The sequence below is a fragment of the Coregonus clupeaformis genome, chromosome 13, assembly GCF_020615455.1.
Source record: "Coregonus clupeaformis isolate EN_2021a chromosome 13, ASM2061545v1, whole genome shotgun sequence".
NCBI classification, from domain to species: Eukaryota; Metazoa; Chordata; class Actinopteri; order Salmoniformes; family Salmonidae; genus Coregonus; species Coregonus clupeaformis.
The window spans coordinates 3096847-3226823 of NC_059204.1; the positions used below are offsets into that span (position 1 = coordinate 3096847).

At 44.0% G+C, this 129977-nt stretch overlaps 6 protein-coding genes and 1 non-coding gene across 11 annotated transcripts in view; 3 read left to right on the forward strand and 4 right to left on the reverse strand.

Moving 5' to 3' along the window:
• The window catches only part of rcc1l (RCC1 like), a 13473-nt gene extending 4871 nt beyond the window's left edge, over positions 1-8602 (reverse strand). The window contains exons 1-6 of one of the 4 annotated variants that reach the window (XM_041893736.2): positions 8424-8602; positions 7999-8145; positions 4769-5058; positions 3705-3834; positions 2913-3041; positions 1748-1814 (exon numbers count right to left, since the gene is read on the reverse strand). In XM_041893736.2, the coding sequence (XP_041749670.1) occupies positions 1748-1814; positions 2913-3041; positions 3705-3834; positions 4769-5050 (608 nt within the window). In that variant the 5' untranslated portion in view covers positions 5051-5058; positions 7999-8145; positions 8424-8602. Of the gene's footprint in view, positions 1-1747; positions 1815-2912; positions 3042-3704; positions 3835-4768; positions 5059-5339; positions 5467-7998 lie in introns of those variants that run through there. The other 3 variants (XM_041893738.2, XM_041893737.2, XM_045224126.1) reach the window with 3 other exon arrangements.
• Positions 8603-9822: 1220 nt separating this feature from the next.
• On the reverse strand, positions 9823-29033 carry ncf1 (neutrophil cytosolic factor 1). Its single transcript, XM_041893739.2, has 11 exons — positions 28910-29033; positions 28505-28585; positions 28208-28283; positions 25546-25711; positions 24685-24743; positions 24404-24526; positions 22016-22123; positions 21278-21395; positions 20977-21090; positions 20630-20805; positions 9823-10272 (listed from the first exon to the last, which is right to left on the reverse strand). The coding sequence occupies exons 1-11, from the start codon at positions 28979-28981 to the stop codon at positions 10127-10129; spliced, it is 1239 nt and encodes a 412-aa protein (XP_041749673.1). The 5' UTR covers positions 28982-29033; the 3' UTR covers positions 9823-10126.
• Positions 29034-32591: 3558 nt separating this feature from the next.
• On the reverse strand, positions 32592-35308 carry LOC121579277 (zinc finger protein 32). Its single transcript, XM_041893740.2, has 4 exons — positions 35148-35308; positions 34545-34769; positions 34375-34437; positions 32592-34119 (listed from the first exon to the last, which is right to left on the reverse strand). The coding sequence occupies exons 1-4, from the start codon at positions 35200-35202 to the stop codon at positions 33305-33307; spliced, it is 1158 nt and encodes a 385-aa protein (XP_041749674.1). The 5' UTR covers positions 35203-35308; the 3' UTR covers positions 32592-33304.
• Positions 35309-37822: 2514 nt separating this feature from the next.
• Positions 37823-39625, forward strand: LOC121580188 (uroplakin-2-like). The gene is made up of 5 exons (XM_041895248.2): positions 37823-38019; positions 38293-38436; positions 38650-38791; positions 38889-38947; positions 39102-39625. The coding sequence occupies exons 1-5, from the start codon at positions 37968-37970 to the stop codon at positions 39242-39244; spliced, it is 540 nt and encodes a 179-aa protein (XP_041751182.1). The 5' UTR covers positions 37823-37967; the 3' UTR covers positions 39245-39625.
• A 17204-nt stretch (positions 39626-56829) lies between these two features.
• On the forward strand, positions 56830-64444 carry cenatac (centrosomal AT-AC splicing factor). 2 transcript variants are annotated; one of them, XM_041893742.2, is made up of 11 exons: positions 56830-57286; positions 57440-57606; positions 57814-57912; positions 58012-58078; positions 58449-58511; positions 59690-59754; positions 60580-60694; positions 60809-60839; positions 60952-61050; positions 63776-63908; positions 64079-64444. In XM_041893742.2, exons 1-11 carry the CDS (start codon positions 57170-57172, stop codon positions 64179-64181), a joined length of 1059 nt encoding a protein of 352 aa, XP_041749676.1. In that variant the 5' UTR covers positions 56830-57169; the 3' UTR covers positions 64182-64444. The 2 variants fall into 2 exon arrangements, with proteins under 2 accessions (XP_041749676.1, XP_041749675.1); XM_041893741.2 differs by having other exon boundaries at positions 56831-57286; positions 60577-60694.
• A 98-nt stretch (positions 64445-64542) lies between these two features.
• On the reverse strand, positions 64543-121023 carry LOC121579280 (glutamate receptor ionotropic, kainate 4-like). Its single transcript, XM_041893743.2, has 19 exons — positions 120964-121023; positions 119181-119345; positions 114313-114410; positions 103427-103592; positions 101942-102120; positions 98441-98494; positions 97799-97963; positions 96147-96299; positions 94020-94124; positions 83797-83904; positions 80947-81150; positions 74443-74556; positions 72699-72808; positions 70319-70492; positions 69869-70034; positions 69386-69611; positions 66992-67120; positions 66400-66518; positions 64543-65850 (listed from the first exon to the last, which is right to left on the reverse strand). Exons 1-19 carry the CDS (start codon positions 121007-121009, stop codon positions 65485-65487), a joined length of 2847 nt encoding a protein of 948 aa, XP_041749677.2. The 5' UTR covers positions 121010-121023; the 3' UTR covers positions 64543-65484.
• Positions 93289-93341, forward strand: LOC121580376. Its single transcript, XR_006003036.1, has one exon. It is a non-coding gene; the product is annotated as a U7 small nuclear RNA (small nuclear RNA).
• Positions 121024-129977: the final 8954 nt, after the last annotated feature.

Here is a 129977-nt window from a genome sequence, read left to right on the forward strand (position 1 = left end):
ATCTACATAACCTACTCCACATTTTCAAAGTGAAAGAAAGTTATAGAACATTTTCCAAATTAAGAAGAAAAACAAAACACTGAAATATCATAATTGGATAAGTCTCTACCCCCGATTTAATACTTGGTGGAAGCACCTTTGGCAGCCATTACAGATTTAAAAAAAACAGGTAAAAATACACCTTATGGTACAACGGGGACTGTGAAGAGACACACACAAGGGTATAGACACATGCATACGCACACATTGTGATATTGTTGTTTGGTGGTATTAAACATTTTGTATTGTAGATAGGTAGTGGTGTAATAATGTCATATGATGTACTGTTTTATATTTTGTTTTATATGTAATGTAAGTGCTTTCATATGTTTGGACCCCAGGAAGAGTAGCTGCTGCATTGGCAGCAGCTAATGGAGATCCCTAATAAATACAAATACAGCTGTGAATCATTTTCATTAAGATTTTCTACCAACTTTGCACAACTCTCAGGGCAACATATATCCATCGTTTTTGTCTAAATTGCTCAGGGTCAGTAAATTTGGTTGGGGATCATTAATGGAGAGCAATATTTAAACCTTGTCTCTGATTTTCTAAGCAGATTTAAGCCAGGACTGAGACTAGACCACGCAACACCTCTTGGAAAGCCATTCTGATGGGTTTTTTGCATAAAAAACTGCCACGCAGAAAAATAAGGGTTAGGTTTTCAGAAGACTGAGCTGGGTTTACCTCTAACTTTTTACCTGGGCTTTGTTCCTTTCATATTTACTTTCAGCCTAACAAACTCCCCAGTCCCTGCCGGTGAGAAGCATACCCATAACATGATGCTGCCACCACAATACTTGAAAATACAAAGGGATCAACATTGCATTCACTCCATATTACTGGCCTGTATGACAAAGTGAAAAGAAAGAAGCCTGTGTTAAAAAAATACACTCCAAATCATCCTTTCTGTTTGTAAGAAAGCTGTTAAGTAATACTGCAAGACTTACTTTTAGGCCTAAATTTAAAACTACAGGGTTGGGTGAATTCCAATACAACACAGAGTGAAACCCTCTCTATTTTCAAGTATTTTGGAGGCAGCATCATGTTATGGGTATGCTTGTCATCAGCAGGGACTGGGGGGGGGGAGCCATCAATCAATTACTCAAGGAGCCCTGTCTGTCCAGAAAAGGTCACCTCTGCCCCCTCCCTGTCGGCCATTTTGCATAAAGACCCCAGTCCCCTTGCCTACTGTCCACCAATGTCCCATACAAACAGCCCAAGTACCTAATAATCGGGAAAGGCAATCACTCTAAGTAGGCCTCTAAAGACCTAGGGCCGTATGTATCAAGAGTAGGAGTGCTGATCTAGGATCAGCTCCCCCCAGTCCATATAATCGTATTCATTGTGATCAAAAAGGCTAAACTGATCCTAAATCAGCACTCCTACACCGATACATACGACCCCTGAAAAACATTTCTAATAGGATTGTTGTTCAACTTAGGCAGTCATTGGGCAGAAAAGCACAGTCTGAAATTCCTGGAGAGTGAATATATTTCCAGCCTGCATTGATTTGACACTATGAGTCATCATTAGTATGACTCAACATACACCCGGTCGTGTTGCATGACAACGGCAGAGGCAGACTTTCCTTAGCATTTTGAGCATTGTTTCAGCCTGATCAACTGCGTCTGTAATATGGTAATATGGTGTGTAAACAATTCATAGCGGTGTGTGTGTGTGTGTGTGTGTGTGTGTGGTGTCATACCTGTAGATTTCATCTTCAACCATCTTCCTCCCACACTGGCCATAGGCATTGTTCCCCAGACTGAACACTTTGATGTGGGAGAGAGAGAATGAGGGAAAGGGGAGAGAGAGACACACACACACAAAACATGTGGGAGGATGATCCAGGGGTATGGTTAGATTAACAACAGTGTGGAAATGGAGCTGTGTCTGTAAAACAAACAGTAGGACCTTATTTTAAAGTACAAAAATGACCAGGTATTTTCTTAGAAAATACATAGTAAAAATTCAAATAAAATGTACACAGTATTAAACTATAAATTACATGTTTGTTTCTTTGGAATAACTGGGCACCAGGTAGTTACAAATTGTTATATTCTTTTAGGTAAGTACCTCAAAGTACTGATTGTTACCACATAATTTCCAAGTAAATTCCAGGGAAATACCAGTGGAAAGAGTACTGTATAAAAAAGTGCCACCAAATGAACAATCGTTACGCAACTATAAAGCCCTCTTCGCCGATCATCAGCTCAAATGTATTTCTGCAAAGTGCATAAGCGAAGGTCAGGATTCAAATTACACATCTACTAAAAATAGTAGGAAGGATTAACATCAATATTTTCAACACATAAGGGACCACATGTTGATATCTTAACCCTACGGGGTTGACCTGCTCAGTTATGGGAGTGCCCTAGCTTGCATCCATGTGTAGTAATTTGAACTAATTAGGTTATGGGCTTACTCATGGGCCCAACGGTAGGGGAATGTCTTTAGGATGTGAACCCAGCAGCCCTCCAATTCCCCCCCCCATTTTCCCTAGTTTCTGTGTGACATTTTCCTCAAAAAAGCACACACAGCGAGCAAAATAACCCTAAACAAACAGGATGGCATAATATCCAAGGTATAAATTATAATCTCAGAACCTATATCTTGAGCTAGCTATTTTACTTGATTTCCATTACATTTCCTTACATGTATGTGAATGTCTGTCACGAGAGCTTATCCAAGACAGGTTTCACGCTTTCATGCTCTTTACTTAGACTCCTGTTAAATAAAAGCCACCTTCTCAAGGATATCATAAAAGGAAGGTGTAACACAAATCGCATTGCTCACAGTACTGGAAGTTATATGGGAATTTTCGTTTTATGTGAGGAGAACAAAACGTCACCCTCTGTGTCGTCTCTTACCTCCCTCTGAGTCGGTGAGCACCAGGGAGTGGGCACGGCCACATGCCACCTGCACTACCCTGGTCTGCTGGGGTCTGGCCAGGGGGAGAGGCAAAGGGGAGGGCTCCAGCACATAGTCATAGCTCTTATCTAGAGAGGGAACACAAGGTGATTATAAACATCACTGGGATGGTCTGACACTAGTCTGGTCGCAGATCTGTTTGTGCTCTTGCAAACTCCATTGCTGTTTTTGTCAAGCCTTGGCAAGAGAGCAGAAACAGACTGGCACCCAGACTAGTCTGACACACGCTCGTTCACAGGCATCAGCTCAGGGCAGGCGCTGCACAAATTCATCTGAATATTGGACGGCTAAATCAGCTGATGGGACTATACAATCCATATCATATAGACTAAAGATTGGTGAAAGTGTGCAGCAGTTGTTGAAAACATACACCCACCATCGAGCAAATTATGCACATCCTGCAATCTTTCTCGGTTGACAAGCTGGTGCACTTCTATGGCTGAATAGGTTAAAGCTGCAATCCTTCATGCGAAAAACAACAAACTGCAGCCCCTGCCACTTGGTTTGTTATAAAGCTGAGGGATGGCCATTGTTAACAAGCAATTTAGTTAAACCTTTTTGGGAAAGGTAGTTGTCCTAAACTCATTAGGCATCTATAAGTTATATTCTTCATCAATCAATTGGTCATTAATTGAAAGAGCAAGATCCCAGATTGTGCGTTTAAAAACAAAAGGAGGAGAGAGTGCTCATCATGGAGGATGGGGGAGCGAGAGAGTGAATGAGTGTCTTACGGCGGTCTTGCTGGGTGCGTTGGAAGCCCAGCTGTGAGTCTCTGTTGAGGCCCATGCCCCACACCTTGGTGAGGTCCTTGGTGGAAGAGGAGAGGAGGGTAAAGCCATACCCACAGGCTGCAGAGGAGATCTGAGGGGAGGGACCAGCTCGGGAGTCAGTCACTCACTGTCAGTCAGCGTCATCTATTCAAGTACAGCACTTGTGTTTTCAACAGTTCGCATATCATGTTAGAAACGGCATGCATGGCAAGTATGTGTACCTGCCGTGGGTACAGATGCATTTCACAGTGAGTGAGGACATGAGGACAAAATTCAGTGCTGTCAAGTAGTAGTGGTTAGGCAGTGGTCAGGTCACCAAGCCTGGTCCTGGCTTTTGCTCCAGCACAGTACTTACACACCTAATTTAGCTAATCAACTGCTCATCAAATCAAATCAAATTGTATTTGTCACATGCGCCGAAAAAAAACAGGTATAGAGACCTTACCGTGAAATGCTTACTTACAAGCCCTTAACCAACAATGCAGTTCAAGAAATAGAGTTAAGAAAATATTTACTAAATAAACTAAAGTAAAAAATAAAATAAAAAGTAACACAATAAAATAACAATAACGAGGCTATATACAGGGGGTACCGGTACCGAGTCAATGTGCGGGGGTACAGTTAGTCGAGGTCATTTGTACATGTAGGTAGGGGTAAAGTGACTATGCATAGATAATAAACTAAACTAATAAAAGATCAATGCAAATCGTCTGGGTGGCCATTTGATTAAATTGTTCAGCAGTCAAAAATACCTCGATTAGCAGAATCAGCCTTGTTTTCAGTAGACACGAAACAAGAGAAAAACGCTATGAAACAGAAGTAGCCTACTACCTTGTCTGAACTTGTCCAATAAGAAGAACCCATATTTTCGTTTTCAGTTGCAAAACATCATGCCCCAGCCCTAACAAACAAACACAGCCTGGCTGTGTAGACCAACTGGCCTGGAACAAATGCAGTTGTCATACATTGTATAGAAACATGTCTATTATGTCAGTTAAGTGTTTCTGTGGTTAAACAGACATTACCTGCTGCTCTGTCTCCAGACGGTAAGGAGTGAGCTGGTATTTCCTAGGCTTTTTCCTGCCACTGTCTGGAACCACAAAGCTGGGGATGCCCAGAGCTCCAGTGTAGCTAAACCCCCATACGAACACCTTGTGGTTGGGCTTTCGCTGCTTCCCTACATACTGAAACACTGGACCCTCATCCTTTAGCTCCCGAGACCTGGGGGCACTGGTGTGGGTCGCATATCCCTGAGCTCCAGGTGCTAACCTGTGTCGGGCACACAGTCGAAGGTACGCCAATGACATCTCCCCCCCTGAGAAATCATGAAACAGATAACATAATGAGCTAGATATTGGGTTGTCATTGGCAGTTTGACAGAGAGGACAAAGAGTTGTGTAATGTGCAAAGAATATATCATTTAAAAGAGTTCATGCAGCCATTTTCTAACTAGCTCGCTAGATAACCAAGGTAAACATATTCTAGAAGCAGAGCCAGTAAGCTAACGTAACCATTTCAGTAACAGTGCAGTGATGAATTGCAGTTTTGCAAGCAGCATCGAGATCGTTGTAAACAACAAAAAAACACATCATACACCTTTAGCTAGCTATAATAGTCCCGCATCATCACATAAAAAGTGTAACGTTAGCTAGTTCTATGTAGGGTTTTCAGCAGTGTTGCCAATTATTTTTCAAGGAAAGTACAGTAGCTGGTTGCTCCATTTGTCGCTAGAAGTCTCTAGACGACTTCATGACGTTAATTTGTGCATGCGCATGAAGAAATAATATTATTTTTGTTTTTGCTTATGCCACAGATAGAACAATGAGACAGATAATTCACTGGACATATACATGTGACTTAAACACGGGTGCCTAACAACACCCGTGCCAATATATCCCCGTGCCAATATATCCCCGTGCCTAACAACACCCGTGCCAATATATCCCCGTGCCTAACAACACCCGTGCCAATATATCCCCGTGCCTAACAACACCCGTGCCAATATATCCCCGTGCCAATATATCCCCGTGCCAATATATCCCCGTGCCAATATATCCTCCAAACACCGGCTTCTCGGCATTGTCACTTAATTACAAATATTTGCTTATGCTCTCCCTCAGTCTCTCATGCAATGAGACATTCTCCAAAGCAAAACTGAAAAGAATGTTTAAAGGAGAACAAAAAGGAACAGATTAAATAATTAAACAGCACAGAAAAAACTAAGGTAGAGCACTTTTTTAGAAAATTGATTGTTAATGCCTAGGAGAGCTGTGGTGTCATAACAACAAGTAACCGGTTTAATACATTCACTTCAAGCGCTGCAGCAGCAGGGAGAGGATCAAGAGGTTAGAGAGGAGAGAGGCGGGGGAGGGAGCGGAGAGGCGGGGGGAGGGAGAGGAGAGAGGCGGGGAGGGAGAGGAGAGAGGCGGGGGAGGAGAGAGAGAGGCGGGGGGAGGGAGCGGAGAGAGGCGGGGGAGGGAGAGGAGAGAGGCGGGGGAGGGAGCGGAGAGGCGGGGGAGGGAGAGGAGAGAGGCGGGGGAGGGAGCGGAGAGAGGCGGGGGGAGGGAGAGGAGAGAGGCGGGGGAGGGAGCGAGAGGCGGGGGAGGGAGAGGAGAGAGGCGGGGGAGGGAGAGGAGAGAGGCGGAGGGAGGGAGAGGAGAGAGGCGGGGGGAGGGAGAGAGGAGGCGGGAGAGAGCGGAGAGAGGGGGGAGGGAGCGGAGAGGCGGGGAGGGAGAGGAGAGAGGCGGGGGAGGGAGGAGAGAGGCGGGGAGGGAGAGGAGAGAGGCGGGGGAGGGAGAGGAGAGAGGCGGGGAGGGAGAGGAGAGAGGCGGGGGGGAGGGAGGGAGGAGAGGCGGGGAGGGAGAGGAGAGAGGCGGGGGAGGGAGAGGAGAGAGGCGGGGAGGGAGAGGAGAGAGGCGGGGGAGGGAGAGGAGAGAGGCGGGGAGGGAGAGGAGAGAGGCGGGGGAGGGAGAGGAGAGAGGCGGGGGAGGGAGCGGAGAGGCGGGGAGGGAGCGGAGAGAGGCGGGGGAGGGAGAGGAGAGAGGCGGGGGAGGGAGAGGAGAGAGGCGGGGAGGGAGAGGGGGGGAGAGAGGCGGGGGAGGGAGAGGAGAGAGGCGGGGGAGGGAGCGGAGAGAGGCGGGGGAGGGAGAGAGAGAGGCGGGGGGAGGAGAGGAGAGAGGCGGGGAGGGAGCGGAGAGAGGCGGGGAGGGAGCGGAGAGGCGGGAGGGAGAGGAGAGAGGCGGGGGAGGGAGAGAGAGAGGCGGGGAGGAGAGGAGAGAGGCGGGGAGGGAGAGGAGAGAGGCGGGGAGGGAGCGGAGAGAGGCGGGGGAGGGAGAGGAGAGAGGCGGGGGAGGGAGAGGAGAGGCGGGGGAGGGAGCGGAGAGAGGCGGGGGAGGGAGAGGAGAGAGGCGGGGGAGGGAGAGGAGAGAGGCGGGGGAGGGAGCGGAGAGAGGCGGGGGAGGGAGAGGAGAGAGGCGGGGGAGGGAGAGGAGAGAGGCGGGAGGGAGAGGAGAGAGGCGGGGAGGGAGAGGAGAGAGGCGGGGGAGGGAGCGGAGAGAGGCGGGGAGGGAGAGGAGAGAGGCGGGAGGGAGCGGAGAGAGGCGGGGGAGGGAGAGGAGAGAGGCGGGGGAGGGAGCGGAGAGAGGCGGGGGAGGGAGCGGAGAGAGGCGGGGGAGGGAGAGGAGAGAGGCGGGGGAGGGAGAGGAGAGAGGCGGGGGGAGAGGAGAGAGGCGGGGAGGGAGAGGAGAGAGGCGGGGGAGGGAGAGGAGAGAGGCGGGGGAGGGAGAGGAGAGAGGCGGGGGAGGGAGAGGAGAGAGGCGGGGGAGGGAGAGGAGAGAGGCGGGGGAGGGAGCGGAGAGAGGCGGGGGAGGGAGCGGAAAGGGCGCAAGTGATGGGTGCACCTACACGCAGCAGCCTGCCGGCGGAGGCGGAGCAGACTGCAGAGCAGAACAGCTGTGCTCAGCCATACAAAACAGGGAAGTCTCTAAATCAACCAAAAGTCGCTGTGTCAGCCTTAAAAAGTAACTAAATGTGTCACTATACTCTTACCAATAAAAGTCACTGGAGGGGTCTGAAAACTCTAGACAAATTCGTTAAATTGGCAACACTTGTTTTCAGTGGTTACATTCGCCCACATCTGGCTCCATGTGAACTACAATTCCAATGCTGTGTTTTGACTTTTAGAAAAGTCAATCGCTTTCAAACCGGTTTTCTAAACAGCAAGAAATAATCTTTCAAATTAAAAAGATACACTTACTGTAGCAGTTTTGCACAGATCCACCAGCAGTGTGCCTCCAGTTGATGAACTAGCTACACTTCTTCACCAGGTATGCTTAACGTTACACACAGGTGTTCGAGCACGCTAGATAGCTAATTAGCAAAGGTGGTCGCCTATGTCTGGCTTCTGTAAACAAGCATAACATGGAGATATGGCTGTGGGAATACTAACCCTATAAAAGGTGTGTAGCAATTTAACATTTGGTTTTTAGAAAATTATGAAAGATGATATGAAAGATGCGTTCCTTATGTTTCCAAAAACGTCCCGCAAGCGATGCGTGTTAATGTTTAGAGCAAGCGTCGTGGCTCTTAACAAAACACCCCCTGTCAGAAGATACTATCGTCAATAGGCGCTAAAGCAGTTAGTCTATGAATGGGGGTAGCTAGCTATGTGAATGGTCTTACCTGTTATGGTTATTTTGAGTCTTCACGACAAGAGCTTCAATGTGACACCTACATACTGATTTAATCTTCGTAATATTCATAGCTACATTATTTTGGATGACATAGGTTGTGGTTTTATTCAATGCAATTTATTTTACAGGCGTGTTACCGCCGAGGAGGCAGCCATGAGTCACCCCTAACTGCACTTTTAACTTTGACCCGGTTCAAAAAGGAAGCGGCTGGGCCAAATCCCTAACAACGCAAGTGACAGTCCGCCACCTGCAGGGCTGGAGTGTATATTCTGAATCCCAGTTTAATATCTGAGTAACTGTAAATGTTATGAGTCATCAATTCTGTCTCACGCCCATTCGCAATATATTAACACGTGTTTTGGGGGATCCCTCCATTTCGTATGATTGAATTTATCTGGTAGTTGCGAAATGCTATGGTTGTGCTTACTGTAGCTAAAGTTGCTAATTAGCTAAGATTCTAAAGTTGTCCCCAACTTGATTCGAACATGCAACCTTTAGGTTGCTAGACGTTTGCATCATAGGTTAGGGTTAGCGTAAGGGTTCAACATGTTAAGTATGCAACAATTTCAACGATTTTACTGAGTTACAATTAATATAAGGAAATCAGTCAATTGAAATAAATAAATTAGGCCCTAATCTATGGATTTCACATGACTGAGCAGGGGCGCAGCCATGTGTGGGCCAGGGAGGGCATACGCCCACCCACTTGGGAGCCAGGCCCAGCTAATCAGAAGGAGTTTTTCCCCACAAAAGGGCTATATTACAGATAGAAATACCCTTCAGTTTCATCAACTGTCCGGGTGGCTAGTCTCAGACGAACCCGCAGGTGAAGAAGCCGGAAGTGGAGGTCCAGGGCTGGCGTGGTTACACGTGGTCTGCGGTTGTGAGGCCGGTTGGTCGTACTGACAAATTCTCTAAAATGACATCTTAAATAACATTATGTCTTAATAATAATAATAATAATTGGTCATTTAGCAGACGCTCTTATCCAGAGCGACTTACAGGAGCAATTAGGGTTAAGTGCCTTGCTCAAGGGCACATCGACAGATTTTTCACCTAGTCGGCTCGGGGATTAGAACCAGCGACCTTTCGGTTACTGGCACAACGCTCTTAACCACTAAGCTACCTGCCGCCGTCTTAAGTAACCAGACCATTTGTAACATCATAGGAATTTGAGGTACCCAACAAAATGTGTACTATGCTACGTCTAGTCGGAGCGACCAGGCTGAAATCATACATACATTAGGACAAGGAGAATGAGCAGAGAAGATAAAAATGCAGAGACTGCAGAACATTGTCTGAATTATTATTTATTTTGTAGGTTACAAATAGCTAAATTCAACAAATAAATAACTCATCTTATGTTCCAAAAACTGCATACTGCGTCAAACACGTTTAATAACCACACACTTTATTAAAAAACATTCAACATTAAAACATTGCATATGTAAAAGTAACAATAAGAAAACCGACCCTAGAAAAACACAAATACTCCTTTGCTTTTGTATTTACATTCACTATTGTTTTACTTTCTCCATAAGCAGTTAGCTAGTGCTAACATTAAGAACTAAATGCCCTCTATGGCACACATGGTTGGCTTTATCGGCTGTTTAGCTTGTAATGTGCACATTAACCCATCTCTGATTGCATTGCTGACACAAGTCCAGATCCACACAGTTTAAAGCTTAAAGCTCAGTTCGATTTGCGGACACTGACTTTCTTGCGTGTGTTCTCTGTGCAGCGCTCCATGATGAGTTCAGGACTGGGCCGAGGGGGGATGAGGGGAGCCCCTTTCAGCTCACACCCCGGACTAGAGCCCGCTGTCTTTGGGATGTTGTCTGAAAAACAACACAATAAACCAGGCCTAAAGTCAATCTGTAGAGATTAGAGAACTATGAAGGACTTTTTATTAGCAACAATTGTCTAAATTAAAGGTTAAAAATACAATTCTGATCAATCTAACAGTTGGACATTGGATGAAGATAAAGAGACTCCAAACTTTTAGAATTGTTCCAATCCATCAGATTATATAGCACATAAGTACATAAGACATTGTACTGGGAGAGACAAATAATTAATGAAGTTCAGGCATTGGTGGGAATTCAGGTATTCAATTAATTGTAACATTTCACTTTTTCTTATAATGCACTCATATATACATTTACGTTCCTCTGTCTAGGCTACCTTTAATTATAAACTGCGCTCACCTGCACTGTCTAGACCAGGGTGTACTCAACTAGTCTGCACTGTCTGCACAGCGCGTTATCGACCCAGAACATATCGGTTTTTCTGCCGGAATCACTGAATCACTGGACCTTTAACACCGGATTCATCGCTACCAGCTAGCTGCAACAAAATTGCCGTTGTGGTTTGGCTAATCAGCCTGAGCTAGCTTTGAGCCAGGCCCATGAGGTGAGCCAGGCCCATCTCCCGGCTATCTACCGCTCTGTCAACCGGACGGGACCACCTAGTGTTGACACGGAGCCCCGCCGATCCAACACGACTGGTCTGCCGACGAAATCGTCTGATGTGGTTACAACAGGCTTCCCGTTACGACGTCGACCACGAAGATTCCATCTGCTAGCCCCGGCCCGCTAGCACACACTAGCCGTGGCCTCTTGCTCGCTAGTGCTTTAGCAGCCCCCGAACTACCTCCGAACTATCCTATTGCTGTTCACCGGACCTTCTGATAACTCAGCTATACAGCTGATGCCTGCTGGACTGTTCCTTTTTACGGTACCGCATCCTGTTTATGTTTAGCCTCAGCCCAAACTGTGTCGCCATTACCAGCTGTTGTCTTAGCTCTCTCAAATTACACCTGTGATTCCTTTATGCCTCTCTCCCATGTCAATATGGTTTGCTTATTGCTGTTTCGGTTATTTCTTATTGTACTATTTCACTGTAGATCCCCCAGCCCAGCTAAACCTGCCTTAGATAGCTCCTTTGTCCCACCTCCCATACACGCAGAGACCGACTCAATCGGTGCCTCCAGTGATGCTATCTCTTTCATTGTTACCCAACGCTTAGGTTTACCTCCACTGTACTCTTATCCTTCCATATCCTTGTCTGTACATAATGCCCTGAATCTTTTCTACAACGCCCGGAAATCTGCCCCCTTTATTCTCTGTACCCAACGCACTAGAAGACCAGTTCTTAAAGCCTTTAGCCGTATCCTTATTCTAGTCCTCCTCTGTTTCTCTGGTGATGTAGAGGCTAACCCAGGCCCTGCAGCCCCCAGTATCACTCCTACTCCCCAGGCGCTATCATTTGTTGACTTCTGTAACCGTAAAAACCTTGGTTTCTTGCATGTTAATATCAGAAGTCTCCTTCCTAAGTTTGAGTTATTCACTGCGTTAGCACACTCCGCCAACCCTGATGTTCTAGCAGTGTCTGAATCCTGGCTTAGGAAGGCCACCAAAAATGCTGAAATTTCCATCCCCAACTATAACATTTTCCGTCTAGATAGAACTGCCAAAGGGGGTGGAGTTGCAATCTACTGTAGAGATAGCCTGCAGAGCTCTATCATACTATCCAGGTCTGTGCCCAAACAGTTTGAGCTTCTACTTCTAAACATCCATCTTTCCAGAAATAAGTCTCTCACTGTTACCGCTTGCTACAGACCCCCCTCAGCCCCCAGCTGTGCCCTGGACACCATATGTGAATTGATTGCCCCCCATTTATCTTCAGAGTTCGTACTGTTTGGTGACCTAAATTGGGATATGCTTAACACCCCGGCCATCCTACAATCCAAACTAGATGCCCTCAATCTCACACAAATTATCAACGAACCTACCAGGTACAACCCTAAATCCGTAAACATGGGTACCCTCATAGATATCATCCTGACTAACTTACCCTCTAAATACACCTCCGCTGTCTTCAACCAGGATCTCAGCGATCACTGCCTTATTGCCTGCGTCCGTAACGGGTCCACGGTCAAACGACCACCCCTCATCACTGTCAAACGCTCCCTAAAACACTTTAGCGAGCAGGCCTTCCTAATTGACCTGGCCCAGGTGTCCTGGATGGATATAGATCTCATTCCGTCAGTAGAAGATGCCTGGTTGTTCTATAAAAGTAATTTCCTCTCAATCTTAAATAAACATGCCCCATTCAAAAAATACAGAACTAAGTACAGATATAGCCCCTGGTTCTCCTCAGACTTGACTGCCCTTGACCAGCACAAAAACATCCTGTGGCGTACTGCATTAGCATCAAATAGCCCCCGCGATATGCAACTTTTCAGGGAAGTTAGGAACCAATATACACAAGCAGTTAGGAAAGCAAAGGCTAACTTTTTCAAACAGAAATTTGCATCCTGTAGCACTGACTCCAAAAAGTTTTGGGACACTGTAAAGTCCATGGAGAATAAGAGCACTTCCTCCCAGCTGCCCACTGCACTGAGGCTAGGAAACACTATCACCACCGATAAATCTACAATAATCGAGAATTTCAACAAGCATTTTGCTACGGCTGGCCATGCGTTCCACCTGGCTACCACTACCCCGGCCACCAGCTCTGCAACTTGCCCATGTCCCCCCCGCTTCTCCTTCACACAAATTCAGACAGCTGATGTTCTGAAAGAGCTGCACAATCTGGACCCCTACAAATCAGCTGGGCTAGACAATCTGGACCCTTCCTTTCTAAAACTAGCCGCCGAAATTGTCGCAACCCCTATTACTAGCCTGTTCAACCTCTCTTTCGTAACGTCTGAGATCCCCAGAGATTGGAAAGCTGCCGCGGTCATCCCCCTCTTCAAAGGGGGTGACACTCTAGATCCAAACTGTTACAGACCTATATCCATCCTGCCCTGCCTTTCGAAAGTTTTTGAAAGCCAAGTTAACAAACAGCTCACCGACCATTTCGAATCCCACCGTACCTTCTCCGCTATGCAATCCGGTTTCCGAGCTGGTCATGGGTGCACTTCAGCCACACTCAAGGTCCTAAACGATATTATAACCGCGATCGATAATAGACAGTACTGTGCAGCCGTCTTCATCGACCTGGCCAAGGCTTTCGACCCTGTCAACCACCGCATTCTTATTGGCAGACTAAATAGCCTTGGTTTCTCAAATGACTGCCTTGCCTGGTTCACCAACTACTTCTCAGATAGAGTTCAATGTGTCAAATCGGAGGGCCTGTTGTCTGGACCTATGGCAGTCTCTATGGGGGTGCCACAGGGTTCAATTCTTGGGCCGACTCTTTTCTCTGTGTATATCAATGATGTCGCTCTTGCTGCTGGTGACTCTCAGATCCACCTCTACGCAGACGACACCATATTGTACAGTGGGGGAAAAAAGTATTTAGTCAGCCACCAATTGTGCAAGTTCTCCCACTTAAAAAGATGAGAGGCCTGTAATTTTCATCATAGGTACACGTCAACTATGAGAGACAAAATGAGATTATTTTTTCCAGAAAATCACATTGTAGGATTTTTAATGAATTTATTTGCAAATTATGGTGAAAAATAAGTATTTGGTCAATAACAAAAGTTTCTCAATACTTTGTTATATACCCTTTGTTGGCAATGACACAGGTCAAACGTTTTCTGTAAGTCTTCACAAGGTTTTCACACACTGTTGCTGGTATTTTGGCCCATTCCTCCATGCAGATCTCCTCTAGAGCAGTGATGTTTTGGGGCTGTCGCTGGGCAACACGGACTTTCAACTCCTCCAAAGATTTTCTATGGGGTTGAGATCTGGAGACTGGCTAGGCCACTCCAGGACCTTGAAATGCTTCTTACGAAGCCACTCCTTCGTTGCCCGGGCGGTGTGTTTGGGATCATTGTCATGCTGAAAGACCCAGCCATGTTTCATCTTCAATGCCCTTGCTGATGGAAGGAGGTTTTCACTCAAAATCTCACGATACATGGCCCCATTCATTCTTTCCTTTACACGGATCAGTCGTCCTGGTCCCTTTGCAGAAAAACTGCCCCAAAGCATGATGTTTCCACCCCATGCTTCACAGTAGGTATGGTGTTCTTTGGATGCAACTCAGCATTCTTTGTCCTCCAAACACGACGAGTTGAGTTTTTACCAAAAAGTTCTATTTTGGTTTCATCTGACCATATGACATTCTCCCAATCCTCTTCTGGATCATCCAAATGCACTCTATCAAACTTCAGACGGGCCTGGACATGTACTGGCTTAAGCAGGGGGACACATTTGGCACTGCAGGATTTGAGTCCCTGGCGGCGTAGTGTGTTACTGATGGTAGGCTTTGTTACTTTGGTCCCAGCTCTCTGCAGGTCATTCACTAGGTCCCCCGTGTGGTTCTGGGATTTTGCTCACCGTTCTTGTGATCATTTTGACCCCACAGGGTGAGATCTTGCGTGGAGCCCCAGATCGAGGGAGATTATCAGTGGTCTTGTATGTCTTCCATTTCCTAATAATTGCTCCCACAGTTGATTTCTTCAAACCAAGCTGCTTACCTATTGCAGATTCAGTCTTCCCAGCCTGGTGCAGGTCTACAATTTTGTTTCTGGTGTCCTTTGACAGCTCTTTGGTCTTGGCCATAGTGGAGTTTGGAGTGTGACTGTTTGAGGTTGTGGACAGGTGTCTTTTATACTGATAACAAGTTCAAACAGGTGCCATTAATACAGGTAACGAGTGGAGGACAGAGGAGCCTCTTAAAGAAGAAGTTACAGGTCTGTGAGAGCCAGAAATCTTGCTTGTTTGTAGGTGACCAAATACTTATTTTCCACCATAATTTGCAAATAAATTCATTAAAAATCCTACAATGTGATTTTCTGGAAAAAATAATCTCATTTTGTCTGTCATAGTTGACGTGTACCTATGATGAAAATTACAGGCCTCTCTCATCTTTTTAAGTGGGAGAACTTGCACAATTGGTGGCTGACTAAATACTTTTTTCCCCCACTGTACAATATGGTGTCGTCTGCGTAGAGGTGGATCTGAGAGTCACCAGCAGCAAGAGCGACATCATTGATATACACAGAGAAAAGAGTCGGCCCAAGAATTGAACCCTGTGGCACCCCCATAGAGACTGCCATAGGTCCAGACAACAGGCCCTCCGATTTGACACATTGAACTCTATCTGAGAAGTAGTTGGTGAACCAGGCGAGGCAGTCATTTGAGAAACCAAGGCTATTTAGTCTGCCAATAAGAATGCGGTGGTTGACAGGGTCGAAAGCCTTGGCCAGGTCGATGAAGACGGCTGCACAGTACTGTCTATTATCGATCGCGGTTATAATATCGTTTAGGACCTTGAGTGTGGCTGAAGTGCACCCATGACCAGCTCGGAAACCGGATTGCATAGCGGAGAAGGTACGGTGGGATTCGGAAATGGTCGGGTGAGCTGTTTGTTAACTTGGCTTTCAAAACTTTCGAAAGGCAGGGCAGGATGGATATAGGTCTGTAACAGTTTGGATCTAGAGTGTCACCCCCTTTGAAGAGGGGGATGACCGCGGCAGCTTTCCAATCTCTGGGGATCTCAGACGTTACGAAAGAGAGGTTGAACAGGCTAGTAATAGGGGTTGCGACAATTTCGGCGGCTAGTTTTAGAAAGAAAGGGTCCAGATTGTCTAGCCTAGCTTTTCTGGAATTTTTTTCCTCATTTTGTCTGTCATAGTTGACGTGTACCTATGATGAAAATTACAGGCCTCTCTCATCTTTTTAAGTGGGAGAACTTGCACAATTGGTGGCTGACTAAATACTTTTTTTCCCTACTGTATACATCTGGCCCTTCATTGGACACTGTGTTAACAAACCTCCAAACGAGCTTCAATGCCATACAACACTCCTTCAGTAGCCTCCAACTGCTCTTAAACACTAGTAAAACTAAATGCATGCTCTTCAATCGAACGCTGCTGGCACCCTCCCACCCGACTAGAATCACTACTCTCGACGGGTCTGACCTAGAGTATGTGGACAACTACAAATACCTAGGTGTCTGGTTAGACTGTAAACTCTCCTTCCAGACTCACATTAAGCATCTCCAATCCAAAGTTAAATCTAGAATCGGCTTCCTATTTCGCAACAAAGCCTCCTTCACTCATGCTGCCAAACATGCCCTCGTAAAACTAACTATCCTACCGATCCTTGACTTTGGCGATGTCATTTACAAAATAGTCTCCAACACTCTACTCAGCAAATTGGATGTAGTCTATCACAGTGCCATCCGTTTTGTCACCAAAGCCCCATATACTACCCACCACTGTGACCTGTACGCTCGTGTTGGCTGGTCCTCATTACATGTTCGTTGTCAAACCCACTGGCTCCAGGCCATCTATAAATCACTGCTAGGCAAATCCCTGCCTTATCTTAGCTCATTGGTCACCATAGCAACACCCACCCGTAGTATGCGCTCCAGCAGGTATATCTCAAAGGTCATCCCCAAAGCCAACACCTCCTTTGGCCGCCATTCCTTCCAGTTCTCTGCTGCCAATGACTGGAACGAATTGCAAAAATCTCTGAAGCTGGAGACTCTTATCTCCCTCACTAACTTTAAGCATCAGTTGTCAGAGCACCTTACCGATCACTGCACCTGTACACAGCCCATCTGAAATTAGCCCACCCAACTACCTCATCCCTATATTGTTATTTATTTTGCTCATTTGCACCACAGTATCTCTATTTGCACATCATCTCTTGCACATCTATCATTCCAGTGTTAATACTAATTGTAATTATTTTGCACTATGGCCTATTTATTGCCTTACCTCCATAACTTGCTACATTTGCACACACTGTATATATATTTTCTGTTGTTTTGTTTTACCCCATATGTAACTCTGTGTTGTTGTTTTTATCGCACTGCTTTGCTTTATCTTGGCCAGGTCGCAGTTGTAAATGAGAACTTGTTCTCAACTGGCTTACCTGGTTAAATAAAGGTGAAATAAAAAATTAAAAAACTACTATTTGAGAAGGTCCCATCACACAAATGTCCTAGGTGGCAAAGATCCGAATGGATATTGTAATTTATCGGCGTAGTAGTAATAAACTCCCACCTCGCAACCCATGGAACCCCAAACTGTTCAATCTGTTCACATTTTGCAATGTGTGTTTATAAGATACCGGAGTGACTCAACAAAATCAAATGGGGGTCCCCTGGGGGTTGAGGCCCCTGCGCACGTAATCTGGCCAAGATAAAAACAAGATTTAAATATCTGGTTAGCCTAATTTACCTATCTAGTTTACATTGGCTAGTAGTTGATCAACTGGACATTTCTGACAGGTAATAAATAGCTCTACATCTGTCAGCGAATGACATACCAAGAGGAAAACTGCCCATGTACTACCAAATTTCGAAATTGCACCTTGTGCATTCTACTATTACAACTCTCAACAGCAGTAAGTTGAAAGCCCGACTGAGTTCCCAAAACCAAAAGAAAAACGTTTTATTGTATTTATTATTTATTCGGGACCCGCGGTCCGTATTGACCGCTTAATGGGTCCGGATGCGGACCGTGGTCTACCTGTTGAATATGGCTAGTCTAGACTGCCTCATTAATTATTAATTACTGTTGTTGTCACGTTCGCTTGCATAATTCAACAAGTGTTTCAAGAGAAGGATACACACCCAATTTAAAACCAACATGCCTTGCTCTAGGTTATACTGTACCTATCTATGCATCCTTTACAGAGTTTGAGGCCAGACATAATATCACTATAATCCGAGTGTTCACTTTTACGGAAGTTGCTTTCATTTCAGCACATCTCATTTGTTAACATTTCAACTGTATTAAAGTATAACTTTTTTCAACTACACAAAAAAATTAACACTCACCAAAATAAAGTTATCTTTCGTCTATTTTTTGTAATGTAAGTATCGAGACGGTGCGTTAAGTCCCCGACTAAGAGTTGGAGTTCTTATAGGGATACACAGCAAGAAGTTTCGGAGCAGTCACGCGGGGTCTACTGGGGTACGGATGTAAATATCTGCCGTTGGCGGGCATTCAAATTAGCCCAAATTTTCTTTGCTCAATCTCGTTAATTCTCTTAAACTAAATACCATGACTGTTTTCTCATTAGCTGGGAATGTTGTTTGAAATGTCCGATACAACATTATTTGGCTGATATCGTTAACCTACTGCATACCCCTTAGAAATATTATTTTTGTGTGCAGGGTATGCTGTTAGCATGCTAACACTCATTAAGACAGACTGGTAGCATAGCTAACGATGGCTAGCATTCACTGGTTGATGTTTAAGTAACTTTTGAGTGTAATGGAGTTGACTGGTTACTACGACATTAATATATATATATATTCATCATGACATTTGGATGGGAGCTATAATCCGGTTATAACACCCCCCCCCCCCAACAAAAAAAATATATCAACTGTGTCGTTTTAGCTTGAATTCAGGCAAAGTTAAACTGTTTTCAATGAGGATAGAAAACCCTGGATGAGTAGTGTCCCCTTATAGATGCATTTCAGTCATTACCAGAGTGTGTGACAGGTCATTAAACGTTTCTGCATTCATAATGTTAATGGTAAAAAAAACGTTATCACCTAATTTGCATAATCTCTGTAGGAGAGAGGAATAACGTTGTGGGAGAGACAAAAAGTGAGTAAAAAACACACTACATTTACATCCTGCCCTGAATGTAAGCATGGGAGGGATCAGCCAGCGCCGGCTTCCCACATGCCCGATTCATTTGCAGTCTGGATGTGAAGGGGTGAACATCTCCTGCTCTGACTGCAGCTGGGAGGGACTGCTGCACGAGGACTGGGCCGCTTGTGAGTGCTTTGGCACGGGGGTGGGGCCCACGGGGGCACCCACTGCTCGTTTAGAAGAGTAAGAACGATACGTGCTTTCACGTCAGTCTCCAAAAGTCTCCAATAACACCAGAAAAAGTCGCTAGATTTGTCGCTAGTTGCTTTTTTGAAAATGTGTGGATAGAGGGGTCTGAAAACTCGCTAAATATAGCGACAGTTGCTAAGTAGGCAACACTGGGCATACGCATTGCTACTTTTATGGAGATGGCAATACACACAGAGTATACAAAACATTAAGAACACTTGCTCTTTCCATGACATAGACTGACCAGGTAATTTCAGGTGAAAGCTATGATCCCTTATTGATGTCACTTGTTAAGTCCGCTTCAATCAGTGTAGATGAAGGGGAGGAGACAGGTTAAAGGAGGATTTGTAAGCCTTGAGACAATTGAGACATGGATTGTGTATGTGTGCCATTCAGAGGGTGAATGGGCAAGACAAAATATTTAAGTGCCTTTGAACGGGGTATGGTAGTAGGTGCCAGATGCACCGGTTTGTGTCAAGAACTGCAACGCTGCTGGGTTTTTCACGTTCAACAGTTTCCTGTGTGTATCAAGAATGGTCCACCACCCAAAGGACATCCAGCCAACTTGACACAACTGTGTTCCTAATGTTTGGTATACTCAGTGTACATCTGTGCTCTCTGATTGAAGGCCTTTACTGTGGGAGCAAGCCATAGCCGATACTACCCCACCGGAGACCCAGTTTCAAATAGTATCTATCTTTCAAACACTTGGGAGTATATGATTGAGCTCAAGTTGTCACAAAGTTCCTTACAGCTGAGCTGTAAAGGAGTGCCTAGAGCTGAGCTTGCCTGTATATATTGACAACAAATATACTGAACAAAAATAAACGCAACAAAACTGTACATTTTAGAGTGGCCTTTTATTGTCCCCAGCACAAGGTGCACCGGTGTAATGATCATGCTCTTTAATCTGCTACTTGATATGCCACACCTGTCAAGTGGATGGATTATCTTGGCAAAGGAGATATGCTCACTAACAGGGATGTAAACACATTTGTGCACACAATTTGAGAGGAATAAGCTTTTTGTGCATATGCAACATTTCTGGGATGTTTTATTTTAGCTCATGAAAAATGGGACCAACACTTTACATGTTGCGTTTATATTTTTGTTTAGTGTAAATGAAAATGTAAAGGATATTTCATGCTGAAACCCTCATATTAAACACCAGTGATATTCACTAAGTTTATGGTTTTTATTTAGGATAATGTTTTACAACTTTGTCATTCTATTTTTTAATCTTTACATGCGATAAAGCCACACAGAGGGCCAGAGATTATTAGACACCTGTGATAATCTGAAGTACCCAAAAGGGCCACTAGATGTCTTGTGATAGATTACATAAAAACTGATAACAAAATTCTGGTAGTTTACTGGTAAACTTTGAACGTTTTCAGTAATATACCCTCCCTTTGCACCTCTAGGTGTACCTCTGTTATTCCTCTCCTGCAGCGGGGACTGTGTGGAGGCCTTGGACGTCTTCCTGGGCTGATTGGGCCGGCCACCCTTCTGCTGCAGGAAGCGGCGACTGTTCCTGCGGTACGTGTCCTGGCTGATGCGCTGCCGTCCTTTGCTGTGAATACTTTGTGCATTGCGGATTGTAGAACTGAAAGCCAAGAGGAAATGTGGAAAGAAGAAATGAGAAGTTAAAACCAACCGTTAAAAAGAGAAGTATCAATTGACGAAAGACCAGGTAGACGTCTTTGTCAGAGTTTCTATTCTTTCATAACTTTCTTTATCCGTAGAGGAACTCATTTCCTGAAGTTTGTAGGCCTACCGTCTGGGTGGAGGTGTCTGTCTTCTAATCACATGCTCTTCCGACTCCATCTCCTTCTTTTCTCCAGTTCTGTAGAGAAACATCGAGGGGAAGTGTCCTGTCTCCTCTCCTTTCCTATCCAAGACAATATGCACCCAACAAGCACTTAGAAACACAGTGTGTGTGTGTGGCTACATGATACAACAGTAGCAAATATAGAAGCTACTACTGATCCAAACAGCTGCCTGACTGTGGACCGACGTTCATAGAGAGACACATAGAGAGAGGGAAGAGTAGAAGAGTACAGAATCAGCCTACATACCTGACCACCCACCATCCATCCAGGAGCTTGTGAATGACCTCAATAGTTTCCCCCGTCTCAAGAGTCAGCTCATCATCTTGTGCTGCCTTGTAGGCTTTGGTGGTGATGTAGAGTTCTCCTGTGGGGACCAACACACAATGTAATTATGAGCTCTAAGTCAACGCTTGTGTACCACCTAGAGGAATGGCTTCCCTAACTTCTTAAAGTTTGTTTCAGATTAGGTTGATATTATACTATGTATACTGCCAACACAAAACGTAACAAATCTCCTGAGACCTCACTGAAAACAGTGTCACGTATCAATAGATATTAGATAAAAATGTAAATGACTAATGTAGATAGTAGGGCTGGGAATTGCCAGGGACCTCACGATAAGATATTACCACGAAACTTAGGTGCAGATATAATTTGTATTGTGATTCGATACTGTGATTTTATTGCGATTCGATGTTCCAAACATATTGTCACCATATGTCTGCTGCAGAGGGACAAGAGAGAGCCATGAGAAAATACATTTTGATTAGTTATGGAAATAAAAGTGCTGAAAACAAAATTTGCCCCCTATTTAAAAAAGAAGATGGAGAACAAGCTTTGAAATAAGTTTTGGTGCAGGTACAGCCAACTAGCGCAAAAATAATATTGCGATATTGTCAAAAATATAATCACTAGTAGATAGTGACACCACTAGCCTCCCTGGCTCTTATTTTAGATGGAGCCCTGGCAAGTGGTGAGACTTGCCTGCGTAGTTGGGATCGGCTTCTTCAGACTCCTCTGGTCCATCCAGGGCTTCCAGGTAAGAGGCGGGCACCCAGCCTCGCTTGGCCTCACACTGGCAGAACCACCAACCTGCCATGGTAGAGGGGTCAAAGGTCAAGTGAGCGCTAAGGTCATGTTCAGTAGGGCATGCAATGGTAAACGTTTTAAAATTTTTCAAAATGAAAATGTGCGTTTCTTATTGGGTAGGTCCAGGTACTCTCTCCCTGTTTCAGTCTGTTGTCTTCTGTTTTGTGCCTACTGAACACCACCCAGGAGCAGCAGTTGGTTAATCAGGGACACCTTAGGGATCACCATGTACAGTTGAAGTCGGAAGTTTACATACACTTAGGTTGGAGTCATTGAAACTAGCTTTTTAACCACTCCACAAATATCTTGTTAACAAACTATAGTTTTGGCAAGTCGGTTAGGACATCTACTTTGTGCATGACACAAGTAATTTTTCCAACAATTGTTTACAGACAGATTATTTCACTGTATCACAATTCCAGTAGGTCAGAAGTTTACATACACTAAGTTGACTGCGCCTTTAAACAGCTTGGAAAATTCCAGAAAATGATGTCATGGCTTTAGAAGCTTCTGATAGGCTAATTGACATAATTTGAGTCAATTGGAGGTGTACCTGTGGATGTATTTCAAGGCCTACCTTCAAACTCAGTGCCTCTTTGCTTGACATCATGGGAAAATCAAAAGAAAATCAGCCAAGACCTCAGATTTTTTTTTTGTAGACCTCCACAAGTCTGGTTCATCCTTGGGAGCAATTTCCAAACGCCTTAATGTACCACTTTCATCTGTACAAACAATAGTACCCAAGTATAAACACCATGGGACCACGCAGCCGTCATACCGCTCAGGAAGGAGACGCGTTCTGTCTCCCTAGAGATGAACGTACTTTGGTGCGAAAAGTGCAAATCAATCTCAGAACAACAGCAAAGGACCTTGTGAAGATGCTGGAGGAAACAGGAACAAAAGTATATATATCCACAGTAAAACGAGTCCTATATCAGCATAACCTGAAAGGCCGCTCAGCAAGGAAGAAGCCACTGCTCCAAAACCGCCATAAAAAAAGCCAGACTACGGTTTGCAACTGCACATGGGGACAAAGATCGTACTTTTTGGAGAAATGTCCTCTGGTCTGATGAAAGGAAAATAGAACTGTTTGGCCATAATGACCATCGTTATGTTTGGAGGAAAAAGGGGAAGGCTTGCAAGCCGAAGAACACCATCCCAACCGTGAAGCACGGGGGTGGCAGCATCATGCTGTGGGGGTGCTTTGCTGCGTGAGGGACTGGTGCACTTCACAAAATAGATGGCATAATGAGGAAGGAAAATTATGTGGATGTATTGAAGCAACATCTCAAGACATCAGTCAGGAAGTTAAAGCTTGGTCGCAAATGGGTCTTCCAAATGGACAATGACCTCAATTATACTTCCAAAGTTGTGGCAAAATGGCTTAAGGACAACAAAGGCAAGGTATTGGAGTGGCCATCACAAAGCCCTGACCTCAATCCTATAGAAAATGTATGGGCAGAACTGAAAAAGCGTGTGCGAGCAAGGAGGCCTACAAACCTGACTCAGTTACACCAGCTCTGTCAGGAGGAACGGGCCAAAAGTCACCCAACTTATTGTGGGAAGCTTGTGGAAGGCTACCCGAAACGTTTGACCCAAGTTAAACAATTTAAAGGCAATACTAATTGAGTGTATGTAAACTTCTGACCCACTGGGAATGTGATGAAATAAATAAAAGCTGAAGTAAATCATTCACTCTACTAATATTCTGACATTTCACATTCTTAAAATAAAGTGATCCTAACTGACATTTTACATTTACATTTTAGTCATTTAGCAGACGCTCTTATCCAGAGCGACTTACAGTTAGTGAATACATATATTTTTTTTAAATACTGGCCCCCCGTGGGAAACAAACCCACAACCCTGGCGTTGCAAACGCCATGCTCTATCAACTGAGCTACATCCCTGCCGGCCATTCCCTCCCCTACCCTGGACGACGCTGGGCCAATTGTGCGCCGCCCATGAGTCTCCTGACCTAAGACAGGGAATTATTACTAGGATTAAATGTCAGGAATTGCGAAAAACTGAGTTTAAATGTATTTGGCTAAGGTGTATGTAAACTTCCGACTTCAACTGTATGTTGCATTCAGTGCACATTGTCACATGCACACTTTTGTGCCTATCATTTCATGCAAAATGTTCATGGTTCATGCTTGGTGCTGTAATCTAGTGTACACTGAATACAACACCCCGATTTACAGCAACTCCATTTTCAGATGGCTTCTGCTCTGACTGGGACCATTCATTGGGTCAGTGATGTTATCTCTTATCGTCACTCACCGTTTGGGCTTTTCTCCACAATCTCCACCAAGTCTCCAGTATGCAGGGTGATCTCATACTTGGAGGTGTGGCTGTAGTCAGCAATCACCCGGTAGCTTTCCAATATGATGGGGCCAGAGATCTCTGAACAGACCACAAAAATGACACTCTTAAATCTCTATGGTAGATCTCTTTATAACAGGACTATAGTACACTAGAGCCCATATTCCCTCACATTTGGCAAGAAAAGTGTATCTATTAGTGGGTTAATAAAAGGGTAAAGACTAGAGACAAGGTCTTACCAGAAGTGTTGTCTCTTGGCTTGTCATTGGACACCACAAAGGTCTCATTTCTTTTTAATCTACAGGGGAAACATGGAGAATAATAATAATAAATAATAATATGCCATTTAGCAGACGCTTTTATCCAAAGCGACTTACAGTCATGCGTGCATACATTTTTGTGTATGGGTGGTCCCGGGGATCGAACCCACTACCTTGGCGTTACAAGCGCCGTGCTCTACCAGCTGAGCTACAGAGAACTCACTCATCAATCCAGAAGCAAAGGTAATACAGGCTGAGTTTCATTCCAGGAAGCCGTCCACTTCCCTAGTTCATTTCCATTAATGGATCTGATACAACTGGGTAGGAGTAAGCAATAACTTCACCTAGTTTTCGCCATATTGCTTTTCACCCATCCAGTCCTATCAGATCTGGGAAGGGGGTGAACAAGAGAAGAGGGAAGGGAACATCTTCCTGGAATGGAGTCAAACACATTGTTTCCATGTGTTTGATCCTATTCCATTGACTCCATTCCAGCTATTACAATTAGCCCATCCTCCTATAGCTCCTCACACCAGCCTCCTCTGGTTCACTCCCCCTCATGCATTTAAAAGCAATGGATTGGTGCGTACATGGCTGGAGGTAGTTTCCACCATATTCCTCAGTTGGTAGAGCATTGCTGCAAGCGCCAGGGTTTTGGGTTCGATTCCCACGGGGGACCAGTACGAAAAAAGTATTAAAATGTATGCACTCACTACTGTAAGTCGCTTTGAATAAGAGCGTCTGCAAAATGACTAAAATGTAAGGACAAGGGTAGAGAATCAGAATGTAGCCACAGTGTTTACAGATCAGTAGTGAGACAGTGCTTGTAGTTGTACTGACGGGTGTTGAGCGGGTGGGTTCTCGTCCTCCGGTCGGACCTTGAAGAGGTTGCGTACCAGCTGGCTACGGGAGATCTTGGGGGGCAGGTTGATGAGAGAACCGCAGTATTCAGCCAGAGTGCTCTGCCTGGTCTCTGTGCTCTTTTGGTTGTCCAACCACTTTGGCGCTGACGATAGGAAGGAAAGGGAGAATATGAGCAGGGCAATTGAAAACAGAGAACCCCCATTCCTTAACATGGAATATTCTAAATGGTATACTACAGTGGTACAGTGGGGAGAACAAGTATTTGATACACTGCCGATTTTGCAGGTTTTCCTACTTACAAAGCATGTAGAGGTCTGTAATTTTGATCATAGGTACACTTCAACTGTGAGAGGTGGAATCTAAAACAATAATCCAGAAAATCACACTATGATCTTTAAGTAATGAATTTGCATAAAATGCAAATTCATTACTTAAAAATCATAGTGTGATTTTCTGGATTATTGTTTTAGATTCCACCTCTCACAGTTGAAGTGTACTAGATGTTATGTGTTTATCTGTGAAAAACATTATTCAGCACGAATACAAAACTAACACAAGGACTTTCCCTCAATAAGGCTCAAGTTTAAGGTTGTGTTGATGCAACATGGGGAAGCAGAAGTTGCAGACAAATCTCATGCGGTTTGTCTACAATTTATGAGGTTTGTCTGGAACTTCTGCTTTCCCATGTTGCATCAACAGAACCTTAATAACCACTTGAGCCCTGTTGAGGGAAAGTCCTTGTGTTAGTTAGTTTTGTTTTTGTGCTAAATAATATGGTTTGGATCACAAGTGGTCACAACCTTTGGATTAAAAACATGCTGCCTTTAGGGAGAAAGTGCAAACTGTTTGACAAAAATTCAAATGTGTAAAATACGTAATATGCCTGTCTTAAACATACAGAATCCCTACCCATCAGTTTAACTGTAAAGTAGAGGTCTTCACGGGTCCAAAAAGTTGGACCTGTTCCAAAATGGACCTGGGGCTTTCCCACCCAGACCCTATATGCATAAATAACATTTTTAAATAGAGACCCGTTCCAAACGGACCCAAGGACAACTAGACCCGTTCCGTATAGACCTGGTCGTATCCAGACCCAGTCTGATCCGAATGAGGGAAGCAGCAGAAAATTCATTTTTTAAGCTCTTTTATTAACCAGAGCTGATAAAGCGTGAGAGGATGGAGAGGTGCCGCTCTAGCAGGCGGGGGGGCGTACTGTGAGCGAGTGACATTGAGAGCAGGGAGAGACAGAAACCAAGCCGACTCGCGCTATCAGATCCGACCCAGAACCATGATTTAATTTAAAATTAGTTATGGTTTACTGATTAGCATTGTATTAAAAAAGAGAAGTACATTTGTCACATCTGGATTGCAGCAGCAGGTGTTTCCTTATACAAAGCATTGACTATTTTTTGTCTGTTCACCCAAGCGCATTCAACACCTACCTGTATACTTTTTTATGTTTTCAAATCAAGCAAAAAGGCAAAGGAGTTTCCTCACGAAACCCAGACAAAAAAGGACCATAATTTTGGGGATCTTCACGAAATGTAACCCATAGAATAGTCCTTTTGGAGGAAGGATTGTTGACATATATTTTACATTTGATTCTAAAAGCATAACTGAGAAATAATTAATCAACTTTAATCAAAGTTGCCATATTTATGACATTTTGGCCTTACCCAGGCCTCCTTTAAGACTCCATAATGCTACAAAACAAAAATGGGTGTCATATGAAGCTTTAGTCCCCTGTAGCTCAGTTGGTAGAGCATGGCGCTTGCAACGCCAGGGTTATGGGGGGCCAGTATGAAAATGTATGCATTCACTAACTGTAAGTCGCTCTGGATAAGAGCGTCTGCTAAATTACTAAAATGTAAATGTTACCACACTTGCTCTGTAATATGAGTAGAATAAGTTTGTATTTTTAAATAAATGTATGAATATTGAAAATATACCATTTTTGATTTGGCTAATTTGTCAATATATTGTTGAACATAATATGCTCAACGGGCATATCAAAGTTCCAGAGTGGGATCACCGCTAGTTTTAAAGTTAAGGCCCATTTATTTCCAGAGAAATTGGCATCGTAGAATTTTCAACAATATATTGAAAAATTAGCCCCCCTCCAAAATTAACCATGTTCATATTTATATATATTTTATTTTATTTTATTGAAATACTACTTATATTACAGAGCAAGCGGTAAAACTTCATATGACACCAATGTTTGCATTATAGCACCTACCTATGAAACACTAGGGAATCTTAAAAGAAGGCCTGGGTAAGGCCAAAATGTCATACATATGCCAACTTTGATCCATTATTTCTCAATTATGCTTTTAGATACAAATGTCAACAATCCTTTCTCCAAAGGACTAAATCATGATTTATTTTGTCTGGGTTTCGTGAGGAATCACTCAAAGGACACTAGAATTACAACATCACTTCTATAGTAAATTGTCGAGTGATCAATACTTTCTTTATCCATGATTTTCCACCTAGGTGCTCAAAGCGCTTGACATGGTAAGGTGGAAACTCACCTCATCCACCACCAATGTGTTGCAGGCAACCAGTGCAAGAACGCTAACCACACATCGGCTATCATGGTGGAGAGGTAAGCCTTGGAGCAGATACATGTCCTCACCTGGTAGTGCAGGGATGATCCTGTCTTTCTTATCAATGTCACCCGCCTCAATGGGGAACATCTCCTTCAGGGATTTCTATAACCCAGACACATTATCAACTGACTGCAGATCAGTGGGGGTAGTAGGAAGGCAGGCATTCAACAGCATTTATCCATATTACAAGCTTCATTTACAGAGGTAGCAATGAAATCCCTTCGACTGCTATTTGCATACAGACAAACACTACACGTACACAGCTGTCCATCTTTCCTACTTTTTGCATTCAGGTTATTAAGTTGTGTGAGGCAGCTACTCACGTGAAAGGTGTAGATCTCCGGATACCCTCTATAGATCAACTTCTCAGACAGGTCGTTCCATTTTACCATCAGCATGTAGACCTTCAGAGAAAGTAGTCAAAAAGATAAGTGAAGAACTCCAATCAAATGCTCAACAGAAATGGCTCTTGCTGAATGAAAATGTTATCAAAGCAATTTAATGTTAACTAATATACCTGGACATTAAAGATTTTTAAGCATTTCTCTTCACTATTAACAAGAAGTGAATCGGACTAAGAAGTACTTTTAATAGAGAATCTCCATTGAGCATGCTTTTTTAGTCTATGACTAGGCTTAATCTGTGTCTGGGAAACAAACCACAAGTACTGCATTAACCTCCACTGAACCATTGTGTATTTTGGTCAACAATGGCAGTCTCAAACTCACATAGTGCTGGCTGGGGAAGAAACGTTTCTCAAAGCCCAGCAACTCCACATGCCTGACATAGGTTTCCTCCATTGTGAGATGCAGAAGAGTGATGATCAAGTCCACAAGTGTGCTGGGTGAAATGGGAAGATGGCTTTTTATAGCAACAGTGTGAGCTCAGAAAGCAGCCAGCCCCTGTAGGAGGAGGTCCCTCAACAGATACCTTGGGATCCTCACATAGCTTTCACTCTGGTCATTTACTGAGAAACGGTAATAACTTTGATTGCATTGATCCTTTCAACTGCCATCATCCATGAGTTCATTGGGTCAATAATTTCAGTCATTTTTTTTATGCATCATCCGTGAGTTTAGAGTTCATTCAAAGGCGATCATCTCAAACATATTTTCTTTAAGTTATAAAGCTGTTATAGTCAAGAATACAGTGCATTTAACAACAGCTTTTTATTGATTTATCTCACATAGATAACAAATGTGGATTCAAAGAAATAAACAGATGAGATCCCTGAAGATCTTGTTGTTGTTATAGATCTACTCAGTAGAAATTAAGTTACATGCCTCACTTATTGGGGTAATGTACATACATTTAACACTAACAAGGATTTTCATGATATAGATACATGGCAAATGAATATAAAGCGGTGACTGACTCTTGGCGCTAAACAAATATATGTGCTTCAGATCAATGTTAAAATGACATTCAATCTAAAAAGAACAGTTAATACATCATAGCTGACTATGCCATGGGAGAGGCTGGGGGGAGAGTCCAATTCAGATCATTGAACCAAATGCAGAGGAAGATATAACAATGATGAATTAATCAGAGGGTCAGAGTAACACAGACATTACTTTTATTTTCCTTAGTGTTGTTCACAGCAACCTTCCTGCCACACAAATGTTGGGTTTCACTGGGACTTTTGCAACACAGAATGTCAGCAAGGCTTATGATTTCAAAAAGTTTCATAATTTGGGAAAAAGGAACAAAAAACAGTTTGAAAACCCAAGCGAACTCATATTGGCTGTGTGCTTCCTCTTTCCAGTAATAGTTTTGTAGTTCAGTTAATGATAGCCTAGGCTGGATTTCTGTAGAGATGAACTGTAAACAAAAACGGTTTACACAGGATGCAGCAGAATGTTTGGGGAGGTAACTTCAAAACAAAGACACAAACACAGCATGTTTTACTATCCTTGTGGGGACCTAAAATTGATTTCCATTCAAAATCCTATTTTCCCTAACCCCATAATCCTAAACCCTAAGTTTAAAATAGCCTTTGTCCTCATGGGGATGTGGGAAATGTCCCCACGAGGGAGAATTTCCCTTGTTTTACTATCCTTGTGGGGACTTTGGGGGATTTACAGTACCCACAAGGACAGTAACACACACACAACAAAATAACAATGAGGAGTACTAGCTGGTGAACCACGTTTTTTATTTATTTAACTAGGCAAGTCAGTTAAGAACACATTTTTATTTACAATGATGGCCTACACCGGCCAAACCCGGACGACGCTGGGACTCCCAATCACGGCCGGTTGTGATACAGCCTGGAATCGAACCAGGGGGTCTGCAGTGACGCCTCAAGCACTGAGATGCAGTGCCTTAGACCACTGGATGAAGAAAAAACTAAAACGCTCAATGCAACCTCATTCCTGTGATGACCACGTTGTGAAATCAATTGCCAAGCCATCACTCTCTCCCACCCCTAAGACCCATGGGCTACCTGTGACACATAACTATTATGAATTAGTCACCAGCGGTCCACAACGCACAAAAGACAAACCAAACAGCTTTGTTTGGTGTGAAGTATGACATGATTGCACATTAAAAACAATACACTTTCAATGAATAAAGCAAAATCAAGATCTAAAGCGGCTTAACCAGATTAAGAAAAGTGGAGAAAGGAAAATTATTGTGAGCTCCTATTAACTTGGAATAAACAAAGCATCTTAAACATTGCAAAAAGCAAAGCATATCAAAACCGAAATAACGACAAATTGCAACAAAATGTAAGCATGATTCTGACACCAGTTGTACTAGGCCAGGAATGGGCAACTGGTGGCCCGCGTGTAGGCATTCGGATCAATTCACACCCCCCAAAAAAACATTTTCCTGTTTTTTAGGAACTCAGTCGGGGTCTCAACTTACTGTTGCGAGTTAGAATAGTAGAATGAAAACATACACATGGTGCAATAGACCCGCGAGCCACTGGCCCCTTATAATGAGTTCCGATTTTTTGTGACTCCCACCCCCATCAAAGTTGCCCATCCCTGTACTTGGCTGATAACAAGGCATTTATAAGTCATAAAATCGGTTGCTCCTGCCTTGTACTGAGGTAATACTCACCTAACAAAACCAGCAGACACTAGGCCTCAGGAAGAGAACTGCTCTACAAGAATCAACAGGTATACTCTGTAGATCAGGGCTGCCCAACCCTCTTCCTGGAGATCTACCATCCTGTGGGTTTTCAGTCCAACCCTAATTTAACACACCTGATTCTACATATTAGCTGCTCAACAAGACCTTAACTAGCTGAATCAGATATGCTAAATTAGGGTTGGACTGAAAACCTACAGGACAGTAGCTCTCCAGGAAGAGGATTGGGAAGCCCTGCTGTAGATCATTGGATATATTGTCTAATCCAGGGATGGTCAATTCCAGTCCTTGAGGGCCGTAATAGTGACACACTTTTTCCAAATCCCTAGCAAACACAGCTGATAAAACTAATTGCATTCTTAAATAAAGATCATGATTAGTTGATTATTGGAGTCAGGTGTGTTAGCTGGGGCAAAAGTGTGACACCAATCAGGACCCAAAGGACTGGAGTTGCCCATCCCTGGTCTAATCCAGGGTTTCCCAATCTCTCCCCCCCCCCGTCTGGTCTAATCTACACTAAGTGTACAAAACATTAAAAACACCTGCTCTTTCCTTTACAAGGGGTGTCAAACGCATTCCATGGAGGGCCTAGTGTCTGTGGTTTTCGGTTTTTCCTTTGACTTAAGCCCTAGACAACCAGGTGAGGGGAGTTCCTTACTAATCAGTGACCTTCATTTATCAATCAAGTAAAAGGGTGGAGCAAAAACCGCAGACACTTGGCCCTCCATGGAACGAGTTTGACACAGGTGAATGGTATAATCCTTTATTTATTGATGTCACCTGTTAAATCAGTGTAGATGAAGGGGATGAGACAGGTTAAATAATGATTTTTAAGCCTTGAGACATGGTTTGTGTGCCATTCAGAAGGTGAATGGGCAAGACAAAAGATGTAAGTGCCTTTGAACGGGGTATGGTAGTAGGTGCCAGGGGCACCGGTTTGAGTGTGTCAAGAACTGTAACGCTGCTGGGTTTTTCATGCTAAACCGTTTCCTGTGTGTATCAAGAATGATCCACCACCCAAAGGACATCCAGCCAACTTGACAACTGTGGGAAGCATTGGAGTCAACATGGGTCAGCAACCATGTGGAACTCTTTCGACACCTTGTAGTCCATGCCCCGACAAATTGAGGCTGTTCTGAGGGCAAAAGGGGGTGCAACTCAATATAAGGAAGGTGTTCCTCTGTTTTGTATACTGTGTATAGTCTATAGCAAGGGTATTCAACTCTTACCCTACAAGGTCCGGAGCCTGCTGGTTCTGTTCTACCTGATACTTAACTACACACATCTGGTGTCCCAGGTCTAAATCAGTCCCTGATTAGAGGGGAATAATGGGAGAAAGAAAACACTGGCTTTGAGGTCCAGAGTTGAGTTTGAGGGGTCTATAGATTGAGGCATTGAAGTGTAGAAAATTAATTTGAACACAGGGTCCCATTGTCTTCCGTCAGATGGTGTTATTCTAATGCAACAAGTGTCTCCAGGAGCCGTATCTGCCTTAAGACAATGCACAGTGTCCCGGTCACTGCTCTGGGGCCTTGGGATTCCCTTTGACCAGAGTGACAAGAGCCCCCTGGTGGCCATTCAACATCACTCCAACAACATCACAGTGAGCTCCACTACTTCTAAAATAAACTGCAAACCTTTTTCTTAATGTATTTTCTAATCTTTCCCATAACAGACTATGCCGTGTTCTGGTTCTCCCAAGATCTGTCCAATCTTGCCTCCAATAAATATTAAAATTCTGGTATTTGAAGTGGAACTGATTTAAAAATGAATTTGTATTACATTCAGAGAATGCAGTGATTTGCTGATGCAAGATTACTTAATTAGTTGTGACTTTTGCAATCCAAAATGATCCACAAATAAATGCTGACACGACGCACAAGTATTTAAAGGGATATAACACCCCTTATTTTTGTATTGACATGATTTAGGCGTCCTAATTCAGACCTCTGTCCACACAAACTTTTAAGTATTTGTCCAGTATTTTCTACTGGTGTATTTTCAGGATTTCTACTCCTCTGTTTTCAGTCAGACTGAGCCAAAGTCTCCCCCTTTCTTTCATGTCTTTCTATGTGAGCTTTCAAGTTTCCTAATTGAGTAAAACATTTACAACAGAAACCGCACTGAAAAGGTTTGTCACCAGTGTGTACTCTCTGGTGCACCTTCAGACTCCCTGCAGTAGAGAAAACCTTCCCACAGTCAGAGCACGGGTAAGGTACTCCGCCAATATGTTTTGCCTTATGAGCTAGCAAGTTTGCTAACTGAGAGAAACTCGCGCCACATTGATTGCACTGGAAAGGTTTCTCTCCGGTGTGCCGCCTTTGGTGAACTTGCAAGGATGCCAATTGAGCAAACCTTTTCCCACACGCGGAGCAATTGTAAGGCTTCTCACCGGTATGGATTCTCTGGTGTACTTTTAGGTGAGCTATCTGAGTGAAACGCTTCCCACACTCAGAGCAGTCATAAGGCCTCTCCCCAGTGTGTGTTCTCTCGTGGGCCCTCAAGTGTGCCAACTGAGCGAAAGTCATTGGACAGTTCATGCACGGATGAGGGCCGGGAGGCCCATTTGGACGACCTCTTCCTCGTCCAGTGCCAGGAGGCCCATTTGGACAACCTCTCCCTCTCCCACAATTTCCCTGTGCCTCAGACTGAGAAGAAATCTTTCCATCTGAGTAAGGACCCTCTCCAGTCTGTTCTTCCTGTTGTGGTTCCATGTAATTTGACTGAACAGAATCCTTTCCACACTCGGATATTAACTTTGTTGCTTCAGAAACCTCTTGTATGAAGTCAATTGACGCTGAGGCATAATCCCCCATGTAAATATTGGATAGGTGTTCTCCTGTGTAAGAAGTACAAGGTTGTGTTCAAATAAACCGGACGCAGTGTAACCAACATCATGCAAAATGGCGCCTGGCATCCACTGATCATTTGCGCTACTGTTTAGATACAAAACCAATATGCTCTGACTGACACTAGAGAAAACATGTAGGCTACAGCTATACACAAAGTTGTCCAACTATTTGTTTCTGGAATAAACACAGCCTTGATGTGGCACAACAATAGATGACGAAACACTCTCTGAGAAGTTACTTACCAAGAGTGGACGTGTCTCCAACCTCCACCTTCCTCGCCACATCAACAGCTACAGTAGTAACAGCTAGTAGAAATGGAACAACACATCAACTGACTGGACAATGTAACTAAGAGTTGAAAAATGTACAGCAAAGTGTTTTTGCAAGTGTCTTTCTCAAAACTGGCACTTACGTGGTAATATGACGATAAACTCATCATGCACTGGTTCAACAGTCTCCACTTGTTTGACAGTCATGCTTGTCGATTCTGTTTGGTGGCAATCTTCCGGCCTCACAGTCCCCATGTTAAGGGCATGCAGAGCCTCAATGCACCCCCCTTGGGTTTTGCAACAGTCCAATAGTGTCAAAGATTCTTTCGTCAGTGTGCCCTGGGCTGCACCACAGCAGTTGACCTGGTCTGAAAATCAAACAAGGCATGTCTTACTCTGTGTGCAATTTATGCTAGCCTGATAATTAGCTTCGATAATGATTTCTGAGCTAGCTACCTAGTTAGCTAATCCCAAAGCATCCCCTACAGTTACGCCTAGCATTGTTTCTGTGTGGATTTGAGACGATTGGATCGATGTAATGTGGGAGCTAGCTAACTAGTTTCATCTTGCTCTAATAGGCCAGGTGGAATTGTTGCCATATCTATACAAACTCAGACCTCCATAAGTACCTAAAGGGCAAGGGATTGATTTGGGATTCTTTGAAATCCACTGTCTGTTTCAGTAGGTTAACGTTAGCTCAGCTGTCCTTTTGTTGTTTAATTTAGATAGCTTGCCTAGTTACTCACCGAATCCATTGTCAGGGTATTGCATACTAGCTAGGTGTACGTGTTTCATTAACATTAAATTAAAATGAGGTAAACATATGAGTTATCAATCGCTCGTCTAAATAGACCCTAAACATCAACCAACACGCGCCATAAACCTGCACACTCTGCTTCCGTATCCCTGTTGGTTGGAGGACTTCCGGTCCGAAATGTTCTTCTGAACGTCAAAAGTCCTGATAATATTATTGAAACTAAAATAAATCATTACTGGCAAACGGTAGTCAAATGAACTTTTAAGAGCATAAAAATGTGTTGTATAATTACTCACTCTGTGATATTTACAGCCGTTTTTTAAAATCATTTTAAAATAATATATGCCTACCCATTGATTGAATATAAAACCATGACTGCAGTGCTTAGTTCAACTAACCTAACCCCATCATAACCCAATATGAAAGGATATTTTACTACATTATTTGTGAACAATGTCTTTAGAAACAAACAATGTATAGTTTCAAAACATTGTAGCAAAGTCAGGGGCCGACCGAGCCCCCTTGTGACTGTCTCAACAGTAGGTGTTTTGCCAAGATAGCCAAACCACTTTACAAGGTTACTAGTAGTTGGTTTAAGGTCACTATAGGGTGAATTCGGCAAGAGTGGGACATCATATAAACTGGGACAGCTTAATCCTGATGCATAGCCACGGGAAGATGTTTGGGGGTGTTTTTGGGGGTTTATTTTTTTGCCTTGCTACAGACAGCTATATCGGTCCACTAATACAGGACTAGTAAAGGCCCAGTGCACTACTTTTGTGAATAATTATTTTACCCCTACATCCCGCGGCTATGTCCTGACACTTTTATTTCTTGGTCTGACAAGAGAAAATTCAAACTATTGTTACTAATGGTGCTTTCAAGACAACTAGGAACAAAACAAAAAACAAGGTCAAATCATGATGTCAGTGATCTTCAGGTCGGAAAGTCGGAGCTCTAGAAAGATGCCGCATTTACGACTTGGAATTCTAAGTTGGGTGACAAAATAAATATTTTTCCCAGTCTGAGCTAGTTTTTTTCTGAGTTTCCAGTTGTTTTGAACGCACTGAAGTCTGTTTTCCAAGTTCCTAGTTGTTTTGAACGCAGTATAAGCCCCTGCAGAGAAACCACATGATCAAAATTACATCTCTTCATTGGTGTGACATCATAGGGCAGAGCAAGCTTCAAACAGGAAGCTCACCCCACGAAGCACACAGTATGATCAGTGACATAGCTTTTTTCTGTTTTGATGTTAAGGTTATAAAACTGTCATAAATAATGCACTGTGCCAAATTGTGATGTAAATGTGCGTACTATGTACTGGTGCATCACAATACATAAAAAAGGTGCGAATATTATATTTCAATTTTGTCATTGTTGTCATTTTTTGTTGTTGTCCCGCTTTACCAACCATAGCTAGCTAAAGAAGGACAGCATGGAGTAGCTAAAGTGGGACAGTCTTTTCCAATGGAGGAAAGAGATCCAGTTTACATTAGGGAAACCCCCGGAACATAGGTTAGGCAGGGCTCTGGTTCTTGTAGTACTATATCCTGTTAATTTTTTCTTGTAGTACTGTCAGTGCTTGACTTGGACAGGAACTCACCGTCGCTGAGTACCGGCACCTCAAATGTTCTACTGCTTGAGCTCCTGTTCCTCTTATTAGGTCAAAAGTATTGTGGAGCTCCTGCACTTAAATATAAACAGTACCCATACCCAAAATGAGTACCGGAACCTATTTCAGCCCAAGTCAAGCACTGACTACTGTTGTTAGTACTGTTATTAAAGTGAATTCAGAAAAAGTGGTACATTTTAGCATTTCCGTCTTCTGTAACCTCTTCAGACATCTATCCAACATATTAGCCCAACACATGATACATTTCAGAAATCCTCAGATGTTTCCTAATCACACAAAATGTAATTCAATTGTCATTGGGGTACAATTAGGACTATAATAATGGTGTCCCAGTTTATCTAAACTGCTGTACCAGTTTACCAAAATGCAAACTGAAAATATGGTCTTGACTCAGTGTACACAAATGGGTGTGTCATGCATCCTTTGAATATTTTATCAACATTAGTTTTTTGTTTGATTAGGAAACATCTTGAGGATTTCAGAAATGTACAGTCTCATGTGTTGGGCTAACACGTTGGATAAAGCACGTCCGCACGCTTCACTCCTGAAAGTTGCTCATGCCTGCAACCTTCGGACACGTCGATGGCAATAAGCGGGGGCCATCCCAACTCTCTCATCAATGTAGTGAAGTTAGGAGGACTTTTAATTGTATCATCTCACAAAATGACTAGTCCTCCAATTAATATGAATAAGGCAGGAGCCATTGGCCCTTCATCAGTACCTGACTATAACAGTGGAGGCTGCTGAGGGGAGGACGGCTCATAATAATGGCTGAAATGGAGTCAATGGAATGGCATCAAAAAACCATGTGTTTGATGTTTTCAATACCATTCCACTAATTCCACTCCAGCCATTACCATGAGCTCGTCCTCCCCAATTAAGGTGCCACCAAACTCCTGTGGACTATACTATATATAAGACTGGGACATTTGACACTATGTGGACCATTAGGCTGAAGAAAACACGATAGGATAAACAAAAGTTCTGACCGTACACAGATAAACCTGGTCAAACCGGTTTCCCTCTATTGTTCCCAGGCAGCACCTTGTCCCTGATTCGCTGATGTCCAGGTCAATTCTAGTTATTCCAGCTTTCTCTGCGCTCCCATTCCATATAATGTTGTTGTGTTCACACGAGTCTCACCTACTCAGCACGGCTTGATATCTATCAACAACAATGAGGACAATGTTAATCTTCTTTGGAATGCTTTTCACCCTTTCAAATGCAGGTATGTTATGATATTGATCTAAGAAAAACATTTACATTTCTGTAAGATTGAATATTCAGTTTGTCAATACCTTTCTGACTTAGAAATTGTAACACACAAAGAAACAATTGTGTCAGAATTTGATCGAACATATCCTCATAAGCCTATCTTAAACATTTGAAAAACACAATGCAGTAGTGTATCTTTTGAGATACGTTTTTTTTAAAGCTATGCTGATGATTCATTATTCATAACATGTGGTTATTCCTTCTCCAAATTGTTGCTTTACTCTAGAACTCCAAGTGAGCCTTCTGAAAGAGTCAGATGGACTTGTAACAGGCAGGTTTGCTGACTCTTTACTTTTGAGTCTGCCTCCATGTTATTTGGCAACAAAGAGTGTGACTTTGGAGTACAACAACACTGACACCAACGAGAGCAGTGAGTGTTCGATTTGGCCTTTTGTCTTCTAATATCAATATGATTATGGGAGGAATCTTGCATAACTTTCCATTCAATTGCTAAAACCAATAATTTTATTCTGACAAGACAATGGTAACCATGGTCAATTCGAAATGCTAAACCAGTGATGTTTTTTTATTGTGGTCATTTGTAATATTTATGGTACTGGGGTATGAATGTCTCATTCCACAGAAACTTTGGTCAATATATTCAAAGTGCTCCCCTGTCAGCTCAGAAGGGACATCCTCTCAACCATTGAGAATAATGGCCAGTTCACTACCAGCAGAAACCTGGGTTATCAAGTGACAAATCTCACCACTGGCTCAACATACAGGTAGATAGAGCTATTTTTTAATTGTCCTGTATTTATCTTCTTTTTTTTCTTCAAGATGTTTCGACCACAGTTAAATAGCCGTTCTATTTATTTCCAGGCTTCAGTATGTGGTAGGGGCAGAGAAGAGCAACATTCTGGAGGGCTCTACAAGACAAGGTATTTGAAGACAGTCGTACCCATTGTCTTTCTATGTCATTCTATTAACCTTTATATCTGGAGTCTATATTCACCACCATCACATACAGGTTTCTGACTCCAGTTGTAAGTAAACAAAACCTGATACATATTTTTTGTATGCTCTTTATTTCAGTCAAAGACCACAACCAAATAGACTCTGGCCTGCCAGCACGCAGTGGAGCCATGGTGGTCATCACCGTCATACTGTCTGTGTCCATGTTCATTTTGCTGGTAGCCCTCATTGTCACTGTTGCCTATTCCCTTGGTGGGGATTAAAACACATTTCTAAAGTCTGAATTTCACATTTAATATAGATTTTATCTGGATACATTTATACAATTATACTTCATATGCAAACACGCATCAGTACTGCACATTGCTGAAGTACTTCTTTAATGATAGCTTTGAACAATATTCTATGAGGTATCTGTTTCCAGAACTTTCTAGTACATTTAAAACCTTGAATTATAGTGTTTTATGCAGTTTCAACTGCTGTCTATCGTTCGCTTATTTGGAGTATGACTGAATTAAAATGATTCAGATTTAACAACATTCCAACGTTACATTATTTTTAATAGTAACAAACATCATTAGTCAGCCTACATCAACTTCATAGCATTGTAAAACGTTTTATAAAAATAAACAAACTTTCATAAATTCTTATGATTTGTCATATCCGAGCCCTTGTTCTACTCTACCACCTTGCGAAGTTGTTAGATTAATTTGTATTTTAAGAATAATGACTAAAGCATTTCACCCCAAATACAGTATAAATGTGTAAACTGTGTTAGAATTATAATGTAGTGTCAACCCACTAACAGAGGGGGGCGGGACTAAACATTCCAGGGTGAAGGAGAAAGGTGGAAACTGTTTAAGAAAGCCTCCTAAAGGTGGGCGGAGCAAAGTGCCTTTGTGTGTCAAGGGGTATAAAACAGGAGTGTATGGGTTTTGGCGCCAGAGCTCTCCATGAATAAAAATACAGATCATTCTTGCTGGTTGTGGACCTTGAATCATTTATGATTAAAACCAGAGCCTTACAACCTCTGGTAATGATTCAAGCTTAGGTTGAATTAGAGATAGAAATTCTCGTAACAGAAGTGCACTGAGCAGGCGTCCCCTCACAGTCAAAGGGGTCAGAGTATAGAGCCAGCCCAGGTGGAGACTACAGAATATAGCAGGACTTGCTAACTAGTCCTTTCTCCACACGGTCAGGGTCAGCAGACCACAATGATCAGCCCTTTCAAGCACATCTTGGAGCTCAAACAAATCATAATATCCCACTGGCACGTTGTTCACAGTCACCACCTCATCTCCTTCTTGCAAACACCCGTGGGCTGGTGAGTTGTTTAGTATAGTTGATATTACCATAGGTTCTAATTGGTTAGTTCGCCTTAAGAGTCTAAATCCAAAGCCGCCAGCGACATGTGATGCTGCAATAGTGGGATGCACCTCAATACACCATTGCACAGGTCATTCTATACAGTCATTGGCAAGCAGGGTTGCCAAGTCAAGCTCAATTTCTTGCCCAATGACCACTCAAAACCCACCCAAAATGCCTGAAACTAGGCAAAAGAAAATGTGCACAGAAAGAGGGGAGTTGCCATATCTATACAATAAACCCTTTTTCCATTAAGTTATCGAGCCAATTAAGAAGGAATATCATAGTAACTTGTAACGACGTTAGAAGCAAAATGTGGGTTTCCTTAATAATAGCAGTTAAATGAGTTAAATCGACATCCATTGATGGAAAATGATCTGGCGAGTTTAATAAGGGCTAATGATCTTTTCTCTTGCCACATATTCAAATTCCTTTATTACGTCATAAGGCACAAGGGGTATGGTATATGGCCAATATACTACGGCTAAGGGCTGTTATTAAGCACGATGCAACGCAGAATGCCTGGATACAGCCGTTAGCCATGGTATATTGGCCATATACAGCATACCCTCGGGGTACCTTACTGCTATTATAAACTGGTTAACACTGTAATTAGAACAGTAAAAAGTATACCATGGCTTTCAGCCAATCAGCATTCAGGGCTCGAACCACGTTTATAAATGTAAATAAATCCCCTTTGCGAATGTGCATAACTATAGAGAAATCCGACAGGAGAGTTTGAGTGATGAAAGTTGAACTGAGGATCTCGAAATCTCTGAGCAAGAAACATTTGGCTGAACATAAAAAAACGAATGTTAGTCTATTTTCTGGCTATTGTGCTGTTATTATGTGGCAGATGTTAAGACTACAAACCGTTATAAATGGCCCATTTGCGACATTGACTTGTCATGTCAATAGACATAGGCTACAGACTAAGATCTGGGTTTATGATTGAAATTACATTTTGCCATAGTTTGCTTAACTAAAGGCAGGTAGCCGATAGCCCCTGATAGGCCTACATCTAATTTCAGATAGTGTACAGTAGCCTAGACAAGATGTAGGCAAGATGTAAACTGAACTATTTAGCAGCTTGCTTAGTTCAAATTAACAGACTAATTTATTAATAGGTAGCGAGGCGATTTCGCAATAAGAAGTGCTTGTGTTGGCTACTGAGGATGGGGTCATAATTTAAATCACTGAATGAAATCTTAATAATATGTATATGAACTGAATATGCTTGTCAACAACAGTCAGTGTTTATTTTTGTAGAATTTGTTTTACCTGTAGCCTAATCTGACTACTGTTACCGCCAATCTAATGCGTTCATAATAACACAAGGCTACAACAACAAAATGAAGTCATAGGCTATTTATTACATTGGTTTGCCAGCTCCAGGTAGGCTACACAAGTGGCACCATTTGATTTGCAGTTTAAACCACCTCCGAGCGATTCCAGTGCTTTGTCTCCATTATTTATTGATGTGCATCAGTTCTAGCGTATTATTATGTTTTATGGAAATAGGTGTCTCCATAATGACAATCTAAATAGCCTACCTACAACTGGTAAAAAGTTGACACAACGTGCACGCGTGCTGCTCTCTCGCCTCTCGCTCACGTGACTCAGCCAATAACTGTAGTGCTCTCTCAACACACACACACACACACACACACACACACACACACACACACACACACACACACACACACATCCTGCACCCCCCACCACTCACTCACTCACTCAGCAACAGCCTCTCACTGCCTGAAAGTCAGCAGAAGGTAACAGTGACATATTTACAGTTGAAATCGGAAGTTTACATACACTTAGGTTGGAGTCATTAAAACTCGTTTTTCAACCACTCCACAAATTTCTTGGTAACAAACTATCGTTTTGGCAAGTCGGTTAGGACATCTACTTTGTGCATGACACAAGTTATTTTTCCAACAATTGTTTACAGACAGATTATTTCACTTATAATTCACTGTATCACAATTCCAGTAGGTCAGAAAAAAGACCTCAAAATATTGTAGACCTCCACAAGTCTGGTTCATCCTTGGGAGCAATTTCCAAATGCCTAAAGGTACCACGTTCATCTGTACAAACAATAGTACGCAAGTATAAACACCATGGGACCACGCAGCCGTCATACCGCTCAGGAAGGAGACGCGTTCTGTCTCCCTAGAGATGAACGTACTTTGGTGCGAAAAGTGCAAATCAATCCCAGAACAACAGCAAAGGACCTTGTGAAGATGCTGGAGGAAACAGGTACAAATGAATCTATATCCAAAGTAAAACGAGTCCTATATCGGCATAACCTGAAAGGCCGCTCAGCAAGGAAGAAGCCACTGCTCCAAAACCGCCATAAAAAGCCAGACTACGGTTTGCAACTGCACATGGGGACAAAGATCGTAGTTTTTGGAGAAATGTCCTCTGGTCTGATGAAACAAAAATAGAACTGTTTGGCCATAATGACCATCGTTATGTTTGGAGGAAAAAGGGGAAGGCTTGCAAGCCGAAGAGCACCATCCCAACCGTGAAGCACGGGGGTGGCAGCATCATGCTGTGGGGGTGCTTTGCTGCAGGAGGGACTGGTGCACTAAACAAAATAGATGGCATCATGAGGAAGGAAAATTATGTGGATATATTGAAGCAACATCTCAAGACATCAGTCAGGAAGTTAAAGGTTGGTCACAAATGGTTCTTCCAAATGGACAATGACCACAAGCATACTTCCAAAGTTGTGGCAAAATGGCTTAAGGACAACAAAGGCAAGGTATTGGAGTGGCCATCACAAAGCCCTGACCTCAACCCTATATAAAAATATGTGGGCAGAACTGAAAAAGCGTTTGCGAGCATGGAGGCCTACTAACCTGACTCCGTTACACCAGCTCTGTCAGGAGGAATGGGCCAAAATTCACCCAACTTATTGTTGTGGGAAGCTTGTGGAAGGCTACCCGAAACGTTTGACCCAAGTTAAACAATTTAAAGGCAATGCTACCAAATACTAATTGAGTGTATGTAAACTTCTGACCCACTGGGAATGTGATGAAATAAATAAAACCTGAAATAAATCATTTTCTCAACTATTATTCTGACATTTCACATTCTTAAAATAAAGTGGTGATCCTAACTGACCTAAAACAGGGAATTTTTACTAGGATTAAATGTCAGGAATTGTGAAAAACTGAGTTTAAATGTATTTGGCTAAGGTGTATGTAAACCTCCGACTTCAACTGTAAGTGTGGGAGACTAATATCTCCAAGTCCTGGTTTCTCCAGCTTTTGCTTGTCCTTGTAGTCATGACAAGCCCAACCTCCTCTTGCCACTACCCTATACAGACATTCTGGGTTTCCATAAGGGCAGTCAAGTGGTCCTCCTTTGATGTTACAGGGCTTCCCAGTAGCATTCATGTAGTGTCCTGGTTGTCCTTGAACTGGGATCACCTCTGTCAAATCCATGTCCCATTCGGTTTTGGTCCTTATGGTCGTTTTCCTCATAGTCTTTTGTTTCACCGTGGTTTTGATCAAAAGAGATTTCAGCAATGGCAATACACAGCAAAAGACTATACCCATTACTACCAGTGCTGTGCCTATCATTATTGCCATCTTTGTGAACATTGCTCCCCATTTTCCAAATGTTAAGTCCAACCAGCCCCAAGCCTGAGCATCCTGTCCAGCATTGTTCTTGACTTCTTGTCTCAGTACTTTAAGCTTGGTCATTGCTATAGTGAATGTTCCTCCTGGGGCAGTGTTATTTGGAATAAAAGTGCAACACTCGCTTCCAAACATAACACATACTCCACCTTTCTCTGCTAGGAGCCAATCTATAGCCTGTCTATTCTGCCAGGTCATCCTACTTGTTGCCTGTACTTGTTCTCCCAGAGCTGACAATGCTGAGTCAGTATAATTTATGAACCTCTGCTGATTGTAATATATGTAATTGATCCATTCTAAGTTCTTGTTGGGAGTTATCCATACAAGTATTGATTCAAATCCTGATTTAATCTCACTTCTCGCTTTAAATTCATTAGGAATTCCCCTAGGTTGGCCTATAGCATCTATTTGTATGTTTGGATCGGCTTCATATGCCCTTTTTGATATTTTTAACTGAGTATCTTGCATATCAACCTTTAAGGCCTTCCATTCAACTATTACAACTTTTTGTATTAGCTGTACTCTGGCACAGATCCCTTTCCATCCTTTTGGCAATAATGTCCTTAGTTGCCCCTGACAGACCCAGAAGAAATCTGCAATTGCCACTGACTGATCCTCATAAGGAGTTATCAGCGGTAATGCCAGTGTCTGATTTTCGCATGCTTCCGGGGTAACGATTATCCCAGTACTTGACCCTGCTGCCTGATAAATTTTTCTTTGAGGGGTGTCTGCATTCCAAAAGCTATCTGTATCTAGATGCCATGTAGTTCCACATTCTCCCTTGAATTCTCCCAAATTATATACCCGATTGTTTTGTTGTAACACTCATATTTCTGCTCATAGTCTATTTGATATTTCTCTGGTGCTTCCCTTTTCCTGGGTTCTATTCTAACATCTAATTGCTTACACTTCTCTCCCCATCCTGGTTGATTATAAAATTGTTTATATTTAGGATTTCGTAAATATACGGGCAATACGGTCTTTACCTTTTATTTAGATGACAGAAGTCATGGTTAAATTTAGCACAGTCCTTGTAGCTATGGGGATTTGGTACTACCATCAATTATCTTAAAGGAGAGGAAGTGCATACTAAACAATTTTCTTTCTTCAGCTTTAATGTAGTATATTGTGCCCATTTATACCAGTCATTGCTTAGCGCCTCCTCCCATTCCTTTCTTTCTGCTTCTGTTTGGGCTTTAATTGGTGAGGGGTCTGGTGCACGTACCCAAGGAATGATTACTTCCCCAACACTGCCCCCTGGAAATGTAGTACTTGTAAACACTACATCATACTGTTTATCTAGGTCTTTGGCTGTTACTCTTATGTCTATGATCCACCTGTCTTCTTCTTTTATTATCTTGAGATCACATGAGATTCCCCCATAATCCCTGTGCTGGTTCCACCCCAATAATAATCTGATCTGTGTTCCTTAACAGCAATCCCCTTGTGTACTTCTGTCTTGGTTCTTACTTGTGCAGGAATATACATTCTAATCCTGTCTGTTCCTCTTTGTCTTGTTCTTGTGCTTTTTACTATTGTCAGTGTGCCATTTTCCTTATTCAACTGTTCTGGTTTCCCACTTATGTTAGGGGAACCCATCAAAGACAGAGAAATCAATGGTGGGGAAATTAGGTGAGTCTTGGAGGTCTGGAAGGTCTTGGAGGTCTTTGAGGTCTTGGAGGTCTCGGAGATCTGGGATGTCTTGGAGATCTGTAGCTCATCAGTAGCATTCCTAGCGCCATCCTCCCCCATCTCCTGACTTTGGTCAGCTCTAGCAGAGAGTGGTGATTCTGCTTGAGCTTCCATCCCTTCTCATTCTTCTTCTGTTTCTGTTTCATTTTCGTCCCTACTGGGTATTTCGGCATGCTCAGCTTCCTCATCTCTCGGTCGTCGGTTTCCATGCGGTACTCGGGTGCAGTGGTTTAGATGTTACTCCTGCATTCTTCATTATTTCTCTCAAAGGGGCTGTTTTTACTGCATACTCCTCTACCCAATCTGAACTCAATCCTGTCATTCCTAAAAATGTTAGCATCTGTCCCACTGTTTGTGGCATTGGAGCCTTACTCAACCCTTCCAACTGTGAGGGTGCAATTGCTTTAGTCTGCTGAGCTATAGTCCTTCCTAGGTACTCAACCTGTTCCTGGCAATATTGAAGCTTTTTCTTTGACACTTTATGTCGTCCTTCTGCAAGCCTTTCCAATATTTTTACAGTATCCTGATGGCATTGTTCTATCGTGGTTGCACAAACCAGTAAGTCATCTACATACTGTATTAGTGTCCCTTCCAATGTTAGGTCTTCTAAGTCAGCTCTTAACACTTGATTAAACAAATGAGGAGAATACTTAAATCCCTGAGGCATCCTCGTGTACGTAAATTGCTGACCTTTGTAAGTTAATGCGAACAAGTGCCTACTTTCTTCCGCTAAAGGTACACTGAAAAACGCACCACATAAGTCTGTCACTGACAACCATTTTGCATCTGGTGGAATGTTTGTTAGCAGTGTGTGTAGATTGCGCACCTCTGCTTGGTAGTCTTGAGTTACTTCATTCACTGCTCTCAGGTCATGGACCAGTCTCCACTTCTGTTTGTCTGCTTTTAGTACTGGTAGAAGTGACATGTTACAGTCACTCTGGGTTTTAATCAGTACTCCTGCTTCTAACAACCAGCATACCTACAGTGGGGAGAACAAGTATTTGATACACTGCCGATTTTGCAGGTTTTCCTACTTACAAAGCATGTAGAGGGCTGTAATTTTTATCATAGGTACACTTCAACTGTGAGAGACGGAATCTAAAACAAAAATCCAGAAAATCACATTGTATGATTTTTAAGTAATTAATTTGCATTTTATTGCATGACATAAGTATTTGATCACCTACCAACCAGTAAGAATTCCGGCTCTCACAGACCTGTTCGTTTTTCTTTAAGAAGCCCTCCTGTTCTCCACTCATTACCTGTATTAACTGCACCTGTTTGAACTCTTTACCTGTATAAAAGACACCTATCCACACACTCAATCAAACAGACTCCAACCTCTCCACAATGGCCAATACCAGAGAGCTGTGTAAGGACATCAGGGATAAAATTGTAGACCTGCACAAGGCTGGGATGGGTTACAGGACAATAGGCAAGCAGCTTGGTGAGAAGGCAACAACTGTTGGCGCAATTATTAGAAAATGGAAGATGTTCAAGATGACGGTCAATCACCCTCGGTCTGGGGCTCCATGCAAGATCTCACCTCGTGGGGCATCAATGATCATGAGGAAGGTGAGGGATCAGCCCAGAACTACACGGCAGGACCTGGTCAATGACCTGTAGAGAGCTGGGACCACAGTCTCAAAGAAAACCATTAGTAACACACTACGCCGTCATGGATTAAAATCCTGCAGCGCACGCAAGGTCCCCCTGCTCAAGCCAGCGCATGTCCAGGCCCATCTGAAGTTTGCCAATGACCATCTGGATGATCCAGAGGAGGAATGGGAGAAGGTCATGTGGTCTGATGAGACAAAAATATAGCTTTTTGGTCTAAACTCCACTCGCCGTGTTTGGAGGAAGAAGAAGGATGAGTACAACCCCAAGAACACCATCCCAACCGTGAAGCATGGAGGTGGAAACATCATTCTTTGGGGATACTTTTCTGCAAAGGGGACAGGACAACTGCACCGTATTGAGGTGAGGATGGATGGGGCCATGTATTGCGAGATCTTGGCCAACAACCTCCTTCCCTCAGTAAGAGCATTGAAGATGGGTCGTGGCTGGGTCTTCCAGCTTGACAACGACCCGAAACACACAGCCAGGGCAACTAAGGAGTGGCTCCGTAAGAAGCATCTCAAGGTCCTGGAGTGGCCTAGCCAGTCTCCAGACCTGAACCCAATAGAAAATCTTTGGAGGGAGCTGAAAGTTCGTATTGCCCAGCGACAGCCCCAAAACCTGAAGGATCTGGAGAAGGTCTGTATGGAGGAGTGGGCCAAAATCCCTGCTGCAGTGTGTGCAAACCTGGTCAAGACCTACAGGAAACGTATGATCTCTGTAATTGCAAACAAAGGTTTCTGTACCAAATATTAAGTTCTGCTTTTCTGATGTATCAAATACTTACAGTGGGGAAAAAAGTATTTAGTCAGCCACCAATTGTGCAAGTTCTCCCACTTAAAAAGATGAGAGAGGCCTGTAATTTTCATCATAGGTACACGTCAACTATGACAGACAAATTGAGGAAAAAAATCCAGAAAATCACATTGTAGGATTTTTATGAATTTATTTGCAAATTATGGTGGAAAAAAAGTATTTGGTCACCTACAAACAAGCAAGATTTCTGGCTCTCACAGACCTGTAACTTCTTCTTTAAGAGGCTCCTCTGTCCTCCACTCGTTACCTGTATTAATGGCACCTGTTTGAACTTGTTATCAGTATAAAAGACACCTGTCCACAACCTCAAACAGTCACACTCCAAACTCCACTATGGCCAAGACCAAAGAGCTGTCAAAGGACACCAGAAACAAAATTGTAGACCTGCACCAGGCTGGGAAGACTGAATCTGCAATAGGTAAGCAGCTTGGTTTGAAGATATCATCTGTGGGAGCAATTATTAGGAAATGGAAGACATACAAGACCACTGATCATCTCCCTCGATCTGGGGCTCCACGCAAGATCTCACCCCGTGGGGTCAAAATGATCACAAGAACGGTGAGCAAAAATCCCAGAACCACACGGGGGGACCTAGTGAATGACCTGCAGAGAGCTGGGACCAAAGTAACAAAGCCTACCATCAGTAACACACTACGCCGCCAGGGACTCAAATCCTGCAGTGCAAGACGTGTCCCCCTGCTTAAGCCAGTACATGTCCAGGCCCATCTGAAGTTTGCTAGAGTGCATTTGGATGATCCAGAAGAGGATTGGGAGAATGTCATATGGTCAGATGAAACCAAAATAGAACTTTTTGGTAAAAACTCAACTCGTCGTGTTTGGAGGACAAAGAAAGCTGAGTTGCATCCAAAGAACACCATACCTACTGTGAAGCATGGGGGTGGAAACATCATGCTTTGGGGCTGTTTTTCTGCAAAGGGACCAGGACGACTGATCCGTGTAAAGGAAAGAATGAATGGGGCCATGTATCATGAGATTTTGAGTGAAAACCTCCTTCCATCAGCAAGGGCATTGAAGATGAAACGTGGCTGGGTCTTTCAGCATGACAATGATCCCAAACACACCGCCCGGGCAACAAAGGAGTGGCTTCGTAAGAAGCATTTCAAGGTCCTGGAGTGGCCTAGCCAGTCTCCAGATCTCAACCCCATAGAAAATCTTTGGAGGGAGTTGAAAGTCTGTGTTGCCCAGCGACAGCCCCAAAACATCACTGCTCTAGAGGAGATCTGCATGGAGGAATGGGCCAAAATACCAGCAACAGTGTGTGAAAACCTTGTGAAGACTTACAGAAAATGTTTGACCTGTGTCATTGTAAGGCAGGGTCGTACTCTCCGAATGTTGTAGAGCATGAACCTACAGGATCGGGTCACCGCCTTGATGTTAGCGGAGAACGACAGGGTGTTGTCCAGGGTCACGCCAAGGCTCTTCGCACTCTGGGAGGAGGACACAACGGAGTTGTCAACCGTGATGGCGAGATCATGGAACAGGCAGTCCTTCCCCGGGAGGAAGAGCAGCTCCGTCTTGCCAAGGTTCAGCTTGAGGTGGTGATCCGTCATCCATACTGATATGTCTGCCAGACATGCAGAGATGCGATTCGCCACCTGGTTATCAGAAGGGGGAAAGGAGAAGATTAGTTGTGTGTCGTCTGCGTAGCAATGATAGGAGAGGCCATGTGAGGATATGACAGAGCCAAGTGACTTGGTGTATAGCGAGAATAGGAGAGGGCCTAGAACTGAGCCCTGGGGGACACCAGTGGTGAGAGCACGTGGTGCGGAGACAGCTTCTCGCCACGCCACTTGGTAGGAGCGACCGGTCAGGTAGGACGCAATCCAAGAGTGAGCCGCGCCGAGATGCCCAGCTCGGAGAGGGTGGAGAGGAGGATCTGATGGTTCACAGTATCAAAGGCAGCAGACAGGTCTAGAAGGACAAGAGCAGAGGAGAGAGAGTTAGCTTTAGCAGTGTGGAGAGCCTCCGTGACACAGAGAAGAGCAGTCTCAGTTGAATGACCAGTCTTGAAACCTGACTGGTTTGGATCAAGAAGGTCATTCTGAGAGAGATAGCAAGAGAGTTGGCTAAAGACGACACGCTCAATAGTTTTGGAGAGAAAAGAAAGAAGGGATACTGGTCTGTAGTTGTTGACATCAGAGGGATCGAGTGTTGGTTTTTTGAGAAGGGGTGCAACTCTCGCTCTCTTGAAGACGGAAGGGACATAGCCAGCGGTCAAGGATGAGTTGATCAGCGAGGTGAGGTAAGGGAGAAGGTTACCGGAGATGGTCTGGAGAAGAGAGGAGGGGATAGGGTCAAGCGGGCAGGTTGTTGGGTGGCCGGCCGTCACAAGTCGCAAGATTTTATCTGGAGAGAGAGGGGAGAAAGAAGTCAAAGCATAGGGTAGGGCAGTGTGAGCAAGACCAGCAGTGTCATTTGACTTAACAAACGAGGATCGGATGTCGTCAACCTTCTTTTCAAAATGGTTGACGAAGCCATCCACAGAGAGGGAGGGAGGGGGAGGGGGGGGGGATTCAGCAGGGAGGAGAATGTGGCAAAGAGCTTCCTAGGGTTAGAGGCAGATGCTTGGAATTTGGAGTGGTAGAAAGTGGCCTTAGCAGCAGAAACAGATGAAGAAAATGTAGAGAGGAGGGAGTGAAAAGATGCCAGGTCCGCAGGGAGTCTAGATTTCTTCCATTTCCGCTCAGCTGCCCGGAGCTCTGTTCTGTGAGCTCTCAATGAGTCATCAAGCCATGGAGCTGGAGGGGAGGACCGAGCCGGCCGGGAGGATAGGGGACATAGAGAGTCAAAGGATGCAGAAAGGGAGGAGAGGAGGGTTGAGGAGTCAGAATCAGGAGATTGGAGGGAGAAGGATTGAGCAGAGGGAAGAGATGATAGGATGGAAGAGGAGAGAGTAGCGGGAGAGAGAGAGCGAAGGTTGCGACGGCGCATTACCATCTGTGTAGGGGCAGAGTGAGTAGTGTTGGAGGAGAGCGAGAGAGAAAAGGATACAAAGTAGTGGTCGGAGACATGGAGGGAGTTGCAGTGAGATTAGTAGAACAACAGCATCTAGTAAAGATGAGGTCAAGCGTATTGCCTGCCTTGTGAGTAGGGGGGACGGTGAGAGGGTGAGGTCAAAAGAGGAGAGGAGTGGAAAGAAGGAGGCAGAGAGAAATGAGTCAAATGTAGACGTAGGGAGGTTGAAATCCCCCAGAACTGTGAGGGGTGAGCCATCCTCAGGAAAGGAACTTATCAAGGCGTCAAGCTCATTGATGAACTCTCCAAGGGAACCTGGAGGGCGATAGATGACAAGGATATTAAGCTTAAATGGGCTAGTGACTGTGACAGCATGGAATTCAAATGAGGAGATAGACAGATGGGTCAGGGGAAAAATGTAGAATGTCCACTTGGGAGAGATGAGGATTCCTGTGCCACCACCCCGCTGACCAGATGCTCTCGGGGTATGCGAGAACACATGGTCAGACGAGGAGAGAGCAGAAGGGGTGGTAATCCATGTTTCCGTCAGCGCCAAGAAGTCGAGGGACTGGAGGGTAGCATAGGCTGAGATTAACTCTGCCTTGTTGGCAGCAGAACGGCAGTTCCAGAGGCTGCCTGAGACCTGGAACTCCACGTGGGTGGTGCGTGCAGGGACCACCAGGTTAGAGAGGCAGCAGCCACGCGGTGTGAGGCGTTTGTATAGCCTGTGCGGAGAGGAGAGAACAGGGATAGGCAGAGGCATAGTTGACAGGCTGCAGCAAATGGCTACAATAATGCAGAGGAGATCGGAATGAAATGAACTAAACATCTGGGAAAGGAGAGAGCGGGGCCTCCCTCACCACAACTCCCAAATATAACTCTCCCAACTTCCACCTCAGAAACTATAATTGTTGTAAACTACAGCGGTTCAATGTTTTCTAGGAATAGACTAACTTAGTTTATTCAGCTAACTAACTAGGTACAGTATTATTCCGTGAAAATCGTCCGGGCACCTAGTCATAAGACGCCACAGCCAGCTAGCATGCCGGACTCCAACAACACGGTTTAGCGCCAATACTCGGCCACAACAAACCACCAGTGTGTCAACACGCAAGCAGATCGTTCGTGTCCGTGTCTAACGTTGTGGGTTAGTCCCGACAGCTTGAGCGAGTCCGTCGTCAACTTATTCAGCCAGTTAGTTAGCTAGAATAGTTAGCAAACTAGCTAGCCATTGCTTTCAGACAAAGAAGAAACCCCTCCTTTCACGGCACGAACACACAGAGAGAGCCAAACTAACGTTAACTAGTCACCCATGTCCCGAATTCCTTGAACGACTCGGGCTACCAATATGTAAAAAACAAAACACAAATGTAGGTTATGACTTACCCCTAGCAGCTACTGTTAGCTAGCCAAGTGCAAAGCTAGCCACTGAATTGACTCAGCCAGTTCGCGTCTGTTCGCTAGGTCGTTCCAGCTATTGTTTACTAGTAGCTATCCAGGTAGCAACAAGCTAGCTAAATTTCAAGCACAGTAGCCACTTGCTACCTAACGTTAACGGTTCAGACAATGAGGTTAGAAAACAGCTGAATGGTAGGCAATTATTGTATGTAATTATTGTAGGCAGCCAGCTGGCGTAATTACAGGCACTCTCGGGCGTGAAACAACTATACCGTTGCTAATAGCTACTCGCCAGCTAGTCCAGGTGGTGGGTTAGCTAGCTAGCTTCGTGCTACACCGGGCACAGCCAAATACAATACTAACCTAGAATAATTACATACAACAACCCACGATAACTACCTACAATACCTAACTACAATCTAAATACATAGTTTAAGCCTTACTCAACAAAGCCCAAGCTATGTATAAAGCCAAGCTTACCCGACGCCAAGCTTACCCGACGACCTCCTCCTCCTCAACAACTAGTTATGATGTCGAAAATTATCTCTATACTTATTAAAACAAACAAAGTACTTTCAGAGTTTTTGTAGAATTAATATAGACTTTATTACATAACCACTAGAGCCGAGGTGGTCTGCAGAGCAACTCACTTTCCAACACTCTGCTCTCAGTTTATATACAGTTCCATACTTGCTAATTTTTCATAATTTTTAGCTGAATCCCTCCCTGTTTAGTTCCTCCACCATTGTTTCCAAGTTTTCACCTTTTGACCGCTCAGCCCACTTCCTTATTTTATAATAGTGGAGAAATCTGACTTCTCTTCCTTCTATGTATTCAGTTTCTGGAAACAATAGTGGCGGGACCAAGCTCTGTCATGTAAAAATAACAGAGCCATTTCCTGGCTCTGTTCTGTTGATTCTTAAACATATCAATCAATACTTAAACATGGTTTTAACATGGCAGGTCCATTTTCTGAGCCATAAACAATTCTCAACCATATACAGTTCCCATGCATAGCAGTACAATTCCCACACATAGCAGGCCCATTCCCAGGTCCATTTCCTGGCACCTCTTCCTTCTGTACCACTTAGTCTTAACGCTTGTCATGTTGTGATTAACTATGTTTAACTTATAGTCTAAAAATATTTAACTATGTTTAACTTATAGTTTAACTTAGTCTACTGAAAAATCCCCAATATTCTCAGTTTATATACAGTTTCATTCTTGCTCATAGTACACACCTTTTTAGCTTAATCCCTCCCTATTTAGTTCCTCCACCATTGTTTCCAATCTTAACATATTGACCGCCCCGCCAATCATGTTTATTCTTGAATACTGGCGCAATCTGGCTTCTCCTCCTTCTATTCATTCAGTTTTTGGAAACAATTGTGGCGCAACCAAACCTTATTATGTAAAAAATAAGGCTTCTTCCTGATAATCATTTCCTGTCTTTGTTGGAGGCCTCTTCCTTTGCACCATACTTAGCTTGTCATTCCTTCTATACTTGTATGAGATAGAGTGGTTAACTCTGATTAACTATGTTTAACTGAAAAATCTCCAATAAAAACCACGAACATGGCAACACTGTTGGCAAGGACAGACTGGGCCAAGAATTCGACCCTGGTATTCTATCCACAACAGCTCACATCACTCGCAATGGCCGGTGCACATTTAGCGCAACGCTGCTCCATATCTCATTTTTTACATTTTAGTCATTTAGCAGACGCTCTTATAGTTAGTGAGTGCATACATAATTTTTTTATTTTTCATACTGGCCCCCCGTGGGAATCGAACCCACAACCTCTACATTTTTACATTTTAGTCATTTTAGCAGACGCTCTTATCCAGAGCGACTTACAGTTAGTGAGTCCATACATTCTTTATTTTTTATTTTTTATGCTGTCCCCCCGTGGGAATCAAACCCACAACCCTGGCGTTGCAAACACCATGCTCTACCAACTGAGCTACATCCCTGCCGGCCATTCCCTACCCTACCCTGGACGAATTGTGCGCCACCCCATGGGTCTCCCGGTCACGGCTGGCTACGACAGAGCCTGGATTCGAACCAGGACCTCTAGTGGCACAGCTAGCACTGTGATGCAGTGCCTTAGACCACTGCGCCACTCAAAGCCATATCAAATATATTGGTTGTAAAATAGTTGCTATAATAAATAAATAAAATGTAACCTTTATTTTGACAGGGAAGACACATAGACACCTAGGTCACTTTTCCAAATGCGCCCTGTATAATACAATATAATATACACATTAAACACAATATATACTGAACAAAAATATAAACACAACATGCAACAATTTCCAAGATTTTACTGAGTTACAGTTCATATAAGGAAATCAGCCAATTGAAATAATTGGCTGGTTTCAGATGATCCCGCTGGTGAAGAAGCCGGATGTGGAGGTCCTGGTCTAGCGTGGTTACACGTGGTCTGCGGTTGTGAGGCTGGTTGGACGTACTGCCAAATTCTCTAAAACGATGTTGAAGTCGGCTTATGGTAGAGACTAACATTAAATTATCTGGCAACAGCTCTAGTGGCATTCCTGCAGTCAGCATGCCAATTGCACCCGCCCTCAAAACTTGAGACATCTGTGGCATTGTGTTGTGTGACAAAACTGCACATTTTTAGAGTGGCCTTTTATTGTCCCCAGCACAAGGTGCACCTGCGTAATGATCATGCTGTTTAATCAGCTTCTTGATATGCCACACCTGTCAGGTGGATGGGTTATTTTGGCAAAGGAGAAATGCTCACTAACATGGATGTAAACAAATTTGTGCACATAATTTGAGAGAAATAAGCTTTTTGTGTGTATGGAAAATGTCTGGGATCTTTTATTTCAGCTCATGAAACAAGGGACCAACACTTTACATGTTGCCTTTATATGTTTGTTTTGAAAATACAAACGCAATCAAATAATAATTTTGCCATTAGACATAAGTTGCCCCTCCATATCCAATATCTTCTCAGTTGGCCGATATAGATATTATCAATACATATGAAAATACTTTTGCATATAATGATGAAGAAATGTGTTTTGATGATTTTCTATTATAGCATGGGGACCTTTTATTTTTAAGTTCTATGGGCCTGAGTGGTGAAACAAGAGTCATTGTCTGTTCTTTTGAGTTTTGATGTTGAGTCTTTGCCCAAGAAAGTGATGTTAGGGTATATAAGTTTTCCTGTACGAGCTTTTGTGCCGAATACATTACGTTGTTACAGGTGTCAAGTTTATGGACATGTTGTGATTAACTATGCATTGTCAGCTTGTCATGTTGAGATTAACTATGCATTGTTAGCTTGTCATGATGTGATTATCTATGTTTTACTATGTTAAACTGAACAATCTCCAATAATAGCAATGGTTATCAACTGTACTTATTGGAGATTTTTCAGTTGAACATAGTTAAGCATAGTTAATCACAACATGACAAGCTAACAATGCATTGTTGATCACATCATGACAAGCTAAGTATGGTGCAAAAGGAAGAGGCCTGAAACAGAGCCAGGAAATGGCACAGGGAATGGACCTACAATTTTTGAGGATTAATTGAGGCTCAGAAAAATTGACCTGCTATGTTTAAGAATCAATTAAAGGGTCAGAACAGAGCCAGGAAATGGCTCTGTTATTTTTTACATGACAGGGCTTGGTCCCGCCACCATTGTTTCAAAAAACAGACTGAATAGAAGGAAAATAAGTCAGATTGCGCCAGTATTATAAAATAAGGAAGTAGGCGGGCGGTCAAGATGTGAAAACTGGAAACAATGGTGGAGGAACTAAACAGGGAGGGATTAAGCTAAAAAGGTGAGTAATATGAGGAAGGATGAAAATGTATATAAACTGAGAGCTGAGAGTTGGAAAGGGAGTTGCTCTGCAGACCATCTCGACTCTTTTGCTTGTGTAATAAAGTATATCTTAATTCTACAAAAACTCTGCAAGTACTTTGTGTTTTACTGAGGATAAGGACATTTTTCTACAACATACTACAAGGATGGAACAAAGTCACAGAAAATTGAGGTTGTGGTGGCAGCTGCAGAGAGGTATTTGGGTGTACGAGACTTGACATCAGAAGAGTTATAGGGTGTATTGAGTGGTGGTGTCCCGTCCTTTCAGGCTATTGGCCTGAGGTTAGACTAGATATATTTAAATAGTGGAGTAGGGTGCTGGGTTTTTAGTGAGTGTAGGGTTAGATGGTAGGGTGTTTGTTGAATTATTATTACTTTTTTTACCAAAGTATAAGGGAGGTATACTCCAGTCTAGTAGGTGGCGGTAATTTAACATTTAATGGATGCCAACCGCCGTTAAACCTCATCGAATAAGAAAATTGACAGTTCAATGACAACCTGACCCGGAGGTGATACACAACGGTCTAAACGAGGTCAATATGAGCATTTTGTGTACACACTAGTTATTACTAAAGCTGTTGTAACTATATATTTTAGTGAGAGCAGGATGTGCAATTGCACCTTACCGATCAATGTATGATAAATAGACGCAACATCTTCCACGAGACAGTGCAGGAAGAGCTCGGTTAGCAAGTAAGCTACGGTAACGTAAGCTAGCTAGCCAGCCAGATAAACAAGCCTGCATGATCAGATCAATGCATCTTTTGGGGATGGAGTTGGTCTAACGTCTAGAAAACAAAGGGACGTGCGGAAAATGGGTGAATTTTACTGTGCGATATGTAGGCAAACATCTTTCTCCGGAAAAGCACACATCTTCGGGAAAAGTCACCAGAGCAAACTCAAAGTGGTCCTTGTTAAATTCCTTGAGAAGGTAAAATAAGCAACTGCCTGCCTTATCAATACCGACATAGCCAGCTAGCGAATGTTAGCTAGGCCTAGCTACTACAGAAGCAACGTTTGTATCCCGCTCAATGAGATGCCAATCATATTAACTATTCCTGAAAGACATGCCTGTGTTTTACAGGTGAAAGAGGCGCGTCGAACGATAAAAAATCCCCAGGTGGAGAAGTTTGATTGCACTCAGCACAAGCGCAAATGTTGGTGTTACTGCTGCGGCCTCGAAGTGGAGAGAGACGTCACTGATGGCGATATCACGGTGTTGTTCGGGGGCTTGTTGGAACACATGGCCAGGTAAGATACAGTACTAACTAATGTAATTCATTTTCATGTTAATATATAGCAGGGACGCTTTCACCCAGTGTTTTTGCTTTTCTGTATTAATGGCATAACACAGACTTTTCTGATGGCTGGCACTATTATTGACCAATGTGCTTGTAAAGATGTGGTTCGGCACTGTGTGTATATTTCTCATGGATCAACATCACCTTGTCATTTCAGGCCTGAACACAGGAAGGGCACCCACACATTCTGGTGGGAGAACAAAGCTGACCCCAAACTGAGGGACAAGGTTATAGTCACAGAAAAGGAAATGGAGAGGTAAGAGCTCCTCTACCGTTTGCTAAAAAGTTGTATTAGCCTACAAGTGTGCTTTGAAAAATGTGTAATATGCCTCTAAACCTTTTGTTTTAATTTTAGATTTAAAACAGAGGTGGCAAAAGCTTTGGACTCATTTGAGGAGAAGGAGGATGAGTTTATCAAGGAGGTAGGACATGAAATAACTCAGAGTTATTTCTAAAGAATATAACATAATTGCATTGTATGTCTTTCTAGAGGAAAAAGTCAGGGCCATATTCACAAAGCATCTCGAAGTAGGTGTGCTCACCTAGGATCAGGTCTCGCCTCTTATTCATTCTGATTTAAAAGTAAAAACGGACCCCGGAAAGGCACTCCGACTGAGACGCTTTGTGAATACGGGCCCTGACGTTTTCCTCTAGAAGACATGCAATGCAATCACGTAATACTCTTTTTTAGTGACTCTGAGATGCATTTATTAATACCGGTCCAGACTGTGAATGTGAGAACTTGGTTCTAGCCATGGTGATGTCTGACTGTGAGTGTTGTCTATCCCCTAGCAAGCCACTCATATCCGAGCTCAGGAACAAAATCGCCAGGAGGTCCTTCAGTCTCTCATAGAGGTTTGTTTACCCAGGATGCAACAACAGTATCCATATCACTGTGACCTTCCCAGTTTGATCATGTGTGATATTTGTAGTGAGATGGTATCAAAATTGCACTGTATTCCCTATATGGTGCACTACTTTTGACTAGGGCTCATAGGGCTCTGGTCAAAAGTAGAGCACTATGTATAGGGTGCCATTTGGGACATAGACAAAATGTAATCTACTTTTTATATTCATTCATGTTTTGTACATACACTGAACAAAAATATAAACTCAACATGTAAAGTGTTGGTCCCATGTTTCATGAGCTGAAATAAAAGATCCCAGAAATGTTCCATACGCACAAAAAGCTTATTCCTCTCAAAAGTTATGCACAAATTTGTTTACATCCCTGTTAGTGAGCATTTCTCCTTTGCTAAAATAATCCATCCACCTGACGGGTGTGGCATATCAAGAAGCTAATTAAACAGCATGATCATTACACAGGTGCACCTTGTGCTGGGGACAGTAAAAGGCCAATTGTGTTGTGTGACAACTGCACAATGCCACAGATGTCTCAAGTTTTGAGGGAGCGTGCAATTGGCATGCTGACTGCAGGAATGTCCACCAGAGCTGTTGCCAGATAATTTAATGTTACTGTCTCTACCATAAGCCGCCTCCAACATCGTATTTGAGAATTTGGCAGTACGTCCAACCGGCCTCACAACCGCAGACCACGTGTATGGCGTTGTGTGGGCGAGCGGTTTGCTGATGTCAACGTTGTGAACAGAGTGCCCTATGGTGGCGGTGGGGTTATGGTATGGGCAGGCATAAGCTACGGACAACGAACACAATTGCATTTTACTGATGGCATGAATACACAGATACTGTGACGAGATCCTGAGGCCCATTTTTAAGGTATCTGTGACCAGCAGATGCATATCTGTATTCCCAGTCATGTGAAATCCATAGATTAGGGCCTTATGAATTTATTTAAATTGACTGATTTCCTTATATGAACTGTAACTCAGTAAAATTGTTGCGTTTATATTTTTGTTCAGTATAGATGCTCTGATGTAAGTTCACATTTTGTCACATTATTGAAAGCTATGAGGAAAAAAGTCACTTCATGTTGTGGGAGTCATGGCCCCATAGTGTGATGATGAAACAACTGGTGTATGAACCACTGTTGGCTTTTCCTGAATCAACCTCAGCCTAAGGCAGAGCTGGAGCTATCGAACGCACAGGGCCCTTGCAACTCAGTGGAGGAGGCTTCCAGGTAAGAAGTTGTTGTGTTCTCCTATAAGAGGGTGTTAATGTTATTGGACGGTAGGCCTAATGATATACTGGGGGTTGTTCAGTAGGGCACCGCACACCGTAGCAGAATGTTTTGAAGCGGTGAACAATTTTTTTTTTCTTATTGAACAAGTCCAGGTAGTCCCTATCTGTTTGTCGATTACCCAATCCCAAATCGACCCCTAAACCCCACCCTATGCACTTGTGGAGATCTAACAGGATTTGATAAGTATAAGCAATATGGTTAAACTTCCATCTAGCCTATCAGTGAGCAAGTGGAGCTATTTCCATATTGCTTACACCTGTCAAATCCTCTGATCTCCAAAAGTGAAAAGGGTGTAGTGGTCGATTTGCGATTTGGCCCGTGTTCTTCCGTTTAGTCCCTAATAAACACGACCCAGATGTATTCCCAAATTGAACCTATGACCTGTAAATCCCACTACTCAATGGTCTTTCCAAATGGCTGAAATACACCCCTGTATGTTTTGCAGAATACAACATATGAATGTCTAACTTAGCTTACTGGCTTAGTAAACTCATTTAACATTATTTGCATGGATATTGTTACATAATGTAAAATGTAAATTAAGTGAATCAGGAAGAAGCTGCTGTTGGTACACATTGGACCAGGGCAGATATATTATAGACATCAGGGTCTCCTTGCATTTGTAAAGCTTACAGAATGCACCTGTAAATGGGCTGTATGTAATGTTATTCAAGTAATCTCTGTGTCTTTGTGTGAGTTCTGTATCACCTGTGGTGTGTGTATACATTGGTGTGACGCTGTTAATTTGAATTTTGGCAGTAGCTCTCACTTCAGGGCCCCTGGATCTGATGAGCAGGCCAGGTCTGGCCGGGTAGACCGAATGGTGGCCAGGCAGTGGGTGGGCCCTGGACAGGGCCTGACCTTCATTGGCTACCAGGTACGCCGACACGTTGCGCGTCAATCATGACAACTATATTTTCTCTTAATGAGTAAGTGACCTGTCAATAAATAATAAAATACTTTACTAATATTTTTTCCTTTTGGACGGCAGGATTCTTCCAACAGTGGAAACGTTCACACAGGTAATTGAAAATGATACCGATACTTCAATGTCCATTAGTCACTATATTGTTGTTGTCTATATGTGTAAGTAGATAACTAGGTGAATAGGTTGTGATGATGACTGTGTTGTAGGAGCCATCCCTCCATGGTTACAGGAGGACCCCCAGGAGGGCAGATCTGGGACAATAGAGCAGGAGATCGGCCCATCACTCCAGGACTTCCTCAAACAGAGTAGGTCTTTTAGGGTTCAGACACTGAGACACATGAACACGGATGAAATAGTGTATGACGTACATCATTGTCAACTCTTTTTCGGACGAGTTGCATACGTGAAAAGACAGACTGTTTTTGCCTTTTTGTGTCGTTCAGTCATTTCCGTTGTCATTCATCCAGCAACGGATGACTCCCATTGAAAAAGCATTGGCTCCATCCGAAATACTCTTGACACAAAATCCCAATGTGGCCACGGCCTTAATCAAACTACCTTGTAACCATTTTCCAAATCCACACACAGTAATTACTCAAATTAACTGTCCACTGGAGGAGTTCTGGGACCACCTGGTGAAAAGAGCTCTATAAATTCAGTTCATACTAGGTTTGGTTTTGACCACAGCCCATTTAGTTATTTGTAGATCAGGGTCGTGTTCAATCAGTAGACATCAAATCAAATCAAATTTTATTGGTCACATGCGCCGAATACAACAGGTGCAGACATTACAGTGAAATGCTTACTTACAGCCCTTAACCAACAGTGCATTTATTTTTTACAAAAAAAGTAAAAATAAAAACGACAACAAAAAAAGTGTTGAGAGAAAAAAGAGCAGAAGTAAAATAAAGTGACAGTAGGGAGGCTATATATACAGGGGGGGTACCGTTGCAGAGTCAATGTGCGGGGGCACCGGCTAGTTGAGGTAATATGTACATGTGGGTAGAGTTAAAGTGACTATGCATAAATAATTAACAGAGTAGCAGCAGCGTAAAAAGGATGGGGTGGGGGGGGCAGTGCAAATAGTCCGTGATTAGCTGTTCAGGAGTCTTATGGCTTGGGGGTAGAAGCTGTTGAGAAGTCTTTTGGACCTAGACTTGGCACTCCGGTACCGCTTGCCGTGCGGTAGCAGAGAGAACAGTCTATGACTAGGGTGGCTGGAGTCTTTGACAATTTTGAGGGCCTTCCTCTGACACCGCCTGGTATAGAGGTCCTGGATGGCAGGAAGCTTGGCCCCAGTGATGTACTGGGCCGTACGCACTACCCTCTGTAGTGCCTTGCGGTCGGAGGCCAAGCAGTTGCCATACCAGGCGGTGATGCAACCAGTCAGGATGCTCTCGATGGTGCAGCTGTATAATTTTTTGAGGATCTGAGGACCCATGCCAAATCTTTTCAGTCTCCTGAGGGGGAATAGGCTTTGTCGTGCCCTCTTCACGACTGTCTTGGTGTGTTTGGACCATGATAGTTCGTTGGTGATGTGGACACCAAGGAACTTGAAGCTCTCAACCTGTTCCACTACAGCCCCGTCGATGAGAATGGGGGAGTGCTCAGTCCTCTTTTTTTTCCTGTAGTCCACAATCATCTCCTTTGTCTTGGTCACGTTGCGGGAGAGGTTGTTGTCCTGGCACCACACGGCCAGGTCTCTGACCTCCTCCCTATAGGCTGTCTCATCGTTGTCGGTGATCAGGCCTACCACTGTTGTGTCGTCAGCAAACTTAATGATGGTGTTGGAGTCGTGCCTGGCCATGCAGTCATGGGTGAACAGAGAGTACAGGAGGGGACTGAGCACGCACCCCTGAGGGGCCCCCGTGTTGAGGATCAGTGTGGCAGATGTGTTGTTACCTACCCTTACCACCTGGGGGCGGCCCGTCAGGAAGTCCAGGATCCAGTTGCAGAGGGAGGTGTTTAGTCCCAGGATCCTTAGCTTAGTGATGAGCTTAGAGGGCACTATGGTGTTGAATGCTGAGCTGTAGTCAATGAATAGCATTCTCACGTAGGTGTTCCTCTTGTCCAGGTGGGAAAGGGCAGTGTGGAGTGCAATAGAGATTGCATCATCTGTGGATCTGTTGGGGCGGTATGCAAATTGGAGTGGGTCTAGGGTTTCTGGGATAATGCTGTTGATGTGAGCCATGACCAGCCTTTCAAAGCAATTCATGGCTACAGACGTCAGTGCTACGGGTCGGTAGTCATTTAGGCAGGTTATCTTAGAGTCCTTGGGCACGGGGACTATGGTGGTCTGCTTGAAACATGTTGGTATTACAGACTCAGTCAGGGACATGTTGAAAATGTCAGTGAAGACACTTGCCAGTTGGTCAGCACATGCTCGGAGTACACGTCCTGGTAATCCGTCTGGCCCTGCGGCCTTGTGAATGTTGACCTGCTTAAAAGTCTTACTCACATCGGCTACGGAGAGCGTGATCACATAGTCATCCGGAACAGCTGGTGCTCTCATGCATGCATAGACCTGGGCCCGGATTCCCGATAAAGTGACGTGGGAGGGCAAATAAAGCATCTAACGACGCACTTAGCAGGCATTAGATTACGAGCATTTTAAAGTGCAAAATGAATGATGGTTTTGGGAAACAGCTCTGAGATTTAACGATGCTCCTGTGAAGGTTCTAACGAACTTGGCCTTAAGATGCTTTTGGGAAACCGGGCCCAGGGGTGTAATTATTAGTCCAAACAGTTGCAAAACGGAATGATTTGCAACTAAAACAAGTCTATAGAATAAATTCAGGTAGTTCCCTCCCCGTTTCGTTTGCTTCCGTTTATTAAATGTTTTGCAACAGACTCGGCAAAATGAATACGCCCCTGGAGATTCGACTGAATGTTTTGCAATGCAAAAATAACAATGAGCATTTCTTATTGGACAAGTCCAGGTAGTCCCTCTTTATTTCAGTGTGTTTTCTTCCATTTGGTGCCAAATGAATACGACCCCTGACACTCACGTTGCCATCTCTCTCCACACAGAGGAGCAGGAGAAGCTGAAGAAACTCCCCCCTAACCGGGTGGGGGCCAACTTTGACCACAGCTCCCAGACCGACGCCAACTGGCTGCCCTCTTTCGGCCGCGTGTGGAACAGCGGACGCCGCTGGCAATCCAGGTGATGTACTTGTCCTGCGGCAGCCAGCTGCAAAAACGGACTATACAGAGTTTTAATTTGCATAGCACTTGCATGGATGGAAGTGAAATAATCTCAGCCCCAAGGAGTACTTGTGGATAGCAAATTAGGGTATTTATTGTGTGAAGTTAACTTTCTGTTTGCTCTACTAGGCACCAGTTCAGAGAGGAAGAGGGACAGACCAACAGACGAAAGAGAAAGAGGGATCAGGGTGCAGAGGGAACAAAGAAACCCAAACCGCCTGAACAACAGTGAATGAACACCATTGATTTGGATTGTAAATATAGTATGCATTGTACACAGAGAAATGTTACAGAATCAAATGGATTGAGTAGTTAAAAAACAAACATGACATTTGTTTGGAAACCATGAAAAGTCTTTATTTCAGGATATAATGAACTGGGCTCAATTGTAAATTACCTTTTAAATGTCAAGCTCACTATATATAGCCTGTTTTTCAGATTTGAATCCCGGCCAATGTTTTTGGCACGTGTTTTCAAATAAAAGCATGAACTGGACTACAGCCACACTCCTTTGTCTCTCACAGATGTAGTGCAATGTGGGGAGCGGCATTAGCCATTAGTTGGAGCTGGGTCTTTGAAGTACAGCCGTACTGGTATGACCAGGCCACCAGTCATGCTTTTTCCTCCCCAGGACAGAGGCTTCATTTCAGAGCGGGTAATAACCCCTGAACCCAAAGATTGAGGATGGCGAAACGCAGGTGTGTCAATTTCAGACCTGATGTCTCATCTAATGAAATAAAGTGCAAAGACCGACAAGTGGCTCAGGGTCAGTACTAAGGCCCCAGGGTTCCAGTCTGGAAGCACGCTTTCCACTGAACCCAGAGGACACATTCGGTATTGCAGTTTAGCTGAAGTCAAGTCCAAAAAGAGCCGTGGAGAAGTCAAATTTGAAAATTGCAAGTAAGACACTTTAGTCATCACCGTTGTACACAAAACATCCATTAAATTATGAAAGTATTTATTTTATTTTATCAATCACAGCCAAAGACTCCACTGTCTGTTTCTGGATGACGTGATGACATCGTCACTGCTCCAGTGCGCACAGTGCTAATGCGCAGGCGTAATTGGCTCTATAAAACCCGATCTAGACAATCACGAAACGGCATATGTGAACGTGAGTAGATTATATTTAAAACAATGGACGCTGTCTCTAGTTCAAACATATACACCTCAGTGGTCAGGGATCACTAAACCAGGGATCATCAACTAGATTCAGCCATGGGCTGATTTTATGTTGAGCGGATGGTCAGGGGGCCAGAACATAATTACAAATCATTTGTAAACTGCAAGAAGCCCAAACAAATATATTTGACTCAAACATCATTTCAAACCGTGCTTTTACATTTGTATATGATCACATATCGCTATTACGCGTGGGAATACTTTGGAACAGGTTTCCAACATTAAAATCACTTGGAGCTGATTTGCTGGTGTTTTCAGTCTTATGTCCAACAATAAATAATACATGTATTTTTGCTCAGAAACTTCAGGGCCAAATAAAATCATCCGAGGACCGCCAGTTGGGCAACGCTGCACTAAACATTCTCCTCTCTGAGGTCTGGTGAGTGTTCTCTGGGCGGCAGTGTTTGCACCCGCAGTCCTTTATATCCCCTGCACTCTGGGCAGATGCGGACGTGAGTGCAGCCCCGTGGACCCAAAATGACTTCCTGTGCCAGTCTATGAGACAGTGACTCCATAGGACCGCTGCTACTGTTGTCCATCCTGCACACCATGCCATTACTGAGGGTGCAAGTGGCTGTCCTGGGCCCGCCACGCTCCTCTGGGAGTGGAGTGTGTGTCTGTAGTAATGTCCCTGGGCCTCCTAAAACATGCAGTGCCATACTCTCCTCGCACAGCAGGATCCCATGGAGAGCCCTCAGCATCTCTGTACACATGGAGAACTAGGAAATAATGGAAAGGGTACAACAATAAGTCCAACTTTGGCACAGTCATCTTTTGAAACAGGAGAAGGATTGCTGGTTTTCAGTGCTTTGGGTTAAAGCTTTTTTTCCTCCGCTTTACATTCTTCGTGAGGTCTAGGTTCTAATTTGTTTATTTAACTTCAGATGTAAAGTTGCATTGTCAATCAGGTATGAAACCTTACATACTGAAGAACAAATGCATAAATGTATGCAAATTGTAAAGTATTTTTGTCTGTAATGTCTTTTTCGTTATGTTGGACCCCAGGAAGACTAGCCTTCACCATCTTTTAAAGGTCATTTACATTTGAGCCGACATGCGCAGCTTTTACCATGAATGCGATCTCTGCGAACGCCAGGGAAAATGCCTTTAAAAGACGCGTTGTTGGCTGTATAGTGCGCTGCTCTATAACGCCCCTAGGGTTGAATCCCAGCCTGAGTGAAGATTTTGACTTAAGTGGAAGTTATGATTTGACCCTAAGAGGGCAGCTGGCTACTAAGTTGGGAGAGCAGCTACAGATGACCCCTTACCTCTGACCTCGGCGAATGTTGCTGCACCCAGGCGAACTCCAGCCCCGCCATGAACACAGCCAGCAGTAGACCAGACAACAGGACAACAAAGACCCCACCTATATTCTCCATGCCCAGACCTACCCCAGAGAGAAAGAGAAACATAGAGGTCTTAGGGAAGTTTATCACCATATGACCACTGGGTTAAAGGCATTGCGGCTTTTGAAGGCAATTTCCAATTGAGCCAACATACGCAGCGTTTACCGTGAATGGGATCTCCACAGACGCAGGAACATGGCCTTTAAAAGCTGCAATGCCTATAACCCACGATCAGATTGAATCCCAGCCTTACTCTGTGCATCACCATTGATGTTGCATTGCTGTATAAATAATATAGTTGTTGAATGCTGGGAGATTTTCCCCACAGTGTCGTCTTCTGTTGTGTGCTATGATAAATAACTTGTGATAAACAAAAATATATACTTGACTTTGAGTCAGCAGATTGTGGTTCCAATTCCAGCAGTTCTATAACTTCAGTTTAGAGACAAGTTGCACTGATACTGTATATTTTCCTGTCTATGGACAGTAGTTAAGGTAGTGTATGAAAGTGTACCCTGTGCTCGATGGTCCTCCTCTTTGGAACACTTGTCTCCCTGCCACCACTTCCGCTTAAGGATCTCCAGCCTGTTGTCCTCTTGGAGTTTGAGTACGGCCAGGTCGATCTCGTCCCGGTACACTGAGCCTGATAACATAGAATACAGTTTACAGTTCAGTACAGTTTACAATACAGTTTACAATACAGTACAGTTTACAATACAATACAGTTTACTCTAAACTACGAATAAACCTTGCAATCAAATGTAAGTGACTTCGGATCACCTAATTCTAGACATTCTATCCTCAGGGTTGTGTTCAGTGGGCACAAAACAGGAGAAACATTTTGAAACAAAGGAGGTACTATCTGAACTTCTCCAATAAGAACACTAAAGCCAACTTTCAGATGTTTTCTGTCTCAAAAAGCTACACAACCGGTGTCTGATTATTGTATTATAATAGACTCAATAAGAAAATGAGAAACTGCACAGATTTATGAAATGGAATAAGCCTCTATCCCCTTATACAGTGAGAGAAAAAAGTATTTGATCCCCTGCTGATTTTGTACGTTTGCCCACTGACAAAGACATGATCAGTCTATAATTTTAATGGTAGGTTTATTTGAACAGTGAGAGACAGTATAACAACAACAAAAAAATCCAGAAAAATGCATGTCAAAAATGTTATAAATTGATTAGCATTTTAATGAGGGAAATAAGTATTTGACCCCTCTTCAAAACATGACTTAGTACTTGGTGGCAAAACCCTTGTTGGCAATCACAGAGGTCAGACGTTTCTTGTAGTTGGCCACCAGGTTTGCACACATCTCAGGAGGGATTTTGTTCCACTCCTCTTTGCAGATCTTCTCCAAGTCATTAAGGTTTCGAGGCTGACGTTTGGCAACTCAAACCTTCAGCTCCCTCCACAGATTTTCTATGGGATTAAGGTCTGGAGACTGGCTAGACCACTCCAGGACCTTAATGTGCCTCTTCTTGAGCCACTCCTTTGTTGACTTGGCTGTGTGTTTTGGGTCATTGTCATGCTGGAATACCCATCCACGACCCATTTTCAGTGCCCTGGCTGAGGGAAGGAGGTTCTCACCCAAGATTTGACGGTACATGGCCTCGTCCATCGTCCCTTTGATGCGGTGAAGTTGTCCTGTCCCCTTAGCAGAAAAACACCCCCAAACCATAATGTTTCCACCTCCATGTTTGACGGTGGGGATGGTGTTCTTGGGGTCATAGGCAGCATTCCTCCTCCTCCAAACACGACGAGTTGAGTTGATACCAAAGAGCTCGATTTTGGTCTCATCTGACCACAAAACTTTCACCCAGTTCTCCTCTGAATCATTCAGATGTTCATTGGCAAACTTCAGACGGCCCTGTGTATGTGCTTTCTTGAGCAGGGGGACCTTGCGGGTGCTGCAGGATTTCAGTCCTTCACGGCGTAGTGTGTTACCAATTGTTTTCTTGGTGACTATGGTCCCAGGTGCCTTGAGATCATTAACAAGATCCTCCCGTGTAGTTCTGGGCTGATTCCTCACCGTTCTCATGAACTCCACAAGGTGAGATCTTGCATGGAGCCCCAGGCCGAGGGAGATTGACAGTTCTTTTGTGTTTCTTCCATTTGCGAATAATTGCACCAACTGTTGTCACCTTCTCACCAAGCTGCTTGGCGATGGTCTTGTAGCCCATTCCAGCCTTGTGTAGGTCTACAATCTTGTCCCTGACATCCTTGGAGAGCTCTTTGGTCTTGGCCATGGTAGAGAGTTTGGAATCTGATTGATTGCTTCTGTGGACAGGTGTCTTTTATACAGGTAACAAGCTGAGATTAGGAGCACTCCCTTTAAGAGTGTGCTCCTGATCTCAGCTCGTTACCTGTATAAAAGACACCTGGGAGCCAGAAATCTTTCTGATTGAGAGGGGGTCAAATACTTATTTCCCTCATTAAAATGCAAATCAATTTATAACATTTTGACATGCGTTTTTCTGGATATTTTTGTTGTTATTCTGTCTCTGACTGTTCAAATAAACCTACCATTAAAATTATAGACTGATCATTTCTTTGTCAGTGGGCAAACGTACAAAATCAGCAAGGGATCAAATACTTTTTCCCTCACTGTAAACACATTTGCAATAATCCACCTCTCCCTTCAAAGACAGCATATTGAAGTCTTGGGCAGAAAAGGGAATCATTTATTTTTCATATCTTTATGACAAGGGGTCACTGCTCTCGTTTGACCAACTACAGAAGAAGTATGGAATCCCAGCCTCTCAGTTCTTTGTATTTGCAGATACGACACTTTATTCTCTCTATGCAGCAAACACTGGACGATCCAGAAGGTTCAAAGATTGAAACCATTTTAAGAGAGTCCGATTAAAAGATACATTGTGCACTTCTGAACAGGTCTTACCCAGTGGCATGCCGATGCCGTAGCCCTTGGTGTCCAGCAGTCCTCCTATCTGTGTGAGGTTACAGTTGCGCTGGCGGTAGTACTCGTTCATGGTGCTCTCCAACAGGTAGGCGTAGTTGGAGTTGAGCACCCGGTCGATGCCTTCCTCCGTGCTCTTCACAAACACACTGGTTTGCTTGGCATGCATGAAGTTCCACATGCGCTGGTAGGTCTGGTACTGTGAGTTCTGTGGGCAAGCAAGAGAGATAAAGACAAGTCTGTAAAAAAATCAGTGTGCCCAGAGGGAAAACTGGTTGAAACAACGTTACTGTGATGTAATTTCAAGCAGTTGTGTCTGCTGGGAAACTGTGAGATGGCAAGCATTATGACTCCTTTCTCTCTCACTCTTGCCCTCACACGCTCTCTCCCTCCATCTCACACGCTCTCTCCCTCCATCTCACACACAATCTCTCAATCTCACGCACACTCTCTCTCTCTCTCTACCTGGAAGAAGGTCATGGTGGAGCCTCCCTGCATGGTGCCATACTCTATGATGGTCTGGTCTGCCAGGTCATCCACAGACTCGATGGGCACCTCCATCCTCTGAACGGTGAGGAAGGCAGCCAGGTTGGCTGTGTAGGAGGACACTATGATCAGGGTGAAGAACCACCTGCAGCAGGAAGGAACAGCACAAGCTGTTCTTAGTACACAGGAAGGCTCCCCGTTAAGTGCAAGACCCATTTACTTGCTTAGCGCGAGACAGTCAAATTGGTTCATACAGTGTGTTAAGCATGGAGTGCATCAATACCTGTGTGTGTGTGTGTGTATCAATGTTAGTGAGTTAATGTGAATGGCAAATGGTTATTTTTGCGTTGGCAAATGTTAAACGTCTGTGTGTGTATTTGCATGCCTATGGGTCAATCCCTATGTAGGGGTTTCTTGTGGTCTACTCACCAGACAGCGCTGAGGCAGCGTGTGGACAGGGCATGGGGGGTGATGGCTGAGCCTTGCTGCATGAACCCCCCTACAGGGAACCACAGACTGTTTCCCAGAGTGTACTGGTTCAGCACCAGCTTACAGCGCCCCCGCAAGCATGGCTCAGTACTACACCACTCATACGGCGTTAGCCTGGGGAATATAAAACGGGTTGTCATTATACGGAAAATTAAAGCCTACATCTAGGATCGTGTTGAATAGGCACACAATAGAAGGAAAATATTTAAAAACGGGAGGTAAGCTGCAACCTGAACTTGACCAATAAGTGTGCTAATTTTAATTTGCCATTTTCAAATTATTTCCTCCCTTTTGTGCCTACCAGACAGGTCGCAAAATGTGATGAGGAAAAATTGAGTGGAAAGTGGACAGCAGTTTCATAATAGAACGCTTGTTGCACTTCCACAGCACTGCAAGTACAGATGTGGTCAAATATATTGGCACCCTTGCACTTTACAATGGAGTGGAATGGTGCAGAATGTTCTTTTAATTATTTTTTTAAAAACTGGTTGAATAGCTATTTTTACCCTGTAGGCACCTGTTATTTACCACAGTTGAGATAAATTACAGAGTAAACGAGAATCATTGCCTCTAACCAAGTTAATTAAAATGTTGAATAATTTAGTCCAGGCCATTTGACTTTGAAGTGAAAAATCTAAATTTCAATATAGATTAATTTTGTGTGTGTCCTGCGTAGTTGTGAAACAAACAAATACACGTGTAAACACCCAAAGTTTTTTCAATTTCAATCTATTTTAGAAGAAATAGTGAATCATGCAAGGGTGCCAGTATATACAGTGCATTCGGAAAGTATTCAGACCCCTTGACTTTTTCCACATTTTGTTACGTAACAGCCTTATTCTAACATTGATTAAATCATTTTTTCCCCCTCATCAAAATACTTCATAATGACAAAGCAAAAACAGGTTTTTAGAAATGTTTTCAAATGTATTAAAAATAATAAATATTCAGACCCTTTACTCAGTACTTTGTTGCAGCGATTACAGCCTCAAGTCGTCTTGGATATGATGCTACAAGCTTGGCACACCTGTATTTGGGGAGTTTCTCCCATTCTTCTCTGCAGATCCTCTCAAGATGTTCGATTTGGTTCAAGTCCGGGTTCTGGCTGGGCCACACAAGGACATTCAGAGACTTGTCCCGAAGCCACTCCTGCGTTGTCTTGGCTGTGTGCTTAGGGTTGTTGTCCTGTTTAAAGATTCACCTTCATCCTAGTCTGAGGTCCTGAGCGCTCTGGATCAGGCTTTCATCAAGGATCTCTCTGTACTTTGCTCTGCTCATCTTTCCCTCGATCCTGACTAGTCTCCCAGTCCCTGCAGCTGAAAAACATCCCCACAGCATGATGCTACCACCACGCTTCACTGTAGGGATGGTGCCAGGTCTCCTCCAGACGTGATGCTTGGCATTTAGGCCAAAGAGTTCAATCTTGGTTTCATCAGACCAGAGAATCTTGTTTCTCATGGTCTGAGAGTCCTTTAGGTGTGTTTTGGCAAATTCCAAGCGGGCTGTCATGTGCCTTTTACTGAGGAGGTGCTTCTGTCTGGCCACTACCATAACGGTCTGATTGGTGGAGTGCTGCAGAGATGGTTGTCCTTCTGGAAGGTTCTCCCATCTCCACAGAGGAACTCTGGAGCTCTGTCAGAGCAACCATCTCGTTCTTGGTCACCTCCCTGACCAAGGCCCTTCTCCCACGATTGCTCAGTTTGGCCGGGCGGCCAGCTCTAGGAAGAGTCTTGGTGGTTCCAAACTTCTTCCATTTAAGAATGATGGAGGCCACTGTGTTCTTGGGGACCTTCAATGCTGCAGAAATGTTTTGGTACCCTTACCCAGATCTGTGGCTCGACACAATCCTGTCTCGGAGCTCTACGGACAATTCCTTCGACCTCATGGCTTGGTTTTTGCTCTGACATGCACTGTCAACTGTGAGTCCTTATATAGACAGGTGTGTGCCTTTCCAAATCATGTCCAATCAATTTAATTTACCGCAGGTGGACTCCAATGAAGTTGTAGAAACATCTCAAGGATGATCAATCGAAACAGAATGCACTTGAGCTCAATTTCGAGTCTCATAGCAAAGGGTCTGAATACTTATTTACTTATGTAAATATGGTATTTCTGTTTTTTTATTTGTAATACATTTGCAAAAATTTCTAAAAACCTTTTTTCGCTTTGTCATTATGGGGCATTGTGTGTAGATTGATAAGGATTTTATTTTATACATTTTACAATAAGGCTGTAACGTGGAAAAAGTCAAGGGGTCTGAATACTTTGAATGCACTGTATGACCTCATCTGTAGGTGTCAGTGTTGAGCTGCACACTTACCTGGCCACTAGGAAGAGCACACAGCTGACAATCAGGTAGGCCAGCAGCATGAAAAGCCATACGCCTGGAGAGAAGGGGTTTAGGAAGGACCAGTAGCCTGGTCGACGGGTCTAAAGAAGCAAGAGCATAAAGAATTTAGCTTAGACACTACCAACGTTCACTGTGTTTTCACTTCGCCCATCTATTGGTTTGAAGCCAGACTGATAAGCGGAGTGAAACAAATAATGAAAGTAGTGTTAATTCTGGATCCACCAGGCTATAAAGCAATACCATGGAGATTCAGTAGTTGCCAGGAAAGTGCTATTCACTCATTGATGTGGTTGATGAGAAACAATGAATTGGGGTACACTCACGAGGTTTCAGCATAGTCATATATTCAATTCATGAATCTGTCTGTTATGATCTAGCATCTCTTACAACAGATGCCACCAACCCTGGTCCTGGGGAGCCCAGTTGTCACCAACCCTGGTCCTGGAGAGCTTCAGGGTGTGCAGGGTTGTGTTCCACCTCAGCACTCACACACTGGATTCACCCGATCAAGGTCTTGAGAATTAGTTGATGATTCAAATCTGGTGTGTTAGCACTAGGCTAGAAGAAAAGGCTGCACTACCTGTAGCTCTCCAGGATGCTCCGGGTAGAAGTTGCCTATACAGTATATATAACTTTTCACTCGGGGTCCCCCTTCCAGCATTGGGGAACATCCCTCGCCACATCTATTTCTTTGGGCACAAGCACTGTTCAAGACAAACTGTGGAGCAGGTTCTCTCTCTGTACTTTGCTCCGTTCATCTTTCCCTCGACCCTGACTAGTCTCCCTGCCACTGAAAAACATTCCCACAGCATGTTGCTGCCACCTCCATGCTTCACTGTAGGGATGGTGCCAGGTTTCCTCCAGACGTGACGCTTGGCATTCAGGCCAAAGAGTTCAATCTTGGTTTCATCAGACCAGAGAATCTTGTTTCTCATGGTCAGAGTCCTTTAGGTGCCTTTTGGCAAACTCCAAGCGGGCTGTCATGTGCCTTTTACTGAGGAGTGCTTTCGTCTGGCCACTCTACCATAAAGGCCTGATTGGTGAAGTGCTGCAGAGATGGTTGTCCTACTGGAAGGTTCTCCCATCTCCACAGAGGAACTCTGGAGCGCTGTCAGAGTGACCATCAGATTCTTGGTCACCTCCCAGACCAAGGCCCTTCTCCCCCGATTGCTCAGTTTGGCCGAGTGGCCAGCTCTAGGAAGAGTCTTGGTGGTTCCAAACTTCTTCCATTTAAGAATGATGGAGGCCACTGTGTTCTTGGGGACCTTCAATGCTGCAGACATTTTTTGGTACCCTTCCCCAGATCTGTGCCTCGACACAATCCTGTCTCGGAGCTCAATGGACAATTCCTTCGTCCTCATGGCTTGGTTTTTGCTCTGACATGCACTGTCAACTGTGGGACGTTATTTAGGACTCTAATCAAGTTGTAGAAACATCTCAAGGATGATCAATGGAAACAGAATGCACCTGAGCTCAATTTCGAGTCTCATAGCAAATTGTTTGGCGAACAGTTTGAGAACCACTGATCTGGATCAGATCTAGGATCAGCTTGGCATCCCCCAAATGCGAAACTGACCCAAGATCAGAGTCTAGGGGCAACTTCATCCTATATTTCCTCCTGGACTAAAGTTGGTTACCATTGTTTAACAGGTTCTCTATGCATGGTTGTGTGTGTGTATGTGTGTGTGTGCATGCGTGTGTGTGTGTGTCTCACCATGTGTGCTGTGTACATGATGCTGATGCCCAGGGTCATGAAGGGTTTGGAGAAGTCAATGACCTTCTCTCTCTCTGAGGTGATGGTGAGCCCCGCTACAGCCAGGTCAGCTTTCTGGAAGAGATAACAGTTAGCCTACTGCAGTTAGCCTACTGTTAGCGACAGGTAAATATGGCAAACTGGTCTTGTGTGGCTCAGTTAGTAGAGCATGGCACATGAAATGTCAGGATTGTGGGTTCGATTCCTGCTGGGGCGACCCATACAGAAAAATTAAGCATGCACGACCGTAAGTCGCTTTGGATAAAAGTGTCTGCTAAATGTGTGTAGAAGGTTATTCAAAATCCAGGCCTCAAGAATCTAAGTAGAGCCGTTGATTTATGTCATTAATTGGCCAGAGAATTCATTCATTTGGTGACCAAATTCTGAATTAGTCCCTGATTACAGGGGACAGATGAAAACCAGGGTTATGTTCATTCGGCATCAAATGGAAGAAAATGGACTAAAACAGGGAGGGACTACCTCTAATTGTCCAATAAGAAACGCTAATTTTTATTTTCTGTTGCATGCTCTAATAAACACAACCCAGCAGTGTAGTGGACCTTGAGCCATGGTTTATATTTCAAAACATTTAAAAAATATTCTACTGACACCTGGACTGACGTCAAAATCTTATTTAAACAACCCATTCATCGATGCACCTAATTTGAGAGAAGGTTTTACATTTTTACATTTTACTCATTTAGCAGACGCTCTTATCCAGAGCGACTTACAGTTAGTGAGTGCATACATTTTTCATACTGGCCCCCCGTGGGAATCGAACCCACAACCCTTGCGTTGCAAACGCCATGCTCTACCAACTGAGCTACACGGGACTACAAACGAAGTTTCCTTGGCTCATCCTTAAAACCATTCAAATAAATAAAGCCAACGCAATTATCAGGTTCATCATCATAACCACCATGACCATCCATTACATTCCCGTGGCAGCATTATACAAGTGCCAAATAGAACACATACAGTATATACATAGGTTGTGTCCAAAATGGCACCCTATTCCCTATATAGTGCAGTACTTTTGACCAGGGCCCCATAGGTCCCTGGTCAAAGGTAGTGCACTATATAGGGAATAGGGTGCCATTTTGGACATAGCCATACTGTTACCCTAGTGGAGTTTTTCCATGGGGCAGCAAACATTCCTATGGCCTCCCTTTGGAATGGATCCCAGTTGACAGAACACACATCACAGTGCAGTGGGCAGCAAATGAAAGGGCACAGCAGTGACCCCCATAAGAGATCTTAGTATCAGACCTGGGTTCAAATACCATTTGAAATCTTTCATATACTTTGAGAGTTTGCTCTAGCCTGCCTAGTGACAGATGGGCAGGGTTTACAGTTTTGGGATATTCTATTGGTTCCATTGCACCAGGCAAACTCAATCAAGCACAGATAAAGCATTTGAAATTATTTCAAATAGTATTTGAACCCAGGTCTGCTCAGTAAAGGACGTGTCCATAAAGGCTACAGCGATATTACAGAGACCTGGGCCATAAAGTGGAGCGATTGAGGCAGAGGACAGAGAGAGAACAAACTCCTCCTGACGTCCCCGTCCTTCTCTTCTTCATCCTCCGTCACCTCCTCAACTCTGAATTTTCACTCAACTCTGAAATTTCCCTCCAAAATTGAATTTCTCAACAAAAATTGGAAGGAGCGGTGGACGGTATCACCTATATACTGTAATATATACAGTGCCTTCAGAAATTATTCATACCCCTTGACTTATTACAGCCTTAATTCAAAATGAATTAAATTTGTGTTTTATTCACCCACCTACACACAATACCCTATAATGACAAAGTGAAAACATGTTTTTAGAAATTTTAACAAATTTATTGAAAATGAAATACAGAAATATCGAATTTACATAAGTATTCACACCCCTGAGTCAATACTTTGTAGAAGCACCTTTGGTGGCAATTACAGCTTTGAGCCGTCTTGGGTATGTCTGTATCAGCTTTGGGGATTTTCTCCCATTCTTCCTTGCAGATTTTCTCAAGCTCTGTTAAGTTAGATGGGGAGCAGCGGTGAACAGCAATCTTCAAGTCTTTCCACAGATTTTCAATGGGAATTCAAGTCTGGGCTTTCAGATCCTTGTTCTGAAGCCATTCCAGCATTGCTTTGGCTGTATGCTTGGGGTCATTGTCCTGTTGGAATGCATATAACTTGCACTCTGAAGCAGGTTCTCAATGAAGATTTGCCTGTATTTGGCTCCATTCATTGTTCCCTCTATCCTTACCAGTCTCCCAGTCCATGCTGCCGAAAGGCATCCCCATAGCATGATGCTGCCACAACCATGCTTCACGGTATGGATGGTGTTAGATGGGTGATGAGCTGTGCCTGGTTCTCTCTAGACATAACACTTTGCATTCAGGCCAAAGAGTTAAATTTCTGTCTCATCAGACCACATAATATTTTGCCTTATGATCTCAGTCTTTCATGTGCCTTTTTGCAAACTCCAGGCGTGCTGTCATGTGCCTTTTTCTCATAAAGCCCAGATTGGTGAAGTGCTGTAGAGACTGTTGTCCTTCTTGCAGGTTCTCCCATCTCAGCCAAGGAACTCTGTAGCTCTGCCAGAGTGGTCATTTGGTTCTTGGTCACCTCCCTGACCAAGGTCCTTCTTGCCTGGTTGCTCAGTTTGGTCGGACAGCCAGCTCTAGACAGAGTCTGGGTAGTTCCATATTTTTTCAATTTCCCAATGATCGAGACCACTGAGCTCTTGGAAACTTTTAACACTCTAGAAATTGTTTTATACCCTTCCCCAGATATACACTACCATTCAAAAGTTTGGGGTAACTTAGAAATGTCCTTGTTTTCAAAAGAAAAGCAATTTCTTTGTCCATTAAAATAACATCAAATTGATCAGAAATACAGTGTAGACATTGTTAATGTTGTAAATGGCTATTGTAGCTGGAAACGGCTGATTTTTAATGGAATATCTACATAGGCGTACAGAGGCCCATTATCAGCAACCATCAGTTCTGTGCTCCAATGGCACGTTGTGTTTGCTAATCCAAGTTTATCATTTTAAAAGGCTAATTGATCCTTAGAAAACCCTTTTGCAATTATGTTAGCACAGCTGAAAACTGTTGTGCTGATTAAAGAAGCAATAAAACTGGCCTTCTTGAGACTAGTTGAGTATCTGGAGCATCAGCAATTGTGGGTTCGATTACAGGCTCAAAATGGCCAGAAACAAAGAACTTTCTTCTGAAACTCGTCAGTCTATTCTTGTTCTGAGAAATTAAGGCTATTCTATGCGAGAAATTGCCAAGAAACTGAAGATCTCATACAACGCTGTGTACTACTCTCTTCACAGAACAGCGCAAACTGTCTCTAACCAGAATAGAAAGAGGAGTGGGAGGCCCCGGTGCACAACTGAGCAAGAGGACAAATACATTAGGGTGTCTAGTTTGAGAAACAGATGCCTCACAGGTCCTCAACTGGCAGCTTCATTAAATAGTACCCGCAAAACACCAGTCTCAACGTCAACAGTGAAGAGGTGACTCCGGGATGCTGACCTTCTAGGCAGAGTTGCAAAGAAAAAGCCATATCTCAGACTGGCCAATAAAAATAAAAGATTAAGATGGGCAGTCTGAGATATGACGTAACGATCCCATGGCATAATGTTTATGAACTGATACGCAAAACGACGCCGGATTCAAAACTTTGAATTTTTCAATTTAAATTATTATATAGAATTCTTGCTACCAATAGAATGTTATTTATATGGGGGATACAATCTTCCCAGCTCTGCAGATTTTGCTGCGAAGAGACAGAATCATTAGATCATTTGTTTTGGTACTGTCCATTTGTAGCTTGTTTTTGGACACAGGTCCAGGAATGGCTAAAGGATTGCAATGTTTACCTGGAGCTAACCCTGCAGATAGCATTACTGGGTGATCTGAAAAGTCATAGTCAATCGATCAATAATATAATAATACTTTTAGCAAAAATGTTTATTTTCAATTTACAATCTGTAGAAAGAATGAGAATAGAAAGGTTCAGAACTTTTGTAAAACATTACAGTATAGTTGAAAAATATATGGCATATAGAAATCCAATATGGATGGTGTTAAGACATAGATGGTGGTGTTGAATGGAGTTGAAGGATGGGACTTTAACAACAAGATAACTAATAATGTAAGCATACTGTGTCCATAATAAGTATATAGGTTATAGGTTGAGAGCTTTTGTGAAAGAGCACAGTTAGAAAGATATGGCATATAGAAGCAAACCGGATGGACATCATGAAAATGATCGGAGAGGTTGAGGGTAGAGGAAGTTCAGGAGTAAAAACAAACAAAATAGAATTATTGAAAAATTGACTGTGTCCATAAAATGTATATAGTACGTATAAGCTGGAAGTAGAGGCCTAAGCATTGTTGTTCACTAGTTTACTCCAATTAGGGAAGGGGTGGTGGGGTTGGAAAGTAATAAAGGGAAACATATTTTTAAAAAGGAAATGTGTAATATATATATTTACATTTTAGTCATTTAGCAGACGCTCTTATCCAGAGCGACTTACAGTTAGTGAGTGCATACATTATTTTTAGTATTTTTTTTTCATACTGGCCCCCCGTGGGAATCAAACCCACAACCCTGGCGTTGCAAACGCCATGCTCTACCAACTGAGCTACATCCCTGCCGGCCATTCCCTCCCCTACCCTGGACGACGCTGGGCCAATTGTGCGCCGCCCCATGGGTCTCCCGGTCGCGGCCGGCTACGACAGAGCCTGGATTCGAACCAGGATATCTAGTGGCACAGCTAGCACTGCGATGCAGTGCCTTAGACCACTGCGCCACTCACACAGTGAGGGAAAAAAGTATTTGATCCCCTGCTGATTTTGTACGTTTGCCCACTGACATGAGAACGGTGTGGAATCATCCCAGAACTACACGGGATCTCAAGGCAGCTGGGACCATAGTCACCAAGAAAACAATTGGTAACACACTACGCCGTGAAGGACTGAAATCCTGCAGCGCCCGCAAGGTCCCCCTGCTCAAGAAAGCACATATACAGGGCCATCTGAAGTTTGCCAATGAACATCTGAATGATTTAGAGGAGAACTGGGTGAAAGTGTTGTGGTCAGATGAGACCAAAATGGAGCTTTTGGCATCAACTCAACTCGCCGTGTTTGGAGGAGGAGGAATGCTGCCTATGACCCCAAGAACACCATCCTCACCGTCAAACATGGAGGTGGAAACATTATGCTTTGGGGGTGTTTTTCTGCTAAGGGGACGGGACAACTTCACGGCATTAAAGGAACGATGGACGGGGCCATGTACCGTCAAATCTTGGGTGAGAACCTCCTTCCCTCAGCCAGGGCATTGAAAATGGGTCGTGGATGGGTATTCCAGCATGACAATGACCCAAAACACACGGCCAAGGCAACAAAAGAGTGGCTCAAGAAGAAGCACATTAAGGTCCTGGAGTGGCCTAGCCAATCTCCAGACCTTAATCCCATATAAAATCTGTGGAGGGAGCTGAAGATTCGAGTTGCCAAACGTCAACCTCGAAACCTTAATGACTTGGAGAAGATCTGCAAAGAGGAGTGGGACAAAATCCCTCCTGAGATGTGTGCAAACCTGGTGGCCAACTACAAGAAACGTCTGACCTCTGTGATTGCCAACAAGGGTTTTGCCACCAAGTACTAAGTCATGTTTTGCAGAGGGGTCAAATACTTATTTCCCTCATTAAAATGCAAATCAATTTATAACATTTTTGACATATATTTTTCTGGATTTATTTGTTGTTATTCTGTCTCTCACTGTTCAAATAAAACTACCATTAAAATTATAGACTGATCATGTCTTTGTCAGTGGGCAAACGTACAAAATCAGCAGGGGATCAAATACTTTTCTCCCTCACTGTATATTTGCGATAAAAAAAAAACATATGGGGGATTGGAAGTGATGCAGACAAATACATTGATGGAAGTTACAATCTTTCTGAAAAACATATGGAATAAGTCAAAGGCACTGTACTGCAACAGCTAATTGACGATATCTTGATTCTTCATTCAGATTAAATTAAAAAGCAAGATATCGTGTTTGGATCCTAATCTATCTAGTTTGGATCCTAATACATGCGTTTATGTTCATTATCTGTTATCTGGAATGTTACCTTTGAAGGACAATCCCATTCCAATGACTATTTCAGGAGGATGAGAAGTAAACATATCTTGTGTAATCAGCAATAACATACCTAGCCATCACCATGTCTTGAGACATCTTGAGACACAGGTGATGGCTGGGTATGAAACAATAGCGCTACAACAGGGTATTTACACCATTTATCTCCTCCTACCTACAGGTGGTATAACTTGTGACTGCAGTACCTGTGACACCAAGACATCACCATACCCTAACTATACAAACATAGGGCAATAGAGAGGGAGATGATTTTTGGCCACACTCACACTCAGCAGCACTCACTCACTCAGTGCTCACCCTGGAGATGAGCTCGCCCACCATGCCCGTCCAGGTGCCGTTGGCGCCGGGCACGCCGTACACGCCATCTGCCACCAGCCGCAGACGGTAGCTGAAGTGCAGCAGCTCGGCCAGCTCTTGCAGCATGTCCACACAAAATCCTTCGTAGCGCTCGTTGCCCTCCAGGGCCTGGTGGTTGGGCCTCAGCATCACATAGGGGTTCTCCTGCATGAAGGGGCATCAAACTGGTACAAGCTGAGACGTGTGCATGTGTTAGCGTTAATTTGCATGCACGTGCGTCATCACGAAGTGCTTCCATCATCATGAAGTGCTTCGAGAGGCTAGTCAAAGACCACATCACCTCCTCCCTCCCCAACACACTCAACCCTCTCCAATTCGCCTACCGCCCTGACAGATCCACAGATGATGCAATCGCCATTGCACTGCACACTGCCCTTACCCACCTGGACAAAAGGAATGCATATGTGAGGATGCTGTTCATCGACTACAGCTCGGCCTTCAATACCATAGTGCCCTATAAGCTCATTACAAAGCTCACAGCCCTGGGTCTGAACTCCTCCCTATGCAACTGTGTCCTGTACATCCTGACGGGTCCTGGAATTCCTGAGGGGCCACCCCCAGGTGGTGAAGGTAGGCAAAATTACTTCCTCGACACTGATCCTCAACACTGGGGCCCCACAAGGGTGCGTCCTCAGTCCCATCCTGTATTCCCTGTATACCCATGACTGCGTGGCCTCACACAGTTCCAACCCCATCATCAAGTTCACTGACGACACAACAGTAGTAGGCCTGATCTCCAACAATGACAAGACAGTCTACAGGGAGGAGGCAGGCACTCTGACGGTGTGGTGCCAGGTAAACAACCTCTCCCTCAACGTTAGCAAAACAAAGGAGCTGATTGTGGACTTCCGGAGGAACCAGGCTGGACACGCCCCCATCCTCATCAACGTGGAGATGGTCAATAACTTCAAATTCCTCAGTGTACACATCTCAGAAAAGCTGAAATGGTCTAACCACACGGACACCGTAGTGAAGAAGGCCTGACAGCGACTCTTAAAACTCAGGATCCTGAAGAAATTCGGCCTGTCCCCAAGAGCCCTCACAGTGTTCTACAGGAGCACATTCGAGAGCATACTATCGAGCTGCATCACAGTGTGGTTCAGCAATTCCACCACCACGGACCGCAAGGCTCTTCAGAGGGTGATACGTGCAACCGAACGCATCATTGGGTGCACAATGCCAGCCCTACAGGACAGCTACAACACCAGGTGTCGCAGGAAGGCCAAGAAGATCATCAGGGACCCCAGCACCCAAGCTATGCCCTGTTATCCCCGCTTCAATCATTCAGACGCGGGCAGTACAGGAGCATCATGGCAAAAACTGAAAGACTGGCCAATAGTTTCTACCCTCAGACCATCAGGCTGCTGAATAGCCACCACTAGTCAGCTACCTGTTCCCCCCTCCCCCTGCTACTCCCCTTATTACCATTTTCATTATTTTATTTCACTAGTCCTGCATGTTGGAGCTCCAAGTCTAATATTTTCACTGTACCCTCCAATCACACCTGCAACCCTGTACATGTGAATGTTAACACTCTGAATCTGAATGTGTGTATTGTGTTGGAGTGAATTTGCATGGTTCAGACGTAGCATCAAATAATAGCTCTCTTGCAAGAGGCTTCAAACTGGTACAACCTGGTGTGTGTGTGTGCGTGCCTGTGTCTGTGAGAGAGAGAGAGTGGGAGTGTGTGTGTGTGCGCGTATGCGTGTCTGTGAGAGAAAGAGAGTGGGAGAGTGTGTATGTGTATGTGTGTGTGTGCGTGTGTGTCTGTGAGAGAGAGAGAGTGGGAGTGTTTGTGTGTGTATGTGTATGTGTGTGTTAGGCTAGCCGTGCTAGGGTGATTCGTCTGTCTCTCGCCATGACTCATGCCCTCCCTTGGGCCTCCCTCAGTTCTTCTCTGTGCTTCCATCTGTTTCTGACTAGGCTGCTTTATTAAAAGCTCTGAGCCAATGTGTTTTTCTCTCAGTTATCCCTTAATGAGCCACACACAATTCACAATATATTTATCTCACTTCATTAAGATAATGACTCGACATTTCCCACCTGTGTTCATTTGAGACTTGAGATGACGACGCAGCTTGCTTTAGCCTGCCTGGGATGCCAGATGGGCGGGGTCAGCAGTTTTGCAACTATTCTATTGGTTCCATTGTGCCAGTCAATCAATCTGCAAGCTGAAGGCCACGTACCGTACCGTAAGCCTATGTATGTGACCAAAAATCAATGCGCCACACACACTGTCTACCAATTAAAACAGTAGCTACCAACTACAGTATTCTGGCTGAATCTACAGTTGATTGAAGGGTAGAGGTTCTTTGATAATTTTTCTGTCTCCATGTAAGAAAATGATGAGAAAATTCTAGTCATGCGCCGGTATTTCATACCCAGCGGACCAGGTCAAGCCAACGCAAATGAAGAAGAGACAGAGTCCATGAAGAATGAGCCTTGCAGAATTTCAATTTTTTCAAGGGCACCAATTAGGTTGTACCTCAAATGAGAAACGCCAGTCTCTCATCTACCGAGGTCAACAGTGAAAGCGTCTGGAACACTTGGTATGCTTGTGCTTAATTGAGTTGGCAGATGGATTAAAAACAAGTAGAAGAGTACTAGAAGTAGTAGAGCCAAAAACAGGGTCGTATTCAATAGGAGCAAAACGGAAGCAAACAGGCCGAAACGAGGAGGGACTACATTAACTTGTCCAATAAGAAATGGTTGTTTTTTCTACGGTGTGCACTAATGTATACACCCCTGCACACGGTGAAATGGTGTGGCGAAAAGAGAAGCTGCGCTCACCAAGATGGTGGTGATGGTGAGGGTGGTGTTGAAGATGGTGCCGGCCACGATGTGGAGGTTGATGTCGCTCTCCATGGACAGACCATGCTCCGAATGCCACTCACCAACCTGGGAGGGAGGGAGGGAAAGAGAGAGACAGAAAGAAAAGAGGAGATGGGTAGAGGGTTGAGGGAGAGAGAGAGCGATTAAGAGAGAAACAGGGTGGTGCTGTGCTTTCAAACCAAGGTTCATGAAACTGAAGATGAAAATATATTCAGCAACTCTCAGTAGTACAAATTGAGGTTTGTTTGAAAAATCTATATGTTATTGTTAAAACCAATGTGTTTCGGCAAATACCTGTGATGCGTGTGATAGAAGCAGTCAGGCGCAAGAGAGTAATACGTATCCAAAGAGTTTATTCCGTCGATAAACAGTTGCGCAAGCATGCGACAACAAAACTCAGGCACAGGGCAAAATACTACCCTGGCAACAACAAGGTAAGCGTAGCTCAACCGAGCTACACACAGCTCACGACAAACTATCACCCACACAGACAAGGAAGCAGAGGGAATACTTATACAATGACTAATTGGGGATAAGGACCAGGTGTGTGTGATTAATTAGACAAGACAAGTGGATCGGCAGCAGCTAGTAAGCCGGTGACGACGAACGCCGAAACCTGCCCGAACAAGGAGGGGAGGCAACCTTGGCAGAAGTCGTGACAGTACCCCTCCCCCTTGACGTGCGGCTCCAGCAGTGCGCCGACCCCGGCCTCGGGGACGGCCAGGAGGACGCGGAGCAGGGCGAGCCGGATGGCGACGGTGGAAATCCCGTAAAAATGGAGGGATCGAGGATATCCCTCACCGGGACCCAGCACCGTTCCTCCGGACCGTACCCCTCCCACTCCACGAGGTACTGAAGGCCCCCCACCCGACGGCTCGAATCCAGGATGGAACGGACCAAGTACGCCGGGGCCCCCTCGATATCCAGAGGAGGTGGAGGAACCTCCCGCACCTCAGACTCCTGGAGCGGACCAGCTACCACCGGCCTGAGGAGAGACACATGAAACGATGCCTGCCCTATCAGGGGGCAGTAATAACCTATATGTGACCTCGTTGACTCTCCTCAGGACTTTGAACAGCTCCACAAACCATGGGCTCAGCTTCCGGCAGGGCAGGCGGAGGGGCAGATTCCGGGTCGAGAGCCAGACCCGATCCACCGGTACAAAGACGGGGGCCTCACTGCGGTGGCGGTCAGCGTTGGCCTTCTGACAACGCACGGCGCGTTGGAGGTGAACGTGGGCAGCATCCCACATCTCCTCCGCTTGCCGAAACCCGTCATCCACCGCAGGAGCCTCGGTCTGGCTCTGGTGCCACGGTGCCAGAACCGGTTGGTAACTTAGAACACACTGGAAAGGCATTAGGTTAGTGGAGGAGTGGCGGAGAGAGTTCTGGGCATATTCTGCCCATGGCAAGAACACCGACCACTCCCCTGGCCAGTCCTGGCAGTAGGACCGCAGGAACCTACCCTCGTCCTGATTTACCCGTTCCACCTGCCCATTACTAACGGGGTGGAACCCAGAGGTCAGGCTGACCGAGACCCCCAGACGTTCCATGAACGCCTTCCAGACCTTGGACGTGAACTGGGGACCTCGGTCAGACACTATATCCACTGGTACCCCGTAGTGCCGGAAGACATGAGTAAACAGGGCCTCCGCAGTTTGCAGGGCCGTGGGGAGACCAGGCAGAGGAAGGAGGCGGCAGGACTTGGAGAAGCGGTCCACAACGACCAGGATGGTGGTGTTACCTTGGGAGAGGGGAAGATCAGTTAGAAAATCAATGCTAAGGTGAGACCATGGTCGTTGTGGAACTGGTAACGGTTGTAGCTTACCCGCTGGGAGGTGCCTAGGTGCCTTACTCTGGGCGCACACCGAGCAGGAGGAGACGTACACCCTCACGTCCTTAGCCAAGGTAGGCCACCAGTACTTTCCGCTCAGGCAGCGCACTGTACGGCCGATACCTGGGTGACCAGAGGAGGGTGACATGTGTGCCCAGTAGATCAGACGATCATGGATAAGAGCAGGCACGTACTGCAGCCCATCTGGACACTGAGGTGGAGAGGGATCTGTGCGTAATGCCTGCTCTATATCCGCGTCCATCGCCCATACTACCGGCGCTACAATGCAGGAGGCCGGCAGTATGGGAGTGTTGTCTCTGGGCCTCTCCTCTGTGTCATACAGCCGGGACAGCGCGTCTGCCTTCACATTCTTCGTACCCGGGATGTATGATAGAGTGAAATCAAACCGGGTGAAGAATAGGGCCCACCTGGCCTGCCGAGGATTCAGCCTCCTCGCTGCCCGGATGTACTCCAGGTTACGGTGGTCCGTCCAGACGAGGAAAGGGTGTTTTGTCCCCTCGAGCCAATGCCGCCACACGGTCAAGGCTCGAACAACAGCCAACAGCTCCCGATCACCAACGCTGTAGTTCTGCTCCGCCGGGCTGAGCTTCTTCGAAAAGAACGCACAGGGGCGGAGCTTGGGTGGCGTACCCGAGCGATGAGACAGGACAGCTCCTATCCCAACCTCGGACGCATCCACCTCCACTACGAACGGTAGTGATGAATCGGGGTGGGCCAGTACTGGGGCTGAGGTGAACAGACCCCGCAGTTTGCTGAAGGCCAGGTCAGCCTCAGCAGACCAGCGGAGCCGGGACAGCCCACCCTTCAACAGGGAGGTAATGGGAGCTGCGACCTTGCCAAAGCCCCAGATAAACCTCCGGTAATAGTTGGCAAAGCCAAGGCACCTCCTTAACCATGGTTTGAGTCGGCCAATTACGCATGGCTGAAATGCGATCTCCCTCCATCTCCACACCTGAGGTGGAAGGAGACGGACTGCTGGAAAAACATACACTTCTCTGCCTTAGCATAAAGGTTATTTTCCAACAGTCGGGCCAGCACCTTGTGAACCAGGGACACATGCTCAGCGCGCGTAGCGGAATACACCAGGATGTCATCGATGTAGACCACTACACCGCGACCAAGCATGTCCCGAAACACCTAATTCACAAAGGACTGGAAAACTGAGGGAGCATTCATCAAACCATTGGGCATCACCAGGTATTCATAATGCCCCGTGGTTGTGCTGAATGCTGTCTTCCACTCATCTCCCTCTCGGATACGCACCAGGTTGTACACACTCCTGAGATCTAATTTGGTGAAGAAGCGCGCCCCATGCATTGATTCAATCACTGAAGGAATGAGGGGGAGAGGATAGCTAAATCTTATTGTCTCCCTGTTCAGTGGTCGATAATCAATGCACGGGCGCAGACCTCCGTCCTTCTTCTTCACAAAGAAGAAACTCGAGGAGGCGGGTGAAGTGGAGGGACGTATATACCCCTGGCGCAGGGACTCGTGACATATGTTTCCATAGCCACCGTTTCAACCTGTGACAGGGGGTATATATGTCTCCTGGGAGGTACAGCGTCTACCCGGAGGTTTATCGCGCAATCCCCCGCCCGATGAGGTGGTAATTTAGTAGCCTGCGTTTTAGAGAACGCTTGCGCCAGATCTAGGTATTCAGGGGGAATGCGCACAGTGGAGGTACTGTCTGGACTTTCCACCGTGGTTGCACCAACGGAAACACCTAGACACCTACCCTGACACTCTCGCGACCACCCCGTGAGAACCCTGTGCGGCCATGAAAAGGTGGGGTTGTGGAGTGCTAGCCAAGGGATACCTAATACCACAGGGAAAGCAGGAGACTCAATAATGGAAAAAAATCACCTGTTCACAATGATTCTCCTGGGTAATCATGGTGACTGGTGCAGTAACTTCCTTAACCAACCCGGACCCTAATGGTCGACTATCAAGTGTTCTGATGGGGCGTGGAATGGATAGGGGAATCAATGGAATGCCTATACGGTGTGCGAATGCCCTGTCCATAAAGTTCCCAGCTGTGCCTGAATCGACTAGCGCCTTACACTGGGGAACATCCATGTGCTCAGGAAAGGAGACAAGTATTTTACAGTGCGCAGCAGAGGGCTCTGAACGAGTGTGGGTGTTCGATAGCTAGGGTGATGCGTGAGTGCCCTGCCTGCTGCCTCCAGGCCCAAAAGAACGTTGACTACGACGTGTGGTGGATTGTCCCTTCGTGCCACCAGAGTGGCACTGTCGCTGTCCTCCTCCGCTCTCTCGGCTAGCTAACCTAGCGGGTAGCTACTGGTAACTTTTAGCAACGGTGGATAGTTGTTTCCAATGTTATTTCACGCTTAAGAGTACCTGTAATTAAGCCAGCTAGCTACCTACCATTCAGCTGTTTTTCTAACCTCATTATCTGAAGCATTAACCGATAGAGCTAGCTAGCTAGCGGGTAGCTACTGGTAACTTTTAGCAACGGTGGATAGTTGTTTCCAATGTTATTTCACGCTTAAGAGTACCTGTAATTAAGCCAGCTAGCTACCTACCATTCAGCTGTTTTTCTAACCTCATTATCTGAAGCATTAACGTTAGGTAGTTAGTAGCTAGTGTACTTAATTACAGCTACTGATTGCAGAAAACCACCCAGACAGCTGGCGTCGGGTAAGTTTGGCTTTATGCATAGCTTGGGCTTTGTCGAGTAAGGCTTAAACTATGTATTTAGATTGTAGTTGGGTATTGTAGCTAGGCATCGTGGGTTGTTGTGGGTAGTTGTTGTATGTAGTTATTGTAGGTTACTTTTGTATTCGGCGGTGCCGGGTGTAGCACGGGCTAGCTAGCTAACTCACCTCCTGGACTAGCTGGCGGGTAGCTATTAGCAACGGTAGCAACTAAATACAATATCCTTTTAGCCAGCTACATTCGTTCGCAGCGACGCCGTTTTTTCAAACAAAGTCAACACAGCAGCCATTGCTAGCTAGCCAACACTACCAGCTAGCTGTACTGTAGTAGCTAAATACAATATATTTGTGCTAGCTAGCCAACGTTTAATTATTGCTGCGTTATGAAAGAACTAGACACGGACACGAATTATCTGTTTAGTGTGTTAACACACTATTGGTAGTTTGTTGTAACCAAGTATTGGTGCTAAACTGTGTGTTATTGGATGCTAGCATGCTAGTTAGCTATGGCGTCATAGTTAGCTAGCTGAATAAAGTAAGTTGAGTCTATTCCTTGAAACATTGAACCGCTGTAGTTTACAACAATTCTAATTTCTAAAGTGGAAGTTGGGAGAGTTTTATTCGGGTGGTTCAGTGAAACAATTATAGTTTCTGAGGTGGAAGTTGGGAGAGTTATATTTTTTTGGTGAGGGAGGCCCTGCTCTCTCCTTTCCCAGATGTTTAGTTCATTTCATTCCGATCTCCTCTGCATTATTGTAGCCATCTGCTACAGCCTGTCAACTATGCCTCTGCCTATCCCTGTTCTCTCCTCTCCGCACAGGCTACACAAACGCCTCACACCGCGTGGCTGCTGCCTCTCTAACCTGGTGGTCCCTGCACGCACCACACACCTGGAGTTCCAGGTCTCAGGCAGCCTCTGGAACTGGCGTTCTGCTGCCAACAAGGCTGACTTCATTCCAGCCTATGCTACCCTCCAGTCCCTCAACTTCCTGGCGCTGACGGAAACATGGATTACCACTGAAAACACTGCTACTCCTACTGCTCTCTCCTCGTCTGACAATGTGTTCTCGCATACCCCGAGAGCATCTGGTCAGAGGGGTGGTGGCACAGGAATCCTCATCTCTCCCAAGTGGTCATTCTCAATTTTTCCCCTAACCCATCTGTCTATCTCCTCATTTGAATTCCACGCTGTCACAGTCACTAGCCCATTTAAGCTTAATATCCTTGTCATCTATCGCCCTCCAGGTTCCCTTGGAGAGTTCATCAATGAGCTTGACGCCTTGATAAGTTCCTTTCCTGAGGATGGCTCACCCCTCACAGTTTTGGGGGATTTCAACCTCCCTACGTCTACATTTGACTCATTTCTCTCTGCCTCCTTCTTTCCACCCTCTCCTCTTTTGACCTCACCCTCTCACCGTCCCCCCTACTCACAAGGCAGGCAATACGCTTGACTTCATCTTTACTAGATGTTGCTCTTCTACTAATCTCACTGCAACTCCCCTCCATGTCTCCGACCACTACTTTGTATCCTTTTCTCTCTCGCTCTCCTCCAACACTACTCACTCTGCCCCTACACAGATGGTAACGCGCCGCCGCAACCTTCGCTCTCTCTCTCCCACTACTCTCTCCTCTTCCATCCTATCATCTCTTCCCTCTGCTCAATCCTTCTCCCTCCAATCTCCTGATTCTGCCTCCTCAACCCTCCTCTCCTCCCTTTCTGCATCCTTTGACTCCCTGTGTCCCCTATCCTCCCGGTCGGCTCGGTCCTCCCCTCCAGCTCCGTGGCTTGATGACTCATTGCGAGCTCACAGAACAGAGCTCCGGGCAGCTGAGCGGAAATGGAAGAAAACTAAACTCCCTGCCGACCTGGCATCTTTTCACTCCCTCCTCTCTACATTTTCTTCATCTGTTTCTGCTGCTAAGGCCACTTTCTACCACTCTAAATTCCAAGCATCTGCCTCTAACCCTAGGAAGCTCTTTGCCACATTCTCCTCACTGGTCATCTCCCGTCTGGATTACTGCAACTCGCTGTTGGCTGGGCTCCCTGCCTGTGCCATTAAACCCCTACAACTCATCCAGAATGCCGCAGCCCGTCTGGTGTTCAACCTTCCCAAGTTCTCTCACGTCCCCCCCCTCCTCCGCACACTCCACTGGCTTCCAGTTGAAGCTTGCATCCGTTACAAGACCATGGTGCTTGCCTATGGAGCTGTGAGGGGAACGGCACCTCCGTACCTTCAGGCTCTGATCAGTCCCTACACCCAAACGAGGGCATTGCGTTCATCCACCTCTGGCCTGCTGGCTCCCCTTCCTCTGCGGAAGCATAGTTCCCGCTCAGCCCAGTCAAAACTGTTCGCTGCTCTGGCACCCCAATGGTGGAACAAGCTCCCTCACGACGCCAGGACAGCGGAGTCACTCACCACCTTCCGGAGACATTTGAAACCCCACCTCTTTAAGGAATACCTGGGATAGGATAAAGTAATCCTTCTACCCCCAAAAAAAAAAAATTGTAAAGTGGTTATCCCACTGGCTATAGGGTGAATGCACCAATTTGTAAGTCGCTCTGGATAAGAGCGTCTGCTAAATGACGTAAATGTAAATGTAAACAATTGTGGATTGATGAAAAAACCAATAGAAGAATCTTCAAATGAATTCTAAAACTCACAGGCAGCCAGTGCAGAGACCTTAAAACCAATGTAATGTGTGCTCTCCGTCTGGTCTTGGTCAGTACCCGTGCTGCAGCATTCTGTATGTTTGCAGTTGACCAATGCCTTTCTTGGGTAGACCAGACAGGAGAGCATTATAGTAGTCAAGCCTGCTTGTAATAAAACCATGGATGAGTCTCTCTGTATCAGCCTAAGAGAGAAATGGCCGCACCTTGGCAATGTTCCTCAGGTGGCAAAAATCTATTTTGGTCACATTGCTAATGTGTGGTTCAAAATTTAGTTCAGAATCTAAAATAACACCTAGGTTTTTTACCTGTTGTTTTATCTTTATTGCCCCTGAATTAAAATGTGCGGCTAGATTCTCTCTCTGTGCTTTGGCTACAACAATAAGTACATCGGTCTTGTCTTGATTTAGCTGGAGGAAGTTGTGAGCCATGCAAGTATTTAAATCACTAAACAGTCTAATAATTTATCTGTGGAGCTAAAATCCTCTGGTGACACAGAAATGTAAAGCTGTGTAATGTCTGCGTAACAGTGAAAATCAATGCTGTGCTTTCTGATAACGCTGCCAAGGGGTAACATATATACTCAGCAAAAAAAGAAACATCCTCTCACTGTCAACTGCATTTATTTTCAGCAAACTTAACATGTGTAAATATTTTTATGAACAACTGAGACAACTGAGACATAAACTGAACAAGTTCCACAGACATGTGACTAACATAAATTGAATAATGTGTCCCTGAACAAAGGGGGGGGGGGTCAAAAAGTAACAGTCAGTATCTGTTGTGACCACCAGCTGCATTAAGTACTGCAGTGCATCTCCTCCTCATGGACTGCACCAGATTTGCCAGTTCTTGCTGTGAGATGTTACCCCACTCTTCCACCAAGGCACCTGCAAGTTCCCGGACATTTCTGGGGGGGGTGGCCCTAGCCCTCACCCTCCGATCCAACAGGTCCCAGACATGCTCAATGGGATTGAGATTCGGGCTCTTAGCTGGCCATGGCAGAACACTGACATTCCTGTCTTGCAGGAAATCACGCACAGAACGAGCAGTATGGCTGGTGGCATTGTCATGCTGGAGGGTCATGTCAGGATGAGCCTGCAGGAAGGTACCACATGATGGAGGAGGATGTCTTCCCTGTAACGCACAGCGTTGAGATTGCCTGCAATGACAACAAGCTCAGTCCGATGATGCTGTGACACACCGCCCCAGACCATGAAGGACCTCCACCTCCAAATCAATCCCGCTCCAGAGTACAGGCATCGGTGTAACGCTCATTCCTTCGACGATAAACGCAAATCTGACCATCACCCCTGGTGAGACAAAACTGCGACTCGTCAGTGAAGAGCAGTCGTGTATGGTCCAACGACGGTGGGTTTGTGCCCATAGGCGACGTTGTTGCCGGTGATGTCTGGTGAGGACCTGCCTTACAATAGGCCTACAAGCCCTCAGTCCAGCCGCTCTCAGCCTATTGCAGACAGTCTGAGCACTGATGGGGGGATTGTGCGTTCCTGGTGTAACTCGGGCAGTTCTTGTTGTTGTTCCTATATCATCCTATACCTGTCCCGCAGGTGTGATGTTCGGATGTACCGATCCTGTGCAGGTGTTGTTACACGTGGCCTGCCACTGTAAGGACGATCAGCTGTCCGTCCTGTCTCCCTGTAGCGCTGTCTTAGGCGTCTCACAGTACGGACATTGCAATTTATTGCCCTGGGCACATCTGCAGTCCTCATGCCTCCTTGCAGCATGCCTAAGGCACATTCACGCAGATGAGCAGGGACCCTAGGCATGTTTCTTTTGGTGTTTTTCAGAGTCAGTAGAAAGGCCTCTTTAGTGTCCTAAGTTTTCATAACTGTGACCTTAATTGCCTACTGTCTGTAAGCTGTTAGTGTCTTAACGACCGTTCCACAGGTGCATGTTCATTAATTGTTTATGGTTCATTGAACAAGCATGGGAAACAGTGTTTAAACCCTTTACAATGAAGATCTGTGAAGTTATTTGGATTTTTATGAATTATCTTTGAAAGACAGGGTCCTGAAAAAGGGATGTTTATAAACTGAACAGTACTGGACCCAAAATTGAACCTTGTGGAACACCATATGTGATATGTATTTTCTCTGAGTTATGTTCACTAAGGGTGACAAAAAACTCTCGACCGGTTAAATAGGTCCTAAACCAAATTGTGCCAACCATGAGTGAGAAACCCACATGCTAAGTATAGACCATATTATTGTGTTCCCTACAGGTTATGGAAAATGTGCTCTTTTAGTATTTGTCCAGTAGGTTTCCTTAAGGGGAAAGCCCCCAATTCTATGTCAAAGATAATAAAACAAAAACCTTATAGCAAATACTACGGTAATGTCTTAAAAAACACGATAGTATATGCTATAGTATACTACAGTGTCACGCCCTGGCCTTGAGAGCCCGGTTTTCTTTAGTTGGTTTGGTCAGGGTGTGAATTTCTATGTGTAAGATCTAGATATTGTAGATCTATGTTGGCCGGGTGTGGTTCCCAATCAGAGGCAGCTGTCGATCGTTGTCTCTGATTGGGGATCATACTTAGGCAGCCATGTTGCCTACCTATGTTGTGGGATCTTGTTTCTGTGTGTTTGGCTTGTTTGATGTTAGCCTTTAGAACTTCACGTTACGTTGCTTTTGTTGTTTTGTTCTGTGTTTATTTAATAAACGAACATGTACGCATACCACGCTGCACCTTGGTCCAATCCTGTACTCAACAAACGTGACATACAGTAATTCTGAAAAAACACTATTGTACTGTAAATACTACAGTAATATCCATTTTAAAAAACTATCCATGGTCCAGGTCCATGGTCAAAAGTAGGGCACTACATAGGATATAGGGTGCCATTTGGGACTTATACTAAACCTCGGCATCAGACTGTAGCTCTTTATATACAGTTATACACAGTAAATCCCAGCCTGTTACAAAGTAAATGGTTATTGTGTGTGCAGTGTAGCTTTACCTGCCTTAGCCCCTCTGAGCTGCTCTGCACGACCCTCAGGGCGTAGTTGAAGCGGTGGCCTTTGCTGTTGAACTCTATGTGCCCAGTTAGACCTTCCAATTCTACCTGTCAGAGACAGAGAGAGAGGAGAGGGCGTGCTGGGCTGTGCATCTCAATGAGAGCTCCAAATGGTATTACAATAAAACACACACAGTACAGTATATAGTCTGTCTGGCTCAGTTGGTACAAGCGTGTTGCTAGCAATGCCAAGGTTTTGGGTTCAATTCCCGCAGGGATAATTTCCTATACAGTAATTGGTGCAGTATTTCTCAAGTTAAAAAAATGCATGATGTGTTGTCTTATGTAAACAGCCAGCACTGCTGGGCAGGTCTGTCTCTATGCTATTGGGTTGAGAGCAATCACCGGAGCTGTTCACCCCATGTTAGTGGGCAAATGGACATCATCAAATCAAAACCCAACCTTAATTTACCCGATGTGACGAATGGATGTTCCAAACTCTGTTTAAGACGAGACTGACTTTATGACCAAAATTATCCTATTTACACTTTGTAGTCAATTTTGACACTAGAATAACTGTTTCTGACTCATATCGATGCCACATAGGCTGTTTTCAAAGGGATTTGTTGCTTTTTAAAGGCAGTGGCTTTTTAAAGCTAAGGATCCTGTTCTGCACATGTGTTATTTTACACACACATTTGTCTTTCTAACGTAGCTGCTGCTCACACTCCCCCTCCCTTCACGTTTCGCTCTCTACTCACCCATGCTTAGCCAATGTTTGCAATGATTATGAAAAAATAACATTCAATCGCTAATTAGACAGCGATGGGCAAGTTCGTTTTGCATCGCCAGGTGCCATAGTTAAATGCCATATATGCTGAAATCGTGGCGAGAGTAAATAGCTGCATGTAACTCAGCAGCTAAGAAGAACATGAAATCGCTAGACTGCCTATGTGTTATGCTTATGTTTGTAATACTGACAAAGTTTGTACGAACGCGTCAATAATGTATTTTGTGTAAAAACTGAAAATAGCTGTATGTAGCCTACTCCCCTCCTGAAAAAATAACATTAAATTGTGCTTTTGCTTACTGAGGCATGGAACGCTATAGTTAGAACAGTTTTGTGTGCAACATGAAGTTTGTAGCCTACACCAGTGACGAGACAAAGGCAATCAAGGAGGGGGGAGCGGAGGTGGTCCTCTGTAGCTCAGCTGGTAGAGCACGGTGCTTGTAACGCCAAGGTAGTGGGTTCGATCCCCGGGACCACCCATACACAAAAATGTATGCACGCATGACTGTAAGTCGCTTTGGATAAAAGCGTCTGCTAAATGGCATATTATATTTATTTTTATTATAGGTGGAGCACTCACCACAGCAGCTACTTAGGCAGCGGAGTGGGCACTCAGCTACGTAAAAACAAATCTTGCACATACGCAGAAATATCTGTATTTCTTGCGTGGGCAAATTGAGATACATAAATTCTGTATCCGTAGCCACTCTGGACAGAAAGGCACTTCAGAGAATCATGTTTTGGTTGGGAAATCATTGCTTTGAGTGCATATGGTTGACAGTGTGTACTGAGCTATTCTGGAGAGAGCATTCCAAGTCTTTGTTAGCAATATTTCTTTACAGTTGATGACTAAGAACCTGACGAAGTCAACATGTTGCCGACGCTCAATCTTGGCTTGGATACCTTTTCTCCAGGAGCAGGGTGAGTCACTAGGTGACAGGCAAATTACTGGCTTGGATAACAGGGCTGATAGAGTGCATACTGAGTGTGTGTGTGTGTCTGTATGTGTGTGTGACTGTGTGTGTTTGTGTGAGAGACAGAGCATATTATGTGTGTCTGCACGCGTGTTGTTGTGTGTGTCAGGGTTAGACTCAATTCGAATTGAAGTCAGTCAATTCAGGAAGTGATTTGAATTTAAAATCCCCAAATTTAAAAACGTTTGACATAGATAGCTTCTCCTTTTCAGTTTATTGAGAAGTCATCGAAAATTGACGCCCTTTTTTCAATAATTGAATCATTGGAATTTCAGTTTACCTCCTGAATTTACTGCCTTCAATTCTTATTGAGCCCAACCCTGGTGTGTGTGTTTGCACACGTGCATGCGAGTTGTCAGTGCTCACCATCCTTAGGTAGTTCATCAGGCTGGTGCCATGCTCCCAGATTTTGGATGATTGACAGGTGAGCTGTGTGGCGCCCACGCTCTGACTGCGGTTGAGCTCCCTCACAGCGGACACCGCCACATGCACGGCATCATACAGCAGGGCTGGGGAGAGCTGGGGGACAGAGTGGGGGGGGAGAGAAAGAGAGAGGAGATGGTAGATGGTTGAAGGAGAGGGAGACAGAAAACAAAGATAGGTAGAAGGTTGAAAGAGATATATAGAGAAGGGGGGGAGAGAGGAGATGGGTAGAGGGTGAAAGGAGAGAGAGAGAGAGAGAGGAGGAAGGAGAGACAAGGTACAGGGTTGAGAGAGAGACAGAGAGCAAGACACACACTCAAATGCTGGATTAGGAAATCAGAGTCTCGATACTAAGCTATATATTTACATATTCCATCCAGTGATAGTTTCCTCCCACTCCTACAATGAAGCTCTTTCAGACTTAGAGAGAAACTCTGAGAAAATAATCCTCTTTAAATGCTCTGCACAATGGCAGGATGGATTCCAGAAAGATAAAACAATACCCATCTGAATAAGGGAAGGTAGCTCGCTTACTGGTAGTGAATACAAAGGAAGCACTCAGAGTCAGTGTAGTGTTAGAGAGAGAATGGGGAGAGAGAGTAGGCAAATAAATACATTCATATTCTACAATATAGAGTCTGTATTCTTCGACAGTGTAAAAATGTTACAGTAGGAAGAGAGCTAGCTCTGTTGTAATATAACAACATTGATTAACAAAGCCCAAACTGTAGGGGGGGTTCAATGTTCAATGTGGATTCTTTGTCTCCTTAATGTTGACGGCAGAAAGCACAACACAGCATCTTCCATGCAATGAAAGGTCCATTAACTAAAAAAGCATTTGAAATCACTTAACTAATCAGAATGTGTTGAGGCAAAACTCAAAACCCCAGGGTATTAATTGCACATCCGTCTTGCGTGGGAAGAGTGTTGTTGTGCACAGTCATAAGGGTAATAACGCACAGCTTTTCATCTGTTGTTGTGAGGCAACTGTGGCTTAGTAGATTTTCTGTCAAGTCAACAAGGCTAGGGAATCATCATGTCAGCTCTATAAAATACATTTCTATCTGCAGCTTTCTAAATGTTGCATCCTCTTGGATCGATCCCTTAATAATATATGGTAAGGGGGCATGTGACCTGCTCAGGGAAAACTCGGGGCCCTAGTAATAGTATTTCCTGGAAGGTCACGTGGTCAGGAATAACTCCTAACCCTACCTGTGAATTTGTATCCATCTCTGCTTTCAAGGACTCAATTACGGACACCATTTGTGAACCATGTACTTGTTATTCCACACAAAAACAATAATGGACTTGCTATGACAGGCCTACATGTTATTCTAACAAGTAAATGTAAAGCACAATTATTGGTGATTGTTTACGTGTTGTTGTTAATGTCTTATGTTGTTGCAATGTCTTTCTGACCTTGTGTTGTGATGTCTTTCTATGTCTCGTATTGTGCCTTTACTTTTATTTATTCAGCCCGTACTTGCCCCCGCCACTTGACAGGCCGTCATTATAAAATAGAACTTGTGCTCAATTGACTTGCCTGGTTAAATAATGGTTGAATAAAAATACAATCAAAATGAAGCTTTGCTCACCGGGACCCCAGTGAAAGGGGCGTGGTCACAGTTTTCCTGCCAGGAGCGGTTGAGGCTGAGGAGGAGGTCGGGGAAGTAAGGATGGTTGTGGTTGAGGACAGAGAAGCCAAGGATGTTGACCCAGCGCTCCACAAGGATGTCGTCCAACTGCAGCAGAGAGAACTCCTGTATGCCAGAGGAGACAGCAGGGGTGTGTTCAGTTGGTTAAACATCCCCAAAACGGTACGCACCATTCTTCAACATTCTTTGAGGTATATTTTCCCCTGTTTGGTGGTTGTGGCGACCGTGTGAACACAGATCTTTAGGTGGGACTCGAAGCAGTGAGTGATGTATTTTAAGAAAACGCAAAACTTGTGGAGAAGCATACCACACGCAGTCGCCCTCTGAGCTTTGCTTTCACCTGTTCAGTGCTTTCACATAAATGCAGATGTAGGAAATGAGACATGCATAGGTAACTAGTCAAGACTATTGAAATGCATGCACAGATAAAGTACCAGTCTAATCAAGCCCAGTTTTGTGTTGAAACAAGCTGTACTTAGAATCATGAGACACATTGCATACAACATATTTACAGAGTAGCACAGAACTCAGTTTTATTGACTTAATTCTGTGGTAAAAAAACGTTTACATCTGGCCTCTTACCATTGTGGTGAAGATGTAGGTGTAGTAGACAGACAGCATCCCCAACTCTGACGCCTGAGAGAGGGAGGAACAGAGATGGAGGGAGTGGGAAGGAGAGAGATGGATGGAAGGAGGGAGGGAGGGAGGAAGGGGGCTATAGAATCAGTCTGCTTTTACTCCCCCAAAAATGGTATATTCTTTCAGCAGCAGTAGTCTACACAGTGGAAATCATTTGTCTTGGGGTCAGTGTATGACTGAAGTTTTTGTGGTATGCCTGAGAAACATACTTTACATTTGACATTTTAGTCATTTAGCAGACACTCTTATCCAGAGCGACTTGCAGTTAGTGAGTGCATACATATTTATTTATTTTTCATACTGAACAAAGATCAAAGAAAAGGGAGGAGAGTTCTATTTTTGTCTGTGTCCAGAATCTATTTCCCGTGAGAGACTGTGCTGTCAAATTGATAATGAAAAATGGCTAAACTTGCTAATCTAAAATCGTAAAACACTAACATTTAACCTCAACAACAGATAATACATGATCAGAATGAAAGTGCATCATTTGGCAGCCATATTACTTTTAGCCCAGTTTTTGTGGAGCACTAGTACGAATCAAGCTGGTGCACTGGCAGAAACACAAGTCAATTGGCAACGGCTTCTGACAGACTTGGCCAAAAATCACATTTTGAGCAAAAGGTTGTCAAGTTTGCTCTGCTTCATCTCCTGCCGTCAACACTGAGGGAAACGACAACTTAAAGGCAAACTTTAGGGATCTGGTCATCATGGGTCCTGGTCGAAAGTAGTGCACTATATAAGGAATAGGGTGCCATTTCAGACACAGCCAAAGAGTAAGAAACCATAGTTGTGCTTTAGAATATTTCAGACTTTTATAGTAGTACTTTATTTGCCCATCTTATAAATGAAATTGCTTAGTTTAAAAAAAAGAAAAAATGAAAAGGTTTTTCAAGGGGGAAAAGGGAAAGATTTTTTGGGGGATAAACTTTATTGTGCATTATGTTTTTCTAGCACTTCAAAGTCTGAATCTGCAGCCAATACATTGTCTCCATACAATGTGGATGGAGATTGTGAAATGTATTATGTTCTGTTCCATTTACAAGGCCACATGCCTCTATGCTTTTTACATTACCCTCAAAGCTGTCAAGGTTTCTGAAATGTGTCAATTTGAATGTGTATTTCCTCTACATAATCCACCTGACTTCAATTTGCTGCTTCCTGAATCCACATCATTGGTTAGCTCACAAATAATGAGGCCTCAAGCCCGAGCAGCTTCTTGTCTGTAACATAATCAAGAATTTTCACACTAACATGTGGTTTTAGAGAAACCACTTCAATTATTGCCCTTGGAAAGATATATTTTCTTTTGGGGGATTTTTCAAGTTTATTGGACAGAGAGACATTGAAGAGAGACAGGTGGTCCTCTGTAGCTCAGCTGGTAGAGCACGGCGCTTGTAACGCCAAGGTAGTGGGTTCAATCCCCGGGACCACCCATACACAAAATATGTATGCACGCATGACTGTAAGTCGCTTTGGATAAAAAGCGTCTGCTAAATGGCATATTATATTTGATATATTATTACAGGAAAGAAAGGAGGAGAGATGATGCACTAGAGGGGAGTGGGCCAAATTCGAACCCACGCCAGCACTGATATACATATGAGCGCTGAAGGCGCGGCAGTAACCAATAGACCACCCCAGGCCACAGTCGGAAACACATCTACCTAAACTCTGTATTCCATTAGTATTCTCTTTATGAGGGTTGGGAAATTTGCCTAGGAAAACATATATCATGGTTTCATATTTCCTCCTGTCCCTTGGGATTACTTTAAAGGAAGAGACAATTCCAAAAACAATGTGACAATCACCAGAATGACATTTTTACTTGACACAACTTTTTACTTTGCAAACCAATCATAAAGGCAGTCAAATAAATAAGTCATGCCGATGTGGTTATTATAAATTCATAAGAACATGACCCAAAGCTTTTCCACAGATCTTTGAAACTTCTATTAAATTAGATGCATAACAGAAGCCGTCTAATACTAGTGCTTACTATTCATGTGTTCATTTAGTAATGCTTTTAGTAATGTTATTACCAAGCATGCACCGGTAAACAATCAATAAGGCACAATCAACAAACATTTTCATGTAAATCGTTACCATGTAGGTATTATTGGATACAAACAAGCATAGTGAGTCATATAAACAGATATTGAATGGGAAAATTAAGAACATTTATACAATTTGTCTATGGAATGGTCAACCAAGCAACACCATTAGATGAACATCCCTTGAGGTAATCCGAATTGGATGATACTCTGAATGTGTTTGTTTGAACCCAGCTCGTTAGTGTAGTGAATGTAGCCACTATTAGTCATACTGTATTCCCAATCCCAAATTGCCTCCTAGACCCAACGCTCTATGTAGCTGTGGAGATTTGAGAGGATTTGATAGATGTAAGTAACATGGTGAAAATTCCACCGAATCTATCAGAGGGCAAGGCATAGCAGTGTTCTAGAATATTGGACTGTTGGCTTTCATACTTTTCGAAATCTCAGCGCAGCTCAAGCAATTTCAACCAACTGTCAACATATTCAAAAGAATAGAAAACGCGTACTGGAGACGCATTGGTTGGGAATTGTGGGAAGGTGCGCGTTCGGGCTGTGGGTCCCCGCGGATGGTGGTCTCAGAGCCAGTGTTGCCAACTCCTCAGTAAGGAAAGTAGCTATTGGATTCCTAAAAGTCGCTAGAGGTCACTAAATGACGTCATCACCTAATTTGCATAATTTGCCATGTGCATGTAATTGTGATTGATGCTGTAGGAGAGAGGAATAACGTTGTGGGAGAGACAAAAAGTGAGTAAAAAACACACTACATTTACATCCCGCCCTGATTGTAAGCCAGGGCGGGATCAGCCAGCGCCGGCTTCCCACATGCGCAATTCATTTGCAGGCTGGACACGGAGGGGTGAACATCTCCTGCTCTGACTGCAGCTGGGAGGGACTGCTGCGCGAGGACTGGGGACGGTGAGTGCTTTGGGACGGGGGTGGGGCCCACGGCAGCACCCGCTGCTCGTTTAGAAGAGTAAGAACGATACGTGCTTTCACGTCAGAGTCTCCAAAAGTCTCCAATAACACCAGAAAAAGTCGCTAGATTTGTCGCTAGTCGCTTTTTTGAAAATGTGTCGCTAGAGGGGTCTGAAAACTCGCTAAATATAGCGACAAAGTCGCTAAGTTGGCAATACTGCTCAGAGCCGCATAGCTATGTCACAATGGGACACCGGACTAGCGTCTGTGGACTATGAATTACACTTTACTCCTATCAAATAAGATCTCCACAAGTGCATAAGGCATAGACCTATAGCGATAGATTTGGGATTGGGCAATGGTCTGGAGTGTATGGATGGGTCCCAAAATGTGGCAATCTATTCCCTTTATAGTGCATTTTTCTGACAAAAGTAGTGCACTATATAGGGAATAGGGGGCCATTTGGGACGCTTACCCGTTCCAGGATGAGGTGGGACACCGTGGCGTTGGCGTCCACTATGATGGTGTCAGTCTGGTCGTTGCGGATCTCTTTTAGAACAGGCATGGGGTCCTGACTGTCATCCAGCACACGCACAGTCAGCGTCTCCTTGGAGATAAGGAACTGACGCAATAACTGCTCCAGGTTCATCAAACCTGGGACAACAGCAACAATTGGCCATGAAAGTAATATTGTATCCCACAGACCACAACGTTGATAAACTTGCTTATGAACGTCAGGTTGCTACAATATCATCTGAATATCTTCCATTAAAGTCTAATAGTCTTTTTAAGTAATGGCCAGTAGGAGAATATTGCAAGGAATTCTGCCTTTGGTGATAGAAGTACCACATTTTACAACTCAGGTAGGCCTTTAAGTAAATCATAGGAAGTGTTTTATCCATACAGCCATTGTAGGTTTATACTATCACTCCCTTGGTGGCCGTATTTCCTTACATATACTCTAAATGCTTGATTTCTGTGTATCTCAAGTCAGTCCAAAAAGATCAGCAGTATGTAATGTATCATCTTCAAAATATAACAAAATTGATGCATTATGTCATAAGTAAGCAATTGTAACAACATCATCTTTCCAGTGCCCAACTAACACTGAAAGCACATTTCACTAGGAAATAGGCATTCTATTTTAAGTTAAGATAACATCTTGTTATAGAGAAAATACCAGCTGTTAGCCTAAGTAGATTTTTAGGACCTAGGTTGGAGGGATTCATCTTCTTATCTACTTGGCCACGTTCTATGTAAGCATTGGGAACCAAAGCAAAGCTCAACTCATCATTTCACGCTTTCCACACCTGCCCGTCTCTGGGTGATATCCCTGAGGTGGCCTGGCTCCATACGCCTGTCACACAGACGCATGGTGGCACTCACACACACAGGTCCCAATGAGCACGTCAAGACAGAAAATTGGATCAATAATGACCTGCTATGTACAGATGAATGCTGAGTGTGTGATTTGAATTAAACAAAGAATAGTCAGCTTTGGGCAGATGACTGCTTGAGGGGCAGACTGACAGAGACGAATGACCTGCTAGAGGAAGACTGGTGGTTCCAATGGCTCAGTTGGTCAGAGAACAGTCAACACCAATGCTATGGATTTGATTCCCGCCATGGACCACATTACTGATACAGTACAGTATGTGTTAACAACTGTAGGGGCTCTTGGATAGATGCATCTGCTAAATTACCATATCACTACATCGCCTCCTGTTACTGTATATGCAATGACTGCATGCACGTCCTAAAATTAAACTGTCCTACTGATCAGGGGTTGACTCTATGTATTATTATATAAAGCCCAGTGGAATTTCCATTATAGTAATTATATTTCTATGGGTCCATCCATCACAACATAGTTGAGTTCATTGAGTAATTATATTTCTATAGTTTACATGAATGGGAATGTCCAATCTAGTTATTTATATTTCTATGGTTGGCAACTCACAGTCAGCCCTGGCGCAGAGCAGACAGGCACTGGTGCTGTTGAAGACGGAGAGCAGGTCCACCACGGCTAGGCTGACATGTGCACTGGTGGGCCGCAGGTCGAGGGGCGAGAAGCGCGGGAAGCGGGCCCTCAGGAGGTCCTCGGGGGCCACCCTCACGTAGGGCACCTGGGGGGGGTGTAATGAAAAGCAACATTTCCAATTGTCAAAAATGTTACTTCAGTAAAAAAGTTAGGGTTCGCCCCTTAACTACATTTACAGTCATTTCGCAGCTGCTCTTATCCAGAGCGACTTACAGTTATGCATACATTTTTCATACTGGCCCCCCGTGGGAAACGAACCCACAACCCTGGCGTTGCAAGCACCATGCTCTACCAACTGAGCTACAGGGGACTAACTGAAGCAGACTAGATTTTAGAATCAAATGTACTCTAGGAAAACCCAGTAATCAAATGTGTTAGTGTATTTCAATAAACTGGGTAACTTAAAATATACAATTTCTATGCAGCTGACAAACTAATGCCTTGTGAATGAGAACTATAGTCCTTATAAGTATAAGTAGTACAGAAAGGATGTGTAGTCCCGTGTAGCTCAGTTGGTAGAGCATGGCGTTTGCGATGCCAGGGTTGTGGGTTCGATTCCCACAGGGAAATCTAGTATGAAAATGTATGCACTCGCTAACTGTAAATCGCTCTGGATAAGAGCGTCTGCTAAATGACTAAAATGTAAATGTGTACAAAAGTCTATACAGTATGCTGCAGGAGACAAGAGATGTACTGTGCAGTAAGAATATACTACAGCAGAAACGATGTTGTTTTGACCACCAGTGCCTCTCCCTTCGACGCTGCCAGCTCCTTCTAGTGCCATACACTGATAGACACTGTATATACAGGTAACTGCCAAAATAAAGGAAACACCAACATAAAGTGTCTTTATAGGGAGTTGAGCTGCCAGAACAGCTTCAATGGTCTTTGGCATAGAATCTACAAGTGTCTGGAACTCTATTGAGGGGATGCAACAACCTTCTTCCATGATGAATTCCATAATTTAGTGTTTTGTTGATAGTGATGGAAAACACTGTCTCAGGCGCCGCTCCAGAATCTCCCATAAGTGTTCAATTGGGTTGAGATCTGGTGACTGAGACAGACACACACACCCTTTAACCTCTTAAGGATCGGACCAATTTTCTCCTAAAATGACATACCCAAATCTAACTGCCTGTAGCTCAGGACCTGAAGCAAGGATATGCATATTCTTGATACCATTTGAAAGGAAACACTTTGAAGTTTGTGGAAATGGGAAATTAATGTAGGAGATTAGATCTGGTAAAAGATAATACAAACCAAAAAACATGTATTTTCTATTTATTTCTTTGTTCCATCATCTTTGAAATGCAAGAGAAAGGCCACAATATAATTTTGTAGTTTAGGCGCAATTTAGATTTTGGCCACTAGATGGCATCAGTGTGTGTGCAAAGTTTCAGATTGATCCAGGGAAGTATTGCAATACTGGACTATTTTGTATCAAGTCTGCCGAATTGGTCAATTGATACATTTTCAAGTACATAACTATAGAGAACATACAAAAATGATATGGTAATACAAAATGTAAGTTTACACACTCCCAGGAATGTCATACAATTTTCACACATCTAGATGGCCGGGCGGGGTGGGTGTGGAGCCAGAGACAGCAGGGGTTCAAACAAAACTATGCTACATTTTATCTCTGGGACCCTTAGGATGACAAATCAGAGCAAGATTACTGAATGTAAGTACATTATTTACCATTATTTAACCAGTTGCCGTGATAATTTTTTGTTGTTGTTGTGCACTCTCCTCAAACAATAGCCTGGTATTTCCTCACTGTAATAGCTACTGTAAATTGGACACTACAGTTAGATTAATAAGAATTTAAGCTTTCTGCCAATATAAGACATGTTTATGTCCTGGAAAGTTTGCTGTTACTTAAAACAGTCATCCTAATCACATATGAAGTCACGGCTGTAATAATCAGAGCTAATATCCACTGCAGATCTGGGTGAAAAACCACTTGAGTAGAACCAATAGTTTCCTGCATTAACCGACTAAGTGAATCAACAACACTGTGGCCGGCTAGAAGGCTACACTCATTGGTTAAACCTCATCACCATAGGCAAAATGGTATAAGTATAGAGTTGACTTCGTGCCTGCCTGTTTCTACCTAGCCCTTAATTGTCTCAGAGGTCCAGTGGTAATGTGTTGTCATACAGAGAGACAGACCATGATGAGCTCCCACATCTGTTCAGCTCTCCTCTCAGCAGGACAATGCTCTGCTTTAATAAGAATAAAACATCCCAACCGCCATTAGGCCAGGAAACAAGGTGAGACACGGCTAATGGGGGGGAATTAGCTGAAAAACAGCTATTACCGAATCTCATTGAGGGCTCTATTTTTGGCTGGCGGTAAGGAGGCGCAAATATCAAACACATGTTAGTTAGCAATTTTGTCATGTAAAAACTGGCGCACTGGCATTTTCCAGCCCTTACGCCAGGTTCAATAATTTACCTGTCTAACATCAGCTCGCTTCTGCTGAGGTGGGAGGGGGGGAATATTTGAGGTGTGTCCTTAAAAATGTGTGCCAATATGGCAACTTCAGTGAGGGCCAACTAGGGATATAGAGTACCATAGTATGAGTCATAATACCCATAAAACCTAGCAGTCAAGCAAGGAAATTGTCACGTTCGTTTACAGACGGGACGGACCAAGGCGCAGCGTGATATGCATACATGTTTATTAACGAATAAACACAACGACAAAACAATAAACAAACGATACGTGAAGTCCAAGTCCAAGGCAGCACAACACAACATACCTTAACACGGAACAAGATCCCACAACCCACTAGTGCCAATAGGCTGCCTAAGTATGGCCCCCAATCAGAGACAACGAGCGATAGCTGCCTCTGATTGGGAACCACACAGGCCAACATAGATCTAGAACATACTAGATCCAAACATAGAAAATACAACATAGAAAATCACACAGAAAATACACACCCTGACTCAACAAATACGAGTCCCCAGAGTCAGGGCGTGACAGAAATGGTTCCAATGGTTTTTCAACCATTCATTTTTCCCATAGGGGATTTTAGAAACACTTAAAATAAGGACCGTGTTTCGTGTAGGCTTACCCTGGTGTGACGTTTTGATAACCGTGTAAATCTCTCTAGGACAAGGTGACTTTTATCAATATATTCGCCTGTATTTACCCCCCAAAAATGAAATGCTAGTTAGCTGCTAATGTGGCTATCATAAAGAACCAGTGTTGTGTTTGAGACCACCTAAAGCGAGACCGATTCAAGACCAAGACCGGAGCAAATCGAGTCCGAGTCAAGACCAAGACCGGAAGGTGAACAAGGGGTCCAAGACCTAGTCAAGACCGAGACCAGAAACATCTGTTTTGTCCAGGGCCGGAGTCTACACAGACCGGTGCGCTATAGGCAAACAGAGCTACAGTAGGCCTTTATACAAACAAGCCATTTGCCACACGGGCCTGCCATCATTCACCTTGAACCTTACTGTGTGTTTACAGGCAGTTGCAATAGCGTGACTTTAGATCATTAGAACGCATTCGCCAAAAGCCACAAAATACACCTGAATGGATTTCTGCAAATATCTAAACAGCACGGGAGTTCTCTCACATTTGTGAACTTTACAGTCCTATTGATCAAACAACCATGAAAAGGTAAGCTCTCTCTCCCTCAGTTATGCACATCAACAACAACAAGATCAACAACTAATGCTAGCCAGGGCAAGATGAGCTAAAATCTAACGAAGGAACATTAGATAAACCCTCTAACTTTTTCAGCTAGTTAGCCGTCAAAATTGCACTGATAAACGATGGGGAATTGTAGCTTCCTCATCCTTCTGCAGCTTGCCTGCCAATGCATGCTTGTCCCAACCAAGCACCCAAGCTAACTGGCTAAAGTTGGCTAGCTTGCTAGCTAGCTACATCCAGACACAAATGAGAGAACACCTCACTCTTGACTATTTTACTTGCAGTAGCAGAGCTGGTTAGGCTGTTTACATGTTATCTAGAGCGTTCTTGACTAACTATTACTTTTTTGGCCTATATTTACTGACATTCATACGTTCATATTACGTTCATATTCAGCGGGTGTTGCGCGTTTGTAAATTCATCAGTTGTTCTGCGCTCTGGCACACTGAAATCGGAGTAGATAACCAGAGTGAATTTGCAAATGCAAGAGATATGCTAACTGGATAACAGTCGTTCAAGGTCTTGCTAGCTAACCAAATGATACCTGCATCTCTAGCTGTGTATAACAACCGAAAAACGATATGAGGGGAAAAAGTCAGTCACTCACCCACTCCTCCAATGGCATAACATGACATCCTCCTAGCAGCTAGCTAGCTATCTAGCTAACGTTAGGTTCTGTGTTTTTAGCTTGCTACATAAATATATACGCTAGCCTATTAGCCACGTTATGACTGACTTGTGATCATTGCCCTTGCTAGTTTGATTGTATTGAAATTCCCAGCGTTAGTTACATTCGTCCATTTTTGGCCAGAATATTGAGTAATTGAAACTGAAACAGTGCATCCCGAATGGAGGCAGCAAACAATGTACCAGGCCAGCTGTGATTTACAACCTGATATCAATATTTTGTGGACTACCAAGAAATGTATTGGTGAATTATATTAATCATGCATTGAACTGCATCTATCTATTCTGCCAACAATGCATTCGTGTACATCATGGAACGTTGAGTCAAATATAACCTATTTTTAAAACCTCTGGTTTTGTAGCATAAACTGGGAATTTGATATTTTTTACTGATATTATGATTGTCTGTTTCATATCTCCAAAGTAGTTAAACCACTGTCAGTTCCACTTTAAACTTTAAGTCACAGGTTACTTTGTGTGCTAAATGTGAAATGCTTTTTGCAATGGGAAGTAATAGTTGCACATTTAGATTGGGCAACACAGACTTTCAACTCCCTCCAAAGATTTTCTATGGGGTTGAGATCTGGAGACTGGCTAGGCCACTCCAGGACCTTGAAATGCTTCTTACAAAGCCACTCCTTCGTTGCCCGGGCGGTGTGTTTGGGATCATTGTCATGCTGAAAGACCCAGCCACGTTTCATCTTCAATGCCCTTGCTGATGGAAGGAGATTTTCACTCAAAATCTCACGATACATGGCCCCATTCATTCTTTCCTTTACACGGATCAGTCTTCCAGGTCCCTTTGCAGAAAAACAGCCCCAAAGCATGATGTTTCCACCCCCATGCTTCACAGTAGGTATGGTGTTCTTTGGATGCAACTCAGCATTCTTTGTCCTCCAAACACGACGAGTTGAGTTTTTACCAAAAAGTTCTATTTTGGTTTCATCTGACATTCTCCCAATCCTCTTCTGGATCATCCAAATGCACTCTAGCAAACTTCAGACGGGCCTGGACATGTACTGGCTTAAGCAGGGGGACACGTCTGGCACTGCAGGATTTGAGTCCCTGGCGGCGTAGTGTGTTACTGATGGTAGGCTTTCTTACTTTGGTCCCAGCTCTCTGCAGGTCATTCACTAGGTCCCCCCGTGTGGTTCTGGGATTTTTGCTCACCGTTCTTGTGATCATTTTGACCCCACGGGGTGAGATCTTGCGTGGAGCCCCAGATCGAGGGAGATTATCAGTGGTCTTGTATGTCTTCCATTTCCTAATAATTGCTCCCACAGTTGATTTCTTCAAACCAAGCTGCTTACCTATTGCAGATTCAGTCTTCCCAGCCTGGTGCAGGTCTACAATTTTGTTTCTGGTGTCCTTTGACAGCTCTTTGGTCTTGGCCATAGTGGAGTTTGGAGTGTGACTGTTTGAGGCTGTGGACAGGTGTCTTTTATACTGATAACAAGTTCAAACAGGTGCCATTAATACAGGTAACGAGTGGAGGACAGAGGAGCCTCTTAAAGAAGAAGTTACAGGTCTGTGAGAGCCAGAAATCTTGCTTGTTTGTAGGTGACCAAATGCTTATTTTCCACCATAATTTGCTAATAAATTCATTAAAAATCCTACAATGTGATTTTCTGGAAAAAAAATTCTCAATTTGTCTGTCATAGTTGACGTGTACCTATGATGAAAATTACAGGCCTCTCTAATCTTTTTAAGTGGGAGAACTTGCACAATTGGTGGCTGACTAAATACTTTTTTCCCCCACTGTATGTATAAGCTGGAAGTAGAGGCCTAAGCGTTGTTGTTCACTAGTTTACGGCAATTAGGGAAGGGGTGGTGGGGTTGGAAAGTAATAAAGGGAAATATATTTTTTAAAGGATATATATATGCGAGAAAAAAAACATGGGGGATTGGAAGTGATGCAGACAATGACATTGATGGAAGTTACAATCTATCTGCAATATTAAAGCTGATCTACCCCCCCCCAAAAAAAAGAATAATTGACTACATCCAAAGTGTAACAAGTGGGGTTTTAGGAGGGGTTCTGAAAGACTAGCAACAACAACTGGGACCTAAAAGACACCCACCATGAGCGCCCACTAAATTTGCTCATGTCTTCTTGGGCCCCAAGAACAGGCAAACAAAATTCAAACCCACACCAAACTTAAAGACAGGAAGCAAATCAAAACATGGAGTAAAACAAAAACAGGGACAATCAGATAAAGGATTGTTTGTCTAGAACTCAAATAGGGAACGCTAACTAAAGGTGTTAACCCTCTACATCTTTCAAGACAACTGGAGCACTCTTAAATATCACCTGGGTCAGCACAGGTGAAACACTTTCCCACTAACGAGATGACAAACCAACACAGCTGTAACACATACAGACTAACGAGGTGACACCACTCGGTGCGCCCCACATGCTAACTTCCAACCTCAAAATATAAATGGAAAAACCAAAGCCTGTAAGAGTATACTGTAATGTTTATTTGTGTCCATGCTATAGAAGAATATACCAAGCCTGAATGGGCTCCAGGTGCCAAAATAGCAAAGACAATACCAAAGACAAACATTGGGGTGACATTGTTTGCCTCTGCCCCTTTGTATCTCATAATTGTGTGCTGCGTAGAACAATCTCTTGTTTAGGCATGAGAAAATGCATATATTAATTATATAATGCAATCAAGAATGGCTTGTTGGAGATTCATGGCTCTATTTTAACAAACCTAACTCAATGGTACATTTAAGCACTGGTGGTAGTCTATAGGTTCGGAGGCGTTTCCGAAATATTTTTTGCTATTTTCACAACCAGAATTATGGGTGCAGTAGCTGGTGGTGGCACAAAAGGGCTGAGTTTTGATGAATAAACAAGTTGAAGGTGTCTCGATGCTTGACCTCTCACTGGCCAATCAGAATGTGCTCCATGGCTAAATATGTGGTTGCTTCAAGTTGTGTATTTACAGTCTTTTATATATTGCATTGTCATCAACTCCAATTAGAATGTCAGTCCGTAATATAGTCTAGTTTGTTAAATGGCCTACAGAAATAAAACAACTAAATATAGGCCTATCCCATATTTGCTAAATAGGTTGAACTTGTTTTTTAACAGTAATTGCATGGCTTCAATATGGAAATATATTGTTAACATAGCATTCACACTGATATAGGCCTAGGTCTACTGTCTGAACCATGGACATGCCAAAAGTTGTCAATAAGCGAGATTCAATGTTGATAAGACATACTTTTAAAAAAAAGTATTACTTTAAGTAGGCTATGTCTAAATACAGTTACAGGCACCATAATTGCTCCCTGTGGGCATATAATATTAGGCCTAAAACAACACAGACTATGGAGGGTTTTACACACATCCAAACTTTTCACAGGAGTTAGGAAAATATCCAATATAAAGAGAAAATGGGAATATCCACTCACTGTTACTGCTCCCAAATATATATTTGGGAGCAGTAACAGTAAGTGGATATTCCCATTTTATATATATATATATATATATATATATACACACACACTGAACAAAAATATAAACGCATGATTATTACACAGGTGCACCTTGTGCTGGGGAGAATAAAAGGCCACTCTAAAATGTGCAGTTTTGTCAAACAACACAATGCCACAGATGTCTCAAGTTTTGAGGGAGTGTGCAATTGGCATGCTGACTGCAAGAATGTCCACTAGAGCTGTAGTCAGAGAATTGAATGTTCATTTCTCTAACATAAGTCGCCTCCAACGTCGTTTTAGAGAATTTGGAAGTATGTCCAACCGGCCTCACAACCGCAGACCACGTGTAACCACGCCTGCCCAGGACCTCCACATCTGGCTTCTTTACCTGCGGGATCGTCTGAGACCAGCCTCCCGGACAGTTGATGAAACTGAGGTGTATTTGTGTCTGTAATAAAGCATTTCCTTGGGGGAAAACACATTCTGATTGGCTGGGCCTGGCTCCTCAGTGGGTGGGCCTAAGCCCACCCATGGCTGCGCCCCTGCCCGGTCATGTGAAATCCATACATTTTCCATCCATTACATTTTACATTTTAGTCATTTAGCAGACGCTCTTATCTGGAGCGACTTACAGTTAGTGAGTGCATACATTTTCATACCGATTAGGGCCTAATTAATTTATTTCAATTGTCTGATTTCCTTATATGAACTGTAACTCAGTAAAATCGTTGAAATTGTTGCATGTTGCGTTTATATTTTTGTTCAGTATACAGCCTACCATCGCTGTTGCTATGGCCAGTGACTTTGCCACCTGAAAGGTAGACAAACAAACAGGCAAATATAGCCTACAAGCGGATTCAGCATCACAGACAGCGAGGAAAGTGGAAGATGCATTTTTTAACTAAATTGAAAAGGAAAAACAATAGGCAGTCATTTTAAAATAACTTAATGTTCCTAAACAGGCTTCCTACAGTCACTGACATCTTTCATGCAATGGGCATCGCACATAATGAGTCCAAACGTTTCACAGAAGCTGTCCAAAACAAATAAAAAAGGGGAATGGCTGCTCGTGATATTTTAATAAAACATTGGGGATGTACATAAGACTACTGTGTGGGCCTTCGCTGGCAAAATCAGTGCCATAACCAATTGTGTTACAGCTAAGACCAGCTTTTGGTGGGTCTTATTTAGAGACCCACAGTGGAGTGGTCATAATACCCATAAAACCTAGCGGTCAAACAGGGAAATGGTTCCTGTCGTTTTTCCACCATACATATTTCCATATGGAATTTTAGAAACACTTAAAATAAGGGCTGTGTTTCGTGTAGGCTTACCCTGGCGTGATGTTTTGATAACCATATAAATCTCTCCCGGACAAGGTGACTTAAAAAAAAAAATATATATATATATATATATATATTTTTTTTTTACCCCAATTTCGATCTTGTCTCGTCGCTGCAACTCCCCAATGGGCTCGGGAGGCGAAGGTCGAGTCATGCATCCTCCAAAACATAACCCGCCAAACCGCACTTCTTAACACCTGCCCGCTTAACCCGGAAGCCAGCCTCACCAATGTGTCGAAGGAAACACCATTCACCTGACGATCGAGGTCAGCCTGCAGGCACCCGGCACGCCACAAGAGCGCATTGAGCCAAGTAAAGTCTCCCAGGCCAAATCCTCCCCTAACCCGGACGACGCTGGGCCAATTGTGTGCCGCCCTATGGGACTCCCGATCACGGCCAGTTGTGATACAGCCCGGGATTAAACCCGGGTCTGTAGTGATGCCTCTAGCACTGAGATGCAGTGCCTTAGACCGCTGCGCCACTCAGAAGGCCCAGGACAAGGTGACTTTTATCAATATATTTGGCTCTACTTACTCTCAGATTCGAAAATGCTAATTAGCATCAACGTAGAACACTACAAATCCCTGCAAGAACATGCACGTCATCTCTAGCTGACACCTTTGCTAACAAGTATTGTGTCATTTTAAAACTTGCACAAGACAAACATGTCTATAATAGTTAAGATTTCCTATTGAAATCAGACATGTCCGTGGTAAGGACAACTTGGTTGCTGATTGTCTTTCAAGGGTGGTCAGGCAATACATTTTGTGTTTAGCCCTGGCTCACAATTTATTTTGACTGCACATTTTGCAGTTTTTGGAGATGAGTTGTCTTGGTTGGGCTCGTTCCAAGTGGATGAGAGTTATAGAAATGTACGCGATTTTGTTTGTAAAAATAATATATACAGTATATAAAAAAGTTAGCTGTTTTGTCTTGTATTTCATTGTTGACAGACACCAAGTTGATCATGTTGTGAGATGGAAGTAATTTTCTGTTGGTGGTGAGCAAACTTGTCCAACAAAAATATAGGATATATTTGATGTCTTAAGGGGGAACGTGTTACAGGCTTTGGTTTTTCCATTTATATTTCGAGGTTGGACGTTAGCACATGGGGTGCACCGATTGTTGTCACATCGTTAGTCAGTATGTGTTACACCTGTGCTGGTTTGTCATCTCGTTAGTGGGAAAGTGTTTCACCTGGCTGGCCCAGTGCTCCAGTTGTCTTGAGAGATGTAGAGGGTTAACACCTTTTTAGTTGGCGCTCCCTATTTGAGTTCTAGACAAACAACCCTTTATCTGATTTTCCCTTTTTTTATTTTGCTCTACTTTTTGGTTTGCTTCCTATCTTTAAGTTTGGTGTGGGTTTTAATTTTGGACACATTTTGTGGGCGCTCATGGTGGGTGTCTTTTAGGTCCCAGTTGTTGTTGCTAGTGAACTTTCAGTGGACACCCCCATGAGTGTCTTTCAGAACCCTTCCTAAAACCCCACCTGTTTTGTTTTTTGTTGTGGTCAGTGACACTTTGTTAGTTCCCCCTTCTGTTTGAGCGACATTATTTGGTTTTCTTACTGGGGAACGTAACAATACACAGACAGATATCTGCATGTACATGTACACCCATGTGCACAGAAGTGTATTGGTTGCACACAAACACCTCTTTCTCTCCACAGATATTACTGATGATGGCGTCGGAAGCTGGGCTAGCAGAGGGTCCCAGGACTGCCAATACTCCCTTAGAGATGATCTGGCACACTGTCGGGAGGCAGAGGAGAAAACATAGGGGGAACCAAATGAGCATTAACATAGAATTTACAATGGCGTAGAATTACACACTGGTTGCATATTGATACAAGAACAGAGTACAATGTAATTTGATACAATATAAAAGTATTGTTTATCAGCTGTTTTTGATAACATTGAGTTTTATTGCATATTTCTGGTAGTTTTGACCCACAGACTTGCAGGTCAACTCTTTTTGGCCTGGTTCCTGATCTTTTGTTGGTTCCTGATCTTTTGAAAAGTCACCTGAAGCTTGAGAGGAATGGGATATGCAGTAGAGGAATGCAGTGCTGAGGCAGAGGGCTCATAGTGAGGATGACTGGCTACTACTCTGAACTGTGTGTGGTGAGCTTTCTGGCACCTAGAGCTGCTGAGGCATACATTGTGAAGGAGGAGAAGTCCAGTGGCTACACGTCTCAGGCTGGTTCCTAGAGTAGCCCTCTAGAAGATCATCACCAGACACTTCATCAACCATCTCCCTGACCGCCTTCCTCTGATCAAGCCATGAACTGTCCCTCTCCATCTTTGGAGGATGCATGCACTCAAAGACTTGGCCTCTATTGGTTGACCTACAGTTGAAGTCGGAAGTTTACATACACCTTAGCCAAATACATTTCAACTCAGTTTTTCACAATTCCTGACATTTAATCCTAGTAAAAATTCACTGTCTTAGGTCAGTTAGGATCACCCCTTTATTTTAAGAATGTCAGAATAATAGTAGAGAGAATGATTTATTTAAGATTTTATTTATTTAATCACATTCCCAGTGGGTCAGAAGTTTACATACACTCAATTAGTATTTGGTAGCATTGCCTTTAAATTGTTTAACTTGGGTCAAACGTTTCGGGTAGCCTTCCACAAGCTTCCCACAATAAGTTGGGTGAATATTGGCCCATTCGTTCCGACAGAGCTGGTGTAACTGAGTCAGGTTTGTAGGCCTCCTTGCTCACACACGCTTTTTCAGTTCTGCCCACAAATTCTCTATAGGATTGAGGTCAGGGCTTTGTGATGGCCACTCCAATACCTTGACTTTGTTGTCCTTAAGCCATTTTTGGCACAACTTTGGAAGTATGCTTGGGGTCATTGTTCATTTGGAAGACCCATTTGCGACCAAGCTTTAACTTCCTGAACGATGTCTTGAGATGTTGCGTCAATATATCCACATCATTTTCCTTCCTCATGATGCCATCTATTTTGTGAAGTGCACCAGTCCCTCCTGTAGCAAAGCACCCCCACAGCATGATGCTGCCACCCCCGTGCTTCACGGTTGGGATGGTGTTCTTCGGCTTGGAAGTACCCCCTTTTTCCTCCAAACATAACGATGGTCATTATGGCCAAACAGTGCTATTTTTGTTTCATCAGACCAGAGGACATTTCTCCAAAAAGTACGATCTTTGTCCCCATGTGCAGTTGCAAACCGTAGTCTGTCTTTTTTATGGCGGTTTTGGAGCAGTGGCTTCTTCCTTGCTGAGCGGCCTTTCAGGTTATGTCGATATGGGACTCGTTTTACTGTGGATATAGATACTTTTGTACCTGTTTCCTTCAGCATCTTCACAAGGTCCTTTGCTGTTGTTCTGGGATTGATTTGCACTTTTCGCACAAAAGTAGGAGACAGAACGCGTCTCCTTCCTGAGTGGTATGACAGCTGCATGGTCCCATGGTGTTTATACTTGTGTACTATTGTTTGTACAGATGAACATGGTACCTTCAGGCATTTGGAAATTGCTCCCAAGGATGAACCAGACTTGTGGAGGTCTACAATTCCTTTTCTGAGGTCTTGGCTGATTTATTTTGATTTTCCCATGATGTCAAGCAAAGAGGCACTGAGTTTGAAGGTAGGCCTTGAAATACATCAGGTACACCTCCAATTGACTCAAATGATGTCAATTAGCCTATCAGAAGCTTCTAAAGCCATGACATCATTTTCTGGAATTTTCCAAGCTGTTTAAAGGCACAATCAACTTAGTGTATGTAAACTTCTGACCCACTGGAATTGTGATACAGTGAATTATAAGTGAAATAATCTGTCTGTAAACAATTTTTGGAAAATGTACTTGTGTCATGCACAAAGTAGATGTCCTAACCGACTTGCCAAAACTATAGTTTGTTAACAAGAAAATTGTGGAGTGGTTGAAAAACGAGTTTTAATGACTCCAACCTAAGTGTATGTAAACTCCCGACTTCAACTGTAGCTAACTATAGCTAGGCTGCTCATGATGTATTGCTTGTTTTTTTTATTTTGAAGCGCTTTGAGATTGCTTTGAAAAGCGCTATAGAAATGTTCTACATTATTATTATATACAAATATTTTTCCCACACAATGTGTATATTTGCTTTTCGGATTTGTTTGCACTAGATTTGTTTTTCCAGTTTGTGTATCATTAATAAACAGTATACCCTACCAGTGTGATCTACCATTGGTTTCCATTGAATACTAAAAACCACAGCCTAGACATACTGTAGTGTCACCTACATTGGCTCAATATGGAGGGATATCACAACACTTATGCAAAAAACAAATCATCTTCCGGAAAAAACACTTATTTTTTGCATATCAGGCTGACAAGCGTGTCTAGGTTTGAGAGGCGTATCAAAGGGCAGTATCTCCAGCCCTAGGGGTCCCATCGTTGTCTCTTCCTGCCGTAGCTAACACGTTGACATGTTAGGGATGTTATGACGACCCAAACTGAGGGATGATGTGAGAGAGAACTCTTATAGAATTGTGTAACCCTGTGCAGAGCCCGTGGTCTATGGAAGCATATAGCTTCCATAATTCAAATTGTAGTGCAAATTGGATAATGATAAATCAATACCATGTTTGCAATTTATTTTCCCATTTAGAAGGGTATATACCTCCCCACCAGAGACCAGGGTTCAATCCCTGTGTGTCCACTGTCCACCCTTCCTACTGTCTTCCCTTCTCATCTATCTCCCCGTCTACTTCACTACTGTCTGAATCAAGTATTGAAAAGGAGAATTACACTTTTAAAAAATCGCTTGACATTTCCCGCAATGGCTACGTCCCAACCAGGGCCCATAGGGCTCTGGTCAAAAGTAGTGCACTATATAGGGTGCCGTTTGGGATCCAACAATGAGTCAGCAGTCCGTTTCTAATCCTGTTTCAGAGGTATCCATTTCCCCAGCCAACCAGCTGTGGAGAGGCCAAACTGGCCTGGGCCTTTTTCGGAACTGGGGAAATGCATTTGTCATTTCCTTCCTGCCGGTTGTCTAAAGGGCTGCATCCCAAATGGCACCCTATTCCCTACATAGTGCATAAATAGTATACTATAGGGAGTAGGGTGCCATTTGGGACCCAACCAATATGTTCAGATAAAAAAAACTACTTTCTAGTGCTGTCTCTTGCTCTAGTCTAGTAATTGCAGCCAGGTCACCGTGTTACAAGTCAGTATTCGACGTCCATCCATGTCTGAGGACGTCGGGCGATGACGTGGAAACCGGCTACTAGGGGCAACAGTGAGCGATGTTACCTTCATGTAGGTTTCAGTTTTGCTAAGGCATTGTGGATGGGGATGGCGGATGGGCGTAAACATCTGCCTTTAGTGCCAAAGGTTGAATGTTTGAATTCAGCAATAGAAAGTAGTTTTTGAGATTTTTGTTTTAAGCCTATCCCAAACCTTAACCATTACCATAACCATTCGGAGTTAATGCCTAACCTTAACCATTCGGAGTTAATGCCTAACCTTAAGATTTTGGAGTTAATGCCTAAACGTAACACTTTGAAATTTGACGTTTGGAACAACTTTGAAATTTGATGTTTCAGAAACATGGATGAACATCTAATTCTGACATGAGACTGTTAGGACAAGGGGATTCGTTTCTAGCTGTAAAATGCTGACCACACCGCTCGCGCGCGTCAACGAGCATTTGCGTGGCCAGGCGCTAAAATTGAACTTGGTTCTATTTGTGACGCTTGACGCGCTGCAAGTCCCGCCTCTCCCATCTCCTCATTGGTTTTTAGGAGCATATACCCAGGTGGGTGATTGAAAGATGAATTGAGGTCCACACTCCAGTCCAGTTGGTGGTGGTAATGTGCCTTAAAGTTGGTTGCCAACCGCCATATAAGTCCAAAGAAGAAGAAGAAGAAGCGTGAAGGAGGAGAGATGACTAGAAACAAACTCTGTTTACCCTTTTATCTGTGGATTAATTGTCGGAGTAGAGGACCTTGTGCATTTCAGGTAAAATAACAACCCAATGTTTAAATCGCAGGACAAATTAGCTAGCAACAGCAAGCTAGCTAAATTGCCATAAATGTTTAATGCTTGTCCCCAAATTAATATAGTTAGTTCAGAGTTCGTTTTGATATTTCAACCTGCGTGTCCTGATCGCGTCTGTTGTGGGTGGACAAAATCACTATGCGCGCGATGGCTCACGCGGACGCACGTGGTCTGGTCAGCATGTAAGACTTTGCCATATCCGAAATCTGTCTAGTTTACTTACTAAAACTACATACTGTACTAATCATACTACATACTATTTAGAATGTACTGTTTAGTAAAAATGTATGCAGTAAGTAACAAATATCAAGTTCATTAGCCTATGCCCTGAGGGAACTTGGTTCCAGTTACAGTTTCAACCTTTGTGTTAAAACCTTTACTTTAATAAACACACCCGCTTTGCCTCTGTGTCGAGCCTCTCTGAATTGTCTCATCACTGCCCTCCAAGTGTCCTGCCACATAGAAAATACTTCAGCTTTTAGCACTATACATGATTATCCTGACTTACTGGTGTCCCCTGTCTCGTACTCGCTGTCCCTCAGGAGTTCAAAGATGTCCACCTCCACTTTGCCCATCACAGAGAGGTTACTAACACGGTTGATACCCTCTTTGGCCAGGGTGATAGCCAGGCGCTCACCACGACTGCACTCCATCGGGTCATCCAGAACAGCAGCTACAAGACACAGGATGTGTTATGGTTCTGCCATTTTGAGGACTACGCCTAGGGTTGCAAAGTTTTGGTAACTTTCCCCAAATTCCGTTTTCCAGAAATTCTGGTTGGAATATTCCTGGAATCAGGAGGGAATAAGCACAAAATCAGGAATCCTCCAACCAGGTTACCAGAATTTTTCATCCCTAACTACACCATGAATGCCACAGCCTGGTGCTAGATCAGTTTGTGCTGTATAGCCAACTCCTATGGTCACTGTCATGCCAAACATTACAGTTGAACTGCAATAGTATTCTCCCATTTGTGTTGATTGTTGGTATAATAAACACATTTGGGAAAATATTTAGCAATGAGCTGACATTTTTATTTTGTTGATGAACAACTTTGTTTGCTATATTTCTCCCAAGCATGATCAGTGAGTGGACATTTTGATTGCTATATTTCTATGGCACAGGCTGTATTTGACAGGCAAAAGAGCCATATACTGTCAAAATTATAATAATCTGCAGCATGATTTAATCAAAATGTTCTTCAACTGTGCATTATAAGGATGTGGTTATGTAATCACTAAAATATGCATGCAATACACACAATGCATTTGTGAGTTGCAGTATTTGGAACTCAAAATGGATATTAATCCCTTCCCGCCTATGTGAAATATTGGTTATTTTGCTCACTGCTGTTTGCTCATGCAAAATGTCGCCCATTATGCATTTTCTCTAGAGGCAGCGCTAGAACCAAGGAGAGAGACAGACTGCAGTTGTCTGTGATAATAAACATTTGATGTTAAATGTCATAATTTTCTGTCTCTGACATATTTGTTTTCTCTCTTTCCCCAAATGTCATGTAGTGAATATGAAATAACACTCTGAGTCCAGTGTGAGGGAGTTCAAAAGTAGTGCAACCTAACAGAAATGCAATGGTGGCTTTACTGCTCTCCAATAATGTTAAATTCTTTGACCCCCAACAGTGGGATTTGGTTCACTTCATAAGGTAAGCCAATGCTTGGATGGCTGCCAAGGAGTGAGGGATACACAGAAAAACCTTTGGTTATCTTTCATATACCTTTCAGTGAAATGTTGACCTGTATGAGAAGAAGCTTGTCATAGTGAATGTTGCTGTTAAATAAACACGTTATGCAGGGTCAGACAATGCCCTGTTTTTTTCTATTTTTTTCCCTTTAAGATAAAAAGCAATTTTCTGCTTCACAAATGCATTCAGTCACTAGAGCGTGCAAGGAACTGACAGGAGCTCAAGTTGAGATTGCTAATAGAAAAGCAACACAAGCCACATTGTAGCAGAAGGTGCCAAGTCCTTTGTCACCATCACAAACTATATTAGTTAATACAGCACAGTAAGCAGTAGACTAGTATTAAATCATATTAAGTTCAATTAAGCCAGTTCTCACATCTCCAAATAGGACGATTTCCAATGTATGCACATGTCTAATTTAAAGCAATGTTGAGTATTCAGCCAAGCAAGCTGTGGTATAAGCAAAAATACCTCTCTCACCGATTTAGTATTTTCCACATTCATACAATCCCAAATCCTTAAGAGGAGTGTTGGCATGATAGTGCACTGCAATTGCACAGGCAGGGGGATAGTATGGTGCATTACTTACCCAGTCTCAAGGTGAATGGATTGCTGGATATGCTCCCTGCACACATGGCTAAGAGCAGCAGAGCGGCCCACACCGGGTGCATCTTCTATGACTCCTCATGGGGCTTACCTTGGGGGTGCCCCTCTCACAGCCAGCTGCACACGACAAGAAGAAACCGTCAACATAGATAGAATAGAGACCTATTCTGTTCTCATCAACGCTGCGGTATCCCAGGACTCCCTGAGAAGCAGTGGCAATTGTTACTGAGTGGACTATATCCTGCCCCCCCCCCCCAAAAAAAAGGTTACATTTATTTTAACATCTTGGTGCATATGTAGAAATATACATAAGTATGTACAAATATATACAGTTGAAGTCGGAAGTTTACATAAACCTTAGCCAAATACATTTAAACTCAGTTTTTCACAATTCCTGACATTTAATCCTAGTAAAAATGTGCTGTCTTAGGTCAGTTAGGATCACCACTTTATTTTAAGAATGTGAAATGTCAGAATAATAGTAGAGAGAATGATTTATTTCAGCTTTTATTTATTTCATCACATTCCCAGTGGGTCAGAAGTTTACATACACTCAATTAGTATTTGGTAGCATTGCCTTTAAATTGTTTAACTAGGGTCAAACGTTTGGGTAGCCTTCCACAAGCTTCCCACAATAAGTTGGGTTGAATTTTGGCCCATTCCTCCTGACAGAGCTGGTGTAACTGAGTCAGGTTTGTAGGCCTCCTTGCTCGCACACGCTTCTTCAGTTTTGCCCACACATTTTCTATAGGATTGAGGTCAGGCCTTTGTGATGGCCACTCCAATACCTTGACTTTGTTGTCCTTAAGCCATTTTGCCACAACTTTGGAAGTATGCTTGGGGTCATTGTCCATTTGGAAGACCCATTTGCGACCAAGCTTTAACTTCCTGACTGATGTCTTGAGATGTTGCTTCAATATATCCACATAATTTTCCTTCCTCATGATGCCATCTATTTTGTGAAGTGCACCAGTCCCTCCTGCAGCAAAGCACCCCCACAGCATGATGCTGACACCCCTGTGCTTCACGTTTGGGATGGTGTTATTCGGCTTGCAAGCATTCCCTTTTTCCTCCAAACATAACGATGGTCATTATGGCCAAACAGTTCTATTTTTGTTTCATCAGACCAGAGGACATTTCTAAAAAAAGTACAATCTTTGTCCCCATGTGCAGTTGCAAACCGTAGTCTGGCTTTTTTATGGCGGTTTTGGAGCAGTGGCTTCTTCCTTGCTGAGCAGCCTTTCAGGTTATGTCGATATAGGACTCGTTTTAAGGTGGATATAGATACTTTTGTAACTGTTTCCTCCAGCATCTTCACAAGGTCCTTTGGTGTTGTTCTGGGATTGATTTCTCAAATGACTGCCTCGTCTGGTTCACCAACTACTTCTCAGATAGAGTTCAATGTGTCAAATCGGAGGGCCTGTTGTCTGGACCTATGGCAGTCTATGGGGGTGCCACAGGGTTCAATTCTTGGGCCGACTCTTTTCTCAGTGTATATCAATGATGTCGCTCTTGCTGCTGGTGACTCTCAGACCCACCTCTACGCAGACGACACCATTTTGTATACATCTGGCCCTTCATTGGACACTGTGTTAACAAACCTCCAAACGAGCTTCAATGCCATACAACACTCCTTCAGTAGCCTACAACTGCTCTTAAACACTAGTAAAACTAAATGCATGCTCTTCAATCGAACGCTGCTGGCACCCGCCCACCCGACTAGAATCACTACTCTCGACGGGTCTGACCTAGAGTATGTGGACAACTACAAATACCTAGGTGTCTGGTTAGACTGTAAACTCTCCTTCCAGACTCACATTAAGAATCTCCAATCCAAAGTTAAATCTAGAATCGGCTTCCTATTTCGCAACAAAGCCTCCTTCACTCATGCTGCCAAACATGCCCTCGTAAAACTGACTATCCTACCGATCCTTGAACTTCGGCGATGTCATTTACAAAATAGCCTCCAACACACTCAGCAAATTGGATGTAGTCTATCACAGTGCCATCCGTTTTGTCACCAAAGCCCCATATACTACCCACCACTGTGACCTGTACGCTCTTGTTGGCTGGTCCTCACTACATATTCGTCGCCAAACCCACTGGCTCCAGGCCATCTATAAATCACTGCTAGGCAAATCCCCGCCTTATCTTAGCTCATTGGTCACCATAGCAACATCCACCCGTAGTATGCGCTCCAGCAGGTACATCTCACTGGTCATCCCCAATGACTGGAACGAATTGCAAAAATTTCTGAAGCTGGAGACTCTTATCTCCCTCACTAACTTTAAGCATCAGTTGTCAGAGCACCTTACCGATCACTGCACCTGTACACAGCCCATCTGAAATTAGCCCACCCAACTACCTCATCCCCATATTGTTATTTATTTTGCTCATTTGCACCCCAGTATCTCTATTTGCACATCATCTCTTGCACATCTATCATTCCAGTGTTAATACTAATTGTAATTATTTTGCACTATAGCCTATTTATTGCCTTACCTCCATAACTTGCTACATTTGCACACACTGTATGTATATTTTCTGTTGTATTTTTGACTTTATGTTTAATTTTACCCCATATGTAACTCTGTGTTGTTGTTTTTAATCGCACCGCTTTGCTTTATCTTGGCCAGGTCGCAGTTGTAAATGAGAACTTGTTCTCAACTGGCTTACCTGGTTAAATAAAAAATAAAAAATAAAAAGTTTGCACTTTTCGCACCAAAGTACGTTCATCTCTAGGAGACAGAACGCGTCTCCTTCCTGAGCGGTATGACGGCTGTGTGGTCCTGTGGTGTTTATACTTGTGTACTATTGTTTGTACAGATGAACGCGGTACCTTCAGGCGTTTGGAAATTGCTCCCAAGGATGAACCAGACTTGTGGAGGTCTACAATGTATTTTCTGAGGTCTTGGCTGATTTCTTTTGATTTTCCCATGATGTCAAGCAAAGAGGCACTGAGTTTGAAGGTAGGCCTTGAAATACATCCACAGGTACACCTCCAATTGACTCAAATGATGTCAATTAGCCTATCAGAAGCTTCTAAAGCCATGACATCATTTTCTGGAAATGTCCAAGCTGTTTAAAGGCACAGTCAACTTAGTATATGTAAACTTCTGACCCACTGGAATTGTGATACAGTGAATTATAAGTGAAATAATCTGTCTGTAAACAATTGTTGGAAAAATTACTTGTGTCATGCACAAAGTAGATGTCCTAACCGGCTTGCCAAAACTATAGTTTGTTAACAAGAAATTTGTGGAGTGGTTGAGAAATGAGTTTTAATGACTGAAACCTAAGTGCATGTAAACTTCTGACTTCAACTGTATATATAAATATATATATATATATACAGTGGGGAGAACAAGTATTTGATACACTGCCGATTTTGCAGGTTTTCCTACTTACAAAGCATGTAGAGGTCTGTAATTTTTATCATAGGTACACTTCAACTGTGAGAGACGGAATCTAAAACAAAAATCCAGAAAATCACATTGTATGATTTTTAAGTAATTAATTTGCATTTTATTGCATGACATAAGTATTTGATCACCTACCAACCAGTAAGAATTCCGGCTCTCACAGACCTGTTAGTTTTTCTTTAAGAAGCCCTCCTGTTCTCCACTCATTACCTGTATTAACTGCACCTGTTTGAACTCGTTACCTGTATAAAAGACACCTGCCACACACTCAATCAAACAGACTCCAACCTCTCCACAATGGCCAAGACCAGAGAGCTGTGTAAGGACATCAGGGATAAAATTGTAGACCTGCACAAGGCTGGGATGGGCTACAGGACAATAGGCAAGCAGCTTGGTGAGAAGGCAACAACTGTTGGCGCAATTATTAGAAAATGGAAGAAGTTCAAGATGATGGTCAATCACCCTCGGTCTGGGGCTCCATGCAAGATCTCACCTCGTGGGGCATCAATGATCATGAGGAAGGTGAGGGATCAGCCCAGAACTACACGGCAGGACCTGGTCAATGACCTGAAGAGAGCTGGGACCACAGTCTCAAAGAAAACCATTAGTAACACACTACGCCGTCATGGATTAAAATCCTGCAGCGCACGCAAGGTCCGCCTGCTCAAGCCAGCGCATGTCCAGGCCCGTCTGAAGTTTGCCAATGACCATCTGGATGATCCAGAGGAGGAATGGGAGAAGGTCATGTGGTCTGATTAGACAAAAATAGAGCTTTTTGGTCTAAACTCCACTCGCCGTGTCTGGAGGAAGAAGAAGGATGAGTACAACCCCAAGAACACCATCCCAACCATGAAGCATGGAGGTGGAAACATCATTCTTTGGGATGCTTTTCTGCAAAGGGGACAGGAGGACTGCACCGTATTGAGGGGGAGGATGGATGGGGCCATGTATCGTGAGATCTTGGCCAACAACCTCCTTCCCTCAGTAAGAGCATTGAAGATGGGTCGTGGCTGGGTCTTCCAGCATGACAACGACCCGAAACACACAGCCAGGGCAACTAAGGAGTGGCTCCGTAAGAAGCATCTCAAGGTCCTGGAGTGGCCTAGCCAGTCTCCAGACCTGAACCCAATAGAACATCTTTGGAGGGAGCTGAAAGTCTGTATTGCCCAGCGACAGCCCCGAAACCTGAAGGATCTGGAGAAGGTCTGTATGGAGGAGTGGGCCAAAATCCCTGCTGCAGTGTGTGCAAACCTGGTCAAGACCTACAGGAAACGTATGATCTCTGTAATTGGTTTCTGTACCAAATATTAAGTTCTGCTTTTCTGATGTATCAAATACTTATGTCATGCAATAAAATACAAATTCATTACTTAAAAATCATACAATGAGATTTTCTGGATTTCTTTTTCAAATTCCGTCTCTCACAGTTGAAGTGTACCTATGATTAAAAAAAACAGACCTCTACATGCTTTGTAAGTAGGAAAACCTGCAAAATTGGCAGTGTATCAAATACTTGTTCTCCCCACTGTATATATATATATATATATATATATTGTGACGTCACGAGAGGCTACACAGCTTTCAGCGGGATTGCTCAAGTAGTGCAAGGAGACCAGGTTCAACCAAAACAAGGATTTTATTAAAGGTCTTGGGAAACTAACGAAAGTATAACACAATTCTGTTCTCTGGTGGCTCTTAAGGGTTAACAGTTCAGGGATGTCTCTTCCACATCCAAAATCATAACTCTCCCTCGCTCAAATAACTTTTCCCCAGTCTTACTGTATTCCACGTTGCAGCTAGTGGCCAACCCAGCAAAACGTCCTTCCAAATGTCCCACACGTATTTCCACAGGTGCATATATCCAAAGGTGAGTATTTCCCCAAAGGTAAGTATCTCCAAATCCTTATATTCCTCATGGAAGTGGACGTGCAGCACTCTTGTCCTCCAGAGAGCCCAGGTTGGAGACTGTGTTACTTCACAACCCACACACTCACTCTCAGTGTGTCTCTTCCCTTCCAAAACCTCCAGCTCATCAGCTCCTGATCTGTTTCAGCTGCGTGGGAAGATTGGCCATAGAGGGGTGGAGTTCCCGACCATACCAGCAGATGGAGCCATAGCTGTCTGGGTTTGCAGCCATCTCAGGGGGATGTAACGTCCCTCCAGGACACAGCCTCTCGTGACATCACACATCCCCCTCCTCGGGACCGACGTCCTCGTCGGGGTAAAGGCAGCGAAGAAGGCATCACGCCGGGAGAGGGCGTCCGCATTGCCGTGGTGCTTGCCAGACTGCTCTCTCTTCAACTCCTCCAACTCTAGGACCAGGGACTCAGCCTCCTGTTGTCTCTCCTTGAGTTTCTTACTGAACGCATCAGCCTTGGTTTTAGCAGAGTTTAGCTTCTGTTGAGCAGCTTTCAGTTCCTTCTCTCTCTCTGCCTCCGCATTCTTCATCTTGTTCTCCAACACCTTGTACTTCTCCTCTGCCTTCTTCTGGACCTCCTTACTACTGCGCAGGGTCTCCTCACACTCCTCGATGGTCCTGCGCAGCCTCTCCAGCTCCTCCTGTTGCTTAGGAAGGAGCTCTGTTGGAGTTTAGCCTGGAGGATATCTAACTCTTCTGTCTTCATGTCTAACTGTTGCTTTAACAAACGATACCTCTCAGCGGTCCCCTTCAGACCAGACAGTTCTTTGTCCAGATTCTGTAGCTCCGTCTCTGTGTCGGTCTGGGCACCTGCCATCCCTATCAGAGCCCGGGCGGGAGTGAGTAACTCGGAGGATTGCACCGGAGCCTTCCCAGGATGAGTCTTGCCTCTCCGTTTCCGAGGTACTCGGGTTATCCTCTCCTGAGACTCTCTCCAGAGTGGGTAAAAGGCTGGGCAGTCTCGTCCAATTAGGACAGGGACGGGGAGGGAATCAACCACCCCGCCGTCGTGTGTATGGTTCCCCGTGTGCTGGTCATTGTAAGTTCAGTAATGGGGTATTCTCTGGTGTCCCCATGGACACAGGAAACTGGGAGGACTTTCCCCGGGGTCAGACACGTTGGGCCCACCAAATCCTTACGCACCAGGGTGGCCCGGCTACCAGAATCCAGTAAGGCCTCCACATCATGGTGATTCACAGTTACCGGGCAGGTGGGGGGGTCGATCTGGGCCGCCATCTACGACTCCCAAGAGCGAGGCAAAACGGTGTGTGGGTGCTGAGCTGGAGGACTCCGCAGTGGGCATAGGTTCATCGGCTGGTTTCCCACACTGCCAGGAGATATGTCCCATCTCCCCACACCGGTAACACTGTCGAGTTTCCCCCTCCTGGTGTACTCTTCTTGGACCCGCCGGGTTTCTGGCTCCCCCTGGAGCCGGGATAAGTCCTGACGTGGCTGGGTTCGAGACCTTGGGGTCCTTTGGACGGGTTCTTCCCATTTGTGGTGGGGCCGCACTCCTGGGGTCTTTTCGGGAAGCATTCAGCATCTCCGCTGTGGCCTGGTACTTTTCCACAGCTTCCACGGTCAGATCAGCCGTGGTCAAGGCCTGTTGACTGATGACCCGTTTTGCCTCATAAGGCAGGGCGCGTAGGTAACGATCCACCACAACGGCCTCCACCACCGCCGCTGCTGTATTCCTCTGCGGATCCAGCCATTTCCTTGCGATTCGGACCAGTTCATGCATCTGCGCCCGAGGAGGTTGGTCTGGTTGGAAGGTCCAGCTGTGAAAGCGCTGGGCCATACCAAACTTTGTGAGTCCATATCTGCTGAGGATCTCAGACTTCAGGGCATCATAGTCAGTAACCTGGTCAGGGCCCAGGTCCCGGACAGCATTCAGCGATTCCCCGGTTAGAAATGGGGCTAACAGACCAACCCACTGTTGCTTGGGCCAGGCTTCCCTAGTGGCCGTGGCCTCAAATGCATGCAGGTATGCCTCAATGTCATCGGTAGCTCCCATCTTAGATATAAAGTCACTTGCCTTTATTGGGCGGGTATTTTGGACCACCCTCTGTCTCTGCAACTGCAACTCCTCTGCCTTCAGAAGGTTGGCTTTCTTTTGCTCCTCCAAGAGAGCCACGTTTGCTTGCATCTGGGCTTGCTGGCCAGCAACAAGGGCTTTCAATATGTCCTCCATTTCAGTCGGGCGGGGAGCCTACGGCCAACTTGGAAAACTGGGTGATCAAACCTTGGTATCCTCCTCTGACATGCACTATTAACGCTTGAGCGTGCCCGTATTCTCCACCATCTGTGACGTCACGAGAGGCTACACAGCTTTCAGCGGGATTGCTCAAGTAGTGCAAGGAGACCAGGTTCAACCAAAACAAGGATTTTATTAAAGGTCTTGGGAAACTAACGAAAGTATAACACAATTCTGTTCTCTGGTGGCTCTTAAGGGTTAACAGTTCAGGGATGTCTCTTCCACATCCAAAATCATAACTCTCCCTCGCTCAAATAACTTTTCCCCAGTCTTACTGTATTCCACGTTGCAGCTAGTGGCCAACCCAGCAAAACGTCCTTCCAAATGTCCCACACGTATTTCCACAGGTGCATATATCCAAAGGTGAGTATTTCCCCAAAGGTAAGTATCTCCAAATCCTTATATTCCTCATGGAAGTGGACGTGCAGCACTCTTGTCCTCCAGAGAGCCCAGGTTGGAGACTGTGTTACTTCACAACCCACACACTCACTCTCAGTGTGTCTCTTCCCTTCCAAAAACCTCCAGCTCATCAGCTCCTGATCTGTTTCAGCTGCGTGGGAAGATTGGCCATAGAGGGGTGGAGTTCCCGACCATACCAGCAGATGGAGCCATAGCTGTCTGGGTTTGCAGCCATCTCAGGGGGATGTAACGTCCCTCCAGGACACAGCCTCTCGTGACATCACAATATATACAGTGAGGGAAAAAAGTATTTGATCCCCTGCTGATTTTGTACGTTTGCCCACTGACAAAGAAATTATCAGTCTATAATTTTAATGGTAGGTTTATTTGAACATTGAGAGACAGAATAACAACAAAAAAATCCAGAAAAACGCATGTCAAAAATGTTATAAATTGATTAGCATTTTAATGAGGGAAGTAAGTATTTGATCCCTTCTCAATCAGAAAGATTTCTGGCTCCCAGGTGTCTTTTATACAGGTAACGAGCTGAGATTAGGAGCACACTCTTAAAGGGAGTGCTCCTAATCTCAGTTTGTTACCTGTATAAACGACACCTGTCCATAAAAGCAATCAATCAATCAAGATTCCAAACTCTCCACCATGGCCAAGACCAAAGAGCTCTCCAAGGATGTCAGGGACAAGATTGTAGACCTACACAAGGCTGGAATGGGCTACAAGACCATCGCCAAGCAGCTTGGTGAGAAGGTGACAACAATTGGTGCGATTATTCGCAAATGGAAGAAACACAAAATAACTGTCAATCTCCCTCGGCCTGGGGCTCCATGCAAGATCTCACCTCGTGGAGTTGCAATGATCATGAGAACAGTGAGGAATCAGCCCAGAACTACACGGGAGGATCTTGTCAATGATCTCAAGGCAGCTGGGACCATAGTCACCAAGAAAACAATTGGTAACACACTACGCCGTGAAGGACTGAAATCCTG

Excerpts from the sequence above, each read along its gene's own strand:
- ncf1 (XM_041893739.2), bottom strand. The coding sequence starts at position 28,981 with ATGGAGGAAACCTATGTCAGGCATGTGGAGTTGCTGGGCTTTGAGAAA. Across the intron at positions 25,712-28,207 it reads GATCATCCCTGCACTACCAG|CGCCAAAGTGGTTGGACAAC; the intron begins GTGAGGACATGT and ends TCCTATCGTCAG. Across the intron at positions 20,806-20,976 it reads CAGACACCTCCACCCAGACG|TTCTACAATCCGCAATGCAC; the intron begins GTAGGCCTACAA and ends CTTGGCTTTCAG.
- LOC121579277 (XM_041893740.2), bottom strand. The coding sequence starts at position 35,202 with ATGTTAATGAAACACGTACACCTAGCTAGTATGCAATACCCTGACAAT. Across the intron at positions 34,438-34,544 it reads GTTTATCGTCATATTACCAC|CTGTTACTACTGTAGCTGTT; the intron begins GTAAGTGCCAGT and ends CATTTCTACTAG. Across the intron at positions 34,120-34,374 it reads TGGAGACACGTCCACTCTTG|GAGAACACCTATCCAATATT; the intron begins GTAAGTAACTTC and ends CTTCTTACACAG.
- LOC121580188 (XM_041895248.2), top strand. The coding sequence starts at position 37,968 with ATGAGGACAATGTTAATCTTCTTTGGAATGCTTTTCACCCTTTCAAAT. Across the intron at positions 38,437-38,649 it reads CACTGACACCAACGAGAGCA|AAACTTTGGTCAATATATTC; the intron begins GTGAGTGTTCGA and ends CTCATTCCACAG. Across the intron at positions 38,792-38,888 it reads ACCACTGGCTCAACATACAG|GCTTCAGTATGTGGTAGGGG; the intron begins GTAGATAGAGCT and ends ATTTATTTCCAG.
- cenatac (XM_041893741.2), top strand. The coding sequence starts at position 57,170 with ATGGGTGAATTTTACTGTGCGATATGTAGGCAAACATCTTTCTCCGGA. Across the intron at positions 58,512-59,689 it reads TCCTTCAGTCTCTCATAGAG|CCTAAGGCAGAGCTGGAGCT; the intron begins GTTTGTTTACCC and ends AATCAACCTCAG. Across the intron at positions 60,840-60,951 it reads CAGTGGAAACGTTCACACAG|GAGCCATCCCTCCATGGTTA; the intron begins GTAATTGAAAAT and ends ACTGTGTTGTAG.
- LOC121579280 (XM_041893743.2), bottom strand. The coding sequence starts at position 121,009 with ATGTGTGCAGGGAGCATATCCAGCAATCCATTCACCTTGAGACTGG. Across the intron at positions 114,411-119,180 it reads GTACGAGACAGGGGACACCA|TGTGCCAGATCATCTCTAAG; the intron begins GTAAGTCAGGAT and ends GCCTCCCGACAG. Across the intron at positions 67,121-69,385 it reads CGGCATCGGCATGCCACTGG|GCTCAGTGTACCGGGACGAG; the intron begins GTAAGACCTGTT and ends CTATGTTATCAG.